This window comes from Dromiciops gliroides, chromosome 1 (genome assembly GCF_019393635.1).
Source record: "Dromiciops gliroides isolate mDroGli1 chromosome 1, mDroGli1.pri, whole genome shotgun sequence".
NCBI classification, from domain to species: Eukaryota; Metazoa; Chordata; class Mammalia; order Microbiotheria; family Microbiotheriidae; genus Dromiciops; species Dromiciops gliroides.
The window spans coordinates 663,209,199-663,353,377 of NC_057861.1; positions in this window are offsets into that span (position 1 = coordinate 663,209,199).

Below are 144,179 nucleotides of genomic sequence, written 5' to 3' on the forward strand. Positions count from 1 at the left end.
GGATGCAGAGAGCATTTTCACAATTACTATTTTTTTTTAAGTGAGGCAATTGGGGTTAAGTGACTTGCCCAGGGTCACACAGCTAGTAAGTGTTAAGTGTCAGGCCGGATTTGAACTCAGGTACTCCTGACTCCAGAGCCAGTGCTCTATCCATTGCACCATCTAGCTGCCCCCCCCCCCCAAGAGAGCACTTTCTATCATAAATCCTTTGGAATTGTCTTGTCTTGGATCATTGTGTTTCTGAGAAGAGTTAAGTCTATCATAGTTGATCACCACACAATGTTGCTGTTACTTTTTTGCACCACTTTTTAAACCATTTTGGAATATCTGGTCATGGTTCCATACACTTTAGGGAATCCAAGGGCTTACATTGTGCAAGTACCTATGAGTTCAATTAATGAAATGAGCCCTTGGATTTCCCACACACTAGGATCGATTTGAATTGTAAAAAAAATCTTTACCATTTCATTGTAAATAGTATTTTATTTTATTTTTTCCAATTTCATTTAAAGAAAATTTCCAATATTTATTTTTGTAAGAGTTTGTTCTCCAAATTTGTCTGTCCCTTCCCTCCTGCCTCCCAAAGTCATCAAGCAATATGATATACATTATACATTACAATTATTTTGAACATATTTCCACATTAGTCATTTTGTGAGAAAATAATCAGAACAAAAGGGAAAAACCACAAAAAAAGGAGAAACAAAAAAGTGAAGATAGTATGCTTCAATCTGCATTCAGAATCCACAGGTTTCTTTCTGGATATGGAAAGTATTTTCCATCTTGAGTCTTTTGGAATTGTCTTAGATCTTTGTACTGCTGAGAGGAGTTAAGTCTATCACAGTTAAACATCACACAATGTTACTGTTATTGTTTAAAATGTTCTCTTGGTTCTGCTCACTTCATTCCATATAAGCTCATGTAAGTTTTTTCAGGTTTTTTTCTGAAATCAGCCTGCTCATCCTTTCATATAGCAAAACAGTATTCCATTCCATTCAGATAGCACAACTTATTCAGCCATTCCCCAACTGATGGGCATCCTCTCAATTTCCAATTCTTTGCCACTACAAAAAGAGTAGCTATAAATATTTTTTGTACATGTAAGTCCTTTCCCCTTTTTTATTATTTCTTTGAAATATAGACCTAATAGTGGTATTACTGGATCAAAGGGTATACAAAGTTTTATAGCCTTTTGAGATAGTTCCAAACTGCTCTACAAAATGGTTGGATCAGTTCACAACTCCAGCAACAGTGTTATTAGTGTTCCAATTTTCCCTCATCTTTTCCAACATTAATCATTTTCCTTTTTTTGTCATATCAGGCAATTTGTTACATGTGACATGGTAGGTCAGAGTAGTTTTTATTTGCATTTCTCTAATCAAGTTTGGCCATTTCAGTTTTTTAAAAAAATTCTACTTTCATAAATTATGTATCCCTTGATCATTTGATTTTTTAAAAAATATATTTATTATAGAACTGACTTTACTTTTTCTTTTCATAATCTTCAAACTGCAAGGTAATGCTGTATTAGGAAATACAAGATATGAGAGTAAAATACTGTAATTATCTATATATGTTAAGGGCAGCTACATATCACAATGGAAAGAGTGATGGGCATGAAGTCAGAAAGACTCATCATCCTGAGTTCAAATCTGGTCTCAGACATTTATTATTTGTGTGATCCTGGATCAGTAATTAACCCTGTTTTCCTCAGTAGACATAGTAGTAAATTACTATAATAATCTATTGTTTGATTAACCCAAACACTCCAGCTTCTGGGATAGGAACTCACTATTTGACAAAAACTGATGGGAAAACTGGAAGATTAGTTTGGCAGAAATTAGGCACAGACTAACATCTTATACCATATACCAAAATAAGTTCAAAATAGGTACATGATTTAGACATAATTGGTGATACCATTGGAAAATTAGGAGAGAAAGGAGTAGTTTACCTAACAGTTATGGAGATGAGAAGAATTTATGACCAAACAAGAGTTAGGGAATATGATGAAATGCGAAATGGACCATTTTGATTACATTAAATTAAAAAGGTTTTTGCACAAATAGAAGCAATGCAGCCAAGATTAGAAGGAAAGCAGATATCTGGTACACATTTTTATAGCCAGTGTTTCTGAAAAAGGCCTCATTTCTAAAATATAGAGAGAACTAAATCAAATTTATAAGAATATAAATCATTCCCCAGTTGAGAATTGGTCAAAAGATATGAGTAGGCAGTTTTCAGATGTAGAAATCAAAGCTATCTATTGCCATATGAAAAATTCTGTTAATTACTATTGATTAGAGAAATGCAAATTAAAATATTTCTAAGGTACCCCCTCACACCTGTCAGATTGGCTGATATGACAAAAAAGGAAAATAATAAATGTTGGAGAAGCTGTGGAAAAATTGGAACACTAATGCATTGTTGATGGAGTTATGAACTGATCCAACCATTCTAGAGAACAAATTATTACCATGCCCAAAGGGCTATAGGGCTGTGCATACCCTTTCACCCAGTAATACCATTACTAAGTCTTTATCTCAAAGAAATTACAAAAAAGGGAAAAGGTCCCACATATACAAAAATATTTATAGGAGCTCTCTTTATGGTGGCAAATAATTAACAATCAAGGGGATGTTGATCAATTGGGGAATGGCTGGACAAGTTGTTGTTATATGAATATAATGTAATACTATTGTGCACTAAGAAATGATGAGCAGGCAGATTTCAGAAAAACTTGGAAAGACTCAAGTGGACTAATGTTGGGTGAAGTGAGCAGAATCAGGAAAAGTATATACAGTAACAGCAACATTGTGTGATGATCATCTTTGATAGACTTACCTCTTTTTGGGAAAAAAAAAAAATTGATCTAAGACAATTCCAAAGGACTCACCATGGAAAATGCTCTCTAGATCCAGAAAAAAAAGACCTAAAGAGTCTGAATGCAAATTGAACCACATTATTTCTACTTTTTTGTTTGTTTTTTCTTCTCTTTTCGTTTTTTTCCCCTTTTGTTTGTTTCCCTTTTGTTCTGTGACTAATGTGGAAATATGTTTAATGTGATTGTACATTGTCAGATATAGTTTTTATTACTGTTTCCTACAAAAAGATAAACAGATCAGAGAAACTACTACAATTTGTTTCCATACCTGTCCTTCTACCAAAAAAAAAAAAAGAGAGAGAGAGAGAAAAAGAAAAAGAATTCAAATGAGAGAAAATGTCTCCTGAAGGAAAAATCAGATCAGAGACAGACAGGGAAGACATAGTACCAGTTTATTTGTCCCAAGGAGAAGCAAGCATGACTTATGCTGGAGACCCCTTCCAAAAAAAGGGGTTTGAAGGCTCCTTCTACCTGAGGGTATATAAGGTTTTTTTGTTCAACAGTTACAGGGTGTTTTCAGTTTCATTAGCATGATACAAATCAACCCAAAAGCAAATACTATAATGAGAATAGATATAATGCAAAGTTTTAAAAATTTCAGTCATAACAAGTATAGAGGATATATAGAAGCACCATGATAAGATTATGGGATTCCAAAAAAAGGGTTTGGCAAAGATGAGGACACCTAGATGTCCCCACATGATAGGGACTTACTATCCTGGGGAAAGAAGTCACAAGGTAGGGACTTATCTGTTAGCTATCTTGGATCAGTTTGGAGTTCAGTTGGAGGGTTTTTTGTTCCTATTAATCCAGGGTTTCATGAAATACTTCTGGACAATAAGGCAGCTCCATCAAATCCAAGTGGTCCATATTAACAACATATATAATAGATTGTTTTCTGTCTTGGGGAGGGAGGAAGGAAGGGAGCAAGGGAGAAATATTTGGAAATCAAAATCTTAGAGGCATGAATGTTGAAAACTATCTTTACATGGAACTTAAAAATACTATTTTTTTAAATTGTAAAGTGTGAATTAAAATAAGGAACAGTTGAGCATGAGAAAAGAATGTTAGAACAACCTAACATAAAGTACATTGGTAATTTGATATTTCCAGAAATTTGATTAGTAGCTCAGTTCCCTACTTTGGTGCATTCTTAAGATTTAAAATTGGGAATAATGATTATTTTTCAGTCACATTTATGTAGTCCTTTGTTATTACTCAGCTCTTTATATGCATTATCAAAGATGTCAATGTATCTTTGAAACAACCCTGAAACTTCAAATTATTTCAGCCAGTTAAATATATTTAGCAAATTCAGTGAAAAAATATGCTGTAGGTCTAATAATTGTGCATTAGCTGAACTTTGTTTAGAGAGTCAGAACAGGCTTTGATAAATCATTTGGTCTAGCTCTTCCCACCTTCAAGCAATGAGTGACTTTACTGAAAAAAAAAATGGTTGACACTGAACAGGGGAAGCTACTGAGAGCTTTCTTAAGCATTTGTCTCTCTCATTTTATTCTCAGGAAGGAAGTAATGGTAATACAGTTCTGAAATAATATATTTTTACTTGTACTACTTCCCTATAAAATTGGCTGGTCTCATACCTACAGAAGGATTTACAGTGATTTATGACAACACATTATTTTTCTAGTTTGTGTGTGTTTCTTTTTTCATCACTTAGCAGTCTTCATGCAGGCTTGTCCTTTCTCTTCATTGAAGGCATTTGTTTGTGATGAAAAATGTGCTTTAGTAAGCCTAATGACTAATTACATGGGGGGGGTGGAGGGGAGAAGGTCAAAGTTTCAAATATGAAATGATTAACTGCATAAGCCTAACTGCAGCTACATCAAACTCAGAACTACTCTTCTCCCTCAATTTATTTTCTGCTAGAAATTTATTTTCTGTTTTTAGTCAACCCAAGGTTGATATGGTAAATATCTACAGATGAGTTCAGATTTCCTGGAGAAGTCACATAAGGTTAAGTCTTTGGACTGGTATATGACAAATGCATGCCATAATGGATAGTAATAGGGGTTTGAAAGGAGGCATTGTGGTCTGATAGAGCATAGCACTAAGAAACAGAGAGCTGGATTCAAATTTTAGTTTATTTTCCCTAAGTGTCAGTGGAATCACATAAATAATTATTTTTATTTTCTCTACTTAACTCTGAAATTGTTTGAATTTTTATATTTATATGGACTTTAAAGTATACATTCTTACAAAGCTGATTAGATTAGAAAGTAAGTCTAGTTACTATGGACTTTCAAAGGAAAAAAAAATAGGAGGTTTGTGCCAGATGTAAAGAATTTATAATTGATTATGAGGGGGAGATAAAGAAGGGGGAGAACACTCAGACAAGGTAATATCCTTATGACTTAAGGAGTCTAAAATACTCACTTATTACCCCTCTCCCAGAAGCCTCCAAGCAAGTCTCCAAAGAATTTAAAGTAATACTCAGAGGGTAAAAATGGTGTATTGTGGATATGAGCAGATGTAACAAATATGGAACTTTAGAGAAAAACCCTTCTAACAGATGTTTTCAAGGAAATAGTTCTAGTCACAAGGTGAGAATGGCAGATAATTGGCAAATAGTCCATATGCTCTACTGGCAATCTCAAAGTGTCAAGAGAACATGAAGAAAGTGGCATATTGTATATTGGGTGGACTCCCCCACATCAAAGTTACAAGAAGACATTCCTGAGAGTCATAAAGAATGGGCTGGCATGGATCCAGTGGAATCAATTTCTTGGAGGCAACATCCCTATTGTTGAGTGATGAGCCCTATTTGAACATTCTAAACACAATGCCTTATAATTGCAGTATATTGCCCAAGGGACCTATATTTTCTCTATTCTTTTCAGCAGAATACGACCTGAAAGTATAAGAAATTGCTGACATCCTTGCTTTTTTCTGCCATATTGGTAAAACTTATAGAAAATTGAAGACGGCAACAGTTTTTGGTCCAATTCTCTTCACCAGGGATCTTTTTTCCACTACTTCCCAATTGTTCTTCACTCTTTAAAAACAATTTTGTGGAGCAGCTAAGTGGCACAGTGAATAAAGCACTGACTCTAGATTCAGGAGGACCTGAGTTCAAATCCAGCCTCATACATTTGACATTAGCTGTGTGACGATATGCAAGTCGCTTAATCCTCATTGCCCCACAAAAAAAGCAAAAGCAAACAAACAAAATAAAACAAATTTGAAAATTTTTATCATTAGTTTTTATTCTTTCTGTGATCATCTTATTCACTTTTTCAGTTATTCTTCTGGAAAGCTGTCCAGCTTCTTTATGAAGGAATTGGAAGCAGTTGACAAGGATCACATGATGAAGATACTTCTCAAATTATGCCACTCGTGTCAAAAAGTATTATGGACATGGTTAAGCTGAAATTTCCTGGTGAGACAACTTGCACATCCCTCTGTATGTCCTCTTGACCATAGAGGGATGAATCATTTGTTTAATAGTTTTGAGTCCAAGATTCCCACACATATGGGATCAATATAGTATATTCAGTATATATTATTGTTTTATACTTGCCCCATTAGAAGTACAACCATAGTACCTAGATTCCCTAGTTTGGTTCATGCTTAAGACATAATTTGAAATAATTAGGATTAATTATAGCTCACATTTATGTAGTGTTTTACTGTTGCTTAGCACTTTATGTGTATTTATCAAAGTTTGTCTTCACAACAACCCTGAAAAGTAGGTGATGCAATGATCCTAGTCACCATTTTATAAAGGAATACATTTTCAGAAAGGAGAAGTGGATTCGCCAAGCTTTTACTTTATGCAGAGCAGAGCAAGGACTCCAGCATATTTCTTAGTGTTCTGAGACTATTGTGCATTGAAACTACATGATTTTGCCTCTAATATCATTCATTATCTATTCCCTGATATTACCAAGAGTTGATGAGTGAATAACACTTATATTATGACTGTGAGGGGAAAAATAACATTGTAGAGGTTTTGTCTCTTTGTTCTGGAATGGAATTGACACATTTTAGGACATGTGTGTCATTTGAAATATGGGGGAAAGCCTGTCTCTGTTCTACGTTATTGGAGAACTTAGCTGGGGTTTCTAATATATTGCTATTATAAATTAGAGGCTATTGCACCAGTTTTGGCAGCAACAATTTATTATTAATTTGACTATGTGTACACCCAGCATGAAGTGAAGGGGGGCTAGGGAGAGTCAGCCCCAGGGTAAGAGAAGTGGTAAGTGAGTATCAGGGACAAGCACAGGAAGAGAAAACACATTGCTCTAAGCAGAGTTCAGAAGCCCTACCTTACCGAGAGAGAGAGAGAGAGAGAGAGAGAGAGAGAGAGAGAGAGAGAGAGAGAGAGAAAGCGCCTATGGCTCACTTAGGTCCTAGGTGCAAGAGGGAGCAAGAGCATGTAAGCCTCCTGTGGTCCACCCCCAACCTCCCCCTTCCTGCTAAGATAGGGGTGGCTCTTGCAGGCTACTCAAAGCTAATTGGCTTGACATGACCTGAATGTGGTCAATAGCAAAATGAGCAGTACTGTGCTGAGCTCAGGGTTCAGTGAAAGACAGACCCTCTAAAGGCCAATAGGCCTTCTGATAGGTGTGGTTTATTTTGTCTCTACTGAGTTAGTCTGATTTCCATTTCTGTTGACTCTGGGCTGGCTTTGAAAGAGATCAGGTAAGGCTCCCGAGCTAAGCCCTCCAGAGTGTGTGTGTCTGTGGGAGGGGGTGTCCCTGTGTCAAAAAGTACATTACTTATAATTCACACATGGCATAAAAAAGAAATTAAAAGTATATTAAAAATTTTAGCCCATTTTCTGACATGGCTATATCTATCTCTGCCACTATCATCTACCCAGTCTCCCATGTTTATGTCCAACTTTGGTTAATGTTTATCTCTTTATTCTCCTTCTCTAATCCTATTTCTACCATTATAGAATGAACGCTCATTGAAACTCACTTGAAATATTATAATAATTTTCTGACAAGTTTCCATGGTTCTTCTTTGTTCAATCTGCCCTTCCTATTGTAACTAAAAATCATCTCTTCTACACAGTAATGCCCTCATGTCAAACTTCTCAGTAATCTTCTGTGGCTGGCAAACATCTACTGAGTAAAATTTAAACTCTTTGGCCTAGCATTGAAAATGTGCCCATACCTATATCATCTGAAGTAGTAGTTATAGCAGTGATGGATTTAATCATGAGGTCATAAGGCATCCCAAGGAATTACAAGACTCAGTGACTCAATTTCCTCTGTTTTATTAAAACACTTTGAGGCCACAAGGAGAATACCACAGTGAAAAAGAAAAGGTATCACTCCTAGGGGAAAGAAAGATGGTTATATTTATAGTAGGTTTGCTTTATTATCCCAATTTCCTCCTTAAGTAGGCACAGGGGAAGGCTTATCCTAATAATCTATAATCACTTTCAGCTGTTATTAATTAGAGCTCAGGTCTTAGAGCTCTTTATCTTCATTCATTCATTTATTTATTTATTTATTTATTTATTTATTTATTTATTTAATTGTTTGTTTATTTATTTATTTGTTTATTTATTTATGTATTTATGTATTTATTTATTTATTTATTCTTTATCTGTTAACCCTTTTTAGCCTCCTCCATCACATCTAATCTTAAAACTTAGAGATTTTAGTATCTCATGGTAATGAGGAAAAGCTACTTTTGAGAAGTAACCACTTACTGTGGAGCACAGCAAGTTAACTTAAGACCTTGGACAGAAGAGGTCCTTTTGAGTTTTAAAGAGTCTAGAGGATTTTTCACCTCATATTTTCCCATCAGCATCCTAGCAGCATCCCTGAAACAGCTGGTGGCAGAGTCTGCATTGGAAGCCATGGAATCATGGATACATATTCAAGGCTCTAGCCTGAATCTATCAGAAAATTGGTTTCAAGAGGTAGCTAGGTGGCACAATGGATAAAGCACTGGCCCTGGAGTCAGGAGGACCTGAGTTCCAATCCAGACTCAAACACTTACTAGCTGTATAACCCTGGGTACTTAACCCTGATTGCTTCCAAAAAAATTTGGATGCTATACCATTGGTACATATATGTTTCCAAAACAAACAATAAATATGCTGATTTAACTCTGGTAAAGCAGGCCACTCCCTGTCTTCATTAATATTTGTGGGCAGCAAAAGCCTTGACAAAGAAAAAAATGTTCCATAACTAAGGAACATCTTGTGAGGTCTAGCCAAAGACATTCAGATGCTATGCATTACCACTTTGCCATATAAGCTTTTTAAATTTAAGTTTACTTTTTCCCTGGACTCTTAAGGTTCTTATAAAACAGAGTGTCACAAATTTGGGGAGTGGATATTTTATACAGTTGTTATTATTTTATCTTAGAAAATATTTTTTTCTAATAAAAAAGCAATTAATTCTGGATGAGTAGTTGAGATCAAATTATTACCAAGGTGGTAAGCACAAACTTGAGATTTCATAAGCTCTTTAATATTAGGACACCCTGCCCCAACCTCTAAGGGGTAATTCGAGAATCCTGATAAGATATAGTAATTACATTTTGGGGACTTGAATCTTTATTGAGAGTGGAAGGTTACAGCTGCAACAGTAACTCCAGTGCCAATGCTACTACAAATGTGTATTTGTGAATGCAGATGTGTAACTCAGGGAGAAAATGGTGCTCAAACTGAGCTTTGGAGGAAAGCAAGATTCTTAGAGGCAAAGTAGAGAGGGAAATAACTTATAGGAATGAGAGACAGCCTACATAAAGGCAAGGATATTTGGTAATACAGTATGGTATATCTTCCCATTGTGGCTAGGTGTGTTTAAGAAAGAAAATAGATAATTAACTAATATTTATTATATTGTTGTAGTTTTTTTCTAAATTTGAGAAATAAGCCATGTCTTGGGAAAATGACTCTCCTTTACTATCAACCCAAAACTTGCATGTTTTTAGTTGTGTAGCTCAATTACCTTGGTTTTATTATATTTTTTCTATTTATTTAGAATTTTATTTTTCCTAATTACAGATAAAAACAATTTTCATGTCCATTTTCAAAACTTTGTATTCCAAATTCTCTTCTTCCCTCCTTCCCCACTCCCCCTTTATGAACACAAGCAATTCAATATGAATTATATATGTATAAACAATCAAAACATTTCCATATTAATCAGGCTGTGAAAGAAAACAGACAAAAAACTTAAGTAAAAGAAACTAAAAAAAGGATGCTTCAATCTGTATTCAGACACCATCAGTTCTTTCTCTTTAGATGAATGCTGTTTTTCATAAGTACCTCAGAGTATTCTTGGATCATTGTATTGCTGAGAATAGCTAAGTCATTGACAGCTGATCATCTTACAATATTGGTGTTACTTTGAATACAGTACATTTCACTTTGCATAAGCTCATGTACGTCTTTCCAGGTTTTTCTTAGAACATCCTGCTTATCATTTCTTACAGCACAACAGTGTGCCATCATAATTTCATCCTGCAATTCCCTAATTGATGGGCATCTCCTCAATTTCAAATTATTTGCACCAGAAAAGAGCTGCTATAAATATTTTTGTACATATAAGTCCTTTAACTTTTTGGGTTTTATCTCTTTTTGGACACTGACGTAATAGTGGTATTACTAGGTCAAAGAGTATGCATGGTTTTATAGCCCTTTGACCATAGTTATAAATTGCTCTACAGAATGTTTGAATCAGTTTGCAACACCACTAACAGTGCAATAATATTCCCCATATTTCCTTCAACATTTGTTATTTTCTTGTGCTGCCCTATTTTCCAATCCAATAGGTATGAGGTAGTGCCCCAGAATGGTTTTTACTTGCATTGATCTAATCAATAGTGAGTTAGAGAATTTTTTTTCATATGACTATAAATAGCCTTGATCATTTTATTTGAAAACTGTTCATATCTTTTGATCACTTATCAATCAGGTAATGGCTCTCATTCTAATATATTTCACTCAGTTCTCACTGTTTGAGAAATGAGGCCTTTCTCAGAAAAACTTGTTTCAAAATTTTTTCACAGTTACTATTGCTGACCATATTTCCCTTCATCCTATTCCCTTCCCATGACATTTACTCTATTCTCTATTTCCTTTTACCCTGTCCAAACTCAAAAGTGTTTTCCTTCTGACTCTTCCTTCCCCCAATCTGCCTTCCCTTCTATCACCTCCCCCCCATCCCCATCCCTTTCCGCTCCTGTTTTCCTGAAGGACAAGATAGATTACTATAACCAATTGAGCGTATATGTTATTCCTTCTTTGAGCCAATTCTGATGATAGTAAGGTTCACCCACTCCCCAGCACCAACCCCATCTTCCCTCTTACTGTATAGCTTTTTTTTACTTCTTTTATGTGAGATACTTTACCCTATTCCACCTCTCCCTTTCCTTTCTCCCAGTGCATGCCTCTCTCACTCCTTAATTTTATTTTTAAAAAATATCCTCTCTTCATATTCAACTCCCACCTGGGCCCTTTGTCTAAATATCCTCCACCCAGCTGGCCAAATAATGAAAACTTCTTATGAGTTACAAGCATCATCTTCCCATGTAGGAATGTAAATAGTTTAACCTTTTAATATCCCTTATGATTTCTTTTTTTTTCTGTTTACCTTTTTATGCTTCTCTAGGGTGTTATATTTGATAGTCAAATTTTCTATTCAGCTCAGGTCGTTTCATCAAGAATGTCTGAGAGTCCTCTGTTTCATTGAATTCCCATTTTCCCCCTAAAGATTATAATCAGTTTTGCTGGATAGGTGATTCTTGGTTGTAATCCCAGTTTCTTTCTCCTCTTGACTATCATATTCCAAGCCCTCTGATCCTTTAATATAGAAGCTGCTAAATCTTATGTGATCCTAACTGTGGCTCCACCATACCTGAATTGTTTTTTTCTGGCTGCTTACAATATTTTCTCCTTGACCTAGGAGCTCTGGAATTTGGCTATAATATTTCTGGAAGTTTCCTTTTAGGATCCCTTTCAGGAGGTGATTGTTATATACTTTGAATATCCATTTTGCCTTCTGGTGCTAGAATATCAGGGCATTTTTCCCTGAAAATTTCTTAGAAGATTATGTCTAGCCTCTTTTTTTGATCATGGCTTTAAAGTAGTCCAGTATTTTTAAATCATCTCTCCTGGATCTATTTTCCAAGTCATTCATTTTTCCTATGAAACATTTCACATTGCTTTCTATTTTATCATTCTTTTGGTTTTGCTTTATTGTTACTTGATTTCTCATAAAGCCATTAGCTTCCATTTGCTCAATCCTAATTTTTAAGGAGGTATTTTCTTCAGAGAGCTTTTGTACCTCCTTTTCCATTTGGCCATCTTGGCTTTTCAAGGCATTCTTTCCCTCATTGGCTTTTTGTACCTCTTTTACCAATTGGCCTAGTCTGTTTTTTAAGGTGTTATATTCTTCAGTATTTTTTTGTGTCTTTACTAAGCTGTTGACTTTTTTTCATGATTTTTTTTATATCACTTTCATTTCTCTTTCTATTTTTTTATCTACCTCTCTTTATTTTCAAAGTCCTTTTTGAGTGCTTCTATGGCCTGAGACCAATTAAAATTTTTCTTGAAAGTTTTGGATGTAGAAGCTTTGACTTTATTACCTTCTTATGAGGGCATAGTTTTATCTTCCTTGTCACCCCAGAAACTTTCCATGGTCAGCATTTTTTTTTCTGTTTTCTCATTTCCCCAGACTATTTCTTGTTACCAGCATAACTCTTTGTTAAAGTGGGGAACTGTTTGTAGGGTGTAGGGTGTACTGTCCTAAGCTTCAGTGGGTTTGTGCAGCTGTTTACAGAGATACAGGAAACAACCTATTTATGTATATATAGGATAACACTTATTTTCTTGCAACTTTTCAGAGTATGCAATCTTCTTTTTTTTTATTTTTATGCACTTACTTGTATGCTAGGTTTGTTATTGTAATATGACTCTCAGTTGACATGATGACTGCCAATGATGAGTTTTACAAATTTATCTTTGTTTCCTATTCGTCCTGTTCTTTCTGCCACTTTAAATTCTAAGCAATATTCAGGCTTTGATATTGCCCAACTTCTCTCATTTTAAATAATTCTTACAAGGGATTTCTTGTTAAACTTTTGAAACAGTGATTTACTCTCATCAGTACTATACTCTAAGGTTTTCACTCTTCATTTCAGCTGAATGATCTGAATTATCTCCTGAATATTTAAAAGGAAGAAAGCTTTAAACAGAATATGTCCTAGATAGGAAGTAATCATTTCATATGGAAATGTATCCTTTAGTAAGACTAAAGTTAGTTTTTTTTTTCTCCCTCACATTTCCATTTCATTCCTGCTCAATAATATAGATTATGGTTTTCTTTTTTTTTTTTTTAAAGATGCATTTCCCTTTAAAGAATCTGTTAACTTCACTTAGTAAGAGTTCATGTAAATTTTCACAAGTTTTTCTGAAAGTATCCTGCTTGTCATTTCTTGTAGCACAATAACATTCTATCATCTCTTCCTATTGGACATTGTTGATAATATAGGGTTTATTTTATATCCCGTAATTTTATTGCACTGGTTATTTCAACTACTTTTTTTTTGGTTTATTCTTTAGGATTCTCTAAGTGTTCTATCATATCATTTTCAAAGAGTGATAGTATTGTTTACTTGTTGACCATTCTAATTTCTTCAATTTCTTTTTCTTCTAATAGCTATAGATATCATTTCATGAAAATGTTGAAAAATAGGGGTTATAATAGGTATCTTTGTTTTATCCATTATTTTATTGGGAAGGCTTCTATTTTATCCTCATTATAATGTTTGCTGATGGTTTTAGATAGATATTACTTATCATTTTAAGAAAGGCATAATTTATGCTTTGCTTGCTAGTAGTTTTGTTGTTGTTGTTGTTTCTTTGTTTGTTTGTTTGATTTTTGTGGGGCAATGAGGGTTCAGTGACTTGCCCAGGGTCACACAACTAGTAAGTGTGAAGTGTCTGAGGCCGGATTTGAACTCCTTCTGAATCCAGAGCTGGTGCTTTATCCACTTGTGCCACCTACCTGCCATGCTTGCTAATGTTTTTAATAGGAATATGTGTTACATTTTGTCAAATGCTTTTTTTGCAACTATTAAGAAAAACATATCATTTATGTTGTTTTTTTTTCACTGATATAGTTAATTATCCTTATGCTTTTCCAAATATTGAATTAGTTGTGAATCATTAGCATAAATTCCACCTTGTCATAATGTATGGCCTTTGACATATAATACTATAATCTCATTTACAGTATTTTATTTTAAATTTTTACATCAATATCCATTGGGGAAATTGGCCTATAATTTTCTTTCTCTTTTTTGGCTCTTCCTAGTTTAGGTTTCAGGACCATATTTGTGTCGTGACAGAAATTTAGTAGTATTCCTTCTATGCCTATTTTCCAAATAGTTTATATAGTATTACAGTTAATTATTCTTTAAATGTATGGTAAAAATTATTTGTTAATTCATCTGGTCCTAGTGATTTTTTCTCAGGTTGATTTTTTGTTCAATTTTTTTAATGATAAGTTTATTTAAGTATTCTATTTATTCTACTGTTAATTTGGGCAAGGTTTTTTTTTGGTAAATATTCAGGCATTTTACTTAGTTTATCAGATTTACTGGCTTTTAAGTGCATAATATAGCTCCTACTAATTAATTTAATCTTTATTGGTCTTAGTCACCTTTTTAATTTTTTATATTCTTAATTTGGTTTTCTTTCTTTTTAAAAATTGAAATTAACTCATGGTTTATTTTATTTTCATAAAACAAGCTCTTAGTTTTATTGTTTTTTTCACATTCAATTTCCTTAATATCTCCCTTGAGTTTTAGAATTTTTAATTGTTATTTAATTGGAAATTTTAAATTTGTTCTTTTTCTGTTTTTTTTTAATTCCATATCAATTGATTGATCTGCTTTTTCTTTATTTTTTAAATAAATTTTCCCTTAAGTACTGATATAACTACATTTCACAAGTTTTGGAATTTTGTTTCATTATTGTAATTCTCTTTAATTAAATTATTGATAATTTCTATTATTTTCCTTTGATCCACTCATTGTAATGATTATATTATTTAATTGCAAATTTACTTTTAATCTAAATTTCTATTTCCCTGTATTAATTGCTCTTTTTCTTGCATTATAGTTTGAAAATGATGCCTTTAATATTTCTACTTTTCTGCATTTGGTAGTATGTTTTTATAACCTAATACATAGTCAATTTTTGTTGTATGTTACACATACTTCCTTAAATCATGAAAGCATTTTATTGTTTTCCAGTTACACAAACAGATAGTTTTCAACATTCATTTTCATAAGAATTTTAGTTCCAAATTTTTCTCCTTCCCTCCTTTCCCTCCCTCCTCCCCAAGACAGAAAGCAATCTGATATAGGTTATATATGCACAGTCACATTAAACATATTTCTGCATTAGTTATGTTGTGGAAGAAGAAACAGAACAAAAGGGAAATACTTCAAAAAAAAAAAAAAGAAAAGAACAAGAACAAAAATAGAAACAGTACGGTTTAATCTGCATTCAAAATCCACAGTTCTTTTTTCTGGATGTGGAAAACATTTTCCATCATCAGTTTTTTGGAATTATCTCAGATCATTGCACTGCTGAGAAGAGCCAAGTCTATCACAGAATGTTGCTGTTACTCTGGACCATGTTCTGGTTCTGCTCACTTCACTCAGCATCAGTCCACTTAAGTCTTTCCAGGTTTTTCTGAAATCTGCCTGCTCATCATGCCTTAGAGTACAATAGTATCCCATTATATTCATATAACACAACTTGTTCAGTCATTCTCCAGTTGATGAGCATTCCCTCAATTTCCAATTCTTTGCCACCACAAGGAAAACTCTTTAACTACTTTTGCACATGTGTGTCCTTTTCTCTTTTTTATGATCTCTTTGAGATACAGACCTAGTAGTGGTATTACTGGGTCAAAGGATATGCACAGTTTTATAACCCTTTGGGCATAGTTCCAAATTCTCTCCAGGATGATTGCATGTAACATATACTTCTCAGAAAAATGTATGCTCCTTTCTATTCCTGTTTGAGAAAAACAGTCTTGGATTCATAGCCTGCAGTTTTCTCTGTAATCTCCTTCTAACCAGTTATTTGACTGTTCTACCATCTGTGTGCTGATAGTTTCACAGCTCCTGTCCTACTAGGACTGATCACCCCTCCCCCCAGTCAGACAGACATTTCTTACCAACCTTTTAAGTTTCTCTTGGGTTAGAAAATATTTTCATCTGCCATTCTGTTGGTTCTGCTGCTCTAGAATTCAATTTGAGGCATTATTTTGGCAATGTTTGGAGGGAAATTTGGGAGAGCTTGGCCCAATCTAAATTAATTTTGTTATTCAGTGTCATACTGATCAAATTAAAGAAATTTGATATAGCTAGAAAAAAAGATAATAAAATTCTTCTGGAAAAACAAAATGTCAAGACTATCAAGGGAATCAATAAAAAAATTTGAAAAGTGATTCATCCAAACCAGAGCCACATCTCCAACATTTATGTATGACAAAGCAGAAATCATCAAATTAATCTACTACTGATTAATGAATAGAATAGTAGATCAGTAGAATATTTTAGGTACATAATACAAAGTAATAAATGACCATAATAAGCTAGTGTTTGATAAACACAAAGATAAAAGCTTTTATAACATAAACTGATGATTCAACAAAAATTACTAAGAAATTTGAAAGCAGTTTGGCAGGCAATTGGTCTAGACCAACTTCTCATCCTGTATAAACCAAGACAAAGTCACCTTTGGGGTATGACCTCACACCCAACAGAGTGCTTAATATGGTAAAAAAAAAATTAAAAATATATGTTAGAGGGGATATAGGAAAAATAGAAACACTAATGCACTGTTCATGGAGTTGTGAAATGATCCAATCATTCTGGAGAGCAATTTGGAACTGTAATGTTGATGATACTGTGTCTAATGTTCTCCTGGTTCTGCTCATCTCACTCATCATCAGTTCATGCAAGTCCTTCCAGGTTTCTCTGAACTCCTCCTGCTCATCGTTTCTTACCGCACAATAGAATTAAATTACATTCATGTGGTATAGGATTTTAATGGCTTATTATTGTGGTATAAGAAATTATGAGTAGGATGATTTCAGAAAAAAAAAAAACAACAACTAGGGAGACTTAGATGAACAAAGTGAAATTAGCCAAGCCAGGAAAACAGCATATATAGTAACAGCTATATTATATGATCAACTGTAAAAGACTTGGTTACTTTGACCAATACAATGATCCAAGACAATCCAAAATTACTTATAATAAAAATGCAGATTGAAGCATATTTTAAAATACTTTCTTTATTCTTATGTGTTTTTGGTCTACCTTTCTTTGGCAACATGGCTATTATGGAAATGTTTTACATGATTATTCATGTTTAATGTATGCCACAATACTTTCTCAAAGAGGGGGATGAGGAGGGAGGAAGAGAGAATTTGGGAGTCAACATTTTAAAATGATTGTTAAAAATGTTTGTTTTCATACAACAGAATTCTTTTAAAGATCCTTTATTTCATATTAAAGATATAGCATGCCTGGAAAACCCTTATTTCTCTGTAATTTGAAGACTTTAGTTAAACTTCCACTTTCAACACTTACCTGTGTGTATTTGGACAAGTCTGTTATCATCCTTTGGACTCAAGTTCCCTTTGACAATTTAGTGCTTTGGAATCTATGGTCTTCCAACCAGAAATCTATGATCTGAGGGAGTAATAAAAACTGAAACACACATTTCAGGAAATAATATAAGATACTTGCTCAGATTTGTGATCTTAAAATGAAAAAATAAGAAGGAACTCCCAATTTCCTCAAGGAAATTCTAAAATAAAAACAATAATGACATAGCCAAAATCTATAACTTCCATTAAAAACATACACAGTAGCCAAAGGGAAATAATTGATATGCCAAGTAGCCTTTCTCCCTTCTTTGTCTACAGCAGATCTACACTGGACTAAAACCTCTGTAGGTATTAGAGTTACAGTTCATCAAATAATGAATTCCAAATAATGCATCTATCTCTTTCTAAAATATTGTTCAAAGTTGTAGGGGATATCATTAGTTTATTTTTTCAAGACCCAACTTAAATGTCATATCCTTCATAAAGCTTTTGCTGACCCCACTTTGCCACTCTCCCACCCCCTCTTCAACCCTAGGTAAAATGATATTTCTTCTCAAATATCCAATGGTACTTGATTTGATTTTCCTTTGACTATCATGTTTACTGTGTATCATATTTACTTATATATGCATCCTAACCTCTGCTCCTCATAACATTGTATGAACTACTTGATTGCTAACAATAAGTCAGTTTCCATTATTATATATCCCTTGTGCTTTGCACATAGTAGGTGCTTAATGTTTATTGAATTTTGAAGTGAAGAGTAAGTAGAAAGATTAGTAGATTTGTTCTGAAGCACTAGACAGTAAATAAGCATAAGAAGTCATTGTTCCTTCCTTCCTTCCTTCCTTCCTTTTTTCTTCCTTCCCTCTCTCTCCCTCTCCCCCCCTCTTTCTCTCTCTCTCTTCTTTCTTTCTTCAATTTGGTTAAGTCACTTGTCAAGGGTTACATACCTATTAAATGTCATGTCTGAGTCAGATTTTAACTCAAGTCCTCCTTTTTAAAATTACTATATCAAAGTAATTTTTTGAACTTTCAATATTTTTGCTAGTATCAATAATATTGATGTTCTATATATTTTATGTTCATTTTTAAAAGAAAATCAGTTCTCTTTTGTACTTATTACTTTTTCTTCCAAGTTTGACACTTCCAAGTTTGTTCAATTTGCATTTTAGTTTAAGAAAATTAAATCATTCATTCAACAGACTATTGCTAGGGATAGAACACTATTCTATACAACGAAGGGCAGTACATAAACATAAATAAGAAATAGTCTCTGTCCACAAAGCTCACATTCTAGTAGACTACAGAGCCCCTTGGTGTTTTTTCATTGCACGATGTGAGAAGAGAACTCCTTTTCTATGTCCAATTTAGGGAATGTTCTGAAGTAAGGAGAAAAACAGATGCTCTTTTTTCCTTCATTTTAAGATCACAAATTACTTATATTTTTATGTTCCAGAGTAAGAAAATATGTTTCACTTATTTTTTCTGTACTCATATTTTGTTCTGTCTTTTTTAAAATAGATACCTAGATTTGCCACTAAAATGGGGTAATTTTGCTTTAATTGTCATTATATTTTTTTCATTAAGCAATTTGTAAAATTCTTTTGTAGAATATCTCCCATGATGAAATGCAATTTCTGGAATCAGGGAAAGCATCTCATTAACACAGCTTTTTATCATTGAATATTCTTCTAGTATTTTAATCTTCTCTATTCTTCTTGATGCCTTTAGGCTGATCTCAGGACTAGTGGAGGCAAATTGATTGGATGTAGAAAAGATCTGTTCTTAGTTTCAAGGTTACTGCTTTATATTCTATCAATAGTTTGCCTCTTTTCAAATCAAGGTCATACAGAATGTCAGTCTTCAGACACAGTATTTGTAATACTCCCTTTGTGTTGGTCAGAAATGAATCTCTTATATCAATACCAGGTACAAAAGGATCAGAAATTTGGAATTTGAATATACATTGAGTCCTTAAGTTCTTATTGTGTTTGTAGAGTGTGTGTTTCTGAGTGTGTGTGTGTGTGTGTGTGTGTGTGTGTGTGTGTGTAATGGGCCTCTTTGACAAATTACTGGAGTCTATGGATGCTTTTGCAGAATGCTTTAAAGTCATAAAATAAAAAATAACAGAAAATATAGTTGAAGTAGAATTGTACTAAAAAAAGATTTTACAGCTCTCACCTTGTTCAAAACCTTTATTTTACAAATGGAAACTAAGATTTAGAGAGGACAAGTAACATATCCAATGCCACACAGCTGTTAATTGACAGTCTGGATTTGAACCCAGGTTTATATATTACAATTCCTTTACTCTGAAACTGATGTGTTGATTTAACTGGGAAACAGTTAAAATAGAATACATTTCTATTTATAAAATAGATCTTGGGACAGCTAGGTGGCACAGTGGATAAAGTACTGGCCCTGCCTTCAGGAGGACCTGAGTTCAAATCTGGCCTCAGACATTTGACACTTACTAGCTGTGTGACCTTGAGCAAGTCACTTAACCCTCATTGCCCTGCAAAAAAATAAATAAACTAGATCTCAATTTTAGTATTGTTGAATAATAACAACATAATTACATATGATCATTTAAAGGGAAAAAAAAGATATGAGGGCTATGGGTTTTGAATCACTTGAGATGGGTTTGAAAATCAGTTCTCCCTATTATCTTTGCACATCATTCAACCTATCAGAGCTTCAACATTTTATTTCTTGCATATTTCATTTAGTAGAGATGGAAAATAGAGAATTATTTATCCTAAGCAGATGGCAATTTTGTATCATAGCAAGAGGCTATGTGCTCTCAAACCATTGTGCCCAAGGATTTTAACAGATGTTCCTAAATGACATATTTTAACCATCACAAATTTTATTGGGGGATTTATATTCACCATATGAAACCCTATTTATCTTAAGTTTGTTGGTAACTGATCATTTCACGCAAATATTTTCTTTCTATAACTAGTCCATATTCTAAAATAGATCTGGATTTGCATGCATCCAGAAATAAATCTTGGGACTTTTCATTATTAAATCATGTTTTTGCCGTATTTGTCCTAATCCAGATTAAAAATAAAACAATAACTTGGATACATTTCTGAAGTTAAGTCAGTACTAAATATTTAGAGGCAAGCAAGTTCAGCATTAAAAAAAAATACTTTGAAACCATAAGGCTATTTTGTGGGACAGAAAGCAATTGTTACTTCCATTCTTGACTATCAAGAGTATCTTTTTTTTCCTCTTCTCTACCCCCTGGTAAATATTTTCAAGGCTCTCTAAAATAATAATTTAAATAAGCAAACCTTTGGAACAATTTTTCTACAACAAGAAAGATAGTTATAAACTTAAATATAGATAGCATTGGCATACCTGATCAAAAAATTGTTTCTGATTGCCTACAGGTTTTTGTTGGTTTTTTTTTGTTTTGTTTTGTTTTGTTTTGTTTTGGTGAGGCAATTGGGGTTAAGTGACTTGCCCAAGGTCACACAGCTAGTGTCTGAGGCCAGATTTGAACTCAGGTACTCCTGATTCTAGGGCCGGTGCTCTATCCACTGCGCCACCTAGCTGCCCTGATTGCCTACAGGTTTTACATAGCAAGTTTGTCTGGGTGAGAACCTCTGATTTATTTTTGTTGTTCTTCTTGAAAACCTATAAATAATATCTCATTTCTCATGGATTTCCTCTTTCCTAGAGGTTTCTCTATATCTTATATACCTCATTTGAAGTTGAGTCCTCATTTTTCTGCCGGGTACACTTTCATTGTGGACCCAGGCATCCTGATAAATGTAGTGATTTTCCTGTCATGTATCCTTGTTTTATGTGCCATACACAACAAGTAGATGTCCTATCCAAGAGCAAGAGCTATGTATTATTATAACCTTCCATTTATTATAGTTTCTTGTACCCAGAGTTCCTTAAAAATGTTTATTGTACAGAAAAGTATTGTAATAGTCTCGCTGAATGGTATGTATATTTTCTAGTTGTGTCTTAAAATGATTTTTCTTTTAATTGGTATGCAAAGAGAGATTAAAGCTTGTCTTGATGGAAATAGTATCCAAATTAAAAATATAACTATCTTTGAATTATTAAAGTAATAACATAATTCTTCTTATGTTTTAAAATTATTCTCTTACATAACATGGAAGAAAAAAATGTAATGCAGCCTCTATATGAAAACAACCTTTGAAGGGGAGTCCACCATATACTAACTATGGAAGTCCAGGGTACCTTTAATCAATGAAAAGTTTCCTCTCTGAAATTCCTTTCCATATCAAATACTAGAACAAAGATATTCCTTCATCATATCTTATGTGACTTGGTTTCTAGTTCCCTTGCTGTCTTGGTTGATTTCTCATATACCATCTTCTTGTGCCAGTTAGTCAATCAATCAGCATTTATTATGTGTTGGGCAGTATGATAAATGCTAGGACACAAAGAAAGGCAAAAGACACCCCTTTCCTTCAAGAAGCTCATGATCTAATGTCAGAGACAACAAGAGAAAAATATGCACAAACAAGCTGTGTATAGGATCAACAGGAAATAATTAATATAGAGAAGGTACCAGAATTAAGAGGGGTTGGGAAAGGCTTCATACAGAAGCTAGGAATTTATATGGAGCTTGAAGGAAGCTAAGGAAGCCAGGAGGTTGAGATGAGGTTGAAAACTTTCCAGATATGGGGGACAGCCAGAGGAAAAAAAAAAACAAAACTCAGGGCCAAAACCTTGAGCCAAGACACAGAAAATATCTTGCTCATGGAATGACAAAGAGGCAAGTGTCACTGGATCAAAGAATACATGATGGCGTGAAAGAGAAAAAGAGAGACAGAGACAGAGACAGAGATGGAGATAGAGACAGAGATGGAGAGAGACAGACAAAGAGAGACAGAGATATAGAGAAAGAGAGACAGAGAGAAGGAGAAAGAGACAGAGACAGAGAAAGACAAGAGACAGAGGGAGACAAGAGAGAAAAATATCTTTTTAATTCTGATTAGCAAATTCCTGTTATAATTTTATATATAAACATATATAAAAATAAATATAAATATACATATATACATATATGTATATGTGTGTGTATGTGTGTGTGTATATATATATATATATACACACACACATATATATATATATATATATATATACACCTATTTGTCCCAAGTTGTTGCAAGAAGATTTTAAAGAGAAATATTACTCACCAGTTTCTTTTCAATTCTTCTTTCTTCCCATCATAGATTATACTTTCAGACACTGTCTTCCTATATATGTTTTCCTTATGTTTCTTTTATATTTATAGCACTTTATCATCATCATCATTATCTCATTTGCTTTTCACAGCACCCTTTAAAGTAGACAGTGCAGTTTTTATTGTCATTCTTATACCAGTAAAGAAACTGACACAGTATGGTGAAATGACCAAAGTTATATTAGTGTATGGAAGATCTGGAAGTTGAACATAGTGCTTTTTCCAAAGGAAGAATGAGTGCAAAGAAAATTTTGAAATGCTCTGACTAAGGAATATGTACCCATCAGGGTTTAGTCTCAATGTACATGATAATGATTCTCCTAGAAGAAAATCTTTGTCTGTTGTCAGAAGCTTTAGAGAATTTCTGTAATATATTGGTGATGCATTGGAAGGTTTTAATTTGTAGATTACTGCTATGGTCACTCATCTTGACTGTACATGTAGTGGTTTAATATTATTCAAAGGGATCACTCGCTTCACTGGATAAATCTAATTGAATCCCCACCCTCTTCTTTTCAAGCCCATTCTATGTATTATGCTGACATACATCCCCTGCTCTTTCCAATTTGGAATTCTGATACCCTACACTTACTGCTTTCTGTGAATCCATATGGGAGCTACAGGACTTGCCTTGCTATAAATTCTGATTTCTTGGTTATTATCATTGGTTAGAATTTTAGTAGCAGATTTTAGTGATTTCTTTTTGTCAAGATAGTATGTAACTATTAAAGCTATGGGTGTATTGAAGTTTAAAAAAAAGAAAAAAAATCGGGAAAAAACAAGTTAGACATGGTGAGATGAAAACCCAGTGGTGTGTATTCTTTTTAGACGCCAAATCTTTGGAGCAGAAAGTACCAATATGATAATGTAAAGCGCAAAGCCATATAAGAGCTCCATGATAGAAAATCTAGAAAACTTGAAGATGGTTTCTGTACCTACATATGGTCTACCATATAGATAATGAGGTGATTTCTGATTAATCTTTTTACCCCAAGTCAGTCCATTGTTCTTTCCCTTGTTGTATAACTTAATAATGCCTACACCCTTGCAGACAAAGGACTCCATTAATTCTATTATTTTAACATGAAATAAGTTGATTGTGTGATTTTTCCAAAGTGAGGGAAATTTGCATTTTAACACACACATGTCTGCACATGTGTGTATGTATGTATATGTGTGTTTAAATGGCAATTTTCATATATATGCATGACATTATGCTTCCTCTCCATTTTTATGAGGACTTATAAACTAAGAGTATGGGGTTGTTTTATTGGCCACCAATCTATGCTTAATTAGATTTCTGACCATCCATATCACTGTGCTGTAGGTAAAATGAAATGCCTTTCTTTCATAGCAACAACATACATTTTTATAATGTTCAAAGAAAGATATTTCTTCCCTCCTCCAAATTTTTGAGGTACATATAATAAATACTATTATCATAGAAAAAAATATAAAGACATAAATATGGTTAGAGATATGAAAAGGAAACAGGTTCTCACAAAGAGAATTCACTTTCCCTGGGTCACATTATGAACTGAGATAGTCAAGGGGCCAGAATCTGAACACTACTAACTAAGGCAGAGTGAGCTGGTGATCTTCATCATTGAAGTGAGCACCCTGACCATTGAGCTTAGTTTACTCCTTAAGTCTCTTCCATTCTTAACAGGAACAGAATATTGTCAAGATTATTTGCCTAAGTTGTTGGACAGCAATACTTCCTTCCTTACAAAAGATTCTTATTGGACAGAAAGTCTCATGTAAGTTTGACCCATTGGAATTTTCTGGCCACTTATCATGGTTCTATGATATTGGAAAGTCATTTGGCCCAGACATCCTGTGGCTATGTATCTCTGTTCTAATGAGAACTTTGGTGATTGATGAGTTACATTATTAGCAAATATCTTCTAAGTTTCATCAAAACAATTTCATCAAGTATGATGACATCAACATAGAATGGATGCTCTTTTTTCAGGATATCCCTATTTATTTCTACATAATTACCTAGAACTTGTTGACTGGGGAAGGAATATCTATCCATGTTCACAATACTCATATTCTTACAGCACAGCACCCTTGACTTTGAGCTTGGTATATAGGTCAACTCTTATATGAGCAGACACATCATTTATCACAAAGGGAAAGACTTTCTGCTGAAGCCATCTTCTGTTCTTACTTAGTTCATAGGTGACCCTGGCTTCCTAAAAACTCTGCCAGAAGAGCAATAGATTCTGCAAATATTTCTATGATAGATTTTGAATGCCACAATGGAAATGAGAAATGTGTCATGTGGGAATCAGCTTAGCTAAATATCCATAGATTCGTCTCATCTTGAGAAGATTCACCACAAAGGTAACAATTGTGGGAAAGAATGAATATTTATTGGGGAATAGGGGAGGCTGTAATCCACATCAGTGGAAGTACTCACATCAATGAATCCTTGAGCCATTGGTAATGAAGAAATATTATCAAATAAAAAATTGCAAAAATATTTAGTATCTCTTTTTCAAGCTTGTCTCCTTAATTAAGGTAAAAATCTATACATTTAGAATTGATTATGGATTTTCATGGATAGAATTCTGCAACTTCTTTAAAATATCTCAACAGTATCCTTAATAAACCAAATAACTGATAATGAATGCTAATGGTGTGTGATATACCAATGGTTAAATCTATTTGGGATAATTATAAACCATTTTACATTCAAATGTTCAGTGACTTAGTACTAGCAGCTGAAATCCCCTCATCACTAAGTGGACTTAGATAATTACTTCTAATCTACACCTAGAAAATTGTTGTGCATGAGTGTATGTTTGATGTATGTATGAATCTATTAATGCATGTATATTCTGCTGTGTATTTCTATGTCTACATATGTATTAGCACATATGCACACACGTAGACATCTGTATATGTTTATATGTGTGTACATCTATAGACACACACACACACACACACACACACACATATATATATTTAAATATGTGTGTGGGTAATTTAAAAAGAGAGTGTGTTCTTCTAAGACCACATTATTCATCTCTAAGTCCTGTCTATTAGTTCATCCTTATCAAATGCCTCTACATTCTTGCCGGCCCAGTATCTCAATGAACAATTAATCAGAGACTTCCTTTGTTGGCAAGATGCTAGCTACCTAGAATGGAAAGCTACTCTGCATGTCATTACCATGGTGCTTGATTTAGTTCCCACTGGGCTCTCAATCAATCATCAACTATATTTTACCCTCTTCCAAAGTAGGTAAGGGCATCTAGTGTCTAGTTTTTGTTGTAGTTGTTTCCTCTGGGGAGAACAGGTTCCTTTTCATTGTACTTTGATTTCTTTTCTGGTCATTGTTAGGATTCCCTCTGGAGTAATGTCACACATCACAGATTCCTATCCATATGTGTCAAGACTTGTTTTCCTGTTGAGTGTTTTATTAAATCTGCTACTCTTTTTTCCCCCATCTTCCCTCTTAGGGGGAATACCGACTCTTTCCTCCACATTTTCCCATGTGCTGGTGGTTTCTTTTAAAATGTTCATCCCTGCCAATTCTGGTGCCATCTGGAGTATTGGGAAATATGTACTTCAGAGTACAAAATAGCTTTTCATGCAAAACACTACCAACTGTTGGGGAGTTTATGAGCATGTGTCTGTGTTTTCCCCCCACCGTTTAAGCTCTTTCACTGTATTGATGAGTAGGTGTTAACAAATAAACAGAGTAACAATTTCTGTGTCTCTTATTTAACACTTCTGGCTAAGAGAATAAAGGAAGTTTTGCTTTTATAGGACACAATTCTGAATTCAAGAGATGAAATTCTGAGGCTTTGGTGTTAAACTAAAAAAACAAATTATAAATCCATGCTTAAAATGTCTACTAGAGCCTAGATTCTTAAATTGTGGGTAGTGAACCCATATGGGATCAAGTAACTGATTGTGGGGGTCTCAAAAATTTGGCAAAGGTAAAAGGTATTTCATATATATATATATGTGTGTGTGTGTGTGTGTGTGTGTGTCTGTGTCTGTGTCTGTGTCTGTGTCTGTGTACATACATATATATACATGCATATGTATACATACATACACACGTATCTGTCTCTGTCTCTGTCACTCTCTGTCTCTCTGTCTCTGTCTGTCTGTCTGTCTGTCTCTCTCTCTATATATATATATGCAATGTTTTGTTGAGTATGTATGTTTATATATATACATATATATACATTCAACAAAACATTGCATTTCCATTGCCTAAGCATTAGTCTAGGGTAGTGAAATTCTCTCCACCAAAAGCTTAGCTACATAATATGGTATTTCTTTTTCCCAAGGATAACAGGTGGGGAATGAAACCATATTACTCTCTTTGACATAACCTCAGTTCCAGTTAACCAGGATTGTTAGCTTATGTGCTATCTCATCTCTACATTTGCACTGGTTGTCTACCATGTCTTAAATTTATCCTAAGTGTTGCCTTTCAGGTTCGCATGATGTTGTCACTACTTTTTTGAATCTTAAACTAAGTTATTAATTCCCTCTGTCTCAGTCTCCATTTCTCCTCTCCATCTCTCTGCTTCTGTTTCTCTCTCTATCTTTCACATACACATACATATGTGTTCATACATATGTATAAGTATATATATATATACACATGCGTGTATATATATATATACATGCATATACAGACATACATATGCAGATACAGATACATGGATACATGTGCTATATATACACATGTCTGTATTTATATACCAGTATATATACTCATACATATACATGTATGTGAATGTATGTATATATAAACACACATATATGTATGTGTGTGTGTATGTATACACACACACACACAAACACATACTGGTCTGAATCCATGCTATATATATTCTCCCCAGTATAATGTAATTCCCTTGTGGGTAGGATAAGTTCCACTTTAGCTACATATTCTCACCACCAAGCCTACTGTCTCACACAATGTAGACAAAGTTTGTTAAATTTATTTGAAACAATCTACTAAAGATTGAACTTTCATATTAGTCTTCCTAAAGTACAGATCTGACCATGTTACTTACTTTATTCAATAAAATCTGGTATCTCCCAGGTCAAATATAAAATCTTCAGTTTGGAATCAAAGTCACTTTCAACCTAGCCCCTCCTTCCATTCCAGTCTTATATCTTACTCTGAACCATAGATTTTGTAGTCAAATGATTCTAGCCTCTTTGTGGTTTCTCACACAACATACTCCATCTGGAGAATTTGGGCATTTTTACTGGCTCTACCCTAGGATTGTAACACTCTCCTTATCACTATATGTTGGCGTCCTTTAACTCTCATCAAAGTTCCAGCTCATATAAGAAGCCTTTCCAAATCTCTCTGAATGCAAGTGCCTTCCTTATGTTAATCATATCCAACTTATCCTGTATATAACTTGTTTGTGCAGAGTTATTTGCAAATTTTCCTCCTAATTAAACTTTTTGAGAACACAGATTATTGTTTGCCTTTCTTTGAAGTTTCTGTGATTAGCACAGCTCCTGAAAAAATATTAATATGTGCTTAATAAATGCCAGTTGGCTGACCAAAGGACTTCCAGCTATAATTCCATGATCCTCTGGGTCTATTTTCCTTAATGATTCTGGCAGGAATAAACAGGCCAATGTTCAACCATATCAAAACAGGTTTGATAAATATGATTCTTATTACTGTCAATACTAATATCCATTATTTTTCTGACTATATTGTTAATATTTTGAATGCTACATTTATCTCAGTGGACAGCTGAGAGGGAGTAGGAAGTAGATTTTTACTAAATCTCATACATTGCTATCTTTAGTTGTCAGATATTCCATCCTGTGGTCGTTATTCTTTTTTGTTTGAAAAGTATAGATGAATAAATTAAGGCAAAATTGTAAAAAACATATTTTATGCATCTTATTATATATCTCAGCCTTGTGTTATTTATATCCCATTGTTGTTATCTTTGTATTAATTTTATCCTGTGGTAGGAATTCCATAAAAAATGTTTGTGGAAAAGAAGATGGAAAATGTCTTGGAAAATAGTGTCAAAAATATTTGAGTATCCTTCTCTTACTACTGAATATTTTTTTTGTTTTGTGGCAGGGGAATGAGGGTTATGTGACTTGCCCAGGGTCACACAGCTAGTAAGTGTGAAGTGTCTGAGGCCAGATTTGAACTTGAATCCAGGGCTGGTGCTTTATCCACTGTACCACCTAGCTGCCCCCTTAAAATCTTAATTTCTTAACTTGACATTCAATACCCTCCACAGTCTCCCTCTACAGCTTTATCTGACACTATTCTAACCCCTTCTACTCTATGAGTAGTCAGACATAAACTTGCTATCTCCAAGATAAAACAAAATAAGGAAGTAAAAAAAAAAAAAGGAGAAAATGTGAAATTTCTCATTAAAAAAAACTGACCTAGAAAATAGATCCAGGAGAGATAATATGAGAATTATTAGACTAACTGAAAACCATGACAAAAAAAAAAAAAAGCTTTGACAATATCTTTCAAAAAATTATCAAAGAAAATTGCCCTGCAATCTTAGAACCAGAGGGAAAAATAGAAATTGAAATAATCCACCTATCATTTGATCCTGTAAGGGATCTCAAAGTGAAAACTCAGAACATCATGGCCAAATTTCAAAGCTCACAGATCAAAGAAAAAGTATTGCAAGCAGCAAAAAAGAAAAAAAAGTCAAATACTGTGGATCTGTAGTCAGAATTACACAGGATTTGGCAGCTCCATATTAAAGAATCACAGGGTTTGGAATATAATATACCAGAAGACAGTGTTAGATCTACAACCAAGAATCACCTACCCAGGAAAATCGAATGTGTTCTTTCAGGGGAAAAAGTGGACATTTAATGAAATAGAGAACTTTCAAGCATTTTTTATTAAAAGGCCAGAGTTTAATAAAAAAATTTACCTCCAAATAAAAGAATCAAGAGAAACATAAAAAGGTAAAAAAGAAAAAAGAAAGAAAAACTGTAAGAAATTTAATAAGGTTAAATTGTTTCTAGTTCTATATAATAAGAAAATATTTGTAAGTTTTAATAACTATTAATAGAGCAGTTATTAGAGCAATTAGGAGTATATTTAAAGAGGATGTGGTCATAAGGTAATATTGAAGGGATAATAATATGGGTAAGTCTTAACAACTTTACTATAAGAATAATTAGAAAGAGTAGATGTAGACAGAGGATGTGGTCATAAGGTGACATTGATGGAACGATACCCCAGAAAACAGAATAAAGGGGTAAAAATAAACTGCATGGAAGAAGAAGGAGAGGAGATATTGAATGGGGTAAATTGTCCCCCCCCACACACACACACACAAAAGGGACATGAAAGAACTATCATAGTGGAGGGAAGATGGGGGGCATGGGCAAAGATTAAACCTTACTACTCTCATCAAAGTTGGCTCAAAGAAGAAATGACAAACAATCATTTGCATACAGAAATCTATCTTACCCTACAAGGAAGTTTAAAAAGAGCTGGGGATAATAGAAGGAGGGGGAACTGATACAAGGGAGGGGATATTGGGAAAAGCAGTGATCATAATTAAAATATTTGTGAGAAGGGAGAGAATGGAGGGGTCAGAGCAGGGGGAATAAAGAGGTAAAAATAACATGGAGAGAAATAAACTATCATTAGAACTATAAAGGTGAATGGAATGAACTCACCCATTAAATGGAAGCAAATAGCAGAATGGATTTTTAAAAAATCCTACAATGTGTTGTTTACAAGAAACACATTTACAGCAGATAGATACCCACAAGGTACATGTAAGGTGCTGGAAAAAGAATCTATTATTCTTCAGCTGAACCAAAGAAAGCATGATTTCAGACAAAGCAAAAGCAAAAATAGATCTAGTTCAAAGAGATGAAGAAGGAAACTATAACTTGCTGAAAGGTACCATAGACAATGAAGTCATATCAATACTTAACATGTGCACCAAATTATTTACTATCTATATTTTTGAAGGAAAAGCAATACATCCAAAATTAGAAGAGAGACAGAAAACTGGGAAACAATTTTTATAGTCAGGACATCTGATAAAGGACTCATTTCTAAAATATATCAAGAACTAAATCAAATTTATAAGAATCCAAGTCATTCCCCAATTGAGAAATGGTCAAAAGATATGTACAGGCAGTTTTCTGATGAAAAAATCTAAGCTATCTATTGCCATATAAAAAAAATGCTCTAAATCACTATTTTTTTTTTTGGCGAGGCAATTGGGGTTAAGTGACTTGCCCAATGTCACACAGCTAGTAAGTGTCAAGTGTCTGAGTCCGGATTTGAACTCAGGTCCTCCTGACTTCAGGGCTGGTGCTCTATCCACTGCACCACCTAGCTGCCCCTAAATCACTATTGATTAGAGAGATGTGAATTAAAACAGCTCTAAGGTACCACCTGACACCTATCAGATTGACTAATATGACAAAAAAGGAAAATAATAAATGTTGGAGAAGCTGTGGAAAATTTGGAACACTAATGCATTGTTATTGGTGGAGCTGTGAACCTATCCATCCCATTCTGGAGAGCATTTTGGAACTATGCCCAAAGGTCTATAAAGCTTTGCATACCTTTTTATTCAGCAATACCACAATTTGGTCTTTTTCCCAAGGAGATCATAAAAAAGGGAAAAGGACCCACATGTACAAAACTATTTATAGCTGCTCTTTTTGTGGTGACAATGAATTGGAAATTGAGGGGTTGCCCATCAATTGGGGAATGGCTGAACAAGTTGTGGTATATTAATGTAATGGAATACTCTTTTGTTCTAAGAAATGATGAGCAGGCTGATTTCAGAGAAACCTCAAAGAACTTACATGAACTAATGCTAATGGAGATGAGCAGAACTAGGAGAACATTGTACACAGTATCAACAACATTGTGTGTTCATCAACTGTGATAGACTTGATTCTTCTCAGCAATACAGTGGTCAAAGATACTTCTAAAAGATTCATGATGGAAAATCCTTTCCAAATCCAGAAAAAAAAAGAACTGTTGAATCCAGATGAAGATCAAACCATACAATTTCTATTATTTTGATTGCTGTTGTTTTTCTCTTTTGAGGTTTTTCCTTTTTGCTCAGATTCTTCTCTCATAACATGTCTAATACAGAAATATATTTATTGTGATTTTACATATATAAACCATATCAGATTACCTGCTGTCTTGGGGAGGGGGGGAAGGAGTGGAGGGAGGGAGAAAAATTTGAAACTAGAAATAATATAAAAACCAATGTTGAAAACTATCTCTAAATGTAACTGGAAAATAATAAGATATTTATATGAAAAAAATTCAATAGGTAACCTGGTGAGATGAGCAGGCAGAAAAAGTTAGGGCATGTAGAAAGTTTCTTTGGTGACAAGGAAGATCAAAGTACACCCTCAGAAGAGGATAGAAATATCAAGCCTCTTACATTCAAAGCTTCCAAGAAAAATATGAATTGGTCTCAAGACATAGATGTGATCAAAAAGGACTTTGACCATAAAACAAGAGAGGTAGAGGAATAAATGGAAAGAGAAATGAGAGTGATGCAGGAAAGGCATGAAAAAAAAGTCAGCAGCTTGAAAAGACAATTTGGCCCAATGGTAAAGAAGGTACAAAAGCTCCCTGAAGAAAATAATTGCCTATGAATTAGGATTGAACAAATAGAAGATAATTACTTTATGAGAAACCAAGACACAATAAAGCAAATCCAAATGAATGTAAAAATAGACGGCAATGTGAAATATCTTCTTGGAAAAACAACTGATACAGAAACTAGATACAGGAGAAATAAATTGAAAATTATTGGATTTCTTGAAAACCAACATCAAAATAATTATTAGACATCATTTTCCAAGAGATTGTCAGGGAAAATTGCCATGATATTCTAGAAGCCTAAGGTAAAATAGAAATTTAAAGAATCCACTGGTCACCTCATGAAAGAGATCCCAAGATGAAAATTCCCAGGAACATTATGGACAAATTCCAGATTTCCCAGGTCAAAGAGAAAATATTGCAAGCAACCAGAAAGAAACAATTCAAATACTGTGGAGCAACAGTGAGGATAGCACAAGATCTATCAATTTCTACATTGAAAAATCAGAGGGCATGGAAAATGATATTCCAGAGGGCAAAGGAATCATTTACCAAGAATCATTTACCCAGCAAAACTGAATATTATCTTTCAGGGGAAAAAGTAGGACTTCAATGAAAAAAGAGGATTTTCAGGCATTCATAATGAAAAGACCTAAACTGAATAGAAAATTTGAATTTCAAATATAAGACTCTAGAGATGCATAAAAAGATAAAGAGGAAAAAGAAATCATGAGAGATGTTAAAAGTTTAAAGTGCTTACATTCTTACATGGAATTATGATAGGTATAACACATAAGAACTTTCTCAGTATTAGAGCAGATCATAGGAATAAATTTAGACAGAGGGCACAGGTGGGAATTGATTATGAAGGGATGATATATGTAAAGCATTTATCTTTTAATATTGTGTTTTTGTCTTTGTTTTTTTGTTTTTTGTGGGGCAATCAGAGGTGGGTGGCATGCCCAGGGTCACACAGCTGGTGAGTGTCTTGTGTCAGAGGCCAGATTTGGTATTGGGTTCTCCTGGATCCAGGAAGTATGCTTTTTCCACCGTGTCACCTAGTTGTCCAATGATGACATATTTAAAATAAAATTAAGGGGTGAGGTGAGAGTATTACACTAGAAGATTTAATTCAAAATAACAGCAATATTATAGGATGATCTGCTGTGAGTGACTTAGTTATTCTCAGTGGTGTCATGATCCAAGACAACTCTGAAGGACTTATGAAAAAACTGCAATTCATCTACAGATGGTATCTGAATACAGATGGAAGTATATTTTGTTGTTGTTAGTTCCTATTTCTATACTTTCTTTTCGTCTTATATGTTTTGCACAACTGCACATGTACGGCTTATGTTAAATTGCCTGAATTCTTAAGGCGGGTAGGGAGGAAGGAAGAGAATTTGGAACAGAATGTTATAAAAATTGATGTTACCATTTGTTTTTACATTTATGGTGGGGAAAACTCTAAATTAATTAATTATTTTTAGAAATTGGAACCAAAATGTATAAATAAAATGTTCATTATTAAAAAACAAAACAAAACAAAAAAAGCCCTCTCAGATAATTCTATTTGACCACTGGTGGGAACTCCTTTCCTGTGTCACTTGTTATCTTTGATTATATTTACCATCTTCCTTACTAGAGTACAGGTTTCCTGAGGTTAGGGTTTACAGTTATACATTTGTCCTCAGTACTTTATAGTTAATAGTTACTTGCTTCACAGATTTTGGTTGTTCATTTTGATTTGAATTGAATGTGCTCCTGGTACAGATTCTAGATGAATTATTTCAGAGCAATGTAATAGAAAGTATGAATTTCAATAGAGAAAAAAAAAACTTTAAAAAGCCAATACTATGGGGGTAGAGAAGAAGAAACAAGACTTCTGTTCTGGTTCTGAAATCTGGTTCTAAATCCATAGCACTAAGAATAAAAAGAGAAAATCCCTGCTATTCTATGGGTTTAGTAGCTATTTTATAGACTGGAGAGTTTTTCTGACAAAATCTTAAAATTCCCCCTTTCCCCTTTGTCTATAATATATAGTATATTTTCACATATATTTGCATTTTAAAAATTCTTTTTATATATTTTAAAATGCTTTATAACTGGAAAATGGAACCAAACAATTACATAAAAATATATAGATGGATAGATACATAAAAATGAATGAATGAATGGATGGACAAATACCTACACAGTTAAAAAAAACAAAAAAATAAATGAAAGAGTAAAACAAATAAATAAATGGGCAGAGAAATGAATGAAAGAATGATGGAAACAGAAATAAAGTTAAAAATGCAAGATGAAACAAAAATATTACAAGATTAAAAGTTTATAGGAATATCTGAATACTTTAATTATTCATGCAATGTCAATCCCCATATTGTATATTTTTCCTTTAATATAATAGTGCCTGCATCATCCTTGCATTTATGTTTTCTGTACTTTATTGCTTTTGTTTATTGCTATTTAGTTTAGGTCAATATGCATTCTATTCTGTTTTATTCACTAAGCATCATTTTATATAAATTCCATTGTTTTTCCTTATTCTTTACATTTAATCTTTTTATGGCATTATAGCATTCCATAGCATTCCAGTACAGTAATTCCTCCATCACCTAGTCATTTGGATGCCTAGTTTTCTCTACTTTTCAATTTGTCTATTGCAAAGTGTTGCCATTTTTGTGCATATGAGTTATCCACATCTCTACCTTTGTCAATAATATACATGGAATGTGGGGACAGCTAGGTGGTGCATTGGATAGAGCATCGGCCCTGGAATCAGTAGGACCTGAGTTCAAATCTGACCTCACTTAACAATTACTAGCTGTGTGACCCCGGGCAAGTCACTTAACCCCAATTGCCTCACCAAAAAATCCCCCAACAAACCCAAAAAAACAAAAAACATAGATGGAATGTAATATAAGTACTTGGAATGCTGGGAAAATGTAATGTAATTTCCTCTTGGTTTCTATAATGTTTGGACAAATTCAGTACTCCACCAAGTGTTTGTTTGTTTGTTTGTTTGTTTTAGCAATCCTTATTAATCATTTTTATGTCAGTTAGAAGCTTTAGCACCAGTCTTTGGGTATTAAGCATTTATTAAAGCATAACAAGTATTCATGTGGAGTTCAGAAAGTTAAGAATAGGCCTATTTAGCCTACAGTTCCAGCCTGGTTGGGTTCTTCTTCAAGTCCTCTGCCAAGAGCCTGATTCAACCATGAACTCCCCCAAACTGACTGTGGAAGCTTTTTTAGAGGTCCAGAGCATAGGAGGTCCTTATACACTGCTTCAAGCTGATTAGCTAGTGTCATTCAAATCCACTGGTTCACTGAACTTGAAGGTGGTATTGAGTTAAGTTCAAAGTTTTTAGCTTCTGAGAACAATCCCTTCTTAAGGGCTAGCCAGATGTGCTTACAATCTAGTTAACTTGAAGTCAGCTAATCAGCAGTCAATCACTCTCACTTAATTCAATCAGTTCAGATTAATCTCCAGGTGGGCCTTTGAGTATCTGTTAAATCACATTATTTTATCACACTCAACTTTTATTATATTCGTCAATTTGGTAAACATAAGTTAAAAGTCAATTATTTTAATTTGTATTTTCCTAACTATCATGATCATTTTTCGTGTTGATATTTTCTATTTTTTTATTCTCAAATCATTACTTATATAATTCAATTATATATCTTTTTGAGGAAGCACTATAATATATTTATGTAAACTAAGAATGATATACTTTCATGAGAGATGATTTTTTAAATGATTTTTTCTATTTGTTTTGCTCTTTCTTATTTTCAGTTAACTATTTTTAGTTGTGCAAAAGCTTTTCAACTTTATATCATCAACTAAACCCATTTCTCTAAAGGCTAACTGGGATACTTCCTAATAACATGTGGTCATCTACATTCTCTCAACAACTATGATAAAGGGAAAACAATCTCAGGTACTATCATGCTATTCTGTATGTAATGGTGGAAACAAAATGGATGGATTTTCTGAACACAGGCTTGACTATGTATGAAGCAAATACCAGTACATTTTCAATCAGTTATGAATTCTTTTGACAGGGAAACCCATAAAATAAAAGTGATAGGCACTGGACCTGTGACTTTACTGGTAGTGGAAATTCCAGTGAACAAATTTTCTCTACTAATGCAAGTTGGAGTTTTCTCTTTATCTCATAATCTTAGATAGTTGCTTAAAACCCTGAAAGGCTGTAATTTGCCCAGAGCAACATAGCCAGGATATGTTAGAGAAGGGACTTGAACAGAGGTCTTATTGGCTCTAAGGCCATTTTCCTATTCACTATGCTGTGTTGCCTCAAAAAAAAAAAAAAAGAGAGAGAGAGAGAGAGAGACAGAGAGAGAAAGAAAAAAAAAAGGAAAATGACCTTTAGTGCTATGTAGACTTCTCCTTCTAAAGTAATTGTAATAGATTGGTGGAAAAGAAGATGGAGGGGCAGCTAGGTGGCGCAGTGGATAGAGAACCGGCCCTGGAGTTAGGAGTAACTGAGTTCAAATCTGGCCTCAGACACTTAACACTTACTAGCTGTGTGACCCTGGGCAAGTCACTTAACCCCGCTTGCCTCACTAAAAAAAAAAAGAAGATGGAGAGTGCTAGGGAATGTATGTGTATAGATAGATAAAATTGTGTGTGTGTATATATATATATATATATATATATATATATATATATATATATATATATATATATATATATATATATATATATATACAATTCTTATTATCTCCTCCATTAGATACTTAGACTCTCAAGGGCAAAGAGTCTCTTTTGACTTTTTTTTGTATGTCTAGTGATTAATACAGTACCTGGAATATAGTAATCACTTAAAAGTTTGCTGAATTACTGCCTCTTTCATACAATTAGTTCCTAAGTTGATATTGAGTCTTTCCTTATACCAAACCACTCACTCAAGATTCCCTGTTTTGAATTTAACAAAACACCCCCTTCATGGAAACTATATTAGGAGGATGATATTAAATTTTCCCCTTCTTTCACTTTGTCTACATATGAAACTTCCATCACCTTTATCCAGGGACTCAAAACTACCACCATTTCAGGGTTTCTTAATTTTTTTCCACTCACAACTCCTTTTCGCCTGAGAATTTTTTTATGGCCCAAGGAATTTAGATTATACACACACACACACACACACACACACACACACACACACACACACATATATATATATATATATATATATATATATATATATATATATATATATATATAACTTTTATGGTTGCCTGATTTTTCACAACCCCTACATTAAGTTATTTGACCCCATATATGGGTCCCTGGCCCACAGTTTAAGAAGCTTTGAGGTATGGAATCCTCTTTCTTCCAAGTAAAATACACATTCAATCTAGATATACAGTGATCATTTTATGTTACCCATTATATTAGGAAGTAGAAAGCCATACAATAATCCCTTGGTCTCTCAAGCCTTTCTGGGAAGCAGTAGTCTGAACAAACCTAAAGGAATACTTAAGGAAAAAAAAAACTTAGCAGTTGAAGTGGCAAGGATCTGAAGGACCAGATGACTCCTGTACAAGGCAAAAGATAAGGAAGGGCTAAAGAGCAGAAACTGAAACCATGCAAAATACAAAGGCAGTACATTATATCAGGTAAATCTTACTGGGGGTTGGATCCAGGCAAGGCAAGTGCTCACAGAAAATTCAGAAGAAGTGATACAAGGACAATTTCCAAGTCTTTCTTAAGAATGCCCACATCAAATGAAGCAATGTGCTCTTTGAGCAAAGCAGAATCACAGTAAATATATATATATATTTTTAAAATATAAATTGCAAATCTAGAGGCAGCTCCATTCCAAATGTTCAAATTGAGTATTTGTTATTTTGATCATGGTTTTCAGATAGTCCAATTATGTTCAAATTATATCTCCTGGATCTATTTCCCAGATCAGCTGTTTTTCCAAGAAGATATTTCATATTGCCCTCTATTTTTTTTATTCATTTGGATTTCCCTTGTTGATTCTTGATTTCTCCTAAAGTCATTAACTTCTATTCACTCTGTCCTAATTCTTAAGCAATGATTTTCTTCAGAATGTTTGTGTACCTCTTTTTCCATTTGGCCAAGTTGACTTTTCAAGCTGTTGACTTTTTTTCCATGACCCTCCTGCATCACTCTCATTTCTCTTTCCATTTTTCCCTCTACCTCTCTAACTTTTCCCTCTACTTCTCTTATGTTGCCTTCAAAGTCCTTTTTGAGCACTTCCATGGTTTGAGACCAATTCATATTGTCCTTGGAAGGTTTGGGATTTGTTATTATCTTCTTCTGAGTGTGTATTTTGATCTACCTTGCCACCAAAGAAGCTTTCAATGATCCGCTGCTTTCTCTGCCTGCTCGTCTTGACAGCTGAATTCTTGGCCTTTAACTCCTTCTTAATGTGTAGTGCTTTTTCCAGGATGCACTGAATCAAGCTACAGGGGGTCACAGGGGATAAGATTAGGCTTTTTCTCAGCCCACCTGGCCTGTAAGTAATCACAGCCCACTTTCTCTTTAGCCTGGAAGCAGAAGTTTTAAATGGACTATTTGTATCCAAACTGTGGTAGAGCCTTCTGAGCTCATGTTGGACTGATAAACCACAGTTGAACGCACTGTACTTTGACCTGAAAATCAAGATGTCATTGATCCTGTTCAAGTATGAAAGTTGAAAAAAAATTAGAAACTGGATTGAAGAAACCATTAGACTACAGAGCCATTCCCTCTGTGGTGAGTAGGACAACCACTATTGTAAACATTTAAATGGTTGTATTTTTACAGGTACTTATTTTACAATGAATATTGGAATGATATATGAATTAATACATTCAGGCAATTGACTCAGTTATCCAAATTGATACAAAATTAGAAGAATTAAAAGAATAGGGGCAGCTAGGTGGTGCAGTAGATAAAGCACTGACCCTGGATTCAGGAGGACCTGCATTCAAATCTGGCCTTAGACACTTGACACTTATTAGCTGTGTGACCTTGGGCAAGTCACTTAACCCCAATTGCCTCACCAAAAAAAGAAAAAAAAGAATAAAACACAGAGTGCAATTAAAATAGATAATCCTAACCTAATATTTAATGCATTGATATCACACACACACACAAAGATAAAAATAACAAAAACAGATGACAGACTATCAGGATTACCCAAGGCAGTTCTAAAAGAATCTAAATATTTCAACATCAGGAGATCAAAGAAACCTAGAAACCAATAGCCAATAAACACTAAACTGCCCCTCCTTTAAGAAAAATAGATGAAGCTAGCAAAGGAAAATGCTATCTTTTTAAGCTTCTTTGTACAATACAACAAAATTATGTAGTGTTACTCTGGACTCACTCTCTCAAAGCAAGCTTGACTGTATCACCCCCTTAATATTCTGAGATAGACCTGAGAGGTTTGGGGAATATCTTTCTTTAATGCAATTATATATGTAAATGTGTATGTGTATTTATATATGTATGTATATGCATGTGCAGATATATATATATATATATATATGTGTGTGTGTGTATTTGCATATCGAAATGCACACATACAGTATTAATAAGTACTCTTTCTCCATCTTTCAGCCAGGTGTGATTAGCAGGACAGTGCCATTTAACCAATTAACACTGATTAGCTTTACAAAGGTATATTTGCTGTAAACATCTATTAAGAAGAAAAGTTACACACATTTTCTCCCAAGTCTTCAGGCAAAACACTCTCCTATATTACCTATTTTAGTGGAAAGACTAGTGTCAAATTTCCCACAGTTTCTTCCTAGCATTTGCCATATTATATTCATTTGCAGATATGATATGGCTAATTGATTGGTGATTCAGCATCTCTGTTACTGCTAGGATTAGTAAAACAGGTTACTGAAGACATTGATTTTCATTGTGTGGCTTCAGGCAAAGGTCACCATGGACTACAGTTCCTGGACTTCTTGTGATTCAAACTTCTGACCTTTCAACACATTCAAGATCAACATAACCATCTCTAATTTCTTTTACCTAAAAGAATGAAAGAATAGACACAACAATGATAGAAGCAGCAGGAAGGCCAGATGCTCTCAGAAGCTTGCCAATTCTGGATGAGAGGAAGCCCAAAGAATCTCCCTCCCCCAAAGGCCAATAAAAACTTTTTCTCCAATCCCAGTCAGACTAGAAATATCCAGAGCCAACAGACAAGATCTATTTGGCTACAGCCTTCTGAGTGCACAAGAGTTCTGGCTCCACAGACAATCAAAAAGGCTCCTCTTCAGCATGTAGTTAGTGGATGATAGCCAGTTACTGAATGTCTGTTTATGCTCTAAACTCCATGTGGGCACTAGATGATCTAAGCATGTTGTGTATGTTCATAAGGTCTGGGCTCATTGGCCAGTCCTCCATTATAATTAGGTGGTAGAATGCCACATTCCAGATAGTATTATAAAACAGTAAGAAGTGTAGAAGGGGGCAGCTAGGTGGCACAGTAGATAAAGCACCAGCCCTGGATTCAGGAAGACCTGGGTTCAAATCTGAACTCAGACACTTGACACTTACTAGATGTGTGACCCTGGGCAAGTCACTTAACCCTCATTGCCCCACCCCCAAAAAAACTGTAACTGGGAAATGTTTAACTAACTAAATAAATAGATAATTTAAAAAAGAAGTGTATAGAAAAATAGGTTTATATGAAGTTTATCAAGAGATCCAATTAAACAAGATAACTTGAGATAATTGTAAGAATTAAATAATTTTAAGAATGAAAACAACAAAGATTAACAAAAAAGACCTGTCAAGATTACTATAGCAAACTACTCCATCAATGAAAGTGAGACTACCATGTTTGATCTATGACATCATATACCCACCCCAGCCCTCACAATGGAACATGAAAAAGTGAAAATGGCTTTAAGCAAAACAAAGATAGTGATGGTAGATTCCTGTGGATTAAACTACATAACCATGAAAAATGCCATGATAAAGGTAACAAAATTTTAAGGGTATCTATCGTTCAATTCTCAACATATATGAAAGAGATAAAAAGGAAATTAATTCTTATAAATAGTATGGGCATAATTATCACATAAACAAAAGTCATCAATAAAAGTTCAATACCTACTGATCTACATGCCTCATTTCCGAGGTGTACAAAATATTTATGAAAATTGTTTCGATGTTTATAAAACAGCATCCTTGAACATGATAAGAGACTGGATCAGGCAATGTTTTGCAAACAATATTCTATAACAGACAAATCATTACATGTATATAATTGTTTGAAAGTTAAAAGAAAACACAAAAACATGCTCTCTCATCTATTTCTATCTCTATATCCATCTCTATATCTATATCATCTATATCTATATCTATAGGCATTTACTTTGAGAGAACAAAATTATATCCTAAAGGCTTTATCCAACAAAGAAATCACTCATACCTAATTTAACATAATATAAGATTCCACAATACAATAAAAACATTGATTTATCACTGTCTCTTGTAATGATTGGAATGATGCCACCTACTGGAGACTTGCTGTGGAGAGCTCCACCATGAGGAAAATGCCTCAGAGGCATTGTGGCTTTTCCTTGGCGTCAGGAAATGACGCTTGCTCATGGGTGCTGTCTATCAAGTCTACCAGCCAATCAACTGGAGGAGCCTCCTATGGTCTGGGAGGAGACAGGAAGGAGGAAAGGGAGCCTGCGCAGGGAGCGTGGGGCCTTTTGGCTTCCGGACTTGATGGTGGTGGCGGCAGAGGACTTCACAGGAGATTTGAGGAAAGATAGGAATGCCAGACTGTTAGAATTCTGTTCTCAATCTTTTTCTTTCTATTTTCCAATAAACCCTTAAAAACCTAAACTCGTTTTATCAGTGATTTTTAGTCAGTTTCCCCCAAACTGGGGGAACACATTAGAATCCACATTTAGAATCTTAAATTACACAGTTTGGCTGACCACGAAGAGGAAAACCGAACGTTCATCTTCTGATCTTCTGATTGGGTAAGATTTCCCCTCCCTTGTCCCCTTAAATTGGAAAGAACTACCAAGTACAGGCTATTTTAAATTTCAAATGGATCTTTTAAACACCCTAAGTACCCCTTTTCTAGCTTTACCTTCACTAATCAAAGATGTTGGCCAGCTTGAACTTGAATATATTTTTATTACTCTTTGTGGTTTTGTGGGGCTTTTTGGTGTGGTATGGAGAATTTGGCATGTCCTAGATAATGTTAGAATAAAGATGATTCCCTGGGATTCCCCATTAGGAAAGCTACTTATGGATTGGAATGAGGGAAAACTTAGACTAAATACAACCATGACCAGAGGAGAGCTTATCAGACTGTGTTTTATGTGGCATGAGGAATTACAGGAAGAATGGCCCAAATATGGGTCATTTGATCCCCAAACATTGAGGCATTTGCAAAGAACCCTAAGTAGATGTCCACCTGAACATTTACGTTATTGGAAAATCTGGGCCAGAGCAAGTGAAAATTATCATACTAAAAATATAAAACGAGGAAAATCCAGGCCCCAGTTTACATCTGAGTCTGCCACCCAAACTGAAACGATAGACTGGCAGACAGACATGGCCTGCCTAACCGAAATGCCCAACAGAACAACTAAATCCAAGGCCATTCAGACTGAAATTCCAAATGACCCAACTCTTATTCCCTCACCCTCTACTTCCTCCATGCCAAACAAACAAATAAAGAAAGAAAGAAATGATTTCCCTGTAGAGGAGACAGAGAAAGTAAAAATTTTTCCCCTTCAAGAGATCCTCGCCCATGGTCAAAAAGGTACTATACGTAAGCTCAGACAATACACACCTTTTACACCCAAGGATTTGGCTTTATGGGGACAAAGCACTCCTAAATTTGATGAAGATCCCACAGCAGTTATCAGGCAGTTTAGAGCAATTTTTAGAGCATATCAGCCCACTTGGAATGATGTTACTGACCTTATGGAAATAATATTGTCCCCAGGAGAAAGAGCAGATATAGTAGCTGCAGCAAACAGCCTGGAAGCCACGGGAAAGGTTGATATTGGGTGGCCTATTCAAGACCCTGACTGGGACCCCAATAACCCTGAGCATTTTGATATGTTGAAAGATGCAAGGGAAACATTGCTGAAGGCAATGGAATCCTGTATTAGAAAGACTGATAACTGGCAAAAATTTATAGATATAGTTCAGGGACCTGATGAGAGACCTAATAGATTTTATGACAGGCTGTGTAAGTATGCCAGGCAATATGCTAGACTAGACCCATTAGACAGTAGAGACGCCCATATTATCTGCTCTCATTTTGTAAACCAGTCATTACCAGAAATTCGGAAATATTTTAAAAAGCAATGTCCTGGGTGGAATAGTTTGAGTCCTGACAGACTTAAAGAAATAGCAACATATATTTACGAAGGAAATGAGAGAGAAGAAAGGAACAGACAGGACATTTTAGCTCCAGTACAGGAAACAACAGGGCAGAGAAACTGGAAAATTGAAAATCGTTATCAACCCCCTAAATTTTGTGAGTACTGCAAAAAACAAGGACACTTCTTGAGGGAATGTAGAACTAGAAAACAAGACCTTAAGAGGACAATGACCGAGAGCCTTGAGGAATTCTTTGGGGGAAATCGAAATAATTTTGGAAACTTTTATCAGAAAGGAAACAACCGGAGTAATTATAACCCTTATTACAGGCAGAATCAAAATGGATATAAATCTTTTCAGGGGGATACAAAGAGACAGTATCAGGATAACCGTACACCCTATCAGGGAGGAACAGAAGGACAGAACCAGAATCAGGGTAACCATGGACTCCCTCAAAGGGGGGCACAGGATTGACAAGAGGAAGGGGAGGAATGGAACAAAGATAATGAAAGCAACATATTCCCAGATCTGGATTTTTTGAATGCGCTTGTGCCAGTTCATTCACCTCCCCAGAGTAATGAACCTCATGTGACCCTCAAAGTAGGGGACATGTATTATGACTGTTTACTAGACACAGGAGCTTCTAAATCAGTATTAATAAGCAAACCAGATGCTGGGTGTAGACCTGTAGGATTTTTAAATGTAGTAGGAGTCTCAGGAAAGAGCCAGAGAGTGGCAAAATTGAATCCTCGCATGGTATCTATGGGGCCCTTAACAGTAGAACATTCATTTTTACTCATGCCTGATGCCCCTGTAAATTTATTAGGTCGTGATCTCCTTTGTAAGCTTAGAGCAACCATATCTTGTGCTCCAGATGGGGCTGTCTCCCTACAATTGCCAGAGGATACTGTTCATTTATTACCAATTTTACTTACAGAAGCTCAAGGAACAGCAGGGGAGGTATCCAAAATCCTCTCTGACATTCCTGAGTCTTTATGGGCCTCATCCCCTAATGAGGTGGGGCTCCTTAAGTCTGCCATACCTGTTACCTTTAAAGTTAAGGGGGGACCACCCCCCTCCATTCCACAGTATCCATTGTCTAGGGAAGCAATAGAAGGGATCACACCTATAATTGAGGCTTTGAAAAGCCAGGGTATTATTATTCCATGTCATCACTCTCCATGCAATACTCCCATTTTGCCAGTTAAAAAACCCAAGCCTGGGCCAGATGGTAAACCTGTTTATCGTTTTGTGCAAGATCTTAGAGCAATTAATAATTATGTTATCCCTAGACATGCTATATTGGCTTCCCCTTCTACCATACTTTCTTCCATTCCCTATGAATCTACATGTTTCACAGTGGTAGACCTCTGCTCTGCCTTTTTCTCCATACCAGTACATGAGGACTTCCAATATTTATTTGCTTTTACCTGGAAAAATAGACAGTGGACCTGGACTAGACTCCCACAGGGATTTGTAGACAGTCCTACATTATTTTCCCAAATTTTACAGCAGGATCTGGCCTCTATTACCTTTAAAAGCTCCACACTAGTACAATATGTAGATGACTTACTTTTGGCCTCTCCTAATGCTGAAATTTGTCAGGAAGATAGCCGTCACTTACTGCTGGAGCTGCACAAGAGAGGACACAAGGTTTCCAAGACAAAGGTACAATGGTGTTTGCCCCAGGTAGAATATTTAGGATTTATTTTGGCTGCTGGAACTCGCTCTGTCTCTTCTAAGCGAGTCCAGGCCATTCAACAACTCGCTGCCCCCACTACTAAGAGGCAGTTGAGAGCCATTCTGGGAGCAGCTGGGTACTGTAGACAATGGATACCCTCTTTTGGTGAAATTACTAAACCTCTCATAGCTCTTACAAAAAGTTCTGTTCCAGACATTTTACAGCTGGATCCCCAGCATCTCTCAGCCATAAAAGAATTAAAACGGGCCTTGTTATCAGCACCTGCCCTAGGACTACCAGATTATAGTAAGCCTTTCACTCTCTTTGTGCATGAACAAAGGGGGGTGGCTTCTGGAGTCCTGACTCAGTCACTGGGGCCTAACCAATGTCCTATAGCCTACTATTCAATTCAGCTGGACCCTGTAGCGGCTGGAGCGCCACCTTGCCTTAGAGCAGTGGCGGCCACAGCCCTTTTGGTAGAAAAAGCCTCTGATTTGGTCCTAGGTAACCCTCTAACTGTGCAATGCCCTCACGAAGTGGAGGCTCTCTTACTATGTCACAGGACACAAGCCTTTTCAGATCAAAGGCTGGCTAAGTATGAAATAACCCTGTTAGGTAATGAGAATATCACTTTAAAACGCTGCACAGTTCTTAATCCAGCAACACTACTCCCTAATTTACCATTCTCGGACTGTGCTTCTTTAGTTGATATGGCTGAAAAACCCCGTGATGATCTTTTTGATACACCTTTAGAAAATCCTGATCTTGTCCTCTATACAGATGGTTCCTCATTTATGAGAGAGGGAACCCGTTTTACTGGAGCTGCTGTAGTTTCTGATTATGACACCCTCTGGGCAGCTTCTCTGCCTTGCCATTTTAGTGCACAGGCTGCTGAACTTGTGGCTCTTACACAGGCCTGTAATATAGCCAAAGGTAAGAGTGCCACTATTTTTACTGACTCGAAATATGGCTTTGGCATATGCCACTTTATTGGTATGATTTGGCGTCAACGAGGCTTTCTAACATCCTCGGGCAAGGCTATTGCCAATGGGGACCTTATCAAGGACCTCTTAGATGCCCTGAAACTGCCTTCTTCCCTAGCTGTTGTACATTGCCCTGCCCACACAGGGAATAGTGATCCTGTTTCAAAGGGAAATGCATGAGCCGATTCTGCAGCCAAGCTTGCTGCATTAGAAGCTCCTGAACATGTATTTAACCTTTCACCTTCTGAGGATATTCCTTCCAACCTAACCTATGACGATTCTGAAGTAGAAAAGTGGAAAAAGAAATTTAAGGCGAAACAGATCAATGGCATCTGGGTGTCTCCGGAAGGTAAGCCATTTCTTCCCCGGAAATTCTACCACCAGGTATGCCTCTCTGTTCACAGAAAAGGCCATTTTGGTACACAAGGCATTGTAGACTCTATTAAGAGAACCTGGATAGCACCAGGTGTAACTAATACAGCATCTCGAATCTGCTCGGGCTGTTCCACATGTCAGTCTTATAATCAGTATGCTTTTAAGGCCAAAGCTTATGGAGGGCGTCCTCTAGCATATACACCTTTTGAGCACTTACAAATTGATTATATTACTATGCCAAAAGCAGGACATTATAAATTTTGCCTTGTTATAGTTGATCAGCTCACTCGGTGGGTGGAGGCCTTTCCCAGCCCCCGAGCCACAGCTGACTTTGTTGCCAAAATTCTTCTTAAAGAGATAGTACCTCGTTTTGGCCCACCAGCCCGCATCGATTCTGACAAAGGCACACATTTCACTGATTCGATTTTATCCCAAATCTACTCTTTCTTGGGAGTGACTCCAAAATTCCACATGCCCTACCATCCACAAAGTTCAGGCCAAGTTGAATGTATGAATAAAGAGCTTAAGAGCATGATTGGCAAATTATGTACTGAAACCCATTTGAAATGGCCTGATGTTCTACCATTGGCATTATTCTATCTACGAAGTAGACCAAGGGGAGAACTTCATATATCTCCTTATGAAATGCTTTTTGGTCACCCTCCTATCCAAGCTAAAACTTTTCCCCCAGTTTATACATCACTGGTGGGAGGTGATACTTCTGTTGCCTCCTATATACAGGAATTACAGACCAGGCTACATGAACTCCATGAGGCAGGAGCTGTGGTCCAGGCAGGCCCATTAGACTTTTCATTGCATAACTTCAACCCAGGAGATAAAATATATGTAAAGAATTTTCAGAGAACCAGTGGAACCCAACCTGCCTGGGAAGGACCTTTTCAGGTATTATTGACAACTCCTACTGCCATTAAAATTGGTGAAAAAGACTCATGGATTCATTGCTCTCATATAAAGCCTGCACCATTCATAGGTGAAGAGATTTCAGATAGACCTGAGGTAGACGCTAAAGAGGTAAAAACCCTAACGATAGCAACTGTTAAAGAGCAAAGAGAGTTCAGAGGAAACAGGCAGTTCCCATTTAATAATCCCACTGATCAGTTAAATGCTTTGGGACTCAGTCTTCGTAAAGTATCAGGAGACGGAAATTGCCTTTTTAGGGCTTTAGCAGACCAGCTAGAAGGTCACTGTAGAAATCATCTCAGACACAGACAAGAAGCTGCTTCTTATATGATTAACCATAGACAAGAGTTTGAGTCTTTTAGAGTAAATGACTCCCCTTTTGAAGAATATGTTGATGAATTAAAGAAATTTGGAAAGTGGGGAGGAAATGATACAATTGTAGCATTTGCTAAGCAGCATCAGCTGAATGTTGTGGTTCATCAATTAAATCAGCCTTTATTGAAAATCAGTGGCACAGACAAACCTGATGCTAGAGAACTCCACATTTTCTACCATAAAGAACATTATGACAGCATTAGAAAGATCAATGACAATTCAGAAACCCCTGCCACTTTGGCTTGCAGAGAATTGGGGAACCAGTTAAAACAATGTGGCATACCCCAAACTCTAGCAGCTTAAATACCTTATAATTTAACAAGCATTTCCTTCTACAGGCAAAAGCACTGAAGCACATGGCCTAGTTTTCTGGCCCACCTCAACTATTTTTTAAAAATTCTTTTGTTTTGACTTTTGAAAGGCACTAAAAAAACCTGGAATTCACCACACCTTTAAGTTCTTTAAAAGCACAAAAGGGTGCTTAGCGAATCTTTTGTTTTTTATTTTTATTTTTGGTTTTGCTTTGTTTCTTGACTTTTGTTTCTTTTGCTTTTCTTTAAAACTAAATTTTATAAACTAAGTGATTATTCAAAGACATTTTAAGTATATGCTGTGGGTGAGGCTATCGGGCCTCAGAAGCTACCAGAATTCTTTTTTTTTACTCTTTCTTTTTGAGAGAACCATGAGTTCTAATGAGTTTTGTTTTATTTATTTATTTTTTCTCCTTTCTCCTTTATGTTGTTCTGTTTAACTAAAAAAGACCAGAAAGGGTTATTGAACCCTATTGCTTGATACCTCACTGAAAACATTGAATATTGAAATCTTATTTCTTTTTGAAAAATTAATCACCACTTTAAGTATCTGCTACTGTTATACTAGAGAATTCATGTATAAGATGATGTGGTTTACTAGCTAAAAGAAGATTATGTGATAATGTCTAATGTAATCAGCTATTTACATTCGTTTATTATTTATATGTCATCATACTCTGGGTATGGTTTGGAATTATTGTATATATCACTAATATATTCTCAGTTATGCAGCATAGCACGCATTTTTACCATCATACTGTCTTTGGTGAAATTAATGAGATTTTGGAAGTATGGAAACTTATCATTTCAGAGACTAATTTGCTGTGAACTCTAATGCAGGCCCTGTAGAGAATATATGTGCAACAAAAGGAGAGACAGGTATATGTAAGTCCATGGTTTGCTTATGATGGTGACTATGTAGAGCACAATTACTAGGCACAGTCCAGTATTCATCCTCTCTCCCTCCTAATTTAACCTAATTTAACTGAACTTAATTATCTTTTTATCTCACTCAGTTGAACTCACCTGTGGCCTAGCACAATCACTGGCTGTCTCGGAACCATGAGATATGGTATGATAACCTTTCCATAACATTTTCAGGTGTCATGAACACATACTAAATTTGGCTTTGATCCAGACACATGGTGGTAAAAAGTGTTACACATTGCATAACTACCTCAACCCTCTATTACAAGTCTAACCATATAAAGGAAGGAATGTAATGGAATTTATTAATTTGATCATTGACAATGCTATGCTAAGGTTTAGTAAAAATACAGCAATTCAAACAGTTAAAGAAGAGAATCCAGCTTTCCAGACCAGAGTCCAGTTTCCTCCTGATGACATCTTACCACTTCAAGAAGACAAGAGAACTCAGAGACTTTATATGAACTGTTTTGCTTTGTTAGTTTTTACTATCTCCTTTCTGTTATAATATACATCATCTGTAACATGTACCCTCTGCAGAGGCCCTCCCTTTGCAAGACTAATGTCAAAGCGTCGGTTCATGAGGACAAAAAAAAAAAAAATCGCCCCTCTGGACAAAACTTTTCTCTCTTCCTTTTCTATATTATTGTTCACATATTATTAGTTAGCAATAGTTATTATATTCTTTTTACTGTTCCGTCAAGGAAACATTTTGTTTCTTGAGGAACAACAGGGGGGACTGTAATGATTGGAATGACGCCACCTACTGGAGACTTGCTGTGGAGAGCTCCACCATGAGGAAAATGCCTCAGAGGCATTGTGGCTTTTCCTTGGCGTCAGGAAATGACGCTTGCTCATGGGTGCTGTCTATCAAGTCTACCAGCCAATCAACTGGAGGAGCCTCCTATGGTCTGGGAGGAGACAGGAAGGAGGAAAGGGAGCCTGCGCAGGGAGCGTGGGGCCTTTTGGCTTCCGGACTTGATGGTGGTGGCGGCAGAGGACTTCACAGGAGATTTGAGGAAAGATAGGAATGCCAGACTGTTAGAATTCTGTTCTCAATCTTTTTCTTTCTATTTTCCAATAAACCCTTAAAAACCTAAACTCGTTTTATCAGTGATTTTTAGTCAGTTTCCCCCAAACTGGGGGAACACATTAGAATCCACATTTAGAATCTTAAATTACACACTCTATAAATATGAAGTGGAACATAAACAAGGAGAGAGATGATCACCAAATTGTTGGACGATGTCCAACAATGGAGAATGTGGTCAAAGTCATCATGTTGGCGTAGAAAAAGCACTAACTTTGAAGTCAAAACTTGGATTCAAATTCTACCTTTGACCCTTTATGTCTGTGACCTTGGGCAAGTAATTTAACCTTTTTTTGTCTCAAGTTTGAAATAAGAGTGTTGGACTATATAGACTTCAAAGTTGCTTCTATCTATAAATATAAATATATATTATGTCTTACAATCATACAACCAGAATAGTATTCAAGTGTTCCTTTTTTTCTCCGCCTTATAATGCTCCATAACTCTTCCCTGATGAAGATCACAGTATTTTTACTTTTAATGAAACTTATATTAGTTTTAATTGAAGTAATTCAATATGTCCCCCCCACTTTCTTCCTTCATGTCTATTTAATCCCTCTCCCTCTCCCTCCATCCACCCTCTCCTCCCCTTCCCTCCCTCCTGTAACTACCACTAACCTACCTCCCTCCCCCACCCTCACTTAACCAAGGACAGGACCTAAATTCTAGCTTATCTAAAATTGTTTTTTATATATGTTCTTAGCTCTACCAAGGGACAATGTCATATATGAACCACCATCTTCCTTGGCAACACCTCAACTACTTTGCTGAACTAACCTTTGGTTTTGGTGCAGCAGTTAAAAACAATGACCACAATGGAACTCCAAGTCATAATTCTGTCCCTCCTATAATAATCAGCAATCAACAAGTACTTACTGCTTACCAGGCACTGGACTAAGCCTTAGACGTACAAATACTAGGTGTAAAATGATCCCCATTTGCTTTTCTCCAGAATTGTTGTACCATGAACTACGCTGCTTTCTTTCCAACATCAATTTATCTAATATTACAATATATCATCTTAATAATTACTGCTTCTCACTATAGTTTGACATTTTCATATATAAGTGCCCTTTGTTTATTATTTTGTTTTCATATTGTCCATCAATATTATTCTTTTTCTTCTATATGGGTTTTATTTTTCAAATTATACATAGTATGCTATTGATGACTTGATCAGTATAATCTTAAAATTATAAATTATTTGACAAGTATTATCACTTATTTTATCTCCCCCTAATCATAAATGTGTGAATCTCTCTCCAATTGTTTAACTTTCTTTTATTTAATTAAAAAATGTTGCTAGTTGACTTTATATCATTCTAACTGTGGATGGGTTAAGTCCAAGATTCAAAATACAGTTCATTCTTTTTTTCAATAGTAGATCTTAATCAGTTTTTTCCCTTATTTCTACTAATAAGGATGTCTGAGTTTGTGTGTACATGTATTTATGCATATATGTACATATACATATATGAGTGCATGCATTTATATGTATGTATGTTGATGTTATAACCTATTGTTTTGTTCAAGTTTGTTAACCTGAAATAAAGAGCCTATTAGAAATGTTAATTCTGCCATTTAAAATTTTTGATTATTCCATTTTAGTGAGTTTTAAAACTCAGTTTCTTTGCTGGAATTTCTTTTAACATATTTCTCTATTGAGAATGATATTATTCAAAACAGATAATGCATTCTGTAAATCTATTTAACTAGGCTCGTATAAACTGTTACATTTTGCAACATGACAAAAATGAATAAACAAGTGATAGTGCCACTAAGAACTATGGATATGTTATTTACTGAATGCCTTAGATGACTATCTAACAAGAAGACTAAGAGTTGTCGTGTCAATAGGTATGTTAAATATCAGGGGTAAGGTTGAAAGGGTGTCACACATTTAAAGCAATTACCTTATTGAGGTCATAAGAACTCATTTGAATCAATTAGTTAAAGGCATTAAACTTGATATGAAAAGTTCTTACATTTTGAAGAAGTTTTAGCTACTAGATGGAAAGAGATGAAGCTGCCAAGGAAGTGTATTGGGATTTGTTGAAATGACTTAGTCATGTTATATACACATAAACACACATATATGTATAGGAATATGACATATAAACACACATAATGCATACATGCACACATGTGTGTACATATGTAATGTACATAATATATTATATATAGAAAGAAAAATATAAATAACATAAAATATATAAAATAGAAAGAAGAAAAATATAGAGACATATATTTTTTTTTTTTAGTGAGGCAATTGGGGTTAAGTGACTTGCCCAGGGTCACACAGCTAGTAAGTTTGTAAAGTGTCTGAGGCCGGATTTGAACTCAGATACTCCTGACTCCAGGGCTGGTGCTCTATCCACTGCGCCCCCTAGCTGCCCCGAGACATATTTTTTAAAAGTTATTCTAGAATCAGTCATACAAGTGTTTTTCATCAACCTAAAAGAAAGAACACTATATCCAATCCTTTAGTGGGAATTACTTGATGGGAGAGCAGAAGAGTTTCTATAGATAGAGTGGGCCAAAATTCACAAAGGGGTCTGATGTTTTAATAATTTCTGGAATTGTTTTCTTTATTTCACATACATGTACATAAAAAGATACATACACATACAAATATGTATTTCTTACATATACTTTATATGATGCTGTGGTATTATAAATTTAAAATACGAAAAAATAAAGGCTAAATTACATATTGAAACCCCTTTGTGACTTGGCCCACCTTGCATCTCCTTGCTCTTCCCCAACCAGAGGATGAGCTTATAAACTTCTAAGAATTAGAAAAATTTGGACTTCCTATGAGTATCTTTTAAGTTCCCAGAGCAGTTGATGAAAATGTCAGCACTGGAAGCCAAGGACAAATTGAAGTTACAAGGAATTCAGGGAGAAGTCATACCAAAGAGGAACTTAAAGAAAGTACCCAGAAGAGAAGAAAATTATTTTCAGTAGCTATGTTACCCTATTTGCCACAATGATTTGTTCTTGACTTAAGTCTATTTCCCCTGAATGTTGTGTGTATTTGTAGGAGAGTATGCCCCTATTTTTGTATCAACTTTTTCTACAGTACTACATTAGAAACTACCTGTTTTATAAAAATGTATTGAATCTTTTAGGTCAGTCAATGCTAATTGATAGTCATTGGGGTAAGTACATTGATGAGATTTCATTAGTAAAAGTACTAGAAACCCAACCCACCCACCCCCATATAGATACCCCTATATGCCTTAGCAAATAATTAGTCTTTCTCTGGGGAACCAAACCACTAATTTGAATGGAGCTGGAAGAGTGAATCTCAGAGCATATACTATATTCATAAAACTTGTTATTTGTTTTAATTCTATGTTGTTATTTAATTTTTCTCTTTTTTGCTTTGAAAAGTATATAAGCACCAATTACATATTGCTCTTACTACATCTAATTGATTAATAATGATATATTTCTTTAAATAAACACTGGGGAGAATGTAGAAGTATATATATCTTACACTTGGAAGGAAGATAATTCAGGGTTCATTCTATCTTAAGGAAAAAAATGATGGACATAGAGTAGCAACCAAGTATGAATGCTGATTCAGTTGTGCTAATGTTTGACTTTTGCTTAAACATTGCTTTGTTCTGTGTCTCTCACTTTAACCTACCCATAAGGTGGAAGATGACTGCATTTCTTGAAGTATAAAAACAAATTAAAAAAAAAAACAATAATGCTTTTTGGAAATTATTGTTGTGTACAGCCTAATTTCAAATACTTCCTCAGTGAATTTTCTTGCTCTAAAATAAAACTTCTTACATTTCTTGGAATATTGTGATTTCAATCTTTCTTTGCAGTTTTCAAGTAATCAGATAATTCAAATGAACTCTCAGATGTTTTTCAGTCCTGTCATATTTGCTTGTAAATTTTTCAAGCCTTCTCCATTTGAGCTATCTTTTAATCTTGTTTTGTTATATATTCTGCTCTTTCTGCTGACTTTCTATCCGGACTGATGATTTAAATTCCCATTGATTCCAAGTCATCATTCAAAAGTTTCTACAACTATATTCATTGCTAATTTTAATTTTTAGGACCTACTTCCGTTTTGCTGTGTGTATCTACACATATATACAAATGCATACATATATAGTCATTAAAGCTTTATACATACAAATCCATGCACAAAAATATATATGTCTAAATACATTTATATACATATATACATGTATTTAAACATATATATATTTATGTGCATGGATTTGTATGTATAAAGCTTTAATGGCCATATATGTATGCATTTGTGTGTATATATATGCATACATATGTCTATGCATATGTAGATATAGGTATATGCATCTATCTATAAACTTTAAAATTAGCCAAAGATAATATCTAAAGCCTGAAAGGATGATTGTGTGTGTGCTTATGTGTAGAGGGTTTTCCAAAAGTCGTTGTACAGGGGACAGCTAGGTGGTGCAGTGAATAAAGCACTGGCCCTGGATTCAGGAGGACCTGAGTTCAAATTTGGCCTCAGACACATGACACTTGCTAGGTATGTGACCCTGGTCAAGTCACTTAACTCTCATTGCCATGCAAAAAACTCCCCCCAAAACAAAACAAAACAAGCAAAACAAAACAAACAAGCAAACAAAAAACCCTGCAAACTTACTTTCAGTCTCTGGATATTTTCTCTGGCTAATTTGGAATTTAATTCATTTTATCTATCTGGTTACAACTCTAGGTTATTGTGGATTTTTTGTTTTGTTTTGTTTTGTTTTAATTGATAATACTTATCCATTTGAGGTATTTTTTTCCTTCCAGTACCACATTCCCTTTCTTTTCATTATGTGAGAGAGTAATCATTTAGAGACCTCTTGGTTGTTTCTTTCTCTTTCTTTCCCCTTTTCATTGTTATCATTGCTGATATCATTATCTATTCATATAGGGTGATGGAAGAACTGGGTCCTTTTATGGACACTCCTGTCAATAGCTTGATGGATCTACAATGAATCCAACAATTTTATTTTTACAATAGTTTTATAGATATTTTTTGCTTCTTAGATAGTATCTCATGTATTTCCCATTTCTCCAGGAGCTGTCTGATATGACAGTATTTTTAAAGAGGAAAAAAGTCAAAAGAATTTCATTTAAATTTAATCATGTGGTTATAATTTTGCTTCCAAAAATTGGGAAAAATGTATTGCATACATATTTTATATTCATATCATGTTATATATACATGTGTATGCATGCATATATGCATACATACATAAATATATATTCACACATGATTGGTTAGATGGTTGTTGTCCTTAATTCTCTAAAAGGACCAAAATGACAGGGTCATGTTACAGTGTGTCCAACTATGGCTGGTCAGACCACTATGAGCTAAGAATGCTATAGCACAGGTTATGCACAAATTCTCCATGTGAACATTTAGGGTGGATTCTCTAAATTCACATAAATCACTTTTCTTTTGAGCTACCTCAATTCTACTTTGCTCATGGGGAACAGCACCATTTCTGATGAGGGCACACCATTCTGGGCAGTCCTGTGCCATGTCCTGTAATGAATTCCAAAGTTCTTGAGATATTTTGAGAATGTCCTTATATAATTTTTTCACCACCATGTAAATGCTTGCCTAATGAATAATAAACCCTAACATTAGTTTTTCATTTTAATAGAAATTTCCCATCCTATATTATAGCACAACATGTACATATGCATGCATACACACATATGTATGCATACACACATGTATGCATTCACACTTATGGAATATGTACATGCATGTAGATGTGTGCCTCACATAAATTTCATATAAGTATATATACACGTGTGTTTTATATTTGTATGCTTGTATATTTTTTCATATACACATATATATGTATAGGTATATATGATAAGGATAGAGAGAGACTCACATATATTTTAGGGGAGAAGAGAGGAAACAAGACTAGGCAAAATAGTTGAGGAACAGAGCTAAACTAATTTAACAATGTCTTTTTGTTAATACTAGTGAAACATGTTATTCAAATGTCTATAACATCTAAAAAAAGCCCTGCTCACATTAACAGCAATAATAGATTTCCTTCTGCTGATTCTCAGTATAATGAACACTTTCTCCATCTGAAAGTAATTCCATAGAATGGTTGAAATACTCACTGAGGAGTCATGGGAGCCACAACAAGGAAAGAGAATGTATCTCTGAGAGCACTTAGAGCTCACCCATATATATGCCCTTGTGTATTGTGCAGATTATATAAGAGTAGCATAGCAGGTGTTTTCAGCATATTTTTTTAATTCTCTTCTCTGATTTTATTATAATGATATTTTCCCATTTTTATAATAAGCAAAATATAAGTACTGAGCTGAAGGAAAAACACTGAAAACAGATACTCTTCAAATCTATACTGTGCCTGATCTTTAGAACAAAATGAACCTTTCAGCTTCTATTTCTATTTTTTGTATTGATATAATATTATCTGTGTTGAAATTAAAGAAAGAGAACAGCAGAAGTCCGTGACTGAAACATACTTAGCAGTATGGGATTTATATTTTATGGGTAGCGAGAACAAAAAGTTTTCCTTTGTGATTATAATTGATGGATGATGCAGTATTGTTTTATTTTTGCCCTTTCTTTGTATACCAAATTCTTAGCACAGTGCCTGGCAAATAAGAGGTGGCTTAATCACTGCTTGGTTATTTGAATTATTCCCTTTCCTCTCCATCTTCCACTCCCTTTTTCTCTGCCTTTCTTCCTATTGTCTGTCTCCCTATCTCTTTTCCCCCCCCTCTCCTTTCTCCTCCCCTCACCTCTCTCTTTCTCATTCCTTCTCCCTTTCTCCTTCTGCCTCCTCTTTTCCCTCCGCCTCCCAAGAGGTAGACTTTCTTGTACTGGATTTTTTTAGCCTAAGTGCTGGGAGAGAAGAAACAAAATGACAGTCTGGTGCCATTCACCAAATATAACAGGAATTTTTTTTCCTGTGGTTCCAGTGCTCTATGTACCAGGAGTCTAAGATGTATCTGACTCTTAGACATAATAGTATTTTTAAGGGGGCAGGGCTTATGAATGAGGGTGAGGATTGAAGGATCACATGAAGATACTACAGTATAAAGGTCAGGTGATGCATTTTTTCTGGTAAAATGAAGAACAGTAACCAAATCATTATAACCATCTTCTTTTCAAAACGTCCTGAAAGTGGAATTCATGTATTTTGCTAGCTAGACCTACTCACCTGGTTGGAAAAATCTCCCAGTGAGAGAGTAGCTTATGTGAGAGGTATAGGAAAACAGGAACGTTCTGAGTTACCATTGTTCTTTTGTATTATAACAGCAAAAGAAGCAATCCTATAACAACACCAAAAAAAACTCAGAAGTTATAGGAGTTATCCATAATGAACCATTCTAATGCTTAAGCCACAAGGAAATTAAGTATACTCAGTTCAAAGAAAGGAAATTTTGATTATACAATCAGTACAGTTAGGCTAGTAAAAAGCTTTTCATTTTTACTTCTGTTGCTGATAGTTGGGTCATTTTATCCATTTTGGCTTCATAACATGAAGAAGGGAGTTCACGTGAAGCTAATTCTGGAAATAATGTCCCACATTTGCATCTTAAGTTAGTTTTAGTTTGTTTTAAGCATCTGTTGATTTCCACTACCCATGCTTTTTCTTTGCCACATTACTACACAGAAGAGGTTGGATATTTTTTTTTCTGGATATTCACATAAAACTGTTTCTATTGGTTTTAATACTAGCAAATCAGAACTGAGTAAATCAATATCAGAGACAGCTATGTGGCTCAGTGGATAGAGTGCTGGGCCTATCCTCAAGAAGATGTGGGTTCAAATCTGGCCTCTTATACTTACTGTGTAACCCTAGGAAGTAGCTTAACTTCTGTTTCCCTTAATCCATTGGAGAAGGAAATGGGAAACCACTCCAGTATCCTTGCTAAGAGAACCCCATAGACAATGTTGGTGTCCTATGGTCCAGGGGATCACAAAAGATCAAACATGACTGAATGACTGAGCAACACAATAAATCAATAGCAGTGCTGCACTTAAATAACTACATTCTCAAAGTTGATCAGTGATCTCTTAATTCATTAATACGAAGAATTTTTATTCATCCTTATCATTGTCCATGCCAGTCTCCAGCTTTTGACACCACTGACCACCTTCAAATTCTATAATACCTTTCTGCCTCTGTTTATCTCTGTCCATTTTTCTCTTTCTCTGTCTCTCTCTCTGTCTATGTCTCTCTGTCTCAATCTGTCTCTGTGTCTCTGTCTCTGTCCCTCTCATTCTCTCTCCTTCCATCCCGCCCTCCTTTGACCATTTTCAGTTTTCTTACATGGATCCATTGTTCCATACCTCCCCATAATTTTCATGGTAATGTCCTGTGACCTCTTCTCCGGATAAAAAACTTTTCTCGGGTGATCACATCTGCCATCTTGGGGCCCAATTACTATCTCTACACAGATATATCTATTAAGTCCTCTATTACAACTCCCTGTATAATATACCCACCTGCATATTCTATATTCATCTGAAACAATATGACCAAAATGAAATTAAGTAACTTTCTCCGTAAACCTTTTCCCCCCAAACTTCTCTCTCTACTGAGGGCACAATCATTTACAAATTAACAAGGTGCAAAACTAGTAGTTTTTTTGTTTGATTACCATTCTTTATTTCTTTTACCACCACTCACATCTAATATCAAATTAATGTCAAGGCTTTTGTAGCTAAAATCTCCAAATTTTTATAATATCTCCACAACAACCCTCACATTAATTTTCTTCTCCCTAATGACATAACCAGTATTCTAGTCTAGACCCTCATCACGTCTTTTATAAAATGTTATAGTAGACTAATAATTACTGTGCTCTGGTTGCCCACTAGATGGCATAGTAGAGAGAATGCTAGCTTTTGAGTTGAGAAGACAAATTCAAATCCAAATTTAGATATTTACCAGCAGTATGATTCTAGATAAATAATAATCTCCTTCATCCTCAATTTCCTCATCTAAAAGGTTAATATTGATGGTCCTTTCCAACAATCCTAAAATTTTATATTGTTTTATTAATCTTTATGGTTCAAAAGTACTCCTTATTCAATTCAATTCAATTAAATAAGCATTTATTAAACATCTACTCAGTGTAATGCATTCTGCAAGGCATTGGGAATACAGAGACAAAACAAGAAAAGAAGCAGACTACCTTCAAAGAGTTTATATTCTACTGGGTGGTAGCTATGTGGCATAGTGGATAGAGCACTAGCCCTGAAGTTTGGAGGACCTGAGTTCAAATCTCACCTCAGACACTAGCTGTGTGACCCTGGGCAAGTCACTCAACCCCAATTGCTTAAAACATCCAGGGCCATCTCTTGTGGTTCTGATATATATCTTTACACCGGACCCACATAGCTCTGGAGGAGAGAGTAAGGTTGGTGACCTTGCATAGTCCTACCTAATTTTAATCCAACTCACTCTACATTATGATATCACCCCAACATCATGGTCCTCTTTGAGAATGAAGGACAAACAACGATAATTCTACTAGGATGTTATGTGTTTTACTTATAACTATTCGTAACTGTTAAGTTTTTTGTGAAGTCTTCCTTGATCCCCATAGTTGCACTTTTGAGTCTTAAATCACTTCACATTCTACCTATCTGCATATATGTTTCCTCCTTTCACAAAAAAGTAAACTTCCTGAGGGGAGTCCCTTTCTTTAATTCTTATGTTCATTAGACTGACCACATACCAGAGTGATTTACACATAGTAAATGATTAATAAATGTTTAATTCACTATTTTTTTTAAGTGAGGCAATTGGGGTTAAGTGACTTGCCCAGGGTCACACAGCTAGTAAGTGTTAAGTGTCCGAGGCCGGATTTGAATTCAGGTACTCCTGAATCCAGGGCCGGTGCTTTATCCACTGCGCCACCTAGCCGCCCCTGTTTAATTCACTATTGAGTTTTACCATTTTGAGTTATAAAATTCTACAAAAATACACCAGTGCTATTTATAGTTACTATATTGGACTAGTAGGCTGACAATTCCATTTGAACCTTTAGAAGTTAAAAAAAAAGATGACCCTAATAATTTTAGGAATTGTCTCTAGATAAATTTTTAAACAGGTTACACATCAGATTATATATTATACCCTATAGGGTTTATGTAAATAGGATGAACATAATATGATTGAATTGAAAATAGGGATTGTTTTATTCATTGTATTCGTATCCTCAACTCCTAGAACTGTCTCTGACACATAACAGGCAATTAATAAATATTTGTTGATTGATGGGGTTTTTTTTGCCTTGAGAGTAAGAACTTGGATTTGGTATGTCTGGATGTGTCTTTGGTCTTTGTCAACTAATTAGTTACAAAGATTTTCAATCAAAATCTGAGTGAGGGACAGGGAGAATGCACAGTGTTTTATTTTGTTTTTTCATTTTTTGTTTGTTGCTCTTTTTTTTTTTTTAATAAGAAAAGACACAAATCCCTGAAATAGGTTATATATTCACTGGTAAAAGGAAGACCAAATATTTATAGGATTTCCTAGTAATGAAGCTAAAACATGCTTCTTTTATTTGAATCATTGATTTCTGGAACCCAAGGGAGAGCAACACATTTGATTGTAGATTGATTGTTTATTTCTAGAGGCCTTCATTTAAGTGAAGGTTATTGGAGTGTGCACCACAGGGAAGAGAACTTTCTTATTCTGTTTCAGGCAAGGTTGACAGGTAGACTTGTATTTTTCACACAGCCTGCTGAAACATATTGATGAGGATAAGGTCAGAGGTTTGAGTTCTCTGTGAGGCAGTTATCTCAGATTTCACTGACATAAATTGTACCCCAAATCCCTATAAGTCCTCTTCACATTCATGTTCTGGTCACCAAGGAGTCCGGGTGAGAGAACATGAGTAGATCAGTGAAAATCAACCTCTGTTATTGGACATGAACCAAGAAACAAACTTCAAAGTAGATGCCCTATTGAGTTTCAGTTAATAGCACCTTCATCTTACAAGGACAGCAATTTAAAATATATATTTCCTCAGAATTAGGACCTAGTACTAAATCCAAAAGTAGTTGTATACTCTTACATTTGATGGTTTCTATCACTGAGATATACTGGATGAGATTTCTGGCTTCTAATTTGCCTATAGCTTGAATGTTTTACTTTCTCAACAAGCTCTAAGTCTTTCATTGTGGGTATTTGAAATGGTAGGCAGGTGAGGAGGGGGACTTACAACTTAGAAGAGGAGGTAAGGGGTGTCTGAAGACAACTATTTACCTTTCTAACATTTCCATAATGTAGAAACAAATCACAATACATTATTCTCCTAACAACTTTCATATCAGGAAATTGAAGGATATCAAAGGAAACAGCATACAGAAGGTTTAAGAAAAAATAGGATATGCACCACTAACATACAAACACAGTTCTCTATTTGATGACATTATATTATTTTGAAAACATTTTTAATCATGTGATATTACCCTTCTTAAACAGTACATTATTCTGGTGGCGCTCCAAAATGAGCAGGAAGTAGTTAAACTTATCCAGTTGGCATAATTATATATGGAAATAGGATCCTTAGATTTTTTTTTGTAAATATAGTAATTACATTGGTAACATTCAATTATATCTGCTTCAGAAGTAGGTCATATTTTTTATCATTGGAGGGATAGAGACTTACTTTTCATTATCCATTAAAAACATAAAAATAATTCAATCTTTTTCCTCCTTGTTTTTATATTCTCCATGAGGAAATCATGAGAAAAGAAATAATAAAACCATTTTCTTTAAGTCTCTCTCTTCTTAAAGGAACCATATTCTATCTTAAAATCAGAACAATTTTGTCCTCAACATAGGAATTATAAAAATTTCCAAGTGTGTTTTTCATGATGAAAATTCTGAACCACATTACTTTCTACACAAGATCCATACCAATGGAATCACATTAAAATAGTATTAATATAAGAGAACCTCTCTCTCTCTCTCTCTCTCTCTCTCTCTCTCTCTCTCTCTCTCTCTCTCTGTGTGTGTGTGTGTGTGTGTGTGTGTGTATTCTGGATACAAGTCAGTATTTTTTTAATTCCTGCTAACTCTTTGAAAATCATAACTAAAACTTCAGTTAAAATGGTACTCTGATGTATATAATAATAAAAATGTAGATTTAGAACTAGAATATCTATTCTAATATTGTCATTCTACAAATGAAGAAACACATGTCCAGAGAACTGAAATGATTTGCCTAATGCCACACAGTGGCATTGTAAACCCCAGTGCTAGGGTTGGAACTCAGTTCCCCTCACTCCAAATGCATCACCCATTCCATTAAATCACTCATTCCTTTTTATTACAACAAAGCCAGAACTGTTGCCTATCTATATATTAAACTTTGCACCACCTTAATTTTGCTTTAGTTCTCATTTTGCATTTTTAAATGTTAATTTTTATATATTTCTTGCTTTTTAATTGTGTAATAGGTTTTGGCCAAAATCATTCTGATTGTGGCTTAATACGATCCCCTGGAAAATTATAGCTAGATTAGAAGAATTAGGATGGCAAAGTTCAGAAGCTATGAATGAAATAAACCAGGTTCATTTAACTGCGAGTGTGTATCAGAAATCAATAGTCCTTCTAAAATGATTTGAATTCAAAACATATAAATTCTGCACTCACACAAATGATTTAAAATCCTGAAGTTGTTTGTGTATTTTAAAACCTCTCTGGAAGCAGAATAGCATAGTAGAAAGTAGACAAGATTAGGAAAGGCTCCATCTTGAGATCCCAACTCTATACCTTTCTATTTTAGTGGTGCTATGTAAGAGACTGTCTAGCCCTCTGGTCTTTCATTTGAAAAATGACAGTGCTGGAATAGATACCATAGACCCCTCCCAGTGATACATCATAAGATTAATGACAATCAAGTATAAAATTGAGGACACGTAGGAAGAGAAAATTAATTTACCTTGGGCTTATAAACACTGTTTCCAAATAACTAATGTTTCAAAAAGCAAAATGAAATTCTTCAGAAGAAGAGCAACTAAAATTGATATATTTTCTGGCCATATGCTGAAAAGAAATGTCATTCTATAGTAACCCATGAATTTGAACGAAGTTCTGGATTTAAATTAGCTATTTTCATCATTGAGATAAGTCACATAAACACTTTCTTGGGCTCATACTCCCAGCATTTCTCTGAATACCATAATTTGGCTGATTTTTCCTTTCACCAGGGTTTCTCATGGGAATGGCAGAATCTTGCCAACAAGTCCAAGGAAGTAAAGAAGAGAAAGGAAAGAAAAAGAAGGGAGGAAAGGAAAAGAAAAGAAGAAAGAGAGGGATGCAAGGAAGAAGAGAGGAAGACCATCTAGTCTAATCACATACTAAAAACAAAAATGGCTTAATTTTATTTTTAAAACCCACATAATTCAACAAATATTTGCAAAATACCATCTATGTATATGGCACTGTGATAGACACTAGAGATACAAAAATAAAACCAAGTGGTCCCTACCCCCAGAGAAAATTATTTTATGTTGGTGGAAGGTTAAGATGGATAAATACTTTGCATACACAAATGAGTAAAAAAGGTATGTTGAGGAAAGACCACTAAGAAATAGAGAAATTGAAGAAGAAATTCTATAGGATTTGATAAATGAGTCAGGTATTTTAAGAGGGTATCAGTGGATGGAGTGCATTCTAAGCATGAGTGGCAGCCTATGCAAATTTTAAAAATGGGAGATATAATATCAGGTTTTGGTAAGAAAAACAGTTTCATTGTAACATATATTCTATTAAAATGAGAATTATGAAATAAGTCTGGGAACATAAATGGAAGCTAAATAGTTGAAGTCTTCAGGAGGCTGATTAAAGAATTTGAATTTTATTCTAGAAATTGTAGAGATCAACTGAAGATGTTAGTACTGATGAATATGATGAGTATCCTAGGAAAATTGATTTGGAATCTATATGGTAGATGACATGGATTGAGGTGAGAAAAGAAGTAGGGAGACCATTTAGGGTTCTTATAATATTTCAGGAGCAGAGGTGATGATGTACTAAACTGGGGTAGTGAAATTAAGGGTAGAGTGGAGGCTAATTAAAGAGATGCTGTGGAGGTAGATGGCATGAGATTTATTAACAATTAGATATCTGAAGTGAATGACAAAGAACAATAAAAGATATGTCCAAGTTTGCTCAGTGTCTAGGAAGATGGTTGTAATCTCTTTTCTTTCTTTTTTTTTTTTTTAGTAAGGCAATTGGGGTTAAGTGACTTGCCCAGGGTCACACAACTTGTAAGTGTTAAGTGTCTGAGGCCAGATTTGAACTCAGGTACTCCTGAATCCAGGGCTGGTGCTCTATCCACTGTGCCATCTAGCTGCCCCGGTTGTAATCTCAACAGAAAATGAAATTTGGTAATAAATTTACTAACCAAAAAAAATGATACTGAGTTTGCTTTTGGAAATATTGGGATTTGAGAACCTATCAAGATACCATCTAGTAATTAGTGATATGGGGTTGAAGATTTGCTGAGAGATGAAGGCAACATTTTGGATTAATATGAGGAAAGAATAGAAAAAAAGTTTGATAATCAAATATTATAGACTTAACTCTTCTCAGCAGTACAATGATCAAAGACAATTCAAATGTCTCATGATGGAAAAAGCTATCCACATCCAGAAAAATAACTATCCAATCTGAATGGAGATTAAACATACTACTTCTTTCACTTTTTTTGTTTTTTGTGTTTTTCCCTTTTGTTCTTATTCTTCTTTCAGTTCTAATGTAGAAATATGTTTAATATGAGTGTACATGAATAACCTATATCAAATTGCTTGTTGTCTTGGGGAAGATGGAGGAGAAGAGGCAGAAAAAATTGCAACTCAAAATCTTATAAAATGAATGTTGAAAACTATATTTCTATGTAATTAGAAAAAAATAAAATACTGTTAAGTGGGGGAAAAGAGATAGCAGAAGGGCAGCTAGGTGATACAGTGGATAAAGCACCAGCCCTAGATTCAGGATGACCTGAGTTCAAATCCAACCTCAAACAATTGACACTTAATAGTTGTGTGACCCTGGGCAAGTCACTTAACCCTCATTGCCCTGCCCCACAAAAAATTCTGTAAAAAAAAGCAAGAAGAAGAAGATAGCAGAAAATCAAGGTGTCATAGCAAATAAGCAAGAGGAAATCACAGCAAAATCAGAAGAAACTTTTAAAAATCAGAACATATGTGTATTTATATGCTAACAAAACTGTGAAGATAAAAGAAATAAAGGTGCATTTTAAAATAAAATATCCACTTCATCAGAAAACAAGAATGATACATTAAGTAACCCTAACATAGAAAAGGAAATGGACCTGAAAGGAATTACCAAAGAATAAATCATGGTGCTGATGGATTCACAGGAGAATTCTTTCCTAGAATCATCTCATACTCAACATGTCCAAAAGAACATTTTCCTTTTTCATCCAAGAACAATGAAACATTCTTTTCTCCAAAATGAGACCATCATTATCTTAGTTTTATATATTTGAAATTGCATGTGTATGCATATGCATATATACTTATATAATTTTTAAATTATAATTTTAAATAATTAAAAATATAAAATTATTTAATTTGAATAATTAAAATTTAAATTCTATAGAGTTAAAATCACCAAACATTTATTTTTCCTGCCTACTCTCCATAAAAGAGGAAGAAAAAGAATTGTAGCAGATGTGCATCATCAATCAAAACAAATCTCCTTATCATGCATATCCAAAAAGCTTCTTAAGACTTTTGAAATTGTTTGAATTTACATTATGATATAAATTATTCAACTTCTCACTTGTCTATGAACTTTTTCATAAAAATCTTCATGTGTTCTATGAAAAGATCTAATTCATCATTTATTTTTGCACAATAATATCCTATTATATAAATATTACAAATTCCTCAATTAATAAGCTTTCTCTTTGTTACCACTTCTATGCTAATACAAAAAGATATCTGGGATGAGGCAGGATAAGGAGTCAAGGATAATGCTAAAGTTATAGACTCAGATGATAAAAAACTAGAATGCCTTTAACAAAAACAAAGGTGCACTGAAATTTTAACTAATTCCTTCTATATCTTAGAAATGAGATTTCCTTTAAAAGATAGGTAGTAGCTATTTATAACCATCAGTGAGCATTATCTGTAATGGTGAAAATCAATAATTTTTCCAATTAAGATCAGAAGTGACGCAAGGATTCCCATTATCACCATTATTATTCAATATTGTACTAAAAATGCTAGCTATAGCAATAAGAGGAGAAAAAGTTAGAATAGGCAACAAGGAGACAAAAGTATCACTCTTTGCAGATAATATGATGGATAATCAACCAAAAACACTATTTGAAATAAATACCAACTTTAGCAAAGTTGAAAGGATATGAAATAAGTGCACATAAATTATGAGATTTCTATATTTTACCAAAGTCCATCAGCAACATAGAAAAATTCCATTTAAAATAAATATCAAAACTATATAATGATTATATATGTGTCTACATATACACATATATAATGGTAATAAATCTATCTATACATATTCACATATATAATGTTATATAAGCATATATACTGTGTATGTATATATGTGTATATATACATATATCTATATCTATATTTATCTATCCATCTATATAAATACATATACATATCCATATATATGATAAAACTTTATAAAATACTTGGGAGTCTAAATTCTAAGACAAACCAAGAACTATATCAACACAATTACAAAACACTTTTCACCCAAATAAAGTCAGGTCTAACAATTGAAAAAGTGTCAATTGCTCATGGGTAAGCTAAGCCAATATAATAAAATGACATTTCTACCTAAATTAATTGAATTATTCAATGTCATACCAAGTAAGCTACAAAAATTATTTTATAGAACTATATAAAACTAATGACAAAATTAATTTGGAAGAACAGTCAAGAATATCAAGGGAATCAATGAAAAACTGTGAAGGAAGGTATCAGATCTCTAACTATATTGTAAAGTAGTAATCATTAAAACAATATTGTACTATCTAAGAAATGGAGTGGTGTATCAGTGAAATAGATTAAAGACAAAGTAGTAAATAACAATAGTGATTTGACCTAACAATTAATATCAAGAAAAAGGTCCATCAACCAGCACCACATCAATCATATATGGAACCATCAAGTTATAGCAAATGGAGAAGTTTTGATTATATGGATTAGTTCAATTACCTTGGTAGTATACTTTCCAAGGATATACACATTGATAAAGAGGTTGATATTCACATTACCAGAGCTAGTTCAGCATTTGGGAGGCTCAAAAGGAAAGTATGGGAGAGAAGAGATATTAGATTGGCTATTAAACTGAAGTTCCACATAACTTTTGTGTTGACCTCATTGTTATATACCTATAAATACTGGATAGTATACCAATACCATTCCAGGAAACTAATCACTTCCATTTGATTTTTTTAGGAAGATTCTGAAGATGACCTGGCAGCAAAAGATACCAGACACTGAGGTCCTCTCTCGAGCTAAACTGCCAAGCACTCAAACTCTACTGCAGATAGTGCAACTCTAATGGCCATATTGTTCTAATGCTAAACCTAAGCTTGCCTAAGAGACTATTTTATGGAAAACTCAGAGAAGGCAATTACTCACATGATGGTCAGAATAAAGCAATATAAGCACACTATCAAGTTCTCTCTTAAGAACTTTGGAATTGATTTCATGATATAGGAGAGACTGGCAAAGGACTGCTCAGTACGACATGCCCTCATCAAAGAAGGTGCTGTGCTTTATAAGCAAAGTAGAATTCAAGTAGCTCAAATGAAATACAAAATGCACAAAATTAGAGAATCCAACAAAAAGGTTCACATAGATTCTTCTTTTTTGTGGGGCGATGAGGGTTAAGAGACTTGTCCAGGGTCACACAGCTAGTAAGTGTCAAGTGTCTAAGGCTGGATTTGAACTCAAGTACTCCTGAATCCAGGGCCGGCACTTTATCCACTGCACCACCTAGCTGCCCCAACATGGATTATTTTTGCCAGACCTGTGGTAGAACATTACAAGCTCAGATAGGTCTGATCAGCCATAGTTGGACACAAAGTAACTTAACTCTAAGATAGTGACGTGTGTGTGTATAAACTGCTTATGGTTAGGCTGTGCTAATATAATAAAATGTTGTTTCTACCTAAAATAATTTACTTATTCTGTGCCATAATAATCACACTAACAAAAAATATTTCATAGTGCTAGAAAAAAATAAAGCATCTGGAAGAAGAAAAGGTCAAGAATATCAATGCATTTCATTATATAGAAATAATTGCTGTATATTTACCAGTCATTAAAACATAAGCTGATATTAGTTCCTTGTTAGATAATCATCTGGAATATAGCAACTCTAATAAGATTTAGTTTCATAAAGAACAACAAAAATATATTTTATGAATTCATGTTGTAATAAATTTAATTGGAAATGAAGTCTGTAAAGAATAACATGCTGGTAGCTTTAGGGAATGGAATATGTTTTGTTGTGTGCTATATTTATGAAAACCATCCTGGAGTTATTGGGTAAAGTATACTTAAATATGTTTTAAATGTGGCTTCACCATTTTACCATAAATAAAAGCACCTGCTTTTAAAAACAATGACAAAAGTCGTGTTGATAATTTTTTTATCTGAAGAAGGACATGAAAGAATCAATTTTGAAAGCTGTGGCAAACTAAATTGCATTTTGTTTTGTAATTTTAAAAAGCACATATACAGTCAATACATTTGGAAAGAGTCAGAAAATATGTTTTGAAAACTAACTAGATCAAAACAAAACCAATTATTGCATCCCAACAATCTCTTTGTTTCCTATCCACAAGTCATTTATTTTTCATTACCCCCCAAAGGGAATATTCAGCAAGAGAGTATGAATAGAAATTATGCCAAAGTCACATTTTACTGCCAATTTTGGTACTGGAAAAAAAAAACATTTACTGTACTGTGTAAGTGAATTTTTATGGTCATGATCACAAATAAAATACTTTTGGAATTTGTCTAAACTTGTCCAACTTGACCAAAAATATTTGACAAAATTAATTTGTTTCTTTGAAACAGACAATGCTGTTTTTAATGATGCCATGGAATGTCAATGATAAGATTTTGCAATGGAAATTCTATTGTATTTCAATCAACTGAAGATTCATTATTCCATCCATGTGGATACAACCTGCATGTATACATGTAAAACTGTTCTGTGAGGTAGAATTTTTAGTGGGCAGTTTTGTAGGCTGTTGAGGCCTAAATAATTCATCACCAGATGACCGCCAACTTCTCCGTTATCTCTAGGCTGGTCTTCTGGCAAAAAATAACAATCACAACTAATTTCCTACTCTTAAGGTTGGTAAGATCTACCAGATATGGGCTCTTCTAGAAAAGCATTTTGAAAAACATGGATGACAATACATTAAAAAGAAGCACCTGAGGAAGATGATGGTTAAATATCTTCCATTATATAAAATATAAATTTGTTGTGTGGACCCAACTCAATGGCTGACCATCTGTTTGTTTCCCATCAAAGAAGAAATATCAATTGGGAGGAGAAAGTATGTATTCTCCATCTCCCAAACCCCAGTCCTTACTCCTACGGAGGAAAGTCAACAAGGTACTCTCTGGAAATTCAACACATACAGTACCTTAGAATCAACCCTCTTTCTTGCCATAAACTTTCTTTTAAATAAATTGGGTCCATTTGTTTCTTGTTTGTTTTTATTAGCTCTATAAGTTTTTGTTAAACTGATTCTTTAATTGTGGAGGCAGAGTAAGACTTCCCATTCTTCCTTTTGTTTGCTACATAGGAAGACTTAGTCTTTTTTGACAGGCATATGTAAAATTACTCAATTTCTCCATCCTGATTATCATTAAAATCAAAGTAAATATAAATAGTTTTGGTTATTAGAAGAGAGTATGAAATCTAGTTAATCTGAAGTAGAAAAGAACTCTGCAGTTAAAATTTGAATTATATACCAACAGAGGGCCTGCCACAGTAATTAAATCAACTCTTGTTCCATCTTCTTTGGGATTAAAGGAATACCATACTCAAAGTGTTTCTAAATATAAACAGTATTACTAGAACAATGCTAAGAAAATGTAATGGTTTTCAAGGGAATATTAAGTTAAAATGCATATGAAAACGCATTCAAAGTTCAACTCTATGTCCTTTTTGCAAATGAAGATTGCAATTATTGCAAAAGACCAAGGGAAAGAAAACACAGTCATTGTATCTGAACAATCATGGTATCTGAGATGGAAGTTTAAAATAAGAATATCAACAGTTACTATAATTGGAAATAATTTAGGCAATAAATAGGTAAAAATAGATCCATGGGGCAGCTAGGTGGTACAGTGGATAGAATACCAGTCCTGGAATCAGGAACACCTGAGTTCAAATCTGGCCTCAGATACTTGAAACTTACTAGCTGTGTGACCCTGGGCAAGTCACTTAATAGCAGTTGCCTCACCAAAAATAAAAAATAAAAATAGATCCACAAAAAATAATGAACCTAGAAACAAATAAATAGTTTGGAAAGTTATAGAAACAATAAAAACTAAATAATAAAAATCCTGAAAACTCTTTATGAAGACTTGAATTGAAGGACTGTTATCATTTAGACCTGTTATATTTCATGAGAATATTTCTTTTACTAATCCCCAATATATGAAATAATCAGTGAAGTATTTTCTTACATGGTAAAATGGCAGGAGAATAGTATAAAGGAGAGAATGTTTTATCTTGATTAGTGACAGGAATATAATCAATCCATCCTATGCTATAATATAAAAAAATAGTGAAAATAAAATAGGGTGATTCACTATACCTTCATGAATATCACAGAGGAAATAGAAAGCAAAACTATATTACTTGAGGACCTCAACTTTCTGCTTTCAGAAATAGATAAAGCAAACCAAGAAATAAACAAGAAAGAAGTTAAGGAAATGAATAGAACATTAGAAAATTTATACAAGACAGACTTCTAGAGACAATTGAATGGGAATAAAATGGAGTATGATTTTTTCTCTTACCTGTAGATGTCACCTTAATAAAAATTGACCATGAATGATAGTATAAAAACCTTACAAACAAATACAGAAAAGCAGAAATATTAAATGAATTCTTTTTGGATTATAATGCAATAAAAATTTCATTCTATAAAGGTTCATGAAGACATAGATTAAAACTTAATAATATAATCCCAAAAAAATGAGTTGGTCAAAGAACAAATCATAGGAACAGTAAATAATTTCACTTAAAAGAATGATTAAAATAAGGCAAAAAAGAAAATTTGTGGGATGCACTGAAATCAATGTTTAGTGAATATTTTCTATTATTAAATTATGATGAATAAAATAGACAAAGAGTAGATCAATGAATTACTAATTATAAATTCCTAATTAAACACCAAATTGGAAATCCTGAAAATGAAAGAAGAGATTACTAAAACTGAATGTATGCAGACTCTTGGAATAATAAATATAAATAAAAGTTGGCTTTATGAAAAAATAAAATAGATAAACATTTCTTAATTTTACTTTTAAAAAAGAAAGTAAAAAAACAAATCAACAATAGTAAAGATGAAATGTGTGAATTCACAAAAAAAATGAAGATGAAATTAAAGTAATTTTAGGAACTTTTTGGTCCATATATATGCCAATAAATCTCACAACATAAGCAAAATGAATGAATATTTACAAAAATATAAATTGCACAGATTGGCTAAAGAGTAAATAGAATACTTAAATGATCTCATGTTAGTAAAAGTAATAGCACAACCTATCAAAGAAATCCCTAAAAATTCCCAGGACCAGATAGATTCACAAGTGAATTTTAAGAAACACATAAAGAAAAATTAATGCTAATACTATAAATATATTTTGAAAAAGAGGTAAAGAATCTTAACAAATTCCTTTTATGACACAAATATGGTATTAATACTTAAACCAGGAAGAGCAAACGCTCACATAACACACACACACACACACACACACACACATACATAGACATAGAGACCAATTTCCCTCATGAATATCAATGAAAAATTTTTAAGGTAAAATACCATCAAGAAGATTTCAGCAATATGTCACAAGAGGCATACAATATAACCAGGTAAGATTTATAACAGGAATGTAGAGCTACTTTAATATTGGGAAAGGTATCATCATAACTGGCCACATCAATAATAAAACAATAAAATCATAAAATGATCTCAATAGATGCAGAAAAAAATGTTTGATAAAATATATCATTCGTTCCTATTAAAAACTCTAGAATGCATAGAAATAAATGGAGCATTCCTTAAAATGATAAATAGTATTTCTCTAAAACCATTAGCAAAAAGTATCTGTAATGGTAAGAAGCTAAAATCCTTTCCCATAAGATCAGGGGTAAAATGAAAATGCCCATTATCACCACTATTATTCAATATTGTTCTAGAAATGATAACTAAAGCAATTATAAGAAAAATAAATTGACAGCATTAGAATAGACAATGAAGAACCAAAACTATCATTCTTTGCAGATGATATGATGGTATTGTAGATAATCAACTCAATTAACATTAGTTGAAATAATTAACAACTTCAGCAAAATTATAGAATATTAAATAAATCCTCATAAATCATCAGAATTCTAATATATTAACAAGAAATCCAGCAGGAAGATATAGGAGAAGAAATTTCACTTAATAAGTGCAGAAAATATAGAATACTTGGAAGGTTACCAATCAAGGTAATCTCAGGTACTATATGATCACAACACCAGGTACTTTTTTACAAAAATAAAGTTAAATCTAAACAACAGGAGAAATATAAATTTTTGCATTGTTTAAAAAGATAATTCAACTTAAATTATTTGTTATTTATTACCATACCAATCAAATTAATAAAAATTATCTAAAGACAGAAAAAATAAGGAAATCAATGTGGAAGAACAAAAGATCAAGAATATCAAGGAAATGCAAAAATATTTATAGTTGCTCTGTTTGTGGTGGCAAGGAATTGGAAATTGAGGGGATGCCCATCTGTTGGGGAATGGCTGAACAAGTTGTGGTATATGAATTTGATGGAATGCTATTGTGCTGCAAGAAATGATGTGCAGGCAGATTTCATAGAAACCTAGAAAGACTTACATGAACTGATGCTGTGGGAGATGAGCAGAACAAGAACATTGTACACAGTATCAACAACATTGTGTGTTGATCAACCGTGATAGATTTGACTCTTCTCAGCAATAAAATGATCCAGGATAGTTCCTGGGGACTCATAATGGAAATGCTGTCCAAATCCAGAAAAAAGAAAACAACTGTGGAATTTGGATGCAGATTGAACCATAATATCTCTATTTTTTGTGTGTGTGTTTTTTGGTGAGGTTTTTTTTTTTTCCTTTTGCTCTGATTCTTCTTACACAGCATGACTAATGCAAAAATATGTTTGATGTGATTATACACATATATAACCTATATCAGGTTACTTACTGGCTTGGGGAGGGAGAAAAGTTGAAACTAGAAATCTTAAAAAAACAAATTTTGCAAACTATTTCTACATGTAACTGGAAAGTAATAAAATATTTGATGGGAAAAAAAAGAATATCAAGGAATTCAATGGAAAAAATGGAAAGGAAGGTGGCTTAGCAGTACCAGATCTCAAGTGATGATCATTAAAACACCATGGTATGGTCTAAGAAATAAACTGATTTATCAGTGGGCTAAATTAAATACACAACATTAAATTACCATAAAAATCTAGTGTTTGAAAAGCATAAACTAGTTATTGTTATGCAGAAAGAAGGTAACTAGATGGCTCAGTGTATAGAATGCTGGCCTGGAGTCAAGAAGAATGGATTTCAAATCTGTCAGCAGACATACACTAGCTATGTGACCCTGGACTAGTCACTTAACCTGTTTGTCTTAACCAGAAAAATAAATTACAAACCACTCCAGTAACTTTGCCAAGAAAACCCCATGCACAATATGAGGGTGATATGGGTCATGAAGTCATGAAGAGTCCTCCATGACTGAATAGAAACAACAACAAAGTCTAGAGCAACATAATACACTGTTTACTTACATGAGGTCAAAATGGCTATATAATTTAAAAATAAAGGGTGATATCATAAACAAGTTAAGGTATCATGGAATATTTTACCTTTCAGATCTATGGATAAGGGAATAATTTATAACCAAAGAGATAGAGGCCATTACTGGATATAAAATGGATGGGTTTGATTACATTAAACTAAATAAAAAGTGTTTACACAAACAAAATCAATAAATCCAAGATTAGAAGGAAAGAAGGAAACAGGGCAAAATATCCAGCAAATTTATCTGATGAAGGCTTCATTTATAAAATAAGAACAGTCATATTTATAAGAATGTGAGTCATTCCCCCATTAATAAATGGTCAAAGAATATAAAGAGGGACTTTTAAGAAAAAGAAAACAAACTACCTATAGTTATGTAAAAAAAGTTTTTGATCTCTATGTATGAGAAATGCAAATTTTAACATCTCTAAGGTACTATCTCACTCCTATCATAAGGTATTGTCCCTGGAATCAGGAATACTCATCTTCCTGAGTTCAAATCTCACCTCACACATTTACCAAGTATATGACCCTTGGCAAGTCACTTAACCCTTTTTACATCAGTTTCCCCATCTATAAAATGAGCTGGTAAAAAGAATGGAAAACCACTCCAGTAACTGCTAAAAAAAATCCCAAATGTGGACCTGAAGAGTTGTAGATGACTCTAAACAACCAAAGAAAAACAAAATATGAAAGAAAAGTAAAATGATCTATTTTGGATAGGATTGGGAAAATGGAATAATAATATACTCTTTGTGAAGTTGAGAGATGGCCCAGTCAGTCTGGAAAGCAGGTTGGAATTATACATACAATTTGATCCAGAAATACCACCACTAGGTCTGCATGTCAATGAAATAAAATCAAAAGGGAAAGGTCCTATCTTAAAAAAATGCAGCAACAGTTAGGTGGCTCAGTGGATAGAGCACTGGCCCTAGATTCAGAAGGACCTGAGTTCAAATCTGACATCAGACACTTGACACTTACTAGCTGTGTGACTCTGGACAAGTCACTTAACTCTCATTGCCCTGTAAAATATATTTTTTTTAAATACAGCTTTTCTTTTTGTTGTGACAAATAATTGTAAATTGAGGGGATGTCCATCCACTGGGTAATGACTGTACAATTTGTGGAAATGATTGTGATGGAATAATATTGTGATTTAAGAAATAATGAGCAGGCTAAATCACTATTGATTAAAGAAATACAAATTAAAACAACTCTGAGGTAGCACCTCACAGCTATCAGATTGGCTAGTATGACAAAAAAGGAAAATAATAAATGTTGGAGAAGCTGTGGAAAAATCAGAACACTAATGCATTATTGATGGAACTGTGAACTGATCCAACCATTCTGGAGAGCAATTTGGAACTATGCCCAAAGGGCTAGAAAAGCTGTGCATACCCTTTGACCCAGCAATACTTCTATTAGGTCTTTTTCCCAAAGAGATTATAAAAAAGGGAAAACAACCCACATTTAAAAAAATATATAAAGCTGCTCCTTTTGTGGTGGCAAAGAATTGGAAATTGAGGGGATGCCCATCAACTGGGGAAGGGCTGAATGAGTTGTGGTATATGAATGTAATGGAATACTATTGTGCTGTAAGAACTGATGAGCAGGCAGATTTCAGAGAAACCTGGACTACAGGAACTGATGCTGAGTGAAATGAGCAGAACTAGAAGAACATTGTACACAGTATCAACATTGTGTATTGATCAACTGTGACAGACTTGACTCTTCTCAGCAATACAATGGTCCAAGATAGTTCCAAAGGACACATGATGGAAAATACTCTCCAAATCCAGAAAAAGAAGAACTATGGAATCTAGATGCAGATTGAAACATACTATTTCTATTTTTTTTTCTTTTTTGAGGTTTTTCCCTTTTGCTTTGATTCTTCTTTCACAGCATGACTAATGCAGAAATATGTTTAATGTGATTGTACAAAAATAACTTATATCATACTTCTTTCTGTCTTGGGGAGGGAAGAGGGATGGGAGGGATGGAGAAAAATTTGAAAATAGAAATATTATAAAAACAAATGTTGAAAACTATATCAACATGTAACTGGAAAATAATAAAATACTATTATAAAAAAAAGAAATAATGATCAGGATGGTTTTAGAAAAACCTGGGACGACTTACACAAACTGATGCAAAGTGAAATGAGCTGAGCCAAGACATCATTTTACCCAGTAAAAGCAATATTATATGATAATCAACTGTGAAAAACGTGTCTATTCCAAGCAATACAATAATGCATGCAATACTAATTGACTTTTGATGAAAAATGTTATCCATCTTGTATACTGTCTTCTTGCATTATAGCTTCAAGGTCAGAATCTGTCATTTTTGTTGTTGGTGGTGTTGTTTCTTATTTATATGCCCAGTGCTAAGAAGTGTACCTTGTAAATAGTAGGTCTTTAATAAATGCTTATTCTATCATATAATAGATATTGCTTTTTTCATTCCTTCTTGCCCATGTAATCACTATAACCTGATAATACTCAGTTTCTGTCTACTATCCTTTGAGTAAAACATTCTTCTCAAACCTTATTGTCCTATGAATATCAACTGTATATCATTGACTAAAATAGAAATAAAACATGAAAAAATTTGTCTGGGACACACTATTACCTTTTTTTAAAAAATCCACATTTCTCTTAGACAATATTTATGATACCTAGCATTTATACAGCACTTACTGTGAGTAGCACACTATACTAAGTGCTTTTATACATATTCTTGCCTCACCTGATTCTCACCACAACCTTGGGAGGTAGGTGCTATTTTTATCTTTATTTTTATGCTTAAGGAAACTAAGACAAACAGAAGTTAAGTAACTTGCCCAAGGTCACATAGCTAGTATCTGAGACCAGATTTGAACTCACATCTTCCTTATTCCATGTCCAGCACTCCAACCTCTATATCACCTAGCTTTCCTAGAATATGATGCTTTCAACTAATCTCAGTGAACCATATATAGTAAGGAATGGGGAAATATTCCTTTATGTGCTAGTCTCTTAGCATAGGATCTTCCTGCCTGCAGAAGACCTTTTGTGTCTGCAGGAGGATGAACTTTCCTTCTTTTGTATTTCTCCATCAGTTTCTTGACCTGCCCAATCCTGACCTCAGAGTAAGGAGACAAACCAATCCACTGGCTCCCTTTTTTGATCCCTACCTGAGCTGCCTAAGCCTAGAGAGCTGAACCCAGAGGCTGAACCACCACTCTTCAATGGTTGATATACTCCCATTCAGTCTTAGACTTCCCACCCTATGAACTTCCCACCCTAGTTACTCTGAACCCTTGATTGTAATTTAAACCCCATGCTCAGTCTCTCATTGCTGGCTTCCTTATTTCTATCCCAATTAACTCAAACCCTCTAATTCCCAAGTCTAATGCTACCTAGTCTTGAACAGAGCTCTAAAAATGAAATGAAACATATATAAGAATGGAAGTAATAATTAATGAAGGGTGACCATTTTGAGAAACCTTACTAATGAGTTGAATAATGTTGTATCTCAGACTGGGGATGACCATCCAAAATCTTTTCTAGGCTACCGAAGTCACTCCAATTTACCCTAACATTAGAAGATTTAGGGTCCTAAGGAATAGACTACTACGAACAGATATGACCCAAACTCTCTCAAGGTATTACAATCAACCTTGGGTGTGGGAGTAGGTGGAAGAGGGAAAATATATATATGTATATATGTATATATTTCCACTATTCATGATTGTAGCTCATTATTCTTCACAATTCTGTTTTCTATTTATATGCACTCTATCACCATGTTATAATCTCAAAAATAAAGCATTTTCTAAATAAGGCAAAAGAAAGGAAAATATTAGACAGATATATTGATTAAATAGTTTCTATTGCCAAAGTAAATATATCAGTATACAGCACATTAATGTACACACCTAAACCTGGGTCATAGTATCTCATCACTTAATGAAATTATTTTATGGGAGAATTGGCTCACACTCTCAGAACCTAGGAGGAAGTGACATGAGTGGGGAAAACCAATGGACTAAAAGCAACTCATTCCTGTACTGAAGGCCTCAATGTTCTGAATTTATTCAGATAAAATATCTTCCCTTAGGAATCTGTGTCTCCAGTAGAACCCAACCCAGCCCAGGTCCTCCCACATTCATATTTAGAGTAGACAATCTAACCTCTTACTTCAAAATGAGAAGATTGAAGCCATCTAAAATGAACTTTCTCAGCTTCCTTCTCCAAATTCTCAAATACTATCAGCAAAATCACTTAATTTCTTTCTTTTGGTTTCTCATTAGAGAAGGTTATATTCTCTAAGCCCTTGGTTGCATTAATTCTTACTACCTACATGCCTTTGGTCCAATTGAACTCCTTTTAATTTGACACACATTTGTTCAACTGTGAATAATGAAATGAGAAAAATTGAAGAGATTAGGTAATAACTAATGTAGAGAGTTATATTTTAGTTAAGTCTTGTAAATAGCCAAAGATTCCAAAAAATGAAATATGGAGAAAAGGAAGAAAAATATTCCAGAAATGGAGATAATCCTGTGCAAAAGCATAAAGTTTGAAGACAATTTCTTCCACAATGTGTGTAGGCAACAAGAAGACCAGTTCAGCTCATAGGGAGAATGTTCAAATGTGTTTTCTGTGTATGTTTATATTTGGGTGGTGGTGGTGGTAATATAATGTGCATTATGTTATTATAATAATAAATAGGTTGGAGAAAGATTAGTATCAAATTAGAAAATAGCTTTTAATGGAAAATGCAGACACTGAAACTTCTTGAGTTGAAGATACAGGTCAGGAAAAACAATTTATCTAAAAAAGCAATAACACAGAAATAGTGTAAAGGAAGAGGCTAAAATTTGGCACTATGGGAGTTACATCTTCATGAAAAATATTGAGACACCAAAGGAGTAACAAGCCAATATAATATATAAGAATAAGAGAATACAAATCAGAATAGAATAGGGGACAAAAATAATGAGGAAGATGAAGCAAATGAAAAATTCTAGGAAAATTATATTATAACACAATGTTACTTAAGTGAAGAGTTAGGAAGAGAGAAATGAAGTTATCAAACACCATAGTTATTAAATACTGGAAAGAATACTAAAGATTGCAAGCCCCAAGGAATCCTCAGAACTTTCCCAAAGGAAAAGCAGCTCTATTTTCCAACTAAGGAATGGGTTTTGCCAAGCAGGACCCTGGTATGCTGATAAGCTATACCAATGTCTGCAGATGTTAATGCAAGATGTGGATGTGTACAGAATATCTTATTATTTATAATTCTCTCCCTTTTATTTTATAAACCTAGAAAAGACTAGGTCTTCTGTAATTCAAGGGGAGCACTCGCCATTGTGATCTGTCTGCTGGCCATATATTCCTCTTTCCTAATAAATCTCTTTTTATTTTACAAGCTTCATGATGAGCCTCCAATTCTTTGAGTAAGCTAGCCCCCCAATCCAGGTCACAAATACCCCCAATAGTTTCAAAACCAGTAAATAAAAGTAGTCCCAGTGCAAGCTGATTCACAAAAGGAAATCAATGAAATACAAAAGTATTCAATGAAAAAAAATGAAAAACTAGCTATCTTGAGCTTTTGTTAATGGAGTAAATGATCTGGTAAAATGAAAGAGTAAAAAAATATATATAGCATCAAATTTAGCCATATTTATATGTTTAACAAATGTAAAAATCTCAACAGATGCAAAATGAGAATTGAAGGATGAAACAAAATTTATTATGTAACAAATTACCAAAAAAAAAGCAGAAGTTTCAATCATACTAGGGTAGAAAAATCATAATATGAAAGAGAGGTAAAAAGGGAAACTAACATGTTTAAAGCATTGTAGACAATGAAAAAATATCCAAATTAAACATGTGAGTATACATAAATATATTTATGGTATCAACATTTATAATTGTATTCATAAAATCTTTGTGTCTATATGTCTTGGTATATGAGCTAATGATATTTTATATAGTTTTTAATTACATTAAAAGGAAGTTCATTTCTATCTGTTCCTATTTTTAGAGCTGTAGATATGTTGGTGATATGTATAGTTTTTTTTTAATAACCTAACAATTCAGAGAAATAATTGTCTTAAATAATTTATTAATTCTCCAGAGAATTTTTAAGTAAAACCTTTATGGCTTCTGAAAATAAGTTTAGCCTTGTCTCCAATTTACCCAATTTTTTAACTATAATTTCTATTGTCCTATTTCAATGGTTCATGTTTCTAAGATGGATTATCTTTGATTCATCTTTGTCTTTATTAGGGAAAACTTGTAATATTTTCCACTCCAAATTATACGAGAATTTAGTTTTGTATTTTTGAAACATTTTATCATAAGAAATGGCTCTTTTACTTGTTTTATAGGGTTTTTGTATCATTTAATATAAAAATTAATTATACTGTCAAATTTGTTTCTGCATATATTGATATAATCATTTGGTTGTCATAATTTGTTGTTCATATTCCTAAAATTGGGCCACTCATACATCCTTAGTATAAATATAACTTGGATGCAATAAAACTTAATTGCAGAAAGACATAGTAGTCACAGAATTATTATAGGGCATAGTAATGATCCTCTTTCATTGCTCATATCTGGGCTACACAAATGCAATGATGCTCAGATTTTTTTATACATTTAATGCCATACTAATCACATGACCAAAGGTTTACTTTTTTAAAGCCAGTCAAAGCTACATAATTCATTTGATGAACAAAAGGTCTAGAATTTCAAGATAAAAGGAGAAAAAAAGATTAGGAATTAAAGAGAAATAGCACTTCTAGATGCCACATTAGATAGGGTTTGTAAAAAAAAAAAAACAACAGTATAATTATAAGCTATTAAAGACATTCTGTTTCCTAATGCCATTCCCTAATTAGGTTGATGCATATAGTGTGTGGAGATGGTTCTCAAAAATCAGGTTGAATAAGTCAAGTGTCAGATTGTGAATAGCTTTGAATGCAAGGCAGGGAATATAGTTTGTAGGTTGTTGTTGCTGTTGTTGTTGCTGCTGCTGCTGCTGCTGCTTTCCCCTAGGGTGAGGGAAACACTATTTTTTACTGGTTATAAAAAGAAAAATATTAAGTCAGTGAAAGAGACTAGATAAGTAAAAATCAAGAACAATCCAAATCAGTAACCCAATGTTTGTTAAACTGAAGAACACAAACAATTCAGGGAATGATTCCCTTCTTAACAAGAACTACTAGAAAAAGTGGAAAAGAGTTTGGAAAAATGTGGTTTAGACCAATGTCATACATGCTATATAATTAGTAACTATTCATTTCTTATCTTTGCTATTAGATAAATCCAATAGGATCTAGGGTGTCAGCTTCTTCATCTGTTCCTCGTACCTGTATTCCATGGGGAGTGCTTTGTATAACTTAAAGTGTTTCATAAATGTTAGGAATTGTTTTACTACTTTACAGACTATATGGTTTGTCAATGTGATTTGAAAAAAATATCATCAATAAAATGAATATTGGAAAAGCATCCTTTGAAAGAGCTGTAGACTTGGTGAAAAAGTACATGGAGGCTTAAAGTTCCTCAGTGGGATAGATTTGAACAATCCAACAAAACAATAATGTGAAAGACAACATACATTTGAAGTGAATCCTGGGTTTGAGGAAGGGCTTTGATATTTCAGTAGTTGTGTGTCTGCCAAAACAGTTCATTTCTCTGAGTCTCTGTTTTCTCAGCTGTAAGAGACTTTGATTACTCACCTCGAAGAATCAGTGTGAAGAAAGTGCTTTCTAATACTTAAAGTGAAAAAAAAACTTTAATAAGGCTAACTAGGTAGTACAATGGACTGACTCATTAGGAAGATCTGATTTCAAAAATGTCCTCAGTGGGGCAGAACCAAAATGGTGGATTAGAGACAGCAACCAAGGGAAAATATCTCATCATTTGCCTCCAAACAACTTGAAAATAACAACTCAAATTGAATTTTGAAGTTCCAGAGACAACAGAAGGTCAGAGGTGAGACATTTCTGGTCTATGAAAACTTAGGAGGCTGGCAAAAGAAAAGTGTTACACTAGTGTAGAGACCTATCCAGAGTCCACACATAAGACAGCAGCAATTATGGCCAAAGAAGCACCAGCAGTATCATTAAGAATTCTCAATCTAATTCTCAGAAAGAGAAAAAGATCTACTTTTCAAAAATATTTATCATGCTCTTTTTGTGATGACTAAGAATTAGAAATCAAAGGAATGCCCATCAATTGGGGAATGGCTAAACAAGCTGTGGTATATGATGGTGATGGAATATTATGGTGCTATAACAAATGACAAGCAGGATGTTTACAGAAAGGCCTGGAAAAACTTATATGAACTGATGTACAGTGAAGTGAGTAGAACCAAGAAAACATTGTGCACAGACAGCAATATTGTTTGATGAACTGTGAATAACTTACCTGTTCTCAAGAAAACAATGATCCAAGGCAATCCAAAAGGACTATTGATGAAACATACTATCCACCTCCAAAGAAAGAACTGATATTAATGGAGCACAGACTGAAACATGCTATTTTCACTTTCTTTTTGTTTCCTTTTTTTAAAGTTTACTTGTACAAATGCCTAATTTGGTAATCTTTTACATAATTGTACATGTTTGCTTGCTGCTGCAAGGAGGGGCTGGAGGGGATGGAGGGAAGGAAGGATAAAAATTGGAACTCAAAACTATGAATAAAAATGTTTATTACTTAAAAAAAGAATTTTCAGTCTAAAGAGGGTAATCAGGTCAGAAAAATGATTACAGGGATCATTTGCTGGCACTGGCTGTAGCTGGTGCTTATTGACAACTCTATTGCTTATACATAGATCTGGGTTGGAGGTCCAGGGCAGAGAGAAGCACTTGAGGTCTGTCACAAGGGAGCAGGAGCCCTGATCTCAGTTCCATGACCAAGAAGAATAGTGCTTATGGCAGCAGGAGAGCAGGTACCATTCCTGGATAAAGAGCAGAGTACAGACCAGTAGAGCAGCACTCATATCTCAAGATCTTGCCATCTTGGAAGCACTAAAAATTTTCAAACTCTCAAAACTAGCTCTGAAAACAACAACACAAAAAGCCTGAAGCTTGGTATAGTGTCTCCCCACCCCATGGTAAGCAGACTCATATTATAACATAAAGTTCAAAATCAGGAAATAGGCTAAAAGGTAAGCAAAGTAAAAGAAAGAACATAAAATGCTCATATGGTGTCATGAATGTCCAAGACATAAACTCACAAAAAGATAATAAAACAAAAAACATCTGCAAAAAAAAGCCTGAAAGAAAACTGCTAACTGGACACACACTCAATAATAATTCCTGGAATAATTAAAGAGAAAAGAGTGGTGAAGGAAATTGGGATAAAATAAATTAATATAAATTTTAGGTAGCAAGTTTCTCTGATAAAGTCCTCACTTTATTCGTTCATATATATTGTTAATGCTAAAATTCTAGCTATATTGTCTAAAATATCTAATGAGTGGTCACCAATAAATTATCAACTTTAGCAAAAGTTAGACTTTTAAGCATTTATTAAGGAGAATAAGAATTTGGTAAAGAGAGAAGAAAAGGCCTACATTCATCTATCTATTAAAGGGAGAGCACATTTCTAGCTCCCTTCTCCACCAGAGTCCTCAGGAAAGAGTGTGAGTCAATGCTCCAGGCTCCCCCTTCTTCCTCCCACAAGCACACATCACTTTCTGACACCAAAGAAAAGATGCGTGGTCTGGCTCTCAGAGACCTTCACCTCATGGCAGAGCTTTTCTACAGTAAGTCTCCAGCAGGTGTCACCATTCCAATTGTTACTATATATATATATAGAGAGAGAGAGAGAGAGAGACAGAGAGACAGAGAGACAGAGAGAGAGAGAGAGACAGAGAGAGAGAGAGAGAGACAGAGAGAGAGAGAGAGAGAGAGAGACACAGACACAGACACAGACACAGACAGAGAAAGAGAAAGAGACAGAGACACAGAGAGATAGAGACAGAGACAGAAAATTGAGTCAAATTTATAAAAATAAACCATTCTATTGATAAATGGTGAAAGAACATGAGAAGAAATCAAAAATATCTTTAGTCATATTTTTAAAATGAACTAAATCACCATTATTTAGAGAATTAAAATGACATTTAGGTAAAAGCTTACACTCATCAGAAATCACATATGTTGGAGGGGATGAGAGAAAAATAGATACACTAATAAACTGTTGGTTAAGTAGTGAACTTTCTAAACCATTCTGGAGAACAACTTGAAACTGTCCCCAAAGTGTTATTAAATTGTACATACCCTTTGAGCCAGTAATACCACTTCCAAGTCTGTATCCCAAAAAGATAAAAGAAAACGGGGGGGGGGGGAAGACATATATATATACAAAATATTTGTACCTGACCTTTTTGTTGTCAAAGAATTGGGAACTGAGGTGAATGTTTATCAATTGAGGAAAGGCTGAACAGGTCGTATCATATAACTGTGATGGAGAACTATTGTGTTATGAGAAATGATGGGGGGGGGGCAGCTAGGTGGTGCAGTGAATAGAGCACCAGCCCTGGAGTCAGGAGTATCTGAGTTCAAATCCAGCCTCAGACACTTAACACTTACTAGCTGTGTGACCCTGGGCAAGTCACTTAACCCCAATTGAGGTTACACTGTGAAAACCTTGGCTATTCTGATCAAGACACTGAACCAAGGCAATTTCAAAGGACCTATAAAAAAATGTTATCCACCTGAAGAGAGAAGAGATGAACTCTGAGTGCAAACTGAAGTATAATTTTCTCATGTTATTTTTTTTTCCATTTTTGTAATATGGCTAATATAGCAAAATATGTTTTGCATGATTTCACTTGTATAATTGATGTAATTTTTCTTGCCTTCTCAGTGGGAGGAGGAGGGTGTGGGAGGTAGAAAAAAAAATCTAGAACTAAAAAAAGAAAAGACCATTAAAATAAATAAATAATTATTAAAAATAAAACACAATAAATTCTCTCTGGTACACTTTCTAGAGGTATGAACATAGACATATCACCCAATATTTCTATGGCTTAGTTTCCTCATATTAAAAAATGCTAATGCTAGCACCTACTTCCCAGTTTTGTTGAGATGATAAAATATATAATATTTTTTAAAGTAATAAACATTTTTTTGCATTTTGAGGTCCAATTTTTATTCCTCCTTCCCTCCCTCCCCTGTTCGCTCCCTGAGGCAGTAAGCAATCAGATATGGGTTATACACATACAGTTATGTAAGAGATTACCATATTAGTCATTTTGAACAAGAAAACTCAAAGAAAAGAAACAAAATGAAAGAAAGTGAAAAATAGCATGCTTCAGTCTGTATTCAATCAATATCAGTTCTTTCTTAGAAGGTAGATAGTATGTTTCATCAATAGTCCTTTGGAATTTTCTTGGGTCATTGTATTTTTGAAAATAGTTAAGTCATTCACAGTTCTTCATCAAACAATATTGCTGTCTCTGCACAACTTTCTCTTGGTTCTGTTCACTTCACTGTATAGCAGCTCATACAAGTCTTACTAGCTGTGTGATTGGGCAAGTCACTTAACAATAATTGTAGAATTGAAAATAAGTAGGAAAGATACTATTAAAAATAATGAAAATTATGATGACGATAAAGACGGGAATGAGAACAATAATATCCAAATGTAATATTAAAATTTACATTGGCAGTATAAAAGATATCCTGCTGGCATGTTAATTCTGGCTATTAATTATATTATTTCACTTTATTACTAAAATGAATTTGTTGCTAATGTGACATAACCATCCAACACCTGTTCTATTGCTGTTTGAAAATACTCACAATAGGATAGTCCCTATTGGCCAAAAATGGTAACCTGTGGACAGAACAAAAAACTGGCAAAATTATAATGAGTTTGACTTCTTTTTTTAATTTTAATTTTTACTTTTTCTCAATTACATGTAAAGATATTTTTGAGTTCCAAATGTTTCTCTTAACCTCCCTTCCCTCCCCACTCCCTAGGCCAGCAAGCAATTTGATATAGGTTATAGATGAGTATCATGTTAAACATATTTCCACATTAATCAGAACAAAAGGAAAAACACAAGAAAAAATAAACAAGAGCAATAACAAAAAAGTAACACCAGCAGTGAAAATAGTATGCTTCAGTCTGCAGACTCCATAGTCCTTTTTCTGAATGTGGAGAGCATTTTCCACCATAAATCTTTTGGCACTGTCTTGGATCATTATATTGCTGAGAAGAGTTGAATCTATCACAGTTAATCATCACAAAATGTTGTTGGTACTTTGTAAAATGTTCTCTTGGTTCTACTCATTTTATTCAGCATCAATGTAAATCTTTTCAGGTTTTATTGAAATCCATCTGCTTATCATTTCTTATAGAACAATAGCACTCCATTACATTAATACACCACAACTTATTTAGCCATTCCCCAATTAACAGTCATACCCTCAATTTCCAATTCTTTGCTACCACAAAAAGGGCCGTTATAAATATTTTTGTATACCTGGGTCATTTTCTCTTTTATGTTATCTCTTGGGAATATTAACCTAGTAGTGCTATTGCTGGACCAAAGGGTGTGCACAGTTTTATAGCCTTTTGGTCATGGTTCCAAATTATTCTACAGAATGGTTGGATCCATTCACAACTCCACCAAAAGTGCATCAGTGTTCCAATTTTCCCACATCTTCTCCAGCATTTATCATTTTCCTTTTTTGTCATATTAGCAAGTTGAATAGATGTGAGGTGGTACCCCAGAGTAGTTTTAATTTGCATTTCTCTAATCAGTAGTGATTGAGAACTTTTTTCATATGGTTATAGATAGTTTTGATTTCATCATCTGAAAACTGCCTCTTCATATACAATTTCTCAATTGGAAAATCATTTGTATTCATGTATATTTCATTCAGTTCTTTATGTATTTTATATATGAGGCCTTTATCAGAAATACTGTCTGTAAAATTGTTTCACAACTTTCTGCTTTCATTCTAAGCTTGTTGCATTCATTTTGTTTATGCAAAACCTTTTTAATTTAATGTAGTCAAAATGATCCATGCTGCATTTCATAATGTTCTCTATTTCATCCTTGGTCATAAATTGTTCCCCTCTCCACAGTTCAGACAAGTAAACTATTCCTTCCATTTCTAATTTGCCTATGGTATCATAGTTTGACTTCTGAGTTTGACATCTAAGGTCAGAACAAGAACATTGTCTCTTCCCATGGGAAGGACATCATGAGTCTGTGAAGTCACTCCAGATGCATTTGTTAAGCCAGCTGATTTTATGTTCCTGTTCCTCAGTTTTGTGCATTTTCTATAAATTATCTGTATAGCTCCATATATCTTCATTTTATCTGATCAAACATTTCTAGTATTTCAAGAGTATTCAGCATATTTATCCTCAAATTATGCAGTATTATTTTGTTGCAAGTCACTTAACCACTGGAGGACTCGATTTCCTTATCCATATCACAAAGAAGCTGAACTAGATAATCTGTAAAGTCTAAAATCTTATTAACCTAATATATTATCTATTGACTAAGATTTGATCATCTGTTTCCCTGGCTATATTTCAGTACCTATTTTGTACTCATCTTTAAATAGATATTTTAGGATGTGTTATAAGAAACAAAAATATTTGATGAGGACTTTGGGGAAAATGTCTAACAGTATCAACATGTAAAACTATCAAAAATAACTACATTTGAAGATATACTCATTAACAATAACTGCTAAAACTGACACATAGGCATTATTGGACTCATTAGCCCAAGTGAAACATGGTACATGAAGCATTTTGCAAACCTTAAAGTGATATATAAATGTCAGCTATTATTGAAATAGCAATTGTATCTGAAAACTTTGTCTAATTAGATAAATAATTCTGTGCCAAGGTGGACTTGCTTTGAGAGATTTTCCAAAAAAGGAGGTAGAAAACAGGAAAAAAAGAAAAGAAAAGAAAGTTTTAAAGATAACAGTGGTTCTTGCTTCTCTACTTGCCAAGAAAGGCAACGAGTTGCTACTTGCTAATTTACATACCAGAAAGAGAGAATGTTCCTAAAGGAAAGGTGATATTAAGGGCAATTATCATTACTATTACTTCTAATCTTTTCAAATTATTTTCTTAGTATTCTATACCTTTTTTCTTACCATATCATAACTGTTGAAGGCAACATCCCACCTTTTGTAGTCTAAGAGCTAGGACAAATCTCAGATCGAGGGGAGGAAAGGATGAGCATTATTTCTTTATAAGGAATGCATACATTTTGAATTGCATTGGTCCCACATTTGCAGTGGGTGGTTCATAGCAACTGTCCTGATTTCAGGTATTGGGGTGATGTGAATGACTACATATTGTACAAGGTACAAAAGAATTCAAGTCAGTAATCACTTAATAACCATCTGCTATGTGCCAAGCACTGTAACATGCTAGGGATACCAAGAAAAATCCTGCTGTCAAGGAGCTTAAAGTCTAATGGATGACCTCATGCAAACAATTAGGTACAAATAAGATAAACCCAAGGTAAACCATAATCCCTAACAAAAAGTGAGAGTTAGATTTACTTTGTTTGTGGGGTTATATTTGTCAAACACAAGGTAAGGATACATTTTGGCATTTCCAGGTCTGTTTCTGCTTTTGTTTTAGCTGACTTGAGTATCAGTGTCTCTCTATCTCTATCTCTCTGTGTCTGTCTCTGTCCCTGTTTGTCTCTATCTCCCTTTCCTTTTCCCTCTCTCCCTCTTGGGCTCTCTCATTGTGGCAAATCTAGTCAACATGGAGTGGTGGATCAATTAAGTCTGAGAATGGGAGTAGTTTCCTTGGAAATTATATTTTATAGGGTCATAGGACCACATATCCAGTGCAAAACCTTCCATTATGTGAAAAAAAAAAACTTTCTACTTTAGCTGCTTATATTACAGGACTTGTTATGGGTCAATAGTATCCCTGAATTTCTACTTCTCTTGTAATCATATCTGCTTTGAAATTCTATCTTTTTCACAGAAAGGTGTTGCTCAAATCCAAGTAATGTGTTATAGGCCTAGTCATGGCCTGCTACAACTCTATTAATAATAACCACCTGCTCCATTCAGAATTGTCGCTGCTGCTGCTGCTTCTTCTTCTTTTTCTTCTTCTTCTCTTCTTCTTCTTCTTCTTCTTCTTCTTCTTCTTCTTCTTCTTCTTTCTTCTTTCTATGTCCTATTATTCTGCCTAGAGCTGAGAAGGGGCAAAACATATTGTTATGCCCCTCTTTCCAGATGTCTAGTATGCAATTAGTTTTTTATCTTTTTTTTTGTGGGGAAATGAGAGTTAAGTGACTTGTGCAGGGTCACACAGCTAGTAAGTGTCAAGTGTCTGAAGCCAGATTTGAACTGAGGTCCACTAAGGGTAACTAAATAGATATAATGGATCCTGAAATGGGTGACTTTTTTCTCAGAGGAGGATATTCTAACTTTCAAGATATAGGTGAATTAAGACAATTTCTCTCTGGCTTTAATCCCTCTAGAAAGTGTAATAATATAGGCAAGGTGTTCGCCTTATATTTAATAGTCACTAAACAAGTATCTGATGATTTGATTTGATAATAAAAGATAGGTATCAACATGGATCATCCACTACTATAAATACCATTGCAAACAAAAAAAAATATACCAAACATAACCTTTACCCTATAGGGCCACAGGCCACTTTCTTCATAAGACAGCAGATTTACAGTTGGAAGAGACCCTTGAGGCCATTTGTTACAAATGCATAATTTTACATATTAGAGAATTAGTCTCACAGAAGTAATAATGATAATGTTAATAATAACAAAAATAACTGTTACACTTACTATGTACCAGGCCCAGTGCTAAATGTTAGTTGCTTATGGTAAAATTACTTGAATAAGGTGGCAAAGATAGATGGCAAATAGTAGTGTTTGGGTTCTAACCCAAGTTTTCTGATTCCAAATCTAATGTTCATTCCACTGTACTTTCTTACCATTACTTTTCTTCTCTAGCTATCTTGTTTATATCTGGCAGCTAAATGATGTAGTAGATAGAATGTCAGGCCTAGAGTCAAGAAGACTTATCCAATCTGGCCTCAGGCACTTAACTAGCTGTGTGGCCCTGGGAAATCTACTTAATTTCTCTTTTCCTCAGTTCCCTCAACTGTAAAATGAAAAGAATGATGGGACCTAATAATAACCCATGGTTTTTGTGAGAATCAAATGAGATCATATTTGTAATGCATTTAGTATAGTGCCTGGTACATAGTAGGCACTTAATAAATACCTGTTCTCTTACCCCTCAACCCCGACTACTTATTACACACCAAACATGACAATAACTTTGTGATCTCATCAAAGTAGATATTCTTTCCAATGATATAGATCATTACCTATCCATACATGCCCATCTTTTAAGACTTTTGTCTATGTCTTCTTATAAATTCCCTGCAAGGGATTCACACGCTATGCTGAGATCCTTCTTAGAGTTTTCTTAACATTGTAAATGCCAATGCAGAGTAAGTATGTGATGAAAAGATACAATGTGGTAATAATTTTTAGCTTAGTTGAACTTAAACAAATAGGTTTTTTTTTTAAATTATGAACTTAACAATCATCAAGCAATATGCAAAATGTAAATATCCTAAAACAAAATGAAACTTAATATGTAGTTTGCCTTTGTAAAAGCTTATTTTGTATTTAATATAGTATTTATAATAATCCCTTGCTTATGTCCCCTTTTCAACTTATTTTTGGAGCATGCATCTACATATAATAATAACTCATAATTTTGCTGAGAATATACCTCGTACTCTTAGCACTGAAAATAAATTGCCCATAAAATTTGTTGTCTTCTTTTATTGATATTCCCAATGACTTGTGATATTTTAACTCTGTTTGTTTTATTTCTTCAGATTTAATATCTAAGAAGAATAATAGAAATAATAACAGCTCACCTTTATGTAGTACTTTATATTTCATAAAGTACTTTCCTCCCAACAACCTAAAGAGATAGATAATGTCAGCAATCTAAGTGTTTCAGTATTTAAAAAGAAAAATACTAAATGGTCTTTAAAAAGTAGCTAAGGGGCCAATGCTGTGCCAGCAGCTTTTTTCTTATCCCCAATTACCTCTCACACATTAGGATTTTTCTTTGTCCCCCTGAAATGTGATGCAAGCTGGTTTCTGGGTATGCATTTGTAAGCACAATCATTGTTCCATAAAGAGTTACTTTTTTATTGGAACATTAAAGTACTGCTGTTTTGCAGAGCAGCCTTTTGGGTGATTTGGCACTATCCAAAATCTCCCAGCCCTGACTGCTCCTTTTTCCTGCTGAAATCTGCAAGATTTGATAATCTTGCATTCTATAGTGATTCCTATGCTCATCAGGTTTAGGATATAACACCTAAATGATATAATGGAACTATGAAAATCTATCACGTGTGAGTTTTTGAGCAGATTGTCATCATGTATTGACTTTTTAGGAAAATGAAAATCACACACACACACACACACACACACACACATACATATGCACCATTATTCATGTACAGCAGCCTCCCAAATGGAGCAGTCTTACAAGATGTACAATTAGCTTTTATGGCAAAAAGGTTTTGATTTATGTGCTCTTCAAGGGAGGAAGAATCCAGCACAACTTAGATGGGACACTGAAACAGGGATGATCTCCTGCCAAATCAATTTTATCAGTGCACATTCAAATCAGCAAGATGCTGAAACAAACAGAAATACATGCAAGGCACAACCTCCACAAAAATAATGGCTCTCTGAGATATCTGTTTGCCAACAACAGAATCTTCATCATTTTATTCTTAAAAGGTCAAATTAGCTATCAAATAATACACATCCCTATCAACTACCATAGAAGACTCTTTTAAATGAAAAGTGAATAGGTGTGAGTAACTCAGGCATTTGTTTGTGATATCACTAATGTAACAGGACAACTTCTCAACTCATTTGTTGTACTAAAGTAGAAAATATATGGGAAGAAAAGACTGATCCATGTTGTTATACCATTTCAGATTCCTTTATGAATACAACATAAAATAAAATAGAATTTCAATTAATTTGCAAAAGTCAGTCATAACTAAGATGTGTTGGAAGTTTAAGAATATGGTAAGGCATAAGCGCAACTTTTTTTTTTCATTTACAACAAATGACAACAATAATTTCAAATATTTTCTATGGGGTGTGTCATGTGAAAAGGTATTTGATTTGTTCTGTTTAGATCCAGAAGACAGTACTAGGAATGATGGCTAGAAATAAGAGGGAGGTAGTTTTTCTTGCTCTATGTAAAGAAAAAGAAAATTCTTAGGAATCAAAAAGTAAAATGGAGTACTTCAACTGATAGTTACTAGGATGCTGAAGGGACTGTATCCTGGGAAATATGAGAATTATTTGAAGGAAGAAGGAAAGTTTAACCTCTAGAAGGGGTGTGAGGGAAATTATTTTTAATATCTAATGGTTTGGGGGAATCCAGAGAATTCCAATTTTTGAAAGTCTTGATTTTAAAAATTCAGTCTCTTGAAGGACATTGCTTATAATGGGGTTATACTAACTTTTTTTGTTCACACCGCACCCAGGTGGATACCTATTAGTATTCTGCTCAGGTTTGTGTAAAAATACATTCTTTAAATAGAATGCTCAAGCCTGGGGCTAAGTTATAAGTAAATGATATAATCAAAGTTCAGGTCCAGCCCATCATTATAATATTGATTCCCTTATCAATGGATAGCCAATCAGAGTTGCTTGCCACCTTCAGGAAAATTTCTCTTCCAAAAAGGTATATAAGCCTGGAGCCTGAAACAATGATTATCTTTGGTCTAAAAGAGAGATTGCCAAATGACCACCCTTTAATTAAAATGCTGGCATTATTAAAAAAATATTAAATTACACAGAAATTATGTCTCTTGAAACTTTTTTAAATGTCACAAAAGACTAAGGGGTGACCTGATCATTATATTGAAGTATTTGGAAGTCTTTCATGTAGAAAAGGAATTAGAATTATTTTTTTAGCCTCAAGAGGAATAACTAGGAACCAAAAGTAAAGAGGCAGATTTAGAATTTAAGAAAACTGTCCTAAGAATTGTTGTTTTTTGGTTGATTCAGTCATGTTCAACTCTTTGTGATCCCATTTGAGATTTTATTGGCAAAGATAACAAGAACGGTTTACCATTTCCTTCTCCAGCTCATTTTACAGATGAGGAAAGTGAGGCAAACAAGATTAAGTGACTTGTGCAGGGTCACAAAGCCAGCAAGTTTCTGAGGCCACATTTAAACACATATCTTCCTGATTCTGGGTTCAATACACTATCCATTATGCCAGTGTAGTCCAAAAGTAAAATGAACTATCTTAGGAAGCCAGTGGAAGACCATGTTGGAAAGACTACTATATTTGAAGACTACAAGGCTGAGCTTAAATCTCAACTATGATCCTTACTGGATGTGTAGTCTTGTGTAAATCACTTCATCTATTAAGACTTCAGTCCATACATCCATAAAATGAGAGGGTAGGACTTAACCTTTAGGTTCCCTTAAAGCTCTAAATCTTTGATTTGTGTAGTAATCAAACCAAATTACCAGTTTTGGTAGTTGTTGTATAAGGGATAATAATTTTTAATAATTTATTTATTTATTTATTTTAGTTTTTCTCAGTTACATATAAAGATTTTTTTGAGTTCCAAATTTTTATAAAACCCTCCCTTCCCTCCCTGCTCCTGAAGCCAATAAGCAATTTGATATAGGTTATACATTACAGTCATGTTAAACATATTTCCACATTAATCAGAACCAAAGGAAAGAAAAAAACACAAGAAAAAAATAAACAAGAACAATAACAAAAAAGCAACAACAAAAGTGAAAATCGAATACTTCAATCATCATTCCGACTCAAAAGTTCTTTTTCTGAATGTGGAGAGTATTTTCCACCATAAGTCTTTTGGCATTGTCTTGGATTATTGCATTTCTTGAAAGAGCCAAGTCCATCACAGTTGATCATTACAAAATGTTGTTGACATTGTGTACAATATTCTCTTGTTTCTACTAATTTCACTCAGCATCATTTCATGTAAGACGTTAAAGGTTTTTATGAAATCTATGTGCTTATCATTTCTTATAGCAAATAGTATTCCATTACATTAATATACCACATTTATTCAGCTATCCCCCAATTGATGGGCATTCTCTCAATTTCTAATTCTTTGCTGCCACAAAAAGAGCAGCTACAAATTTTTGTACATGTGGGTCCTTTTCCCTTTTCCATGATATCTTTTGTATATAGACCTAGTACTGGTATTGCTGGGTCAAATGGTATGCATAGTTTCAAAGTCTTTTGGGCATGGTTCCAAATTGCTCTCCAGAATGGTTGGATTAATTCACAGCTAAGGAATTCTCATTTAGATACTAGCAGATTATACTAAAAAGAATCTGAAACCCCTTCCAATACAGAAAATGTATGAAAAACAACAATAATAAGATTTTAATAATATATAAATATTTCAAATTGCATTATTTCATATGGGTTTAAGAGCATTTGTTCTTGTTATTAACAAGATATAACTATTATTATCATCCTCATTTTACAAATAGAGAAATACCAACAAACAGATCAGTCAACAAACAGTAATAAGCACTGGTATTCCAGGCACTATTCTATGAAATACAAGCATAAGAAAACATTATTTTCCCTCAAGGAGTTCATGTTCTAAGGGAGAAGACAATATATAAAAGAGAGCTGAAAAGGAAATTGGAAAGCCAAAAAAGGACACATAGTAAGCAAGTTTCTGTGGAGATATCAGCTGTAAAGCACAGAGAAGGATGAAGGCATCTTTGTTCTGAGCATTCTTCTTCAACTAGAGGTTGTGGGAGGAACTAGGTAATGAGAAGATGAGGCCTTAGGGGAAGAAAATATTTCCAATGTGAGAAATAGTGCAGAGGAAAATTGAGCTTTCAGGGAAAAGATGATTCTATGGTTTTTAAACAAAGCACTGAAGAGATGGATTAGTTTGAATGGCAATGAAGATTCTTCCTCCATGTAGGCTTAGAGAGCTTTAAGTAACTCACATCTTATTCCATAATTAGTAGATGTCATAAAAAGTATTTAAAACAAGGTCTTCATGAATCCATTTCCAGAACTACCCTCTAACCTGTTGTTCCCATCACATCCTCACTCCATTTGTTTGGCAACAAACATAAAAATAACAATACATCACCATTCCTGTGGTGATTAATGCTTTGCAATTTCTATAGTTTTCTTCAAATTTATCTGAAAAAATGAAACCTAAAAGTCTATATACATTTCTCTTCTATGATTAGAATAAAGGATCTAGTTTAAAAAATCACATGTATTAGCACTGACTACATTCTCTCTTACAATATCTCTCAAATATCTTGTCAAGGAGTCCTTCATATCCTGTGGAAAGAATGTGCATTCAGAGTATTCTAGAGTACCAACAGGAAAAAAAAAATAATCAGTGTGTCAGACTCCTCTAATCTCAGCACCACTCAAATATGTCTCCTAATGTCTTTTAAATGGCTGTTGCCATTATATAATAGAAGTAAAGGCTTTTTAATAATAATATTTTAGTGGACCCATTTATACAGGGTATCACAAAAATGTTAGAAAAAATCAAAGCTTAAAATCTCACTAAGACTTCTGGCATATTTTGTGTATTGGAAATAGCAGATTAGCTAGTGATTTATTCCTTCTCTTTTGACTGATGTGTAGAACTCAATAAAACAGGTTGCTCCTAAAAGTTTATGATTGAGCTAAATTTTCAAGCAACATTTGTCCACCATATCAAGCCACTATGCAATGAGAAAAGCTTCAGAAAAGTAATAATACAAGGGCTATGTGTATGTCTTTTTAATGAAATAGGTACAGAGAATGATAGTGAAGTGCTTAATATTTAAACCACGAAGCAAGTGGGATGGGGTGATTAGAACTTAACCACAGAACAGAAAAATGACAAGCCACACATTTGAAACACATTTTCCTTTAAAAGGTTTTTAAAAATGTGATGGGATCCTTTGCTCAGATGCTAAAGTGGTTTAGCCTCTGATTATCTGTAGGAACAGCAAATTGTAGCCTGGTTATGCCTTCTCTAACTCTCTCCCCTTGTTCCACAAAAAAAAAATTCTCAATTCCCCCCACTTTTCCCTTCCTCCGGACTTCCCCTTCTGCTTTCTCCTTTTGAAGCAAATCAGCATCTCTCCAGTCATTTCAGCAGTGACACTTTCTCTCATAAGTTATGAAGAATCCTGGTGCCTAGCCTTCCTTCCTTTTCACCGTTTGAAAAAGTATACCCTTTAGACCTTTCTCCTGGAATAAAAAGAGCATGAATTTTTAGATGATGCTAAGGGCTGGACTAAATTACTCAAAAAGTCTATTCCAGCTTTCACGTTTTATCCCCCCAAACCACTATAGTAACTACTTCTTTCTACTGCTTTACTGAATTTGTCTTAATCATTTCTTGAATTCTTTTCATTTCATGAATCACAAAATTATTCCAAGGATACAATTCATGGTAATGGTGCTTGCCCCAGTTGGCTGTGCCTGTCCCAAGAGTGGTTCCTTCAGGGAATTAAATGAGTAATTTGAATTCTAGTCAAGCTATTTTGACAGTTTTCTCATGACTCACATTCGTTTTGAATGAAAATAGTTGAGATATTGTAATTAAACAAACAATTTTATCTATGTCCTTTATTCACTTCCAAAAACTTTGTAGCTTTTTCAATGGCACTGACTACAATCTAGGGAAGTTATTTCACTTTGTAACAAGTTTGACTGTGTCTATTCCCTCAGGGGCAGGTCTGTTATATTTTATATCCTTTATGGTTCTTAGGTTTCCTTAGCATATTGGGAGTCTCTTTTCCCTCTCCCCAATTCAACCCATCATTAATCATGTACCCTTGCATTTTAGAGGTCCAGTGAATAGTCCAGGGGTGTGTTGTAGCCAGCTATGATTGTTTCCAATGAGTCAGTTGTTACATTTTGGGGAGCAAACATTTATACCAGATATGAGAAAACACTACAAGTTATAGGTGGATTTATCATTTTGTGATAGCTGGTACTTATGAAAATGATGGAGAAAATGTTAATAAAGCAGATTAAACTTTAAAATTTTTGGAAGGGCAGCAAGGTGGTGCAGTGGATAGAGTACCGGCCCTGGATTCAGGAGGACCTGAGTTCAAATTAGGTCTCAGACACTTGACACTTAACAGCTGTGTGATCCTGGGCAAATCACTTAACTCTCATTGCCCTGCCAAAAAAAATTTCTTTTGGAGCAAATTTTTAACCTGTTGTTAAACATTTACCTGCATTATAGTATTCTTGTTCCATTAAGACTTTACATCAGGTAACTTTTATGAAGTAATATTTATTGAAAAGGTGTAACCATCTCTATGACAAGTGGTTGGGGAGGGAAGGAAAAATAAATTTACGTGATAATTTTGTTGTATATTTGAAAGAAATAGCAAGTTGTGCACAGTAGATTTGCAGTTTCATTTACAATCATCTTTTTATTGTATTACATTATGGAAATACTTATTTTATTTAGTAAATTAGAAATAAAATTTAAAAAAGAAAAGACATAGGAAGAAGAAAAATGTGTAGGCTTAACCCCCACTAAACTACTTCAGTCTCTGGGGACATGATTAGGTCCATCATTTGGCTCAGTTTCTACATATTTGTCTTACTAGGTTCACATAAAAAGCTGGCAGATCCTGCTATGCTGGAGTCCTGAGATTCTTGAAGCAAACCAGCATCTCTCCCTCAATTTCAGCAGTGACACTGTCTTTAGCACAAGGACTAGATTACTGGACTCCTGGATCCCCATGGTTTGATATCAATGGATGGATAAGAGACTCTACTCTTTACATTTAGAACAGAAAAATAAAATAAAGGAAAAGGACAAATACACAAGACCATTTCTAGGGACTGCATGGACGAATGGCAAGGGAAAGAAGGCAACCCTAAGGCCATCCCCACATATTGTAGGCCTTCAGTAAAGTTTTCTCAGATGCAAATGCCTCAAAGCCATGGCAAGTGCTTAGTCAGGCACTTTTTAATCACTGATACTTGTGATAGTGCAGCCAATGGAGAAAAGCTTTTCCCAATTACATAGTCAGCCAACACAGCCATTCCACCGATACTCCTTTCTTTGAATTCCATGAAGCATTTTTCTAGAGTCTTCCGCATGATAAATATTTATTGGCTGAATATGAATTGTGGATGATATCATATTACTTGATCTGGCCACATGCTAAATCTCATTAAATGGTCTCACCAAAGACTATCAGGAAGATAAAAAATGATACACAGAAATGAAGACCTGTGTATCTTCTCTATTTCATATATAATGTTTCCATGCTTATTCTCTGAAATGTCAGAATATTATAATCTTTATATTTTTTATCATTGATTTCCTTTGCTGATTTTTCTTTAGGACTTTCCATATTTGACAGGGAAATAGTGTAGAAGTAGGGCTGAATATGTTAAGAGAAAATATGTAATTCTGTCAATGAAAAGGCTGCCATAGTTAACATTGCTCTCATAACTTCCTGGTAACAATTTTCACAGATAAACTAGATTATAGAAAAACATGAACCCCAGATATTTATTCAATGTAACACAATCAGAATGTGACATAATTAATATCAAAAATAGTCTACAAATCTTTTTCTATCTAAAGGAATCTTTCCTCCAAAATGACTATGAGGGTACAAGTTAACATGAGATCACACAAAAATCAATCAACACTTTTGAAAAAAGTGTAAGAAAGAATAAAGTCTTAAGAGCTGGTTTGGAAGGGTTGGGGTTTGTTTTTTGGGGAGGTGGGACTGAGGTTGAGTAACACTATTTTTGTTAGGCAGATAGGTGACATAATGGATGAGCACGAGACTTTGAGCCATGAGGTCAAATCCTGACCGAGATACTATATGACCTGAGATAAGTCACCTAAACTCTCTCTGCCTCAGTTTCCTTACCTGTAAAATAGATATAATAATATCTACCTACAAGTTTGGTTGTGAAGTTAAAATTTGATGACATTTATAAAACTTTTCAAAACTTAAAACACCATACAAATGATTCTTATTATTATCAGTATAAATATTATAGCAGTTTATTACATTTTCCTCATAAAGTGTGGAGAAGGGTAGAAAATACAAATCTTAAAATTAATTTAAATTAAAAAATGTTTTATTTTAGGTCATAATGGGCACATGATTTAGACATAAAGGGTAACACTATAGGCAATTTAGGAGAGAAAGGAATAGTTTACTTCTTATACCTAGGGAGAGGAGAAGAATTTTTGACCAAACAAGAGATAGGGAATATTATGAAATGCAAATTGTAATCATTTTGATTACATTAAATTAAAAAGGTTTTTTACAAAGATAAGCAATGTATACAAAATTAGAAGGAAAACAGAAAGCTAGGAAAAACTTTCTACAGCTAGTGTTTCTGTTCAATACCTCATTTCTTTCTTTTTAAATTTTTTTTTTATTTTTTTCAAGGCCTCATTTCAAAACCATACAGAGAATTAAATCAAATTAATAAAAACGCAAGTCATTCCCCAATTGAGAAATGGTCAAAAGATATGAGCAGGCAATTTTCAGATGAAGAAATCAAAGCTATCTATTATTGCCAGATGAAAAAATGCTCTAAATCACTATTGATTAAATACTAAATTTTACCATTTATTTATAATTTTATTTTCCCCAGTTACATATAAAAACAATTTTATTATCCATTTTTAAACTTTGTGTTCCAGATTCTCTTCTTCCTCCCTCCCTCCCACCCCCTTATGTATGCTAGCAATTCAATATGTTATACATATATATTCATGAAAAACATTTCCATATTAGTCAGGTTGTGAAACAAAACAGACCAAAAAAATTAAGAAAAAGAAACTTAAAAAAATGCTTCAATCTGTATTCAGAAACCATCATGTCTTTTTCTGAAGATGGATCACATTTTTCATAAGTCCTTCAGAGTTGTCCCAGATCAAAGAGTTGCTGAGAATAGCTAAGTCACTCAGAGCTGATTATCTTACATTATTGTTGTTAGTTTGTATACAGTACATTTCACTTTGCATCAGCTCATGTAAGTCTTGCCAGGTTTTTTCTGAGAACATCCTGATCATAATTTCTTATAACATAATAGTGTTCCATCATAATCTCATCCCTCAATTTGTTCAGCCATTATCCAATTGATGGAAATCTCCTCAGTTTTAAATTCTTTACACCAGAAAAGGGCTGCTATAAAGATTTTTGTACATATAGGTCCCTTAACTTTTTGTTTATGTCTTTTTGGATACTGACCTAGTAGTGATATTACTCAAAGAGTATACATTGTTTTATAGCCCTTTGGCCATAGTTCCAAATTGCTCTACAGAATGTATGGATCAGTTTACAGCTCCAGAAACAGTACATTAATGTCTAATCTTCCCCATATCCCCTACAATATTTGTCATTTTCCTCTGCTATCCTATTATCCAATCCAATAGGTAGGTAATACACCATAATTGTTTTTACTTGCATCTTTATAGTCAATAGTGAGTTGGAGCTTTTTAAAAATATGGCTATAGATATCTTTGATTATTTCATCTGAAAACTCTTCATACCTTTTGATCATTTATCAATTGGGAAATGGCTCTTTTTTAATAGATTTGAGTCAGTCCTCTATGTGTTTGAGAAATGAGGACTTAAACAAACTTCCTTCAAATTTCTTTTTCAGTTACTGTTGCTAACTATATTTCCCTCCATCCTATTCCCTCCCCATGACATTTCCTCTATTCTCTTTCTCCTTTCACTCTGTCCCTCCTCAATACAGTTTTGTTTTTGACTGCCCTCTCACCTAATCTGCCCTCCCTTCTACAGTTCTTCCAAGGTGGTATGGTTTTAGGAGTATGCTTGTTACTACCCTGTTCTGTGCTCTAGTCTGCAAGAAATGGTGGGCCTGCTTTTCTGCCCTGGAACCATGAATAGAATCCCACTCCACTCTGGCTCTCCAGTCTTCATGTGCTCCTCTCCTTCCTGGAACTGCTACACAAGATTGTGACCTGCATCTGAGTATGGGCCAAACAACAGAGCCCTGCCTCAGTGCTGGCAAAGAGGTCCCTCCAATCTCCTTCTGACCAATTGTTCCACCCCCTTACCATCTGTGGTCTAATTTCTAGAACCAGTTGCTGTTGATGCTGATTCAGAGGTCCCCAAGGCCTGCTCTCAGTTTGCTATGGCTTGGGCTGGGGCTGTGCTTGTGAGGCTTGTGCTGGGCTGCGCTCCACTCTCACCTCAGTACAACAAACCTTTCACGTGGACCTTCTAAGTTGTCTTTGGTTGGAAAATTATTCACCTTGTCTGTTTGTGGGTTCTGCTGCTCCAGGAATTGTCTTGTGGCATTATTTGAAAGTATTTGGAGGGGTCTTGGGGAGGTTTGGATAAATGCAAATTAAAATAACTTTGAGGTACCACCTCATACCTATCAGTCTAATTATGACAAAAAAAAGGAAAATAATAAATGTTGGAGAAGTTGTGGGAAAATTGGAACACTAATGCATTGTTGGTGGAGCAGTGAACTGATCCAACCATTCTGGAAAGCAATTTGGAACCATACCCGAAGGGTTATGGGGGCTGTCCATACCCTTTACCCAGTAATACCACTCCTAATTCTGTATCCCAAAGAGATCATAGAAAAGGGAAAAGGCCCCACATGTACAAAAATATTTAAAGCAGCTCTCTTTGTAGTGGCAAAGAATTGGAAATTGAGGAAATGCCCATCAATTGGGGAATGGCTGAACAAGGTGTGATATATGAATGTAATGGAATCTTATTGTGGTATAAGAAATGATGAGCAGGCAGATTTCAGGAAAACCTTGGAAAGAATTAAGTGAAGTGAGCAGAATCAGGAGAACATTTTACACAGTAACAGCAAAATTGTGGGATGATCAACTGTGATAGACTTTCTTCTTCTCAGCAATATAATGATCCAAGTTAATTCCAAGAGACTCATGATAGAAAATAGTCTCAACCTCCAGAAAAAAAATATTATGGAATATGAATGCAGATTGAATCGTATGATTCTACTTTTTGTGCTCTTTTTTTCTTTTCTGAGTTTTTTCCCTTTTGTTCTGATTCTTCTTTCACAAAGTGCAAAAATATGTTTAATGTGATTGTACATATATTACCAATATCAGATTGCTTTCTGTCTTGGGGAAGGGAAAAGGAAAGGAGGGAGGGAGAAAAAATTGGAGCTCAAAATCTTAGAAAAACAAATGTCGAAAACTATCTTTACATGTAACTGGAAAATATAAAATACTATTAAGATTTTTTTTAATGCTTTATTTTACCTTTTGTAAAACAAGGGTAACTTTATTTTATATACTGGAAAACAATATTTTTTGCAAGCATTCATGGTTCCTAGGCACTTACATGAACCATGAGTAAACTCCAATAGAATCATATTCCAATCTATTGCTGCTTCTTTGATGGGTGATGGTGGCAAAGCAATGTTTAGAAGTTTCCCTCAAAGAGAAATATTGACCAATGATACTGAAAAACAAGAATACTTATGTGGCATGTTTTAACTGACACAACTGAAGATATACATGCTAATTTGAAATATTCAGGGTCATGAGTTGGGAAGCAAAGACACATCTTGATCACAGTCATAGGAGAATCATAGATGATAAATCCATGAGCAAGGGTGTTCCTAGGACAATTAGTTGTTTTGATTTACAGGCCATGTATGTCAAAAGGTGCAAGAGAGTCAGTGATTTGATAGGAAGTAAAGAAGTAAAGTCTTGTCTCAGCATCCAGATTATTCCAGCTCTTGCTCTCTCTCTCTCTCTCTCTCTCTCTCTCTCTCTCTCTCTCTCTCTCTCTCTCTCTCTGTCTTTCTCTTTCTCTGTCTATATCTGTCTCATTGTCTCTATCTCTATCTGTCTGTCTGTCTCTCTTATGTTGATAACTTTTCATCATTTCTCAGAGCAAGGTAGCTTGGGGATGCATAGGAGAATGAGAACTTTTATAGAGATGATTTGTTCTCACACTGATTTAAGAATTCATTTCCCAAACCCCATTTTATAAACTCTTAATACTTATTTTTGAGATTTGAAGGTTCCAATAGTAACAGATAGAAATATGGTGGGAGGAGGTGGAAGAAAATGATATAGTGTGATGGCATTAAGTAGATGCATGGGGATGTATTTATTGCAGATGCCTAATGAAAGAAATTGGCCCAGAAAAATAAAGGGATTTTGGCTTTTTAATTTTATTTTGTTTGTTTATTTGGACAACAGTAGGTGCACACCAACATTATTAAAATTGTTATGGGGGAGGAGGGCTTGGTGGGCATTGCACTCACAGATTTTTTAAGCTATTCTAGATTTTTCTCCTTTCCTGCCCTCTCATTCCTATGGGATAGTGTAGTCCAGTTGTATCATAGAGATTATCTACGATTCTACTTTTGGAGAAATTGGTCTGATGTGTTTTAAAAAAGAAATCTTTGAGTGTAAATCAAGGCATTATTAATTCTGAGTACAAATGAAGAAAACTGACATTAAGCTAATGAATAATATAGGCAATACAAAATATTATAACTATTCAAAATGGGACAATGCCTAAAAGAGTGAAGGGTTCACTTAAAGTTCCCCAAATAGAATTCGTCCAATGATATCAATATAATGTCTTGATAAGATTTTGGCTTACATGGCTTTGAGACTAATGTCATAATACTAGAAGTAAGAGGTTATATTAGGTTATCCCTAAGTCATAGTACAAACATTTTTGAAAAAAATTGGTGCTGCATATTGGAAGTATCTATTTTCTGTTTCAAAGGAATCTGGCTTGACAGAAAGACTTTATTCCAGGCATAGAAAATACTTTGTACAAAGTTATAGAGGTAATAAATTAATTATCTTTTACAAACAACAGCAAAAAAGGCCAGTCTGGTGAGAATTCAAAGGACATGAATAATATGCAATTAATGAAGAAATACATGTTAGAAACAGATTGTGAAGGGATGTAAATGCCAAAGAGATGAGTTTGTATTTTATCCTTGAGACAACAGGGACTTATTGTAGCTTCTTAAACAGGAGTGTGATGTGGCCAAATCTTTGCTTAAGGCAGATGCAGCTGTGTGGAAGAAAGTGCTCATGATGAGGGAAGAACCTGAAGAAAGATCAATTAGGAGGCTATTGTAATAATACAGGCCAGAAATAATGAAGACCTGAGCTAGGGTAGGTTCTGAATGAATCAACAAAATGGTACTGATTTGAGAGATGTAGTAGAAGTAGAATCAATAAGACCTGGCAATTGATTTGGATATTAGGTAAAGAGTTGAGAATGACTCAGGTTGAAAACTGATTGCATAGGATAATAGAGTAATCTCCATCAAAATAGAGGCAGTAGGAAAAAAATTGATCTTTGAAAAATACAATAATTATTGCATTTAATTTATTGTGATCAATTTGACTTGTTCCCTGCTGTAAATGAGTTTTCATTTAAATGTTCAGATTTATGTACAAATTAAGAATATATTTTTTTAATTGAAATAGATTTAGGATATAAGAAGAGCACCAAAGAAAATTAGACATGATGTTAAAGAATAACTTGCACCTGTGAGGGCTTTGCATCAGTGTCATCTACCCTAGTCAATGAAGTACCAGTAAGATGTCTGAAAGCAAAGATGAGGTGGAGATAGGGAGGGAAATCTAAAAAGATTAACTGATGTGAGAAAAATTGTGCATAAGAGTTCCTATGGATCACTGTAAGAGTTTCAGCCAGTAAGCAATTCTGATTGAAGCAAATAGTGTGAAATATAGTTAATATCTAACCTCAGAGTTTGATTTTACTCATGAAACACTGGACAGCCTTCAGGTGATTTGTTGCGTATTCAATAAGTATATGATTAAGGAATGAATGAATGTCTAAATGAAGTAGTTTGGAAAAAATATATAAATGAAGAGAGAGTAGAAGTATAAAATGAGCTTCTGATATCTCCATGGGGCCCTCATTAGGTTAGGTTGGGTTAATTTTGGTTAGGTTAGATTAGATTAGGTTAGGTTTGCTATTTCTTCTTGTGTTGTGTCATTATATTATTATTATAGATTAAATTATTATTATAATTATTACCTGGGTACTAGCTTAACATATAAACTATAGAGAGATAATCAAATTATCCTTAGCATTCAACACATGACTGACACACATTTTTTTATTTGGAAAACCTTTTACCCCCCCTTTAGGTGAATTGTCCTGTAAAAAATTTAGTATGTGATATTTGTTCATTTGTGTTGAATGGTGTCCCATCCCACTTCCCTGCTCAGTTATTTCATCATTATGTTTTTTTTTTTCCTTACCTGAAACATCTCTCTTGAAATCCTTTCATTGCTTTTCCTTCCTTCCTACTGTAAGAGTTGTAATAAAACCCCCTGCTGGGAGGAACATTGTGAGCTCTGGCCTGAAAGGACAAGCCATGTGGCTTTAGCATCTGGAAGTGACCTTTTATGGGATTTTAAAGGTCAGCCTGGTGTCTGGAAGTTACTTCTGTAGAACCACCTGTGGAACTTGTCAATTCAGGGCTGCCAACTAATTAGCTTGGGGCTGTATGTGTTGATGGCCCTGTTTCCAGTTTCACAGGAGGTTTTGGGAGGAAGCCTGGGAGGAGAGCTCACTCTGTGGCCACCCAGGACCTCATGTGGAATGGAGCAGAGATGCTGGCTCCCTTAGATAGATAGATGAAGGCATCTTGGCCTCTTTATCTCTGATCACTAGATTCTAATGCACCTTAATAAAATGCTTAAAAGTCTCTTGCTAAAGCTTCTAAAATGGGGCAAACACTCATTAGATTTTGGACATTCTAGCTAGAATTTTAGCCCCTTACATTTCCTTCCTTCCTTCCTTCCTTCCTTCCTTCCTTCCTTCCTTCCTTCCTTCCTTCCTTCCTTCCTTCCTTCCTTCCTTCCCTCCATTTTCTTTCCTTTATCCATTCTTTTTTTCCATACTTCCTCTTTCCTCCCCCTATTCTTCTCTCAATTTGTTATTTATTCAAGGATATTTTCATTTCTATTCACATGAGAGATTAAGGTACTGCACTCTTTTATGACCTCCCATGTCACCATCTTGACAGAAGTCCTGTTCATAATGTTAAATGTACACAAATGAGTGTGTAATACAGGTTTGGGAGTTTGAAGATAATTATGCCATTTCCTTGATAGGAATTCGTACATTTAATGGTTCTCATGCCTGAGTTAATTATAATTGCTCACTTCATAATATTTCTTCTCTCTTTTCTGCCTTATTTAAATGCAAGTCAAATTGACCCAAGAGGTATAATGTAGGCAGGCAAGATCTATGTTGTCTGACCAGGAAATCTTCAGATTTTCATTTAATCTGCAGTTAGCTGCTATGTTCTCATTATCTGATTTAGGCAGATGATTATATGAAAGGGAAAATTCTGGATTTAGATTTTGAAAGCTTGAGTTCAAATCCTCACTATAGAAATAGAGGAGATGTGAGAGAATAGAAAGAATACTGTATTTCAAGTCATAAGGCCTGGATTCATGTGACAGTTCTTTACATTTACTAGTTCCGTGACATTGCAAAAATTGCTTCTGTGTGTGCCAGCTTACTTATTTGCAAAACAGAACTCATAATACTTTCATTACTTAGCTAACCTTTCAACAATTTATTTTGTGAATCATATTTGATTATGCATATGAAAGTATTTTGTAAAAGCAAAATTTTGTTATTATTTGTGTGTAAGTTATTAACTTTTCCCCCTTTCTGATTGGATGAATGACTTCTTTTATCTTAAAACAGTTTGGTTGTTGTTAATGTAATTTTTTAAACAAAATCATCACTCGGGGCAGCTAGGTGGCACAGTAGATAAAGCACTGGCCCTGGATTCAGGAGGACCTAAGTTCAAATCCGGTATCAGACACTTGACACTTACTAGCTATATGACCTTGGGCAAGTCACTTAACCCTCATTGTCCTATCCCCCCCAAAACAGAAAAAACAACTATATTTGTGTCATGAAAAGAATTTGGTATGACTCCTTCTTTATCTATTTTTCCCCAAATTGCTTATATAGTGTTAGGATTAATTGTTCTTTAAATATTTGGTAGAATTCACTTGTATATCTGTCTGGAAATGGGCATATTTTACTTAGGGTTTTTTTTTTTGTTGTTGTTGTTGTTATCTTCTTCAATTACTTTTTTTCTAAGATAGGCTTATATAAGTATTCTATTTCCTTTTCTGTTATTCTGAGTAACTTATATTTTTGTGAATATTCATCCTTCTCTCTTAGATTGATAATGACATTCAATTGATATCTAATTGGACAAAATGTTGCTGAATAACTGCTCTAACTTCACCTTTATTAGTGATTCATTCACCCCCCCCCTTTTTTTGTACTGTAGTGACTTTTTTAATGTTTTCTTTTGGGGGAGGGGCAATGAGGGTTAAGTGACTTACTTGACCAGGCTCACAGAGCTAGTAAGTATCAAGTGTCTAAGGCCAGATTTGAACTTAGGTCCTCCTGAATCCAGGGCTGGTGCTTTATCCACTGTGCCACCTAGCTGCCCCTCTTTTTAATGCTTTTTTAAAAAATCAAATTAAAATAATTGTTTATGCATTTTTTCATAAACCAGATCCAAGTTTTATTTATTAGTTCAGTGGTTTTTACTTTCAGTTTTATGAATTTTCCCTTTGATTTTCAGTATTTATTTCCATTTTGGTATTTAACTGGAGATTTTTGTTGTTGTTGTTGTTGTTGTTGTTGTTGTTGTTGTTGTTGTTTTGCAGGGCAATGGGGGTTAAGTGACTTACCCAGAGTCACACAGCTAGTAAATGTCAAGTGTCTGAGGCTGGATTTGAACTCAGGTACTCCTGAATCCAGGGCCAGCACTTTAACCACTGCGCCATCTAGCTGCCCAGCTTAACTGGAGATTTTTAAGTTCTTTTACTTCTTTTTTTTAAATGTATATATCCAAATCAATTAGTATGCTTTTTCTCACTTGCATTTTTATTTTTAACACTTATTTCCTCACTATTTCTTAAACTAGATATTCCATTTTCTGACTCTAGTAATTTTTATTGACTATCCCCTATATATGGAATTCTCTCCCTTCTTATCTCTACCTTCTGACTCCCCTAGTTCCCTTCAAGTCTCACCTAAAATCCCACCTTCTACCAAAAGACTTTCTTTTATATTATATTATTATATATTATGTAATTATTATATTTCCCTTATATTATATATTATACTTCTTTTATGTTTTAAAATTATTTTTTTATTTTTAACATTTTTTCAAATTTTGAGTTCCAAATTCTCTTCCTCCCTCTAACTCCCTCACTCACACACTGAGAGGGTAAACAATGTGATATGAATTACACATGCATAATCATGCAAAAGAAATGTCCATATTAGTCATATGGCAAATAAAAGCAAGAAAAAGAAAGGCAAAATATACTTCACTTTTCACGCAGCAGTTACCAGTTTTCTCCCTAGAAGTGGAAGGCATCTTTTCATCATAGATCTTTTGAAACTGTCTTGTAATATCTTTGAGTATACCAAATTGACAATCCACTGAATTTATCAAAGCTCACAAGGAAACAGAGTTAGAGTTGGAAGGGATCTTAGGGCATCTACTCTATCCCCTAGTCTATCATGTTAGAGATGAAGAAACTTGTGGGCCATACATGTAGAGTGACTTTCTTAAGGTCACACACTGGATGAACCTTTTAAGGCTTCTCTCAACATGGAAGTGTTCTAATACTTTTGATGTAGAGCACCAAAACCTAAAAAACAGAGTTCATTAATTATGATCTAAATAGAGGAAGGACACATTAGCAATCCTCTTTTCCCAAATTCCATTAGCAACTAGGGATACCGGTGATAATGGAGGGGGTTAAATAAAGACCTCAAAGCCACATGTTTCCCTTCTACTGCATTCATTCTATATTTAAACAAGTTCCTAATCTCTATATATCAAATGTAAGCATTTTTTTTGGGCAATGAGGGTTAAGTTACTTGCCCAGGGTCACACAGCTAGTGAGTATCAAGTGCCTGAGGCCAAATTTGATCTCAGGTCCTCCTAAATCCAGGACTAGTGCTTTATCCATTGTGCTACCTAGATGCCCCCTCTATATATCAAATGTAATGACAACAGAAAAAATAAACATTTTTATCCAGAGGTTCCTAATGAATACAAAGACTTCAGCATTAGGAGACTTTCATTTAATTATCTCTATGATCCCTAACTTATTTTGGCTTCATAATGGATCTAAGACAGGTGAGCATCTTTTAGCTTATTAAGTGATTGTTTTTAAGGCCACATGAAGCTAATGCCTAGAGTACCAAGAACTGTTCAATTGAGTTTATATTCTCCAAGGCCTCTTTTCTCTTTGATTCCCTTCTTAACTAGCTGTTCTCTAGGGGTCTGACTCATTGGTATAAATACTCCATTTGAAAAATCTAATGTGACAGTGTGGTTACCAGGCATAGATGCTAATGGTTCATTAAAATGGCCTAATGCCAAAAATTGTCTCTAAGCCTCAGTCAGAACTACCTGGAAAATCATACGGCCTTTCCCTTGACTGAAAATTCAGACACTCCCTACTTCTGCCTTCTTTTCCACCTGCTTCTCATATGTTTTGGTGTGTTAGGTTGAATAGCAAGCATTTTGAATTATCCACAGATAGTTCATTATATCTATGTGTGTCTTTTTGTGTTGTTTGATCAGTCTGCAAATTAATATCAATCTAAATGTTGATATTTACTTAGTACTGAGTGCATTTCAAAAGCAGAAAGTGATGAGAATGTCTGGCTTTTCATTTATATGAGAATATTTATAAAAATATTTTTCTAACTTAATGAAAGCAATACCTCATACACACATACATGCATGTACACATACACACACATGCACATGTGTATGTATGTATACATACACATGTATATGTGTATATATGTGTGTTTGTATGTGTATATATGCACTCTATACTTACATATACAGAGAAACATATAAATTGTATATAGTGTATATGCATAATATATATTATATATGCATTATATGTAGATATATATTGTGTATAAACATTTTTATTTATGTATTGTTTCCCTATTAGAATGAGAAAACTTTGATGGAAGGGACAAAGTTTTTGTCTTCCCATGTATCTGTGCCTACCATATTGGAAGTAAATAATAATTTCTTCCCTTTTGTGGTCACTATTTATTATTTATTCTTATCTCAGGGTACTGTTGTAAGGATCAAATGAAACATACTTGTAACATAGATGATAAATCTAAAACATTAGACAAATATTAAATGTTATAATTATGATTACTATTATGATCACTGTGATATATTCATTATATTGATATTAATAGGCTATATTGATAATGTATTCTATTTTAAAATTTATTGTTAGTATATAATACAAATATATGTATTATATTATATAAGTATATAAGCATGTATCGTATATTAATCATAGTATTGTTATTACTGTGAAAAATTCCTTAAGGAAATAAAGTAATCAGAGATGAGGGACATGTTGATATTTATTTGTAACTTTTAGTAGACTAATTTGACTTTCATGACATCTTAGGCTAATAATTTGGATACCATGTCTTCGATGTCTTGATATTGTGCCTGGACTGACACAAGCATCTTCCTCTGAAAGTTGAAAGTTGTGATAACTTTTGCTTATCATTGGGGAAGATATAGTAGTATAATGCACATTCATCCCTAAGGGACAACTGGGAAAACTGACCTAGCTCTGAACCTGCAATAATACTTATGGGCAAATAACCTAAAGAGGTCAAAGACAGAAAGAAAGACACTAGATATACATAAATTGATAGAAGAACATTTTGTGGTTAAAAAATAGTAACAACAAAGTTTTCTCTGGCTGTCCCTCACATCTAGAATCATCTCCCTATTCTGTTTTACCTAGATTTCCTTGCTTCTTTTAAGACTCAGAAAAAAAAAAATCCTACCTCCTTCAAGATACTTTACCCGGTCCTCTTTAATTTTATGCCTTTCCTCTAAAACCACCACCAATTTATATTGTTTTTACCTTGCTTTTACAAAGTTTTTTGCCTGCTGTCTCCCCAATTAGATTTTGAGTTCCTTGGGAGCATGGACTCTTTAGGTTGTTGTTATTGTTGTTTTACTTCTCTTTATATTATTAGCATTTAGCATAGTGCCTAACACATAATAGGCATTTAATAAATGCTATTTGAATTTGCTTGACTCTGCTTGGTCACTGGTATCAGTTGTTAAAGGTTGAATAAAATGAGAGAAACTTATATGTTCAAATATTATTTTGCCATAAGAAATAATGAGTTTCAAGATTTCAAAGAAGTGTAGTAAGAGTTATATGAAATTATATGGAAAAAACAAGAGAAATTTTTAAGCATCTACAATAACATAATGAAAATCAACATTAAAAGATATAACTACTCTAGTGAATGTGATGACCAATATTGACTCCAGAGCTTTGATAATGAAACATATCTTTTTTTTTTCTTTTTTCTTTATGTGTGTATGTAATGGCAATGGTATAAAAACTTGGCTGATGAATTGGTTAGTTTTGTTTAAAAATACTTTATTACAGTGAAGAATGCTTCTCAGAAAGAAGTTATTGGAAAGGGACAGCAATGTAAAACATCACTATCACATAAAAAAGAGGAGAGGAGAAGGAGAGGAAGGAGAGGAGAGGAGAGGAGAGGAGAGGAGAGGAGAGGAGAGGAGAGGAGAGGAGAGGAGAGGAGAGGAGAGGAGAGGAGAGGAGAGGAGAGGAGAGGAGAGGAGAGGAGAGGAGAGGAGAGGAAAGGAAAGGAAAGGAAAAAAGAAGGGAAAGGGAAGAAAATGAAAGAGGAAAGAAAAAGGAAGGAAAAGATAGGAAAGGTGGTACAAGTGTTTAAGTAGCCAAAATAATAGGTAACTCAAAGTTTCTCCATTGTTCTTGGAAACAATATATGGAAACAATATCTGAAAGTTTTAAGTCAAAGCATTTAGGAACACAAACACAGGGAGAGGGGTTGAGAGAGATATGGAATGGTTACAGTTGTCTCAGAGTAGAAACCACTTAGCTTCTTTTTCTTCCTCATTAAAATTTAGCCTTCTATTTTGAAATACCCTTCTAATTTTGTCATACTATCTGCATATCTTACCTCTGATATTTACCACTCATATGATAAATAGAAAGTCACTTCAACTCCTTGGGCCTCAGCTTTTTATTAAGAAGAGAGTTGGAGTAGATGACCTCTGAGATTCTCATTGGATCTAGATCTATGGTCTTATAATACTATAATTCTTTATTAAATTGCCAAACTACCTGCCACCTCTAGGCACTTTCTACTTACTTGGTAACATTGCTATTTCATTTTTCAGTCTTCTGGGTATAAGCCAGAATACTGTCTTGGCATTAGTACTGAGAAACATTTAATTATTGTTCTGGAATTATTAATAGCTATGAAGTTTATGTGGTATTGAACACTTCAAAATTTCAACACTGTGCTTTTAAGAAAGAGGAAACTAGTCATCTGTTTATTTTATTTTGTATTTGTAGATACCCCAACTGTGAAGGAACTCCAGTTTGATAAGGTATTACCAATTTGGCTGTTGTTTACTGAGGTTTCTGTTTAGACACAACTTATCACTCAGCATAATGCCTGGCAAATAGAAGATGCTTTAAAATGTTTGTTGACTGACTGATGTAACTTGTAATCAGAAAGTTTCATGGGGCTTCCTTAGCATGAGCATTCACACACACACGCAGGCACACATACACACACATGATGTCTATGACATGAAGCATGAGATCTTAACTCCAGGGATACTCAGAAATCATCTCGTTAGCCTATGAATTAACTTTAGTATCAAACATCACTCAGTAGAGACAGGGTGTCATGATGGATAGAGAGATAGTCTTGGAAGCAAAAAGACCTAAGTTCATGGACTGGCTTTGATTCATTTTAGCTGTATGACCATGGGCAAGTCACTTAAGATCACAGTGCTCTATGACTAAAAAATACAGATGAATCACTATGATGGATCATTCAAAGATATTTCCTTATGGTGACTTCTCCAACTGAAGAACTCATAAATCTGGATATACCAAGCTGTTATCATTATTATCATGCTCATTAGCCGAAATCTAGTAGAGGTTCAAAGTTTTAACTTTAACCCTACTAGTAGCATGCCATCTTCATCATGCTCCTTTAAAAATATAAAAATAATAACTGGAAACATAATTTGCAATATTATCCTTCGACTCTGAAGATAGGAGAGGTTTGATTATTTACTAGTATTTGCTGTATCAGTTTTATTTAAGTGTCCCACAACACTAGTCATAACTGCATTAGTGATATGGTTGTAAGGTTTAGACTGAAGCCCTATTACTTTGGAATTTTTAGATGTCAGTATCAGAATTATTAAACTGTAGTTCTAGCTCTGGATTCTTCTTTGTTAAATAAAAGTCAACATTTTATCCCCTTCCCAACTTAAATGGTGACTGCTTAAATTCATGCCTCCCAACTGTGGCTGCTACATCTGTTTCAGTTGCTGATATTATTTCTGCAAAACTGACTTTTTAGGCTTGCTAGGCTTATCTTCTTTATTACATTTTAATACAAAAAGCAATAAAAGGGCCTACAGTCATTCCCCCAATGGATCACACTTCTATTTTTGCTGAAAACAATCCAGTAAAATCATAGAAGTTGTGAAACCTAGGGGAGATTAGACTATTGTACTCACTGTTACATTTCCAAAGTTATGTTCAAATTTAAAAAAGAGAAATATTTCACTTTGTAATTGATGATCATTATGAGTTGTTAGTAATTACTCAGAAAATTTGGCATGAAGGATGACTTTATTATTAGATCTTTGGGCTGAATTCTGTTTTACTAATATATGCTAAATTTTTCATTCATTCCTCTATTGCTAATATATTTACTGTATATCTACTGCATCCAAAACAATGTTTCGATAGTGTCATAAATCTTCGACCATGCAACACTTCTTGAGCAACCTTCTTCTGCTGTGATAGTGTACTCTAGCAGTGAGAAATAATTTGAGTGTTAACTTAAAGCAAGTATAATGAAATATATAAATCTCTTTCTATGCATTTATGACTTTGTGTGTGTGTATGTGCAGGTGTATATGGTAACATCTGTTATTAACTTTGGCTGAAGCAGGGATTGCTCTGCTGAATCAAATTCTCTGGTGGATACTTTTCATTGATAAATGTTAGGGATCTCTATGCCACATTATGCTTAATAATTATACTATTACATATATAAGTGGATCAGCAGTTTTTAAATAGAATATACTAATAGAAACAAAACTAAAATAACAATGACTATCATTTTTTTCAACAATTTAGAACATGTTACATTATCAGAAAGGTGATGGGCATCAGGTTTCATTGCATTGTATTTAAGAAGGATGCTATTTTTTAGTACATGAGGAAGATGTGTAGGCACTATGCCCAGCTTCTTCAGAGTGAGGAAGGGGATTGATTACCTTCCAAACTTTGATAAAAGTACAAGTTGAATGTGGAAATAAGATGGTACTCACATCTATGTGTCCTGTGTTCTACTTTTCTTCTTTGATATTTATACATATATGCACTTCCTAATAGTCCAGTCCCAAGAAGGGTGAGAAGTAGCTGTTTTTGTGAGCCCCACTACCTCCCAGTGTTTCATTTCAATTTGTCAGGGCGGCAATTCTTCCAGGTCCACGTATTTAGACATTCCTAAGCATGACAACACATTTGAGGACAGAGCAAAGTAAAATAAAAAAATAAAATAACGCAGTCTCTAATCTTTACCATTGAAAGGGTTCTGCTTCTGAAGTATTATTATTATCCCCCTGCTTTAAGACAGAGTCTTTAGGGTTTGGGGGTATCATTATTGTTTGAGAGAGCAGAAAGGAGCTAAGCAATCCTGTGGTTAGCATTAGGTTTTCACATTCAGTACACACACACACACACAGAGGCTAATATTACCTTTAATTTTGAAAGATTTTTAAATTTTGCACACACAAAGTATACTTGTATGTGTGTGCATACATGTATGTATGCATGTGTGTGCATGTGTGTGCATGTGTATGGTTAGCTTCCACATATATATGTATATATAATTATAGAGAATTATATAACTCTATATGGTTATATAGAGTCATAAAGAGCTCTCTCTCTCTCTCCATATGTATCTTATCCTATAGAGTTGTATACTTATATAACTCTATTAGATAAGCCAGCAGGGATGGACTTATAAATATTTAACAATGGACTCTCTGAAAACAAATGACAGTGTATTCTCCATTATTAATATTTTCTCCATAACTTTCTTTAATCAAGTCAAGCAAAATATGATAACTGAAGTCCTCATATGTAGCCTTGTCTGATTTCCAAGGTATAAATGCTCAAAATAAAAATTAGACTATTAGTTTTATCTATCAGGTTTTAGCTGGCTCTATGTATCTGTCATATGAAGCCCTTTTGCATGTTTCTGGAGTAAAAGGCAAGGTAAAATTATTCCCACTGAGGAATTATCAAAATTTATAGCTGACATATTTCTCTAGACTAAAATTTTGTCCCTCATATATATATATATGTGTGCTTGTGTGTGTGTGTGTATAAAAATGTTAGTCTCAACAAAATTTTATTTAATTGAATAAAAAGCATTTAATGGTATATAGATATGAATTATATCATGTATACATTCAAAATATACATGCATATATGTACATATGAATACATGTGCATATTAATACAAGTCTTCAAAAGTTAAATGCAACTTATTTCTTATATTCTCTTTGGGTTATCTCTAACATCTATTCTTTTTATTAGCCTCTCAGCCAAGAAATAATTATATTTTTCTATCGATGAACCTCTTTTCCCCCAGCTCCATTTCTCAGCCAACTAAAAAAAATAGGTATCCAATTTACTGTAGTCCATATTGTTTATCTTTCTCTATATCATTAATTTTCCTATCTCTGAGTGTGTCTAGAAATCTAAGCTCTTAGGAATTTTCTGAAATTGTGACACCCAATACCTTTCTACCAGGTTTCTTGCTATTATTGTTTCTCTTTGTAAAATGGTTATCATCAGAGTAGTGTTGAGATGCTGTGTTTAAACTCAATATTTTGTTGTTTCTTTATCCTACTATTTTTCTGTTCTATATATCAACCAGCCTATTTTCAAAGAAAAGAAAATCATCAGAAGCTATGTTAATAAATAAATAATGCCATGGAACTGTGCACTGCAGGAAAAGAGTATTTGCAGACAGAGTAGGCTGACACACACCAGTAAGGGAGAGGGTGACTCATTTTAAGCAGAGAGCAGAAAGACCATTAAGAAAGAGGCAGACTTACCAACAGTGAAAGCTCTGAAAATAACAGCTGTGGTCCAAAACCAAAGCATAGCTATATTTGAATAGGAAATACATGGATATTTGGTTAATTTCCCTCATTGCAACAGCAAATTAATTGACTACAATCAAATATTTCTATTCTCACATGAATAGTTTATTTATTTAGCTAATGACTGCTCTAGCTGACCAGAACTATTGGTTTTTCAGTAACTTTTGGAAGCATTGCATAGGTTAAGAGAAGCTTTTACTTGGAATACAAAGACCTAGGATAAAGTCCAATCTTGGTAATCTATTTTGTGATCTTGGGCAAGTCAATTCATCTTTGTGAGCCTTAAGTTTCTTTCTCCCCTGGAAAATAGTAATACTAATTATCTGCCTCACAAGACTATAGTAGGAGAAAAATGAGATAATCTATGTAAAGCATGTGGGAAAATATTATCTCATACCTTTGTTGTTGAGAAGAGTAATTTCAAAAACTTCTAATGTCTACTACCATGCCTGAAAATAGTACGAATAAATGAAGAATGGAATGAAGGAAGGAAGAAGGAAAGAATGAATGGATATAACCACAGAATGCTAATCTGGTATGCATTTTTGGGGTTATAGAAAATTTTCTAGTCAACTCACAAGGCAATAAAACATAAACATGAGTAAAATAACTATTAAAAAGTTACTTTACATAAAATATAAAAATTAGGTTGTTCTAGACATGGAGAATAATGAATGACATTATATAATATACAACTGAGTATATCTTTAAAAAACTGAAAAGAAAGATTGCTCATGTAGCAGTCACTTTGTGTTTACTTTTTCTTTGTAGTTAGATCATTATAAAAGGAAAAGGAAAGTTGAAGTTAGGAAGAACATAATGTGACACTGTGCAATTATGAGTTCCAATATGACTCATTTGAGTAAGCTGTCAACATAAAATGAAACAACAGAAATAGATAGAATTAAATGCATTAACTTTATGCCCAGTTCTTAGAGAAGTCCACCCTGTGCAAAAGTTTCTTTAATTAATAGGGTGAAAAGGCACAGGTATTGCCTCAGCCAATAATCACATTCACCTTGCCTAGCAGCCCAGTGAAGCAGCAATTTAGTGTACAGATTCATTTCCAGTGTTTTGTTTTCCTTTAATATACTTTATTTATTTATCTGTGAACTGCTGTATTCTCCCATTAAGATACACAGTAAAATTCCCTGGGAGGGTTAATATTACTTTTGTCTTTGTATCCGCAGTAACTGGTAAAGCAATTGTAGATATTTAATAAATTCTTCTTGATTGATTTTAAAGCATGGAAGAGAAGGATGAATAAGAAAAGTTTATTTAAAGAAATACCTTTAAAATTTTCATGTATAAGCTATTGAACTTCATATCTGCACTAAGACTTCTGTGACTCCTTGTACACATTGTGAGACCTGCTTATCATCTAGTAAAACTGTATCAAATGAAGACTGAGCTTTGACATGTTCCATTTCTTCCTGCCATTACTGCTGAAACAAAACATATTTAGATTGTATTAAACACAAAACGCATTTTGCTTTTCTGACAGTTGCCTCTGGCATTCAATGGGAAAGAAAGAAATTTTACTATGGTTAAGAAATTTCTAAATGTCTCAGAATAAAACATAAAGAAAGGTAATTTCTGAACTTTCTGGAAGATAATGGGACAATCAAAAGCCAGGAAGCTAAGTCTCTACTGATCCCTTCAGTGAATTGGCAATGTCACCTGACCCCTTCTGTGTGGGGGATATGGAGGGAAAAGAAAAAAAAGGAGACAGGGGAGAGTGACCTATGAAGAAAGAAGAAAAAAATAGAAAGGCATGAAGAAAAGAAACACATACAGGATGAGATGTCATTATCATACTTTTATTACTCTGTAGCTGTTAAAATTATTACCTTTGCAATACCTATTATCTTTTGCCGTAACAATTCCAAGCTTATACTGAACCTGAAACATTCATCTCTATTTATTATGTACCTTCTGCATCCCAAATGGAGCCACCCATAATCATTCATTTTAACCGTCTGAGTTGAGGGATCATGTTACTGAGGCCTCTACATACTTTGATGCCTTCCTTCCCCATGTACTGTTGGCCCAGAGTCACTTAAAAAGTAGATGCCACCCACATGCTGATACCCCAAAAGCTTTGATTTCTCTGCTTCTTTTAATCAACCAGATTGCTGATTTTAGTACCATTCTGGTACTTGGCCACAACCTCAATCTTGTCCACCAATACAATTAGAATTATTAAAGAGTTTTCAAAAACAATAAAATAAAAGCATCAAATCTGGACCAAAAACAAACAAACAAACAAACCATGAAAACAATTTAAAAGTAAGATTGCAAGGACTTCCAGGGGAAAGCCAAGATGGTGGAAGAAAGGCAGTGAGCTCTCAAACTCATGACACAATCACTCCAAAAAACATACCAAAAATTCCATAGGAAAATTGGTAGAGCAACAAAACCCACAGAAGAATGTGCTGAAATCATCTTCCAACCAAGGACAGCTTGGAAGGTTGGAAGGAGGGAGCTGCTGTGCTGAGACAGGAGTGGAAGCCAAGCCCATAGTCACCCTGACACAGATTCAGTCCCAGGAATGCCTTACCAGAGAAAGAGACCCCCAGAGTCTCTTAATCAGCTGCAGTAAAAATTTAATCTGGAACTAAGCTTACAGTCTGGTGAGATGGCTGAGCCCTTTGCAGGGGGGGGGGGGGGAGACTACAGGGGCCTATGCTGATGCTGAGGCAGAAGTTAGGTTTTTCACCCCTGCTGGGAAACAGGAGGTAGGCTTGAGAAGCAGTGTCCTGGGGGTGGGGTGGGGTGGGGAGGAGCACAGGCTCTTTGGAGCTGACAACAACACACAAAGCCGGTTGGTTAGAAAATTAGTCTGGGGTTATCTATGGACCAGGGAACAGGCCAGGTGAGTGAAGAACCTGCTCCTCCTTAAATCATGCTATCTGGGACCTTCTAAAGTTTGGATAGTGCAGCCTGGAAACAGTGCCGCACTTTGAGGAGCTAAAAGAAAGGCAAGATGAGCAGACAGAGAAAGGTAAGGACCATAGAAAGTTTCTTTAGTGACAAGGAAGATTGAGGTGCACCCTTAGAGGAAGATGTCAACAGCATGAAAAGCCAAATTGGCCAAATGGAAAAAAAAAAAAAGGAATTACAAAAACTCTATGAGGAAAATCACTGCTTAAGAATTAGGATTGAACAAATGGAAGCTAGTGACTTTATGAGAAACCAAGACACAATAAAGCAAACCCAAATGAATAAAAAAAATAGAGGGGAATGTGAAATATCTTCTTGGAAAAACTACTGACCTGGAAAATAGGTCAGGAAGATATAATTTGAAAATTATTGGTCTACCTGAAACGCATGATGAAGGAAAGAGCTTAGATATCATCTTCCAAGAAATTGTAAGGGAAAATTTCCCTGATATTCCAGAAGCAGAAGGTAAAATGGAAATTGAAAGAATACACCAATCACCTTCTGAAATAGATCCCAAAAGGAAAACTCCTAGGAATATAAATTCCAGTGCTCTCAGGTCAAGGAGAAAATATTACAACTTTCTAAAAAGAAAGAATTCAAGTACTGTGGACGCCCAGTCAGGATAGCACAACATCTAGCAGCTTCTACATTAAAGGACTGGAGGGCATGGAATATGATATTCTAGAGGTCAAAGGAATTGGGATTACAACCAAGAATTTCATATCCAGCAAAACTAATTATAATCTTACAGAAGCAAGGCATCCAAAATTAGAAGGGAGGCAGAAAGCTGAGAAATAATTTTTATGACCAGTACTTCTGATAAAGGCCTCATTTCTAAAATATATTGGGAACTAAATCAAATTTATAAGAATCCAAGTCACTCCCCAATTGAGAAATGGTCAAAGGATGTGAACAAGCAGTTTTCTGAAGAAGAAATCATAGCAATCTATTGAAATATGAAAAAATGCTCTAAATCACTATTGATTAGAGAAATGCAAATTAAAACAACTCTGAGCTACCACCTGATACTTATCAGATTGGCTAATATGTCAAAAAGGAAAATAATAAATGTTTGAGAATCTGTGGAAAAATTGGAACACTAATGCATTGGTTTTTATTTGGTTTTTTGTTTTTGTTTTTTGGTGAGGCAATTGGGGGTAAGTGACTTGCCTATGGTCGTACAACTAGTAAGTGTTAAGTGTCTGAGGCTAGATTTGAACTCAGGTCCTCCTGAATCCAGAACTGGTGCTCTATCCACTGTGCCACCTAGTTGCCCCCCACTAATGCATTTTTGGTGGAGCTGTGAACTGATCTAACCATTCTGGAGCCCAAAGGGCTATAAAGCTGCGCATACCCTTTACCCAGCAATACCACTTTTGGGTCTTTTTCCCAAAGAGATCATAAAAAGGGAAAAGGACCCACACGTACAAAAATTTTTATAGTTGCTCCTTTTGTGGTGGCAAGAAATTGGAAATTGAGGGGCTGCCCATCAATTGGAGAATAGCTGAACAAATTGTGGTATAAGAATGTAATGGAATTTTATTGTGTTGTAAGAAACGATGAGCAGGAGGAGTTAAGGGAAACCTGGAAGGACTTGCATGAACTGGTGATGAGTGAGATGAGCAGAATGAGTAGAACTTTATACACAGTATCATCAACATTTTGTGTTGATCAACTGTGATAGATTTGATTCTTCTCAACAATACAATGGTACAAGAAATTTGCAATGGAAAAGTCTCTCCAAGTCCAGAAAAAAAAAAAAAAAAAAGAACTGTGGAATATGGTTGCAAATTGAATCATACTATTTCTTTTGTTTTTGGTGCTTTTTTTTGAGGTTTTTCCTTTTTGCTCTGATTCTTCTCTTATAACATGACTAATGCAGAAATATGTTTAATGTTATTGTACATATATAACCTATAATGGATTACCTGCTGTCCTGGGGAGGGGAGGAGAGAGGGGAGGGAGGAAGAAAAATTTGAAATTAAAAATCTTATAAAAACAAATGTTGAAAACTATCTCTACATGTACCTGGAAAATAATAAAATACTTTTATAATTAAAAAAAACTGAACATAATCTTTCAGAGGAAAAATGGCACTTCAATGAAAAAGAGGACTTTCAGGTATTTGTGATGAAAAGACCTGTAGTGAATGGCAAATTTGCCTTTCAAATACAAGACTCTAGAGAACCATAAAAAATTGGAGTTGGGGACATACCTGGGGTCCTGCAGGGGGTGACTGTCTTGTGTCTGAGTCCAGGTTTTGGCTGGGATCCCCCTGGGTCCAGGGTGGATGCTTTGTCCACTGTGTCACCTAGCTGTCCCATGAGCACATCTTTAGGGTAAAATTGAGGAGTGAGCATAATGCACTGGTGAAGGGGGAAAGGCAGAGATAGCATGGGGTGAAATCCCACATGAAAAAAACAGGAAAGTGTTTATGGAGTCAGAGATGGGGGAGGAGCAGAGCAGTAAATGAATTTTATTCCCATTAGAATAAACTCAAAGACCTTATTCTCATGAGAGTCTACTCAAGGAGGGATTAACACACACACACACACACACACAATTGTGTGGAGTAATCTATTTAATCTTGGCAGTAAATGAGTCTAACACTCATAAAAATTGGCTCAAAGACTGCAATCTCATCAAAATTGGCTCAAGGAGGGAATAACATTCACACTCAATTGGGTGGAGTAATCTATCTAACCCTGCAGGAAAATAGGAGGGGAAGGGGACAAAGACAAAGGGGCAAAAGAAGGGAGGGCAGATTGTGGGAGGGGACAGACAGAAACAAATCCCTTTTGAAGAGGGATAGGGTGAAAGGAGAGAGATAATAGAATAAATATCTTGGGGAAGGGAATAGGATGGAGGGATACAGTTAACAATAGTAATCATGAAAAAGAGAAAAGGGGGAGAAATTGTACCAAAAAAATATAGCAACTCTTTGTGGTGGCAAAGAATTGGGAATTAAGGGAATATCCATCAATTGAGAAATGACTGAAGAAGCTGTGGTATATGATTTTAGTGGAATGGTATTGTGCTATAGGAAATGACAAATGGGATGATACCAGAAAAACCTGGAAAGACATGAAATGATGTATAGTGAAGTGAGCAAAACTGGGAGGACATTGTGCATAGTGACAGCAGTATTGTTCAATGAGCAATTGTGAATGACAACTACTCTCAGCAATATAATGATCCAAGACAATCCCAAGGGATTAATGATCCCCCATATATATATATATATATATATATATATATATATATATATATATATATATATATATATATATATATATATATATATATATCCACCCCCATAGAGAGAACTGTAAAAAGAGCATTTGTGGATTGTATATATGTAACCTATATCAGATTGGTTGATGTCTTGTGGAGGGGGAAGGAAAGGGAGGGAAGGAGAAAAATTTGGAACTCTAAATCTTATGAAGATGAATTTTGAAAACGACCCTTACATGTACCTGGAACAAATAAAATAAATGTTTGTTACACTGGAAAAAAAATAAAATAAAAAATAAAAGTAAGATTGCACTACCCAATACCATATACTGTATTTATAACTGAAGTTTTGAAAATAAAATATTTACTTCAATAAGAAATAGAGGATGAACCTCAAACATTTTAGATGGTGCACAGCAAAATGCTGGATATATAGTAGGTGCTTAATTGATGGTTATTGACTGAAATGACTAAGTTCCTTAAAAATGTTTTTTCTTTTTTTTTTTTTTTAGTGAGGCAATTGGGGTTAAGTGACATGCCCAGGGTCACACAGCTAGTAAGTGTCAAGTGTCTGAGGTCAGATTTGAACTCAGGTACTCCTGAATCCAGGGCCAGTGCTCTAACCACTTCACTACCTAGCTGCCCCCAAAATGTTTTTTTTCTTAATATGAATTGTAATTACAATTGTAATTACCATTAAATTACATTTGTATACACAGATATTTATACATGTATGCATGTAGAAATGTGTAGATATGTATAAACACACGTCTCTGTGTTAGAATTTAGATAGCGCTCTAGTTTGTTTAGGTTGTATGTTTATTTTTCTTGCTTTTCCTTCAAAGTAAGGATTGGCTTTTAAAAGTTAATTCAGCTGTTTAAGTGATTAAATGGACCTGGAGGTCAGAAGCATTCCTACAACTGGGAAATATAATGAGAGGAGCTGGAGTCAATTCTAAAAGTAGTTTATGTATTCTCGAGACCCTTTAATGGTACTGAAGGATGCTGGGCTAATTGGGGAGGGGGAGATAAAAGATAACCCACCTGTTCTTCAGGCAGTTGTTCTCAGGGTAGTCACTTTCACATATGTACTTATCTGCATAAATGCTGTATCCAGGCTCTCTCTAATAATTCAACTAGAATTTATAATTCTTATGTTATGAATTATTTCATTTGGACTTTTATATTTGTGTCTAGGCCTAAAACATTCCCTATACATGCTAGAGCTTTAATAAATTATGCATTGTGTGTCAAAGCTTCAGAGGGAAATTTTTTATTTAATTTTCTGCTAATACCAACTCCAGTACTCAGATGAATTCTTTCAAACTTTCCAAGAATAAATTTCTCCTAAAAATAAAGGATTAAATGGTTTCTTTTATGAGGCAAATTTGTTGTTGCTTCTGACATGTTGGAAAGGTACCTTTCCCCAAAGGAGAATTTATAGATAATTCCCGTAATGCAGGTAGATGTGAAAATACTAAACAAAATATTAGCTAAAATAATACAAACATACATTTTCTTTTGTGTGGGGCAATGGGGGTTAAGTGACTTGTCCAGGGTCACACAGCTAGCAAGAGTCTAGTTTCTGAGGCTGGATTTGAACTCAGGTCCTCCTGAATCCAGGGCCGGTATTTTATCCACTATGCCACCTAGCTGCCCTACAACCATACACTTTAGAAATATATATCCATGACCAAGAAACTTTTATACCAGGTATAGGAGTATAATTCAGCATTAGAAAAACCATCAGTAAAATACCACTTTTCCTATAATCCTCTCTCCACCAAAAGAAACTTCATGAAAGAAAACTCATGATTACACAAATAAATACTGTAAATGCAGTGGATAAATTCCCACTTTTATTCATTATTGAAACATTAAAGATAATAGAAATAGGATAATTTTTCTTCAATAAATACCAAAACAGTGTCTAAGGTCAAAAGACACTTAGTGAGAAGTAGAGAAACATCAGATGCTTTCTCAAGGGCCAATTTCATTGTTTTTATTGGGGTTGGGAATCTAATAAAGGAATTTCTGGCAAATGTGTGATGACAGGAACAAATATTAGAGAAATTAAAATTGGCAATGAAGATATCAAAATATCATCGTTTGCAACTAACATGATAATATATCTAGACAATCCAATTCTCTCAATCAAGAAATTAATAGAGACAATATTTGAGTTCATTGAGGCCACAGGATACATGATTAACCCAAAAGATCATTTGCATTCACACTTGCTGGTGATAAAGATTAAGAAAATGTAATTTTAAAAGAAGATCTTTTATAATAAAAACAAAAATCAACCTATATTTGTGAATTAACCTATCTACAAATACACATGACCTATTTAATGATTGTGAAATGAAGTGATAATAACTGAAATAAAGACTTTTAATGTGGTCCAATTTCAATTTTGATTCATGGGTCAAGGGAAATGGGAAATGAATAAGTATTTATATAGTATCTATGGTGTGCCAGAAGCACTACTAAGTTCTTTACAAATATCATCTCATTTAATCTTTACAACAATCCTGTGAGGTAGGTGCTGTTATTTTCCTCACTTGGGGTTTGAAGAAAAGGCAAACAGAGCTTAAGTGACTTGCCCAGAGATGCACAGCTAGTATCTAAGGCTAGATTTGAACTTATACTTTCTGACATCAGTATCAGTTGTCTATCTATTGAACCTCCTACCTGATATCAGTTTAGTATAATAAAAATTATACCATTTCAAAAATACTATAAATACTTCACTGGGTTATATTGAGAAGCAATATGGCGTAGTCATTAGATAACTAGACTCTGAGTGAGGAATACCTGTGTTAGTAACCTGATTCTGATTAATATGGACTGTGTTGTCCTGGGTAAAAAAAAAAAAATAAGTACTTGCTATAGGCCCATGGTCTCTGAAGTGGGGACAAGGCCCCCTGGGAGACTTTGGTGTCACCATTGGAAGGGTGTGACCTGACTTCAAAGGGTATGGAATCAATCATTTGAAGGTATAAAAAAATTAATTAATTTAACTATTCTGGAAAATTTTAGAATTGTGTGCTATATGAAAAATTATAAGTATATGAAAAATTGTAAGTTTAGAAAAATTATAATTGTGCCATAAGTCCCATCTGTGTCACCGTTAAAATGTAAAAATATTTTGACTTACTGGCCTAATTTGGGGGGCCTAATCTGACTGGGGTACTTAATCTGGAACTGTTGACTGCTTGGTTATCTGACTGCTATTAATTTCCTATGGGTCGTTTAAAAATTTCTCCACATTGCTCCCAAATTGATAAGCAAAAGAGCAAGAAGCCTCTTAACTAAATAATCAAAGCAGAGTTTATTTATGAGATACTATTTGAACATAAAAATACAGGGAAATAAAATGTACAACCTGATTGTGTTCTGGCATGTCTCTTTCCACCTGCTGTGCCTAGAAATTTTTAGCCTCCTCCTGAGTACCAACAGACCTTCTTCTAGTGTTCTCCTAGTGCTCCAGCATCCCCCTGCCCTCCTTGCTTTCTCCAACTTCACTTTCTCCAACCTGTACCCTGTGCTTGACTGCTTTTGTGCTCTCTGCTCTCTCCTAGTCCTCTGGCGTCCCTCTCTCTGTCCTTAGAGTCCTTGTAGCCCCTTTCTGTCTGTTCCTCTCCAACTCCTTAACCATCTGGCCTCTCTCTTCCTCCTAGCTTTTTCTCCTTCTCCAGTCCTCTTAATCGTCTGTGTCCTTATCTGTTCCGTTCGTTCCCCAGCCCCCCTTCACTGTCTAACTCAACAGTTTATCTTTCTTCCTTTTCTCCACTCAAACCTCGGGTCTCTCTGCACCCCCCCCACACACACACACCAAGCTAATCCGCCAGCCAGGGCTGCAGCTGGGGGGATGCTTGAGCGTCCTGTGTATGCGTGCCACACCCAGGGCTCCAGGGGCCCGTGCCCCTGCTATGCACCCAGGGACCTCTGCACGGGCTACATCAGAGGCCGGCCTGGACAAGCCCGGGATCTCTCAAATAGACCCTCTCAGGCTGGAGGGAGCTGGGGCTTCCCCCCCACCCCAGCTGTCTGACCTGGTGTTTCAGCCCACGGGGCTTTTTGGCTCAACTGAAGCAGAAGAAAAACCTGAAGGCCTAAGGCTTTCTAATCTCAGCCCAAAGGTAGGGTTCCCAAATCAAAATAAATTTCCACAAAGGGCTGGAAGACAAGTTGCATCTTTATAGAGAAAGCAAATCCTGGAGCTTGTTTCCAATGCAAACATATTCCTCATAATTATCCTTCACTCTCCTATTCCACAATTCTGAACAAGGCATTGGTCTCTCAGGAAATTTACAAACTAAATTATCATTACCCACAGTAACTGTATAGTATGTACTATTGAGAAGATTACACCTTTCTCCCCCTTTTCCCACATCATCTTATAGTTGGGGCAGATGACCCATAGTGACTAGGATCTACCTTTGGAGGCAATGAATAAGTAAAAAAAAAAAAAAATCATTTCCCCTATTTTCATTTTGAATGGGACAAAGTTAGTAATACTGGATAAGCAGGATTATGATTTATATCAAAAATATCATTACATTTTCTTTCCCTGAAGTCATTCATCTTTCAAACTTCTGTATTAATGTCAAGTGAACCACCATCATTCTAGTAACGGAGTTTTTCACAACCTATGCTATTATCTCCAACTCCCAACTTTCCATAACCTCATATCCTCATGTCCAATCAGTTGAAAACCTTGTCACTTTTACCTCCATATCTTTTATATCTGTCCCTTTTATCCAACTAGACTGTCCAGACCCTTATCTTCTCAGCTTTTTCAGATTAGTGGGACTATCGGGTTTTGAATTCTGCTGAAATATTTTTGAAGAGGGGGAATAAAAAGGGAATAAGCATTTATCTAGAACATACTACATGCAAGACATTGTGCTAAGTACTTAACATACTGTCTCATGTAATCCTCACAAAAACCTTGGGAGGTAGGTATTATTATTATCCCCATTCTATAGTTGTGAAAAACTGAGGCAGAGATTAGGTGACTTGCCCAGGATTATACAGTAAGTGACTGAGCCCAAATTTGAACTCAGATCTTTGTAACATCAGCGTCAGAGGATACTCTAGATACTATGTACTACCTAGCTGCCTATAATATGAATGAACTTATTTTTAAAAATTGATGTTTGAATGGACTAAGAGCTTAATGTGCATCACCAGTATGATATGATAACTAAGAGAGCTATTAAGAGTCTGGTATGTATAAAGAAAGATGAAGTGTCCAACATTACTTAAGGTGTACTAATTCTATTACATTCTTCCTGTTAGAACATGAAACACTATGTTCAGATCCGGGTGTCATATTTTGGAAAAAATAGATCTTAAGTTCAAGACACATGATAATAAGTTGAAGTACATTGTAATGCTTAGTCTGAATGCAGTCAGACATAGGCATCATATGATAACTGTCTTGAAGTTCCTAGAAAGCTATAACATGGAAGAGTCTCAGAGTGTAGAAGTACTTAAAATGAGTAGAAGTTAGAAAAGCAAATTTAGCCTTGTGGGAAAGGGAGAAAATACTAGTAATTAGATCTAAGAATGAAATGGGAGCACCTAGGTGACACAGTGGATAAAAATCAGGGTCTGGAGCCAGGAAGACCTGAGTTCAAGTTCTGCCTCAAACACTTGCTAGATGTATGACCTTGTGAAAGTCACTTAACCCTGTTTTCCTCAGATTTTTCATCTGTAAATGAGTTTGCAGAAGAAAATGGCAAATCATCCCAGCATTTTTGCCAAGAAAACCCCCAAAAGGGTCACAAAGAGTTAAACACAACTGAAAATGAGTAAACAAACAAAAGAGTGAAGTAAACTGCTTTGGTAGTGGGAAGAGGAGCAGTAGATTTCCCCTCACTAGAATTCTTTAGGCAAAAACTACATGGTTACAAATTGTGTATGACAGATAAACAGTTCTTCAGGCATATAATGAACTCAAAGACCTCTGGGCTCCCTTCCAAATGTGATACTCTCTGATTACACCTAACCACATCCATGTTCTTAGAATTCATCCATACTTTACTGGTTACCAGGGCAATGAGTTTAATTCTTCTTTAAAAATGTATCAACAGGGCAGCTAGGTGGCACAGTGGCTAGAGCACCGGCCCTAGAGTCAGAGGGCTCGAGTTCAAATCTGGCCTCAGACACTTAACACTTAACTAGCTGTGTGACCCTAGGCAAGTCACTTAACCCCAATTGCCTCACCAAAAAAAAAAAAAAAAAGTATCATCATTGAAGATTGGGGAAGGGGGGGGGGATTTGGCCAGGGGTTAACAAACTCATAGCCATGTGCAGGGAATATTAATCTTGTATTAGTAACAAACAAGATGAATTGGGAAAAATGGCAAGTGGAAATGTACTGATAATGAGACCTATTAGAATATCATTGTAGTACAGAGGAAATAACAAATACTAGGTTAGTATCTATGGGAGACTGAGGGAATATTTGAGTCAATTTTTCTGGCATCCCAAGTAACCAACCTTTGGAACTTTAAAATGCATATCTCTATACATAGCATTACCTGGGAGGATGCTATAGTAGAAAAACTTGACCATTTTAAAAAGTACATGCATATCCATAGTACACATCAATTAATAAGAATAATTAGCATATATAACAAAACAAAGCTAGCTAGCTATAAAAATTACACTATCAGTAGGTCAATATATATATATATGTGTATGTGTGTGTGTGTGGTGTGTGAGCATATCACAACTTAATTTTAAGCAGTAGAAAATATGCTGAATAATTATTTTGCTATAATAAGAACATAACTGTAAGCAAAGTCCAATGAACATATGCATTTATTTTCTTTCTCTAATTAATAGTGATTTAGACCTTTTTTAAATATAACTATAGATGGCTTTGAAGTCTTCTGAAAATTGACTGTTTATAACGATCAAAAAATTCACAATTTACCAATGGAAGTATGACTCATTTTTATAAAGTTGACTTACTTACCTTTTTATACTTCCTCTTCTCTTGTCTTTGAATGCCAAATATTCTATTCAGCTCTTATATTTTCAACAGGAATGCTTGAAAGTCCTCTAATTCATTAAATTTCCATTAGTCCTGAAGGATTATACTTAGATTTTATGGGTAGGTTACTCTTGGTTGTAATCCTAGCTCTTTTGCCCTCTAGAATATCAGATTCTAATCACTCTGATACCATAATGTAGAAGCTGCTTAATCATTTATTATCCTGATTATGAATCCATGATATATGATTTTTTTCTTTCTACCTGCTTGCAATAGTTTCTCCTTGACATGGGAACTCTGGAATATATCTAAACTATACGTGGGAGTTTTCATTTCAGGGTTTCTTTCAGAAGGTTATCAGAGGATTCTTTCAATTTCTATTTTACCCACTGAATCTAAGACATAGGGTCAATTTTACTTCATAATTTCTTTATGTATGATTACAAGTTTCTTTATTTTTTTATCATGGCTTTCAGATAATCTAATTATTAAATGGACTCTTCTTGATCTAGTTTAGGTCATTTGTGATTTTTTCTCAATGAGGCATTTCCCATTTTCTTCTATTTTTATTATTTTGAATTTGTGTTATTGTTTCTTGAAGTCTCATGGACTCTTTAGATTCTAGTTATCCAATTCTAATTTTTACTAATAATGTATTATTATTAATTATTTAATTCAATGAACTTTTGTACCTCTTTTTTTCCATTTGGCCAACTCTGTTTTAATGTAATAAAGATTTTTATTTATAGTTTTGGGTTTCAATCTTTATCCCTCTTTTTCTCCCTCCCCTTCCCCTCCCTGAGGTGGCAAACAACCATATATGGGTGATACATATATGATTATGTAAAATATTGCCATATTTGTCATTTCATACAAAAAACTAATTAAAAGAAAAAATGAAAGTGAAAAATAGTATGCTTCAGGCTGTTCCATCAATATCAGTTCTTTCTTTGGAGGTAGAAAGTATGTTTCATCAATAGTCCTTTGGGATTGTCTTGGATCATTATATTATTGAGATTAGTCAAGTCATTTACAGTTCTTCATCAAACAATATTGCTGTCTCTGTGCACAATGTTCTCTTGGTTCTGCTCACTTCACTATACATTATTTCATACATGCTTTTCCAGGACTTTCTGAAGTCATCCTGCTTATCATTTCTTATAGCACAATAATATTCCATTACCATCATATACCACAGTTTGTTTAGCCATTCCCCAATTGATGGCCAATATTTAGCCACCACAAAAAGACCCACTATAAATATATTATACAAATTTGTCTTTTTCTCTTTTGGAGGATGTTTTTGGGATAAAAACCTAGCAGTGGTATTGCTGGATCAAAGGGTATGCACAGTTCTATAGCCCTTTGGTCTTACCGACTCTGTTTTTTAAGGCGCTTTTCTTAAGTGAATTTATGTAGTTCCTTTTATATTTAGCCTATTCTATTTTTAAGGAGTTCTTTTCTTCAGTGACTTTTTGTGCCTCTCTTACTTTAGGACAATTCTATTTTTAAGACATTTTCTTCAATGTTTTGTGCATCTTTTACAAAGTTATTAATTCTCCTCACTATTTTCTTATCATATCTTTCATTTTCTCACTATTTTTCCGCTGTCACACTTATCTCTTGCTTTAACTTTTCCAGGAATTCTTCTTGGGCTTGAGCTCAATTAGAATTTTTCTTTGAAGCTTTGGTTGTAGTGGTTTTCACATTGTTGCCACCTTCTCTGTTTATGTCTTGGTCTTCCCTACAATCTTAGTAGCTTTTTATGGCCAAATTATTTTTCCAACCTATTTCTTGACTTTGAACTTTTTGTTAATGGTAGGTTCCACTCCCCTGTGGGTAGGTTCCACTACCCTGTGGGTAGGGAGACACTGTTGCAAATTTTAGACTTTTTTGTGCTGCTATTTTCAGGGCTAGTTTTAGGAGTCTACAGGTTTTTTAGTGTTTCCACAGTGATATGATCCAAAGAAAGGTGTGGTCACTGCTCTATTGGTATAAACTCTGCTTTTTATGGGCACTTGCTCCCCTATAGCAATAAGTACTACCACTTCTCTTGGTGCTAGCATGTTGACTATGTCCTCTGTTCCCCTGCAGCCACAATCATTAGCAATTTTATCTGCCTTGGAACAGGGACCAGGGACCTTGCTCCCTAGTGATGAGCCACAAACACCCCTCTTTGCCCTGAATTTGTGACCCAGAACACTATGGGTAATAGAGTTGTCAGTCATAGCCAGCTCCACCAAGTTCCTGCAAGTGGTTTCTTGTCATCCTTTTCTGACCAGTTGTCTCATCCTCTTAGCATGTCTGAACTGATAGTTCCCAAAGCTGCTGCTGCTACCACTGTTAAGGTCATCTCTAAGGCCCACCACTGGTTCTCCTACCTTGATTCAGGCCTGCTTCTACCTTGGTGTCACTGATGAACATCTTCTGTACATCCTTTAAGTTGTCTTAGGCTGAAAAATATCACTCTGACTTTTTGTTGGCTCTAGCACTAAAAACATGTAATTTGAGTAGTTATTTCAAAGCCATTTGGAGAGGAATATTGGGAGAGTTCATCTGGGTTGTTGTTTGTTCTCACTTTTTTTTTTTTAGTGGGGCAATGAGCGTCACACAGCTGGTAAGTGTCAAATGTCTGAGGCCAAATTTGAACTCAGGTCCTCCTGAATCCAGGACCAATACTTTATTCACTGTGCCACCTTCCCTCCCAAACTTGTTTTTGTTTTGTTTTGTGAGATATTTCACATCTTCTTTCTTAATATTTTGACTTTTTTATTATTTCTTGATGTCTCATGGAGTCATTAGCTTCTACTTGCCCAATTCTAATTTTAAGGAATTATTTTATTCAGTGAATTTTTTTAGTTATTTATCCAATTCTTTTAAAAAAAAAGAGTTATGCTAATCAGTGAATTTTTTAATTTGTTTTTCCACCTGGCCAATTCTATTTTTTATAAGATGCTGTTTTTTTAGTATTTATTTTTACCTCTTTTACCAAAATGTTAATTGTTTTTTTCCTATAATGTTCTTCAATCACTCTCATTTCTTTTCACAATTTTTCTTTTACTATTTTTATTGGATTAAAAAAAATCACTTCCAGAAATTTTGGTTGGTTTTTAATCTGATTCACATTTTAATTTCATGCTTTCCTTGTAGTTATTTGATATTATTATTTTATTATGAATTTCTATCTTGATCATTGTCACCATTTTAGGTTTTTATTGTCAAATTCTTCGTTCATTTCCCCACACTAATTATTGACTTTGAAATTTATGTCAAAGTTATACTTGGTTTCCAAGGTAGAAGTTAGGGAAACTCTCCCAAACCTCAGGCTTTTTAGCCATGCTGTTTTGAAAGTTAGTTCTGAGGGTTTGGATGTTTCAGGTGCTTCCAAGGTTATGTGATCCAAGGAATGGTGTGATCAGTACTCTCTTCCAATACCAGGCACAACTCCTTCTCAAGATCCCTCCTCCCTTGTAATGAAAAACAATACTGCTCCTCAGGACCCTTGCTCCTTGCACTAAAAGAGCTCCTCTCTGGCATGTAAATGTTACCTGAAAGTTGCTATAGGGAATGGATTTGCTAAATAGTACTCTGTCTTATACCCAGTATGAGCACAGGGGTGCCTTGTTATTTCTTTCCTCCCAATCCCTTTACCCTCACTGATTTGAGAACTCCCAAAGGTGCTGCTACTGCTGCTGATGACACCACTTCCAAGATCCAGTTCTGGTGTTACTGCTATGTAGGCTCCATGGTACATCATACCCCAATATCATAGAACTTTTCTTCAGATCCCCTAAATTGTCTTGGGACTGGATAAACTTCCTAATCCTGACCTTTTATGTACTCTTCCACTCTAGAATATGATTCATTATTTTAAAATATTTTCAAGGGGGGAGTTGGAAAATTTTGTCTGTTTACTACATCATCTTGGCTCCATCGCTAGATTCCTAATACTGAGTTTTCTCCTTCCATTCTTCTTCTTAGATCATCCCTGGATAATAAAATAATATCTAGACTTCCTAGTTAGATTTTCTAAGAACCATAGTGCTGATAAAAATCTGAGGGGGTTACATGTTTAATCTTCCCATATAATAATGCAAGTAGTTTAATTTAGTTTTATTCCCTTATGATTTCTTATTCATATTTACCTTTTTAGGTTTATCCTGAATCTTGAGTTTGACTGTCAAATATTTTATTCAACTATAATCTTTGCATAATAAATCCTTGAAAGTACTCTATTTTACATGATGACTATTTTTCTCCCTTAGGATTATAATCAGTTGTGTTTTTTTTTTCTGGGTAAGTTATTCTTGGTTGTAATCCTAGGTCTATTGCTTTCTGGATTATCGTATTCCAAGCCCTCTCTTTCTTGAAATTAGTGGCTGCTAAATCTTGTGATTCTGTCTGGCTCGATGGCACTTGAATTCTTTCTTTTTGTCTGAGTGGAGTATTTTCCAGGTAGTTCTGGATTTGTGGTGCAATATTCCTGAGGGTTTTTATTTTGGTCTTTCTTTTCAGGAGATTCTTTCAGTTTCTACTTTGCCCTCTGTTTTTTAGACATCTAACTCATTTCCCTTTATTTATGTCTCTGTGTGTTTGTGTGTATATACATGTATATGTATATGCATATATATTTTGAAATATGATGTCTAGGCTCCTTTTTGTTGATAGCTTTGAAATAGACCAATTATTATTTTCTTTTTAATTTGTGATATATAATTAAATTTTGTACTTGTGTCAAACATAGATATATTATACAAACACACACATATGTGACAGATATAATGTGTATTTTCTATTTTATTACATTTAGATGTATCTAAATATATTCTAGTACATAGAGCTTAGTATTTTAAATCCTTAATCTTTTTCTTTTTCTAAACAGGTAGTTTTCTTTTTTATACAGGTAAATAACTTTTATAAATAACATATACATAACAATTTATATAAATAATATATATGAAAAATTGTTTTAATATTACTATATAAATAAGACCCAAATAAATTATACATGCACAACATATATATTTGTGTGTGTGTATATAGATACATATTAGATCCTGTACCTTTCCCAGCACACCCCTCCCCACCTTCTTTTTTTTCAAGTTAAACATTTTTTTTCTTTTTCCAATCTCTATCCTTCCTTCCCTCCCTCCTTTTCCCCCTTCCCAAGGCAGCAAACAATCCAATCATATAAACATATATGATTATGCAAAACATCAACATACTTGCCATTTAATGAAAGAATGTGAAAAATATCATCCTTCAGTCTGTTCCATCAATATCAGTTCTTTCCTTGGAGGTAGATAGTATGTTTCATCAATATTCTTTTGTGATTGTCTTGGATTATTGTATTGTTGAGAAAAGTCAAGTCATTCATGGCTCTTCATGGAACAATATTGCCATCTCTGTGTTCAGTGTTCTCTTGGTTCTTCTCACTTCACAATATATCATTTCATACATGTCTTTCCAAGCTTTTTAATTTTTTGGTAGGCTTTTTCTAATATTCATTTTTCTTTGATGTTTTGTTCATAAACTTTTTCAAATCATTGCTTTCTTTTGTGTTTATAACTTAAACTTCCCTGTCACCATAATAACTTTATGTTTGGGCTCTTTTTTTGTTGTTTGCTCATTTTTCAAGATTTATTCTTGACTTTGGACTTTATATTAATGTTGAGCTCTATTCATTTGGGGGGATGGTGGGAATGTCTGGACTGTGCTTCTGCTGCTTTTTCAGCTCAGTTTGTTTCTGCATTTTTCAGTGCTTGTAAAGTTGTGTAATATGGGGAATGGTTTGTTTACAAGCCTCCTTGACTGAGCTCTGCTAGTTCCTGACCCCAGTTTGGGTCTGATGCTTTGTGTGTAGCTGAATTTCAGTAGGTTGTTGCTGGACTTAAGACTTGGTCACTATTAGCATTTTGCAAGGTTCTATAGCTTCAGAATGACTGAAATGCTAGCTCCATTTTTCTTTTCTTCTTCTGCCCTGTTTCCCCCCCCCCACTGCAATTATATGGACTGGGATAAAGATTAAAAGTGAATCCTTACTTTTTCCTTGCATCAGTGCCACATAGATAGTGAAGTGTCTAGAATTTGTTTTTTACTCAGTATTCAACCAGCACCTTAGCACATTGTAGCAGCTGCTCCTGTCCACCCTAGATCTGTGAAGAAGTAGGTAAAGCATGACATTATCTGATGGTACCAATTCCTGTTTCCAGTGCTTGTTCAGGGGTCTCCTGGGATTTGTTTCTGTTCCAGTGTTTGCTTCCATCCAGCTGTCATCATCACTTCAAAATGTTCCTGGCCAACTTCAACCTCAATGTCCACAGACCTCTCTTATTTTCTTCTAAGCCTCCCTAAGATGTAAAAAATAGATTCTCTATGACATTGTTTTGGTTTTCTGGATAAAAGTTTATTAAGTTATGTATTCTACATTTTTGTAAAGGAGGTGTGTTGATAAAGCTAGGCTTTCACCATCTTGACTCTTTTTTTGGACTTTTCACTTGAATTCACTGAACAGATGTGTTGTCCCTTGTTCATTTCCTCTTGGATATGCTATTGTTATTTCAAACTCATAATACCCAAAACATTTTTTTCATTTTCTAGCATCAAAGCTGCTCCCTTTCTCCTTCTCTTTTCTCCCTTGTCAATAGGATTCTTTCTACTAACTTGTGTTCAAAATCTTGTAAACATGTTTTATTTGTCCTTCTCCACATCTTATATTCAAATGATTATCAAAACTATTTTTAAATGTCTCTAAGATTCATCCCTTTTTATTACCATTTCCATCATCCTATGTCAAATCTTTATTATATTATGTCTCCATTAATGGATCTTAAAGTTTATTTCCTCTATTCTCTTTCTCCTCAAATCCATTCTCCCTATCAATAACATATAACTACTATCCATTGGTATTAAATGTTCTCTTCTTCTCCTTCTCCTTCTCCTTCTCCTTCTCCTTCTCCTTCTCCTTCTCCTTCTCCTTCTCCTTCTCCTTCTCCTTCTCCTTCTCCTTCTCCGGCAATGAGGATTAAGTGACATGCCCAGTGTCACACAGCTAGTAAGTGTCAAGTGTCTGAGGCCAGATTTGAACTAAGGTCCTTCTGAATCCAAGGCCCTTGCTTTATGCAATGTGCCATGTAGGGGCCCCCATAATTGTTCTATTCTGGCACTCATATCTCTACTATTTGACCCTAACTTATTTGTCTAATCTAATCTCTATTTGCCTATGTATACCCTCTGTTCCTGTTTTCTACACCTTTATTCAGACTCATTTCCAAGATTTCAGTTTGAATTCTCTTTTTTAGACCCCTCCAAGTCCCATCCACACTTCAAATGGAGCTATGTCATGCAATTACAAAAGTACTGAAATGAAGATGGGACACTTGGTAGTTTGGTTATACTCCCGATCCTCACTAGCTATGTGACACTGGTTAAGACATGATTTCTCTGAACCTTTAAGTCTGGCACTCAATCCACTGCACCACCTATCTGCCCAAAATTAATATTGTATAATATTAAATTGGGCTTCATTCCTCAGTGGCAGTATTTTTTTTCTTCCACAACCAAGTCTACCATACATCAAAAAGTAGTTTTTCCAAAGCTTCACTTCTCACCAAAAGTCCCCCACATTATCCCCTTCTCTCTCTGATCTTCTTGGGGGAAAGTGATGCCAAAAATGTTCTGTCTTCTTTGTCCTGTTTCTCAGTTCAAAATCACTTACCCCTTCAACTCTATCCTTCTTTAATCCAGTCTCCCAAGAAGAAATTATTCTTTTTCCTTGAAAAGTAATACCTGTATTTCTAAACTTCTACTATGGGAACTTATCCTCAGTCAATTCAGTTCAGTTCAGTTCAATTCAATTCAATCCAATTGTTTTGTTCAAGGCACTGAGCTAAGCCTTGGAGATGCAAGACAAATATGAAATAATCTCTGAGTTCAAGGATCTTACGTTCTTCTGGGATACATAAAATTTTCTTATGAGTAAGTATAAAGTATATGCAAAGTAATCCAAAGTATTTTTTAAGAAAGAGTGGTAACAGCCAGAGAGAGCAGGAAAAGACTTTTTTAGGAAGGGGCACTTGAGCTGGACTTGGAAGGAAAGTAATTTATAATCACCCCTGGAGGCTATCTTCAGATAATAATATTCTTCATTTGGAAATAAAATTATGTTTTAATATTTCCCTTATGGGAACTCCAATAGACTGCCTTTGCTATAATCTATACTCTCCCTCTAATCTTTATTTTCTCCTTGCTGACAGGTTGCTTCCCTACTGCCTGTAAATAAACCCATCTCTCCTCTATTTGTCCATACTTATTAGGTTTCACCCTTATCTTTCCTTCCCTTTGTGCCTAAAATTTTTGAGAAGGTTGTGCCTAATAGGTGTCTCTACTCCTCTCATTCTCTTCTTAAATGTCTACAATCTGGCTTCTGACTTTATCATTCAACTAAAACTTTTTCATCCTAAGTTATCAAATTGTCTCTTATTTGCCAGATCTAATTACTTTTTAATCAATCCTCATCCATCTTGTCCTCTCTACAGTTTTAATGCTTTCTTCTCTCTAAGTTTTTATAGCATTATTCTCCCCTAGGTCTTCTACCCATTTGTTCACACATTTGTCTCCTTTGCTGGATCTTCATTTCAATAATGCCCACTAAACATAGGTGTCCCACAAGACTCTATCCTGGGATTGATTCTCTTCTCCTTCTATATTTTTTTTGGTGATCTAATTGGGGTTGAGCTGCCCAGAGTCACACAGCTAGTAAGTGTCAAGTGTCTGAGGCTAGATTTGAACTCAGGTCCTCCTGAATCCAGGGCCTGTGCTCTATCCACTGCACCACCTAGCTGCCCCTTCTATATTTCTTTATATATATATATATAATTTTTAAAATTATGAATAGAATTTTATTTTCCAAAATATATGTAAAAACAAAATTTTAACATCAATTTTTAAAAAAACTTTGTGTTCCAACTTCTCTTCCCCCCTCCATTCCCAACCCCCCACAAGAACTCAAGCAATTCAAAAGAACTTATACATGAGTAGTCATGGAAAAATTCCCATATTAGCAAGTTATGAGAGAAAACAGTCAAAAAAATACAAAACTTCAGATTAAGGAATTGTCAAAGAGGAAATGAAAAAAAAATTAAAATGTGTTTCCATCTGTTTTCAGATACTATCAGTTCTTTCTCTGCAGATGAGCTGAAATCTTCATAAGTCTTTCAGGGTTATATTGGATCATTGCCTTGCTGAAAATAACCACATGCTTCCCAGCAGATCATCTTATACTATTGCTGTTGTTTTGTATACAGTACATTTCACTCTGCTTCAGTTCATGTAGGTCTTTCCAGGTTTTTCTGATAGTATCCTGCTTATCATAACCTTTATATAGTACCTTAAGCTTGACAGAGAATTTTCTTCCTAAAAGCCCAGCAAAGTAGGTACCACATGGGCAGCTAGGTGGCGCAGTGGACAGAGCATGGGCCCTGGAGTCAGGAGGACCGAAGCTCAAATCTGGCCTCAGAAACTCAGCACCCACTAGCTGCACCACCCTAGGCAAGCCACTCAACCCCAACCGCCTCACAAAACAAAATAAAACAAAACAAAAAGTAGGTACCATGAGTTTTGCCATTATAATCAATCATCATAACTATTTCCCTCCATCCCACTCCCTTCCCATGACATTTACTCTATCTTTTTACCTATTCCTCCTCAGAGGTGTTTTACTTCTGACTATCCTCTCCCTTGCTATGCACTCCCTTTTTCTGTCCTTGCTTCCTTATCCTCTTCCCCTCCTACTTTCCTGCAGGGTTAAATACATTGCTCCTCCCAATTGGGTATGAAAGCTATTCCGTCCATGAGCCCACTCCAATGAGATCAGGGTCCCTGAGCTAATTCTGTGTTCTAAATTTTTCTTCCTCCCTTCCTCCTCAACCCTCCCTATGGGATCAAGCAATTCAATATGCCATATTGGTGCAGTAATGCAGAACATCTTCATTCTCCTTAAAAGTGTTTTGCTTTTTACTGCTCTCTCCCCCAATATGTCCTTTCCTCCCTCCCTTCTCCTCCCCCTTTTCTCCCTCCCCCCCCAGGGCAAAAATATATTACTACATCTACTTGAGTATGGATGCTAGTCCTTCTTTGATCCAATTCTGATGATATTAAGGTTCACTCATTCCTCAACTCTATCGCCCTCTTCTACTATCCTCCATAAGCTTTCTTCTTGTTTCTTTCATGAACTACCTCTCCCCAGACCATCTCTCCCCTTTTCTCTCCCCCAGTTTATTCCTCCTATACCTCAACCCTATTTTAATGATGTCATCATGGATTAGTTAGGTGGCACAGTGGACAAAGCACCAGCCCTGGACCCAGGAGGCTCCAAGCCCAAATCCAGTCCCCAGACATAAGACACCCCACCCTGTCTGCCCACAAGGAACAAAACATAAATGCTTTACATATATCAACCCTTCATATTCAGTTCAGCCCTGTCTTCTGTGAATTTCTTACTGAGATAGTTCTTATGATTTCAAAGTATTATATTCCCATGTAGGAATGTAAACAGTTTGATCTTTTAATATCCCTCATGAAGTCTTTTTCCTGTTTACCTTTTTATGGTTCTCCAGGATCTTGTATTTGAAAGTCAAATTTTCTATTCAGTTCAGGTCTTTTCATCACAAATGCTTGAAAGACCTCTTTCTCATTGAAATCCCATTTTTGCCTCTGAAAGATTATACACAGTTTTGCTGGGTACGTGATTTTTGGCTGAAGTCCCAGTTCCTTTGCCCTCTGGAATATCATATTCCATGCCCTTCGGTCCTTTAATAGAGAAGCTGCTAGATCTTGCTTTATCCTTATTGGAGCTCCACGGTATTTAAATTCCTTTTTTCTAGCTACTTGCAGTATTTTCTCCTTTACCTGGGAGTTCTGGAATTTGGCTATAATATTCCTGGAGGTTTTCCTTTTGGGATCTCTTTCAGGAGGTGATTGGTGGATTCTTTCAATTTCTACTTTAGCTTCTGCTTCTAGAATATCAGGGCAATTTTCCCTCACAATCTCTTGGAGGATGTTGTCTAAGCTTTTGTTTTGGTCATGGTTTTCAGGTAGTCCAATGATTTTCAAATTATCTCTCCTAGATTTATTTTCTAGGTCAGCTGTTTTTCCAAGGAGATATTTCACATTGCCTTCTATTTTTTTCATTCAACTGGATTTGCTTTACTGTGTCTTGGTTTCTCATAAGGTCACTACCTTCCATTTGTTCAATCTTAATTCTTAGGCAGTTATTTTCATCAGATATTTTTTTAATCTCCTTTTCCATTTGGATTTTCAAGCTGTTGACTTTTTTCTCATCACTCTCCTGCATCACTCTCATTTCCCTTTCCATTTTTTCCTCCTTTTCTCTACATCTTCTTTCTATTTCTCCTACTTTCTCTTCAAAGTCCCTTTTGAGAGCTTCCATGGCCTGAGACCAGTTCATATTTCTCTTGGAAGCTTTGGATGTTGGAGCTTTGACCCTGTTATTATCTTCTTCTTTTGAGGTTGTATTGTGGTCTATCTTACCCCCAAAGAAGTTCTTGATGGTCTTCTGCTTTCTCTGCCTACTCATCCTGGCTTACTATTTCTTCACTTTTAACTCCTTCTTAAAGTGTGGCTCTGCTTTCAAGACACACCGTTCAAGCTACAGCGTGACCCTGGGGATGGTTGGGCTTCTTTTCAGCCTGCCTGGCCTCACTTTCATTTGATTTTAACCTCTCCACTGGGAGTGATGGGGGGGAGGAGGGGGGGAGCTGCTTCTTGGCTCCACTCCAGTTCTCAGCTTCAGAGGGTCCCAGATGTTTTGGGTTGAGAGGGGGCAGGCTTTAATCTCACCTGGCCTGTTCTCAGGTCCAGAAATAACCTCAGGCCTACTTTACTAAGCAATCAACCAGCAAAGCTTTCTGTGGTGTGGTTCCCAGCTTCTAATGAGACTGCTCCCCTGCTCCCCTCCCCCATCTGGGTCTCCCACAACTCAGGATTTCTTCCTGGTTCCCTGCTGTGGTGGGACAGTCGAATCTTTCCCCCCAGTCCACTGGTACCCCTGCACTTACCTCCTCAGGCCAGCCATTCAGTCCGACTGCGCGTGTGCTTGGTTCCAGAAGATGCTGGTGCTGCAGCCAATTCAGAGGCACTGGGGCAAATTCCTCTGGCGGGTGTCTGGTGTGTCAGCCCGATTGCAGGGTTAGGCTTTATTTGTGGCCCAGCATGATCCCCTGAAATCTATCTATAGCCGGAGCAAACTCTCAGCCCGTATTTTTGTGTGTTTTCTGCCCCAAGGGTTCTTTTATTGCTATTTTTGGGGTGATTGTCTCAGGAGCCTTGTGGGTTTAATATTTTTCCTCCACCATCTTGGCTCCACCCCCTTCTATATTTCTTAATGATTGTATTAGCTCTTAAAGATTCAATTATATTCTCTAAGCTAATGATTCCAGATCTACTTATCCAGTCCTACTATCTCTCTTGAACTCCATTGTTACATCCCAAATTGTCTATTGCACATCTCAAACTACAAATTTCAAATGTCTGAAATTGAACTTCTATAGACACACACACACACACACACACACACACACACACACACATACATACTGCAAGCCTTTACTCTTCCTGATTTCTCTGTTAGTATAGATTGTACCACCACACTCCCAGAAAAGTTTGTGACCCAGATGTCATTCTGTATTCCTCTCTCTGTCTTATTTTCACTATATTCAAACTATTGATGATTCCATTTGAGTCGATATTCATAATGTCTCTGATAGATAGATAGATAGATAGATAGATAGATAGATAGATAGATAGATAGATAGATAGATAGATATTCCCTTCCATCCTCTGAACTATTACCCTAAAGCATGCCATCATCATCTAATTCCTGGAAAAATTGCCATATTCTGCTACTTCTCTCTCTCCTCTCTCTCTCTCTGTCTCCATCTTTTTCTCTCTGTCTCTTTGTCTCTGTGTCTGTGTCTCTCTCTGTATCTCTGTCTCTCTGTGTCTGTGTCTGTCTGTCTATCTCTGTCTCTCTGTTTCTCTCTCTCTCGTATATATGCCCTTTTAGCTGCCAAACTGATATTTCTAAAGTGCAAATAAACATATTACTCCTATACTCAGTAAACTCCAGTTACTTCCTATCACATCAAATATAGCATCTTTTGTCATTGAAAACAATTCATAACCTTGACCTCTTTTACCTTTCCATTATTCTTAAAACTTACACCACCCCACCCTACATATGCTTTATGATCAAATGGGATTGGCTTCCATCTGTCTTATATAAATTATTGGGGAGCTAACTGTTTGGGTTTTTGTTTTGTTTTGTTTTGTTTGTTTTGTTTTGTTTGTTTGTTTTTTTAGTGAGGCAATTGGGGTTAAGTGACTTGCCCAGGGTCACACAGCTAATAAGTGTTAAGTGTCTGAGGCCGGATTTGAACTCAGGTACTCCTGACTCCAGGGCCAGTGCTCTATCTACTGTGCCACCTAGCCGCCCCTGAGCTAACTGTTTTTAGCTAAGTTATTGCTACTTATAAATTAATGACTATTGCAAAAGTTTAGGTATTAAGCATATATTATTAAATCAATTATACTATACTTCCTTCAATTCTCAATTAAAACATCATCTTCGGGGGCAGCTAGGTGGCAGAGTGAATAAAGCAGTGGCCCTGGATTCAGGAGGACCTGAGATCAAATCCGGCCTCAGACACTGGACACTTACTAGCTGTATGACCCTGGGCAAGTTACTTAACCCTCATTGCCCTGCAAAAACAACAACAACAACAATAAAAACAAATTTCTTTTTAAAAAGTCCCTTGTCCCCTTTAATACTAATGTCTTCTGTTCCTTGTTTATCCTCATTTTATATTATATAATATATTTTGATTGCACGTAATTATCTATTTTCTCCCTCATTACACCCTAAGCTTATTGAGAACAAGAACTGCTTTTCCCATCTTTCTTTGTATCCTCAACACTAAGTATAGTACCTA